This window comes from Ursus arctos, unplaced genomic scaffold (assembly GCF_023065955.2).
Source record: "Ursus arctos isolate Adak ecotype North America unplaced genomic scaffold, UrsArc2.0 scaffold_13, whole genome shotgun sequence".
NCBI classification, from domain to species: Eukaryota; Metazoa; Chordata; class Mammalia; order Carnivora; family Ursidae; genus Ursus; species Ursus arctos.
This window is the reverse complement of record NW_026622797.1, coordinates 14,989,273-15,133,451: the sequence shown is the minus strand read 5'-3', so window position 1 is coordinate 15,133,451 and position 144,179 is coordinate 14,989,273. Positions and strand designations below refer to the sequence as shown.

Genomic DNA, 144,179 nt, shown 5'->3' with positions numbered 1-144,179 from the left:
CTTTGAATTAGTGTTCTTGGATCCTTTGGTAAATACCCAGTAGTGCAATTGCTGGATCTTAAGGTAGTTCTGTTTCTGTAAAAACTCAGTCAAGGAACTCACCAAAAAAAAAAAAAAAAAAAAAATATATATATATATATATATATATATATATATACACATATATGTATACATACATACACCAAAAAATACATATATACACATATATACACATATGTGTATACGTATATACACATATATACACATATGTGTATACACGTATACACATATGTGTATATATGTATACATATAACATAATAACATATGTTGTATGTTAAATACCCAGTAGTGCAATTGCTGGATCTTAAGGTAGTTCTGTTTCTGTAAAAACTCAGTCAAGGAACTCACCAAAAATATATATATATACACATATATGTATACATACATACACCAAAAAATACATATATACACATATGTATATATGTATATATATGTGTATATATATGTGTGTATATATGTATATATATATAACATAATAACATACGCCTAAAAGGAGGAGAGGAGAAAAGAACGGGTTCAAACTTAAATGCCCATCAACTTAATATAGACTGCTATATGCAGAATAGGTTACATACAAAACTAATGGTAAGCATATATCAAAAATCACTAATAAATATGCAAAGAATCAAGAGAAAGGAATCCAAATATAACACTAAAGAAAATCAGCAACACACTAAAGAAAGACAAGAAAGGATCAGAGAAAATCTTCAGAAACAACCACAAAGCAGGTAATTAACATCCAATAAATACATATCTATCAATAGTTACCTTGACTATAAATCGACTACATGCTTCAATCAAAAGACATGGGGTGACGAATGGATAAAAATAACCAAGACCTACCTATATGCTGCCGACAAGAGACCGATCTTTTAAGAAAAGATTTATTTTTTATTTGAGAGAGAGAGCGGGGTGGGGGGGGGAAAGGGATAAGCCCAAGCAGACTGACTTCTCGGAGTGGGGAGCCTGATGCGGGGCTCAATTTCATGACCCTGAGATCACACCCTGAGCCAAAACCAAGAGGCAGCAGCTTAACCAACTACAGCACCCAGGCCCCCCAAGACACCCATTTTATTTATTTTTATTTTTATTTTTTTAGGACTTCATTTTTTTTGAGAGAGAGAGAATGAGAGAAAGCACTAGCAGAGGGAGGAGCAGAGGGAGAGGGAGAAGCAGACTCCTCGCTGAGCAGGGAGCCAGCTCAGGGCTCGATCTCAGGACCCTGATCATGACCTGAGCTGAAGGCAGACGCTTAACTAACTGCACCACTGAGGCATCCCCAAGAGACTCATTTTCGACCTAAAAACACCTGCAGATTGAAAGTGAGAATAGGGAGAAACATCTGTCATGCAAATTGTCAAAAAAAAGCAGAAGTAGCAATACTTACAGCCATGACTCTTTCGGCTACAAGTTATAGAAAATCTATCCCTGCTTCTAAAAAAAAAAAAAAAAAAAAAGTGGGCAGGGAGGGCGTTGGTGGTTGGGTCATGTAATTAAGAAGGCAAGAATTCAGCTCAGGGAAGGCTGGATTGAGACCAAGTGACGTCATTAGGATGTGGTCTCGGCCCGGCTTTCCTGAGCTCACCGCATTGTCAGGAGGCAGGCGGTCACATCTGGCGGCTGCAGATCCACACGCTATCAGCCAGGCGGCTCGGGTGGAGACTATGTCCTTCCTCAGGGCTGCACAGAAGTCCTCAACCTGCCTGACCCCCCGTGACTCTGCTTGTGCAGACCTCGTCATGCTCCCACCCGTGGCGTGGGTGGGCAGAAAGCTCCTAGGGTCCCAGTCCCTCCCCAGCTGCCTGGATTGAGACTTTTAAAGGGCGGCTGTTTGAAGGAAAAGCAAGGTGCTGTTGGCAGTAAAAAGGAAACGGATGCTGGGAAGAACGCGGTGCGGATTTGAGGGCATAGGAGAGGAAACGCAGAGATGCGGAGTCTAGAAGGAGTGGGACAGGGGAGGCTGAATGGAGGAGAAAATTCAGGTCAGCAAGAAATGCGCTGGCAGGGGACCCCTTCTTCCTCACCGTATCAGTTTGCTGGGGCTACCATAACAATATGGATGGCTTAAACAACCGAAATTTATTTTCTCCCAACTCTGGAGGCTAGAAATCCAAGATCAAGGTGCTGGCAGGGTTGGCTTGCCCTAAGGTCTCTCTCCTTGGCCTGCAGGTGGCCATGCCCACCCCCTGTCTCTTCACAGGCTTCATGTGCACCCCTGGTGTCTCTCCTGCTTCTCATAAGGACACTAGTCATATTGGAGCAGACCCACCCATATGACCTTATTTTATTTTATTTTATTTTATTATTTTATTTTATTAAGTAATCTCCCGATGTGGGGCTTGAACTCATGACCCCAAGATCAACAGTCATATGCTCTTTTGACTGAGTCAGTCAGGCGCCCCAGGACCTCATTTTAATCCAATCACCTCTTTAAAGGCCTTATCTACAAATACAGTCACCTTCTGAGGCAGGGGGCTCAGGACTTCAACATAGGAACTGAGGTGGGGGAGCATAATTCAGACCATAGCGCTCAGTATTGTCAACAAAGGCACAAAGAAAACATAAAGACCATGGATTTCTCATACAATTATAGAAAATGTAATGATTGTAGCTGAATGGGTGTGGGCACACGGTTCTCAGCAAATCTTCTGTATTACCCTGAATCAGTAAAAGCTGCCATCTTGAATGATTAATCTGTTCTCTGTAGCCACTAGTCTTCTAGAAACCCTAGCCTTCAGGAATGGCTGCACAGTGGACTGAACGCTTCTGCCTCCTCACAATGCCGTTGTTGAAACCCAATCCCCCATGTGATGGTACCGGAGGTGGGGGCTTGGGGAAGTGATTAAGATCTGAAGGCAAAACCCTCATTAATGGGATTTGTGCCTTGTCAGGGAGACCCCGGAGACTTTCCTTGCCCGTTCTGCCACGTGAGGATGTGGTGAGAAGAAAGCCCTCTGTAAATCAGGAACCAGGATCTCGCCAGACACCGAATCTGCCGGCACCTTGATCTCAGATTTCCCAGCCTCCAGAACTGTAAGAAGTAAATTTCTGCTGTTTTTAAGCCACCCTATCTATGGGATTCTATTAAAACAGCCCGAACAGACCAAGGTTCTAAACCAGTGCATAGCCAAAATCAAGCGAACAAACCGACCAACCAAAGAAACGAACTAAGAGACTAGCAGATCAAAGGCGTACTCCCACAAATGCTGTGCAGCCAGCCAGCTACCTGTGGGAAGGACAGTGACACTCCACGCCTTACTGGGCAACACCAAGATGTAGAGAGCTGGGGGGGAATGAACACCGGCACCTCATACAGTGTTCTCTCCAGAGGAGGCACAAAGGAAGCAATGGCTAGGTTGAATTTCTCTAAAAAGAAAGCAGAGGGATGCCTGGGTGCCTCAGTCGGTTAAGCATCTGCCTCCAGCTCAGATCATGATCCCAGGGTCCTGGGGTCAAGTCCTGTATCAGGCTTCTCGCTCAGCAAGGAGCCTACTTCTCCCTGGGCCTGCTGCTCCCCCTGCTTGTGCTCTCTCTCTCTGACAAATAAATAAATAAATACAATCTTTGAGTAAATTAATTAATAAAATAAAAAGAAAGAAAGAGGGAGAGCCCCTATCGGGGGCAGTGAGATGGAAGTGGAGGGTAAAAGCCAGCTGCACTTTGATTCAGAGGCTCTTGGAGCCCTATGCATGCAATAAGACATCTTCCGAATGTATCCCAAGAAGAGGGGAAATGGGAGGAGGAGAGGGCAATGGATTGTGTTTCTTGCTCACCAATCAAAAATCGAAAGATTCTCCCCAGCCTCATCCTAGGGTGATGAGTACTTCCCCATCCTTTTTCATTTTCTTAACAGCGCTTATCACTGTATGGAGTTGTCTTATATAATTGTTCGATTCCTTTTCTGTAGTTGGCCCCCCGCCTCCTCCAGAATAAGCTCTAAGACAGAGGGACTTTCTCATGGTCTTTGCTATGTCTTCAGCACCCAGGACATAGTAGGTGCTCAGAAAACAGTGTTGAATGAATAAAGGAGAAAGAAGAGGCTGTCAAAGCCTTCTTTAATAAAATAAAGGTAACCATGCCCAAATAATCAATAACTCTACGGAGAGCTTGGCAATTCAGAACGCTTCATTCCATGAAGATCGTGTATAATTAACATATACATTTTGGTTAGAAAATCTGTGGTGGTATCATGAAAAATCAGCTTTACTCGTTTCCCTGTTTCTTTTGCAGTATTAATAGCAAAAACAGGGGTGCCCGGGTGGCTCAGTCGTTTGAGCGTCTGACTCTTGATTTCATCTCAGGTGATGATCTCAGGGGTCTTGAGATCAAGCCCCTCATTGGGCTCTGCGCTGGGTGTGGAGCCTGCTTGGGATTCTCTCTCTCCCTCTACCTGTCCCGACCACGCCCCCATACCCCACCCCCGCTAATGTGAACACACTTTATCTCTCACCAAAAAAAAAAAAAAAAAAGGCAAAAACGTAAATTTTTAGTTGCTTTTATTAAGCTTTTTGTGAACATATGTATTAACCACATCTTTTATAGTCTATTTTCTGATGCTTTCACATCTGGAGCCTTGTGACCCCAGAGGGACTTCCCTCCCGGCTGATAAGCCAGTTCCTAGAAATAGTAAACAACTCACCCATGAGCACGCTTTTTAAACACAAATCAGCCAATCCAGAGCCCCTAGCCCAACACTCCTCGATAGGGCTCTCGAACTCTAGGTCACTATCCACTGCCCTAATCACCCCAGAGCCAGGTCCTAGACCGCTAGGGACAGACCCTATTCCCCAGAGCCCACTCAAATTATTCAGACTAGTCAATCCTAAACCTTTTTACCATGCCTCCCCATTCCTTCCCACAGAAACCGCAGTAAAGTCTCCTGCCCCCACTTTCTCCCTCCCCCGCTGCTCCTAACCCACGCAGGTGCTTCTGCCTCTGGGCCCCTGTGTGGCGTGCCCCCCTCCTTCGGAGTTGCGAGTAACAGGCTATATTTTAAGTGGCAATTGTCTCCTGAGCAGTTGACCTTACTGTACCTCTAATTGTCTATGAACAATATATTAAAAACAACAATACACTCAGTTGTAAGTAACAGAAAACCCAATTCAAACGGCCTTTTTGCCATGAGGGAGACGTATGGTGAGTTGAGCATCAGGACAGTTGGGTCATTCCAGTCTCCACTGGTGTCATCAAAGACCCAGTGTCTTCCAGTCCCTCATCTGCCCTTGGAAATGTCAGTTCATGCCTCCATTCCCTGACCCACAGTCTTCCTTATTTAAACTGAGGGAAAGGGAGCAGGTCCCTTCTGGAAGCTGTCTCAGGAGAATGGAGCCACTTCATGCTGAAGAGATCCAGGAAACCCCTTTGCAAAATTAGGGCATGTCTCCCTCCATGGCCAACAAAGGGACTATGTTGATGAGGCTGGGCTGGAGCCACATGTCCTTCCTTGAATCAGGAGGGCAGGCAGCTTACAAGAAGGGTGTGAGTTGCATAGGGGCATGCGTGGGGGAGGTGTGGACGCCCGAATGCATCCTGAGCAGTGAGTTAACAGGAAAGGGGGAGTGCACGTTGAGTGGTAACATCATGCCCATGCAGCAACACTATAGTGATACAAGTATGAAAAATAGAGAGGTGGCACAAGGCAATAATCTGTGTTGGAGTAGGTGGTGATTTAAGAAGAGGGGATGGGACACCTGGGTGGCTCAGCTGGTTAAGCGTCTGCCTTTGGCTCAGGTCATGATCCCAGGGTCCTGGGATTGAGCGCCATGTTGTCCGGCTCCCTGGTTAGCAAGGAGCCTGCTTCTCCCTCTCCCTCTCCTTTGGCACCTCCCCCCGCCACGCCACTCGTGCTCTCTCTCTCTCTGAAATAAATAAATAAAATCTTTAAAAAGAAAAAAAGAAGAGAGGATAAAACTCACAAAGCAGCTGTAGTATCACATTTGCAACTAAAATCTTCTATCTTTGGTGGCTTTTACTATATTAGAAGGGGACAATTCACTTCTCATGAGATACGGTCCTGATTCCGAGATGGCCGATTAAAAAAAAAAAGTCATTAAATTTATATTTTTCATTTCTATCTTACATTTGCCTGTCTCATCTTTTAAGGTTGTAAACTTGATGGGAATAGAGGTCATACACTTTTATAGCATAGCGGTATTTAAAATGTCAAGAAGCAAAAAAAATCAGGGTGCTTTTTAGCCTGAGAATTTTAATGCATGTTTATTGCTTTTCTTCAACAGTTTCTCTCGTTCCACACACAGACATTAGTCCTCTCTGACTCCCACCCCCAGACACACACATTTAGTCCCAGGAAAGATGAGCTATCAGCAAGAGCACAATTCTTTAGTAAAGGATCAAAGAAGGCTAATGTAATTAGTGTCTAGGGTGGAAGGAATGAAGAAAGCATGTAATGTAGAAAGGTTATTTGTGATCTGCTTCTTGAAAAAATGTCTGCTTGATTTGTACCTTTCTGCGGCTCTCTGCAGTAGAGCTTCACTCTCCTCTGCCACAGACCCATTTCCAATCACCAGGCTTGTGTGGATTTATGCTCTCTTCCCGATTTAATAGCAACTCCCAGAAGTGCTTTTTGGCATCACGAGATGGAGGGTGTATTAGACATTCTGCAAGCATAGATCATATTTATCACCAAATCGTAGATAATTGTGAACAAAGAAGAATAATTATAAAATTCACATATTATGCTACTGATCAGCCCAACCATAATGATTTTTATTTATTTATTTTTAAAGATTTTATTTATTTATTCGACAGAGATAGAGACAGCCAGCGAGAGAGGGAACACAGCAGGGGAGTGGGAGAGGAAGAAGCAAGCTCATAGCGGAGGAACCCGATGTGGGGCTCGATCCCAGAACGCCGGGATCATGCCCTGAGCAGAAGGCAGACGCTTAACCGCTGTGCCACCCAGGTGCCCCTGATTTTTAATATATGGATCTTGCTTTGATTTTTGCACTTGGTGAAAGTAATATATGATATGAAAACAGGACTAGTAAGCAACATATTATTTGTTCCTTCCAACAAAAGCAGAATGAGAAAATGGATGTGAAAACACTTTGTAAATCCTAAAGCACTATTTAAATGTGAGTTATCGTTATTGATTTCATTAGTTGTTAAGCTTTATTGAAGGGAAGAAAGATAAGAAAAGAACTGCATAGGTTAGCTCATTTTCTTCCTTTACTGGAAGAAGTGCATTAGAATTATCTATTTATTTTCTAGGTGTTTTAACATATTCAGATGGCAAATTCTATCCTGATGAATGTTTTCACAGTTCAAAAAGTGGTCTGCTTTCAACGCAAATTTTGAAATGGGCAAAAGACTTGAACAGGCATTTTACAAAAGAGGCTATACAAATGACCAATAAACATATGAAAAAATGTTCATGATACATCACCAAGAAAATGTAAATTATACCCACATTTATTTACCACTACATGCCCAACAGACTGGCTGACATTGATGCGAGCTACCAATATTGAGAACTGGCGTATGTGGAGAAACTGGATTCTCACAGACTGCCAATGGGGGTGTAAAGTGGTACCTTTTGAAAAATTATTGACAATATCTGCTATGGTTGAAATTATGTACCTCTTACACAAACACTACCAAGGAATATACCTTTGGTGGGCAGAATAAACATACTCTCCTTCCCCAAAGCTGTCCACCTCCTAATCTTGGGAAACTGTGACTTTATTATGTTTCATGGTGAAAGGTAAGTTGCAGATGTGATTAAAGTTACAGACCTGGAGATGGGGAGAATTATCCTGAACTATTAGTGGGCCCAATCTAATCACATCAATCCTTAAAAGCCCTGATCCTTTTCCACTGTGGTCAGAGAGAGAAACTACAATGAAGGAACAGCCAGAGACATGGGACCAGAGAAGGATTCAAAGCCATTTTTGCCAACTTTGAAGATAGAGACAAGGTCACAAGCCAAGGAATGCAGAGGTCGCTAGAGGCTGGGAATGACTTCTGGCTGAATCAGCAAGAAAATGGAAATTCAAGGGGCGCCTGAGTGGCTCAGTTGGTTAAGTGTCTGCCTTCGGCTCAGGTCATGATCTCAGGGTTATGGGATCGAGTCCCACATTGGGCTCCCTGCTCAACGGGGAGCCTGCTTCTCCTTCTCACTCTCCCTCTGTGCTCTCTCTCAAATAAATAAAACCTTTAACGAAAGAAAGAAGAAAGAAAGAAAGAAAGAAAGAAAGAAAGAAAGAAAGAAAGAAAGAAAAGAAGAAAAGAAAGAAAGAAAGAAAGAAAGAAAGAAAGAAAGAAAGAAAGAAAGAAAGAAAGAAAGAATTCAGTCCTACAGCAGCAAGAAACAGAACTTGGCTAACAACCGAAATTGGTGAGATAATGCCTGGTGAGACCGCTGCAGACTTCTCACCTACAGACCTGAGAAATAACAAATGCGGGTCATTTCAAGTGAGAACTTTGTGGTAATTTGTTGCAGTGGTCATAAAAAGCGAATGCAATACCCAACAGAAACGTGTTGTGCACCAGAAAATGTGTACAATAACGTTCACAGCCGTATTGTTTGTTAAGAGTCCCCAAGCAGAAATACCTCATGTGGCCACTCACATACAATGGGAATGTGGGGAGGTGAGACAGAGAGTGGTGACAGTCCCCAGATGATGTTTGGTGGCATTTCTCACAGCATGAGTGAGTATGGAGGACGGTGGGAGACAGACTGTGTGGTTTCACGTATGTATATAAAGCTCGAAACCAGGCAGAACTCTTCCCACTGATAGCGGTCAGAACAGTGTTTATCTTTATCGGGGGAAGGAACAGGGAAAAGGTACAAGGGAGCTCCGGGGGTGCCAGAAATGTCCCATATTTTTATCTGGAGTGTGCTTTTCTGCGTATAGGTTATACTGCGGTTGAAAAGTCCATATAAAAAGTGATCTGTTTTAATTATGAAATGTTAAAAAAAAAATGTACCCTAGAGACCACTTTGTAATGGTTTTCTTTTCCCTCTCATTTACTCTTTGGCTTCCCTGATTTTACATCATGGAATATTCCCCTTAGGCCAGAGGAATAGAAAAATCCAGTGAAATGCCACCAAATACCATGGCACATTTGAATGAATTTAAATGGATACACTTTCACACACTCTGCTTTTAAATTGCATTTATTTGTTTGTTTATTTCTTTCTTTAAAGATAATTAGTTTTTTCTCCCCAGAAGCAACTATCACATTGTTACCATTCTCTTCTATTTCCTTCCAAAGATTTTTCAGTCACATTGTATGTGTGTGTGTGATTTTTTCTTTCCTTTTTTTTTTTTTTTTTTTACATGAGTGACAGCGAACTATACATTTGGGTCTGTACTTGCTTTTCTCGCACATGAGCAGAGTCATAACATTTAATAGCTGAGTAGATGTTGAATCATCAATCATTTGACTCATTCCCCTACTGCTGGGCATTTAGATTGTTGCTGGGCTTTTGCCATTGTAAACAACAAGGCAGTAAATACCGCTAAATGTCCATCACTTTGCATAATCGCAAGTTACTTTTCAGTAGTTTACTTCAAATCAAAAATCAATGGTGGATGTTAACATTTTTTTACATTTTAAAAATGGACTACCTACTGAGAAGAATACTCTTATTAAGGAATTCATTCGTCCAAAGATATTTCAGTACCTAACTTCAGGTTAGACAAAGCCTAAACAACAACCAAAAATTAATAATACATCCATGAAAGATATACTTTTTAAATGATGTATTAGTTTCCTAGGGGTTTTGTTACAAAGTACAGACTGGGTGGGTGGCTTCATACAACAGAAATTTGTCATCAGATAGTTCTAGAAACTAGAAATCCAGAATCAGAGTGTTGTCAGAGCCATGCTTTCTCCAAAGTCTCCAAAGAGAAATCATTCCTTGCCTCTTCCAATGGCTTCTCGTAATTCCGCGGCTTGTAGATAACTCATTACAATCTCTCCCTCCAGCTTCACCTGGCTGTCTTCTTATAAGGACACAAGTCATATCATATTAGAGGCCCACTCGACTCCAGTATTACCTCTTCTTAATTAATTCTATTTCCGATTACCTTTTTTTCCAAATAAGGTCACATTCAGAGATACTGGGGGTTAGAACTTCAATATATCTTTTGGGGTGGGGGAAGTAAGACTCAATTCAACCCATGTTAGGAACTGAATGTTTGTGTTCTTCCAAAATTCATATGTTGAAATAACCCTCAATGTGGTAATTTAAGAATAGTACATGATTTGGTACTTTACTGAGGAAACAAATAAATATTATATACAAGTGTTGTCAGCATTCAGCAAATATTTGAAAAATGCCTATGAGGTGCCAAGCCTTATTCTAGGAATTGAGATAGAACTCTAAAAAAAACAGGCAAAATTCTCTGCTATTTTGGGTCTCAGTGAGGAGACAGGCAATAAACAAATAAGTAAAATGTATCTTATGTTTAGACATTAATAAGCACTAAGAAGAAAAAATTGACCACAGAAGGGAAATATAGAGTGTAGGGAGCTGAGTTAGAATCTGAGAGAGTGTGGTCCTGGAAGGTCCCACTGAAGAGCCTCTTGCATAAAAACCTGAAGGAAGTGAGCCTTGGGTAGGCTGCGGGAAGAGGAAGAACCAAGGCCTGAGTCAGATAGAGCATATCTGATCTATTCGAGGAAGAGCGTGGGGCCAAAGAGGCTGCAAGATGGGCAGGGTGGGCCAGGGGTGGCTGCGAGGTCCCAGGGGGGAATGGAAGCCTGCCACACTGAGGGCATAGGGAGGACGTGGTTGTCCTCTAAGTGATGGGAGAGCCTTAGGAGTGTTCAAGCAGAAGGGTCGCCCCATCTGGCATAGGCTTCAACATGGCTGCTTTGTGAGAACAGGCTGAGCGGGGCTGAGGGTACAACTAGGGAGACAAGTTTGGAGTCTACTGCAATCATCCGAGCAAAAGATGATGTGGTCTGGACCAAGTTTGTGGGGATGGGGTGAGTAGGTGTAGTCCCGTTCTGACCCTACACAGAAAGTCAAAATGACAGTATCTGCGGTCAGACCAGATTCCGGATGCAAGAGGGGGAAGTGCAAAGGTAGCCCAGAGGCTATTGATCTGAGCAATCGAAAAGACAGAGTTGTCATTAACTGAGATGGGGACGCTGCAGGAGGAGCAGGCTTAAGGGAAAATACAAGGTGCAGTTTGGGTCATGCAAGTCTGAGAAGGCAAGCATGAATCTGGAAGTTCAAGGGAACATTCCAAACTCAAGAGACACACTTTGGAGTCGAACACGTGAAGGGCATTGAAAGCCACAAGACTTTTGAAATCATGTAGGAGCTGAGTGTAGACCTTAAAAAAGGACAATGAATCTGGTTTCTAAGTTTCAGAAGCCCATGGGACATCCGCGTGGAGACTGAAAATACTAGAAGAGCAATATGACTAAAAAAAAAGAAAAAAGGCATTAGCCAATAAGCAATAGCTAAAAAATGGAAGTGAACACGGAAACGCCAATGTTTACCTGGTGGTTAAAAGGCTAGCAAATACAAATTTGGGAGTGGACCGGGGAGGAGGGGAGAGGAGAGTGGGGAGGAAGAGGTGTCCCAGAGCCAGGGGAGAAGAAAGTTGTAAGGAGGAGAAAAGTAGACTGCCACGGATAGGTAAGTGGGCTGCAAACCGAGCAGGGACCACTGGATTTGGTCATTAGGGGGGTTTTGTTGCCTTTAGAAGTCAGATTGCAGTAGATGGAGGGATGAATTGAAGTGAGGAAGTAGGGTAATATTATCTGAAAGGAAAATAAACTCTATCGTCGGGCTTACCCATACGCCTCAGGCTAATAAATCACGGTGCTGACCTCTTTCCCCTCCTCCCGTGTGGAGGTGCCTGGGTCCTCATTCAGTTGCTTTCTTTTGGGGGATCCCAGCCTCCCAGGTCTGTCTGACAAGTGCAGCATTGATGCGGATCTCTGTTCCTGAAATGCCTTATCCTTGTGGGTTCAAGTGCCACTCCTGGCTCAGATCCCAGCTCAAACCCTACCCCTCCTGGAAGCTTTCTCCAGTCTTTCCAGCTTGGAGGTATCTTCCCCCCCCCCCGAATTTGTATAATATTTATCTGTACATCTCTTAAAGTACATTTTGCTTTAGACCTTTATTTCCTTTTATATATTTATTGATGCTTTTCGACTTTTCTTCTCTACTAGACTAAAAGCTTCAGACAGGATCCATGGTTGATTCACCTTGATATCCCCAAGGATATCACATTCCTTCACATTTACACTAGATATTAATATTTAATACATGCTGGCTGTTCGATAAATATTTGTTTGGTAAATTAATAAAGGGAGACTAACTGGACCCAACAGAATCACATAAAATAGAGTCCAGCAATTGGCACAATGTGCTTATCTGTAGATTAAATGTGCTTGGTGGATGGAAACGGAAATTTCAAAGTCAGCAGAGAGTTAATTGCCAAACATCTAAGCCAATCCAAAATCCGGAAAGTAACGCAGATGTCAGTCAAGGGTGGAAACACCATAGTAAATCATGGGCTATGGACTAAATTGTGTCCCCCCAGAATTCATATGTTGAAGCCCTAATCTTCACACGTCAGAATGTGACTGTTTTGGAGATGAGGCCTTTAAAGAGGTGATCAAGTTAAAATGAGGCTATCGTTGGGGGGGCCCTAATCCAACCTGACTGTGCCCTGAGAAGAAAAGGAAATGAGACACACAAAAGCAATATAGGGAGGCCGTCTTTGGAGCCAGAAGTTGGAAAGTGTGACCCGGGGAGGCCATGTTTTCCACCTGCAGACAAAAACTATTGTAGTGAATAGGCATGAGGCCAAGGGCGGGGTCTAGAGACGGAAAGACTCCTGAAGATGTTAAATCTCCTGGACACAGTCATTCCATTGGGCCAGCTGGATTTTTGCTCTGCTACAGCTCCATTGCTCAACCACTCCTGGGGGAATCCGGAGCAAATAAATTCCAGTTCGGAATTTGGCCTAAATTACTTTTTCTTTTTTTCTTCTTTTTTTTTTTTAAAGTAGACTCCACTCCCAGTGTGGAGGCCACTGCAGGGCTTGAACCCCTGACCCTGAGATTATAGCCTGAGCTGAGATCAAGAGTCAAGATGCTCAACCGACTGAGCCACCCAGGAGCCCGTGGTCTAAATTACTTAGTATTTAGGATTCCCCCCCCCCCAATGAAGAGTCCTAACTCATTCAATATCAAACAACTATAGTCTTACTTGCATCTTGCTTTTCAATCTTGTTAACAAGTACACATAATTTCTTATAGAATTTCAACTAAGAAGGGCGCCTGGGTGGCTCAGTCGTTAAGCGTCTGCCTTTGGCTCAGGGTGTGATCCCGGTGTTCTGGGATCCAGCCCTGCATCAGGCTCCTCCACTGGGAGTCTGCTTCTTCCTCTCCCACTCCCCTTGCTTGTGTTCCCTCTCTCACTGGGTGTCTCTCTCTCTGTCAAATAAATAAATAAAATCTTAAAAAAAAAAAGAATTTTAACTAAGAGCATTTTATATAATTTTTATTTTGCTTTCTTTTAAAACAGTACATTACTAATTTTAATATTAAACATTAACATCTTAAATGCATATTAATAATAATCAGTAAAAGCATCATATTTAATATAATATATAACAAGACATCCTGCTACACAGTCCTCCAGGTGATCGTTTGAATGCTTGCATGACATTCTTTCATTGCTGCGACAGTTAGCAGTTGTCCTTTATCGGATGCTCCTTATGTTTCAGGCACTATATATATTAGAGTCTATATATGTGTGTATTCCTCATAACAACCGTCGAGGAATTACTGTTTCCAGTGTAGTGATACAAGCGCTGGCTTAAAGGGGCAATGGGACTTGCTCAAAATCACGTAGGAAGTCATGCAGTACGTTGTGGACGGTCTCACTGCAAAGCCACCCCTTCTTTACCACGCAGCGTGGCTCTTCACTACTGCAGTGTATTGGTCTGCCCTGGCCGCCATCAACAAAATACCACTAGATAAATAAACAACAGATATTTATCTTTTTTCTGTTCTCAATCAAGGCTGCTCTTTCACCCATATGCACTGGGCATGCATACTGACCATCACCCCCCGAATCTGGTTCATCTAACCCAGAGAAGGCCGTCATTGGCGTGACCTGCTGTTTAATGGAACATAGGCGTGGGGCTGGGTCCCAGAAATGGCTGCTGGAAGTGATGCAGGAGCAGGTCTCAGGAGGAGAGGGCCTCCTGGGCCCATCAAGAAATACATGTCTACTAAACATGTAGTTATGGCTTTTCTTTTTGAAAATGTTAAAATATAATAACTTCCAAAAGGAAAAGAAAAAATGTTGGGGGACACCTGGGTGGCTCAGTCGGTTAAGCATCTGCCTTCCGCTCAAGGTCCTGGGTTGGAGCCCTGTGACCGGCTCCCTGCTCAGTGGGGAGCCTGCTTCTCCCTCTGCCTGCCACTCCCCCTGCTTGTGCTCTCTCTCTCTCTATGACCAATAAATACATAAAACCTTTTTTAAAAAAAATGTTGGTACTAAAAGCCATCTTTCTCGGTTTTACTCTATCATAATTAGAATGTGTTTTCAGCATCTTTGTCCAATTTCGGGTTAAATGTGGTCACCATGTGTTGGAAGTCCTCGAGGAACCGGGGGGGGTTTACTGGTGTCCAGCTTAGTGTCAGACCCTTTGGCTCTTCCATTGCTGAACATCAAAATAGTTCATTCATTTGATAATAGAACAGGTTCATATTTGATATATCCAATTTCCTCCAAAAGGGTCAGCATTTAGGTTAGATTTGATTCATTCATTCATTCCCACGCTTTAACCTCCCCAAGGCACTAACTACAGAAAAACAGGACCCGACCCTGCCACACAGACACACCTCACACCCTCCCTTTTCCCTCAGCAGATGTCAATAAATTTTTTAAAGACAAATCTGCATACAAATGTAATGAATCTGTTTTAAGCTCTTGCGTAAAGTCATTTAGAAAGAGCTTCCAAATTCCTTGAATACTCCTTGAATACCCCTAGCAGCAGGAGATAATTTGCTGAGTTCTCATTCACAGAAGAGGCGAGAAAGAATGATTTATTTCTGGGCATATTTAATTTCATAGAATCTTAGGTTCATAATTGGTTGATTTCCAGTTCTTCCAGGCACAACCACACCATGGAGAAATGATTTGAAAAGATGAAGACTTAGTGAGGGCTTACTAAATGTTTCAGGCCAGCTCTCAAGATTCTCTTAATTTCCTACGTACTATTAAAGAGCGCCACATGTCCTGTGGTTAGAAGGCTCTGGTAACGCACCTGTGGACAGAAATGACTGCATAACACGATAGATCTGCCTAAGCGTCCAAACAACAAGCAAACATAACTGAAAATGGCTAACAGCTGCATAGAATGATCCCAGGGTAGCAGCCCCGACCCAAAGTAAAATGATGCCGTAGGGACAAGAATCACAGAAACTTCCACTGGGTGATCAGGACATGTGTTCCAGCAGAAACCCCAGGGCTCTTGTGGTTTGTTTCTTTCCTCGGCTTGTGATGCTTGCAGTGGGACTGCATTCCCAAACTCATAGGACCAAGTACAGCAGAGAAAATACCTTATTACGTATTGTTGGCTTTAAAGGGTGGCTACCCTAATGAAGAAGCAAAAGTTAGAAATCCTGCCCAGTCCAACCTGCCAGAGACGTGGAACCATGGATGTAATAAAGAACGACATGTCGCAGGGCACCGGGCTGACTCGGTAGGTAAAGCACACAAGTCTTGATCTCAGGGTTGTGAGTTCGAGCCCCATGTGGGGTGTAGAGATTACTTAAAAATAAATTCTTTTTTTTAAATTTTATTTATTTATTAGAGAGACAGAGAAGGAGAGAAAGCACAAGCAGGCAGAGGGGCAGAGGGAGAGAGAGAAACAGACTCGCCGCAGGGAGCCCAACGCGGGGCTGGATCCCAGAATCCAGGGATCATGACCTGAACTGAAGGCATACACTCAACCGACTGAGCCACCCAGGTGCCCCTGAAACTAAAATCTTAAGAGTCAGCGTCATTTTATAAACATTGGTTTAAATTTTTGTTCATAGGGCACTTGGGTGGCTCCATCAGTTGGGCATCTGCCTTTGGCTCAGGTCCTGATTCCAGGATTCTGACATTGAGTCCCACGTGGGGCTTTCTGCTCAGCAGGGAGGCTGCTTCTCCCTCCCCCTTGCTCCTCCCCCCCCCCGCCCCCCCATACTCACGTGCGCTCTCTCTCTCTGTCAGATAAATAAAATCTTTTTTAAAAATAAAATAAAATAAAATTGTGTTCATAGAGAACTAATTCTAGGGTAATTTTGGCTTCTTTAATACCTACGTTTCACACTGCATGGCACCGTCGAATTCTCCCTGGGGAAAGGTGTCTGATCCTTCATGAGATGAAAAGCTCAGCAGCACAGACTTCCAGTCAGTTTGCCAGAACATTCCCCCCCACACACTTTCATTCCCTAGATGTTTGGAAATTAAAGTCATTAATCTTTTTCTTTCTTTCTTTTAATCATAAGGGCCCCGCTGGCATGGTGATTAGCAATTTTAGCCTAAAAAAAAAAAATCCTAGCACAGCTGCAAAAAAAACAGACAAACAGAACAGCTGGGAAAACCTGATCTATTTTTGCTTTCCATTTAGTTGGAAAACAAAATTCCCTTTCGGAAAGAATTCCCCCCCCACCCCCACCCACTCCACTCCACTCCATTTATCCTCTCTCTTTTCCTATAACTTTCATTTAGTTTTTCTTTCCTTAATGCTGCTGTCTTTTCATTCAATGGGCGTTTCCTGAATTTTTTTTCATTTAACAAATACCCACTCTATGCTTAGTACAAGTAAAATACTGTGCTAGGTACTTCAGGGCCCTATAAAGAGAAATTATACTGAAGTACTGATATCAAAAAGTTTATTATCCTAGTAGAGGCTATGACTGGTACGTAAATGAGAATAACCAAAAGTAAAAGATGGGAAAGGACCAAACAAATATAAAGTGACATAGAAACTCAGAAGGAGAAAGATTCATTCCAGCTTGAGGGTTCAGTGAAAGTTCACAGAGGAGGTGTGTAGATAAAGGGCATTCCAGGCCGAGCAAAAACAGCGAGAGCAAAGGCATGGAGGCATTTTAATAATTTTTAAAAACATAGAAAGATTGAGTGACTAGAGCCGCCGTTCTCAAGGTGTGGTTTCCAGACCATCAGCATCTGCGTTCCCTGAGAACTTGCTAGGTAGGTCGGTCTTTGAGTCCCACCCCAGATCTTCTGAACCATAAACTCTGTGGTGGGACTCAGCTCTCTCTGGTGTAAGAAGCCTGCAGGAGATCCTGATGCGTATTCACGTTTGAGAGTCCCTGAATGAGGGCATAGGACATGGGGAGCTTAGGGCCTGGGACATCAGCTTTAAAAGTAAGATTGGAAAAATAGGCCTACATCCAAGTTAGAAACTCGTGCATCCAAGGACGCATTCAGCAGAGTACAAGGGTAACCTCCAGAATGGGAGAAGACACAGTTGACCCTTAAACGGGGAGAAACCGCACAGGTCCACGTACATGTGGATTTTTTTTCAATACCTAGGTTGGAAAAACTTTGGAGATTGGCGACGTTTTGAAAAAACTTGAAGACAAACCATGTAGCCTAATAAATAACAAAATTTAAAAAAATAAACAAAAAATTAGAATTAGGTATGTCATAAATCCATAAAATAGACGTCGGTTTTATCATTTATTATCATAAAATACATACAAATCTTTTACAAAAAGTTAAAAATTTTCAAGGCTTATGCACACAAGCATTTACAGACTGTACATTCCCAGTTGAGAAAAACGTAAACAAGGATAAAGGGGCAGTATTAAATCATAGTTGCATAAGTTAACTCTAGGACATGCGGCACTGTTGTAATAATTTTGCAGTCGCCTCCTGTTGCTACTGCGGTCAGCTCAGGCCTTGCAAGTACTGCCGAACATGCAGCGTGACGCTAATCATCTCCGTGTGAGCAGTTTGTCTCTCCAGCAAATTGCATGTAACGGTGAAGAGTGGTCTCTTGTGGTTCTCCCTATCAGCAGGTACGTTTCAGGGAGTCAAAAGTTAGACACGGTTTTGAACTGTAGGGGGAGGGTGGTGATCCTAAGCCCTGGTGTTTTTCAAGGTTCAACTGTATCTTCAAATCGTACATCTCAGGGGTGAATATGCAGAATGTATAAAGGATTCCTACGGGGCACCTGGCTGGCTCAGTCAGTAATGCCTGCAACTCTTAATTTCAGGGTGGTGAGTACAGGTCCCACACTGGGCGTAGAGCTTACTATAAAAAATAATAATAATAATTAAAAAAAGGATTCTTGGGGTGCCTGGGTGGCTCAGTCGGTTAAGCACCTGACTCTTGATTTTGGCTCAGATCATGGTCTCGGGGTTATGAGATCGGGCCCCGCGTGGGCTCTACACTGGGCATGGATCCTGCTTGGGATGCTCTCTCGCCCTCTCCCTCTGCCTCTCCCTCCACCTCCCACTCTAAGAAAAAGAAAAGAAAAGAAAAGAAAAGAAAAGAAAAGAAAAGAAAAGAAAAGAAAAGAAAAGAAAAGAAAAGAAAAAAAAGAAAGGGATTCCTATCACTCAACACCAAAAAATTAAAATAACCTAATTTAAAAAATGGGCAGGGGCGCCTGACTGGCTCAGTGGGAGGAGTGTGAGACCCGATCTTGGGATTGTGAGTTCAAGGCCAAGTTGGATGTAGAGATTACTTAAAAATAAACAAAATTTTAAAAAATAATAAAATAAAATAAAAAATTAAAAAATGGGCAAAGGACTTGAATAGATACTTCTCCAAATATGGTAAATAAATGACCAACTAGTATGTGAAAAAATGCTCAACATTAGTAATTATCAGAGAAATGCAAATCAAAATCACAATGAGATATTATCTCACACCCAGTAGGATGGTTACTAGCAAGAAAAAAAAGGGGGGGGGCACCTCAGTGGGTCAGTGGGGTTAAGCTTCTGCTTTGGGCTCAGGTCATGATCCCAGAGTCCTGGGATGTAGCCCAAGTCGGCTCCCTGCTGAGCAGGGAGTCTGCTTCTCCCTCTCCTTCTGCCCCTCTCTCCTGCTCATGTGTACACGCAAACGCTATCTCTCTTTCAAAACTAAATAAATAGGGGCGCCTGGGTGGCACAGCGGTTTAGCGTCTCCCTTCAGCTCAGGGCGTGATCCCGGCGTTATGGGATCGAGCCCCACATCAGGCTCCTCCGCTATGAGCCTGCTTCTTCCTCTCCCACTCCCCCTGCTTGTGTTCCCTCTCTCGCTGGCTGTCTCTATCTCTGTTGAATAAATAAATAAAATCTTTAAAATAAATAAATAAATAAATAAATCTAAGAAAAAGAAGAAAGACAAAACAGGTGTTGGTGAGGATGCACAGAAATTGGAACACTTGTGTACTGTTGGTGGGATTATAAAACAGTACAACCTGTTTTATAATGGCAGAACAGTATGGAAGTTTCTCAAAAAATTAAAAATAGAAGCACCATAGGATCCAACAATCCCACTCCTGGGTATATATTCAAAAGAAATAAAAGCAAAATCGCAAAGATATTTTCACACTCATGTTCATAGCAGCACTGCACATAATAGCCAAACTGGAAACAACCAGGGATCTATTGGTAGATGAATGGATAAGCAAAGTGTGGTGTATAAATACAATGGAATATCAGTCAGCCTTAAAAATGTAGGCAATCCTATCACAGGCTATGACATGGATGAATGTTGAGGATATTACTTTAAATGAAATAAACCAGTCACAAAAAAACACCAATACCGTATGATGCCACTTGTGTGGTGTGTAAAGTAGTCAAATTCATAGAAACAGAAAGTAGAATAGTGGTTGCCAAGGTCTAGAAGGAGGGGGGAAAGAGGGTTGTTATTTGACGCACATGGAGTTCCAGATTTGCAAGATGAAAAATCTGTAGAGATCTGTTTTACAACAATGTGGATATAGTTAACACTACTGAATTGTATACTTAAAAATGGTTAAGATGTTAAATTTAGTCTTATGTGGTTTTTTAATCACAATTTAAAAAGAAAAGGAAGGCTGGGGTAAGTGAGGGCTTTGAATTCTACCTCCTTTTTCTTCCCTCAGTCTATTATGAGTCTATTACTGCTTTCTTTTCTTGCATTTGGTCCTGGGGTTTTCTTTGTAGGAAGTTTGTTTTGTTTTGTTGGGGGGCTTTATTGTTTTGGGGGGGTTGTTTGTTTTACTACTAACTCAATCTCTTTGGTATATTTATTTTTTTTCTTTGTTATATTTCTTTTTTTTTTTTGTCGTTCTTATATTTCTATTCCAATTTTCTATTTTTTCTTGAAAGAGTTTAGGTAGTTTGTGTCTTTCTAAAAATTTTTACATTTCATATAGCTTATCTGATTTGCTGGTATACAATTGTTCAAAATAGTACCTTATAATGCTGTTTACTGGGGCACCTGGGTGGCTCAGTCAGATAAGCGTCTGCCTTCGGCTCAGGTCATGATCCTGGGGTCCTGGGACCAAGTCCCGCATCAGGCTCCCTGCTCAGTGGGGAGTCTGCTTCTCCCTCTGCCCCCCTCCCCCCACTCATGCTCTTTCTCTCTCTCAAATAAATAAATAAAATCTTTTTATAAAATGTTGTTTATTTGTTTAAGTTCTAGAGTAATGTTTCTTCTTTCATTCCTGATTTTAGTAATTTGAAACTTCCCTCTTTTTTCTTGGTCAGTCTAACTAAAATTTTGTCAATTCCGTTTATCTTTTCAAAGATAAATTTTGGGTTTGTTGATTTTCTCTATTATTTTCCTATTTGGAATTTCATTTATTTCTGTTACAATCTTTATTATATCCTTCCTTCTATTTGCTTTGAGTTTAGTTTGCTCTCCTTTATCCAGTGTCTTAAGGTAGAAGTTTAGATTACTAATTTGAGATCTTTTTTCTTTGTTTAGTCTGACCATTTAAGCTATGAATTTCCCTCTGATCAGTGCTTTAGCTGCATCCCATAAGATTTGGTATGTTGCATTTTCATTTTCATTTACCGCAAAGTATTTTCTAACATCCATTGCTATTTTTTCTTTTATTCATTGTTTTTTTAGGAGTGTGTTATTTAATTTCCACAGATTTGCGAATGTCCCAAATTCCTTTCTGTTACTGACTTCTAAGCCCATTTCACTGCAGTCAGGGAATATGTATTTTGTACGACTTTTGGTCCTTTTAAATGTTTTAAGGCTCATTTTATAGCCTGACATTATGGCCTCTCCTAGAGAGCATTCCATGTACACTTGAGAAAAAGGTATATTCTCCCGCTGTTGGGTGGAGTGTCCTACCATCTGCGTGTTATTTCTGAATAGTTCATAGTGTTGTGTATTCTATTTCCTTGTTGATCGTTTGTCTAGTTGCTCTATCCAGTATTGAAAGTATGGCATGGAAATCTCCAATTACTACTGTTGAATAGTAATTCCTTCCTTTCTGTTGGTTTTTATTTCCTGTATTTTAGAACTCCGTTAAGTGCATATATGTTTGTGTTAGTTTTCTAGGGCTGCCAAATACCACAGACTGGGTGGCTTAAACAATAGAAATTTATTTTCTCACAGTTCTGGAGGTTGGATGTTCAAGAGTAAGGTGCCAGCAGGGCCAGGTTTTTATTGGGACTTTTGTCCTTGACTTACAGATGGGCACCCTCTTGCTGCTTCTTTATATGGTTGTCTCTCTGTGCACCTCTGGTGTCTGTCGGTGTATCCTAACCTTCTTTTTTCATAACAACAGCAGTCAGATAAGATTAGGAGATACCCTCCAGGCCTTACGTTAAGGTAATCTTAAAATATTTTAGATTTTATTTATTTGACAGAGAGAGAGAGACAGCCAGTGAGAGTGGGAACACAGGCAGGGGGAGTGGGAGAGGAAGAAACAGGCTCCCAGCAGAGGAGCCTGATGTGGGGCTCGATCCCAGAAAGCCAGGATCACGCCCTGAGCCAAAGGCAGACGCTTAACGACTGAGCCACCCAGGCACTGCTAACGTAATCACTTTTTAAAAGGCCCATCTTCAATAGTCACATTCTGAGATATTGGTGTTGGAGGGTAGCTGGAAGAAAAGCAGGCAGGGACAAGCCCTCCACCCTTTCCCACGTGATAGATGACAAAACCTGATTGAGTGACAGGTGCATGAAGGGTTATTCAGATTAAAACACCCACCAACAAGCCCATAAAAACCCTTAGACTTAAATTCAGGCTGCATCATGAAGCTGCCAAAAAAAAAAAAAAAAATACAAAACAAAAAAACCCTAGACTTAGCAACTCGGTGGCAACCCTCTCAGGTCCGCTCCCTTTTCAGGAGCTTTGTACTATCGCTCAGTAAACTTTGTACTATCACTTAATAAAATTTGCTTTGCTTCTCACCATCCTGTCTGGTCTACCTCTTCATCCTTCCAAGCAGTGTGACCAAGAACCTCGGGCACTAAAGAAGGAAATCCTGCAACACCAGGAGTTAGAACTTCAATATGTAAATTTGGGGACAGGGCACAACTCAGTTCGTAATAATTTATAATTGTTTTATCTTCTCAATGGATGTCTTTGTCTCTATTAACATTTTTTTTTTGGTCTTAAAGCCAATTTTTGTCTGATATTAGTATAGTTATTCTATTTCTCTTTTGGTTACTGTATGCTTCTATTTTCAATCTACTTGTGTCTTTGAATCTGAACTGCGTCCCTATAGATAGCAAATAGTTGGATGATGAACTTAATCCATTCTGTCAGTATTTACTTTTTGATTTGAGTGTTTAGTCCACTTACATTTAATGTACTTACTGATAAGGTGGGATTTATGGCTGCAATTTTGTTATTTGTTTCCTATGTCTTATGTCTTTTTGTTCCTCTATTCCTCCACTACTAACCTTATTCTGTATTATTTTCTAGTGTGTCATTTCAATTCCCTAGCTGCTTCTTTTACTGATGTTTTGTAGGTATCACCTAGTGGTTGCCCCAGGGATTAAAATTAACATCCTAATTTATAACAACCTAATTTAGATTAACACAAACTTAATTTCAATCCTATATAAAAAAACACTGCTCTTATATAGATCCATTCCCTCCCCCTTCTTTGTGCTGTTATTTCATACAAGTTACATTTTTCACTCTGGAAAACAGTATGGAGATTCCTCAGAGTTAAAAACGGAACTACTCTATGATCCAGCAATAGCACTACTAGGTATTTACTCAAAGAAGACAAAAATACTGAATTCAAAGGGATACACGCACCCCAATGTTTATAGCAACACTATCTACAATTACCAAATTATGGGAATAGTCCAAGTGTCCATTGACTGATGAATGGATAAAGAAGATAGAGTGTATGTGTGTGTGTGTGTGTGTGTATAGATAGATAGATAGATAGATAGATGATAGATAGATAGATACGTAGATACATAGATATACATACAGTGGAATACTCCTCAGCCATAAAAAATAATGAAATCTTGCCATTTGCACCCACATGGATGGAGCTAGAGAGTATTATGCTAAGAGAAGTAAGCCAGAGAAAGACAAATACCATATAATTTTACTCATATGTGGAATTTAAGAAACAAAACAAATGAGCAAAGGGAAAAGAGAGAGGGAAGGAAACCAAGAAACAGACACTCAACAACGGATAACTGGTGATTACCGGAGGAGAGGCGAGTGGGGAGATGGGAAAAATCGATGATGGGCTTTAAGCAGGGCACTTGCTGTGATGAGCACCAGGTGTTGTGTGGAAGTTTTGAATCACTATATTGTACACCTAAAACTAATATTATTTAAATAAAAACTTAAGAAAAAAGTACAGGATGACAGTACAGCGAATGGTATGAATGGTATACCTGAGAATGAACTGAGCCTACAGTCCAAGCTAGATGGTTGGCTCTACTAGTTTTCTACCATCTGTGTGCAGGTGTGTCCTTGGGTGATGTTTCTCTCGTCCCCAGATTATACCGCGTGATCAAATTAGATCACAAATGATGCTATTTCCAATATATATATTTTTTATTTTGTTAGATTAATAGAGATACTCTGGTATTTTATTTCTGGTATATTTTACTCTTTCACATTCTCTCTTGGAAATAATTTTCTACCGTATTGTGTAGTGTTATTTAATAAATGAACATTCTTGGAAACCAAGTTGATCTTTGAATCCTAAGTGAAGAAAAAATAAGGCTGTGTTATCTTGAGGAGCTTTAATTCACATATCTGAGTCTCATTTCCTTATTCCTTAATTGGGACTAATAAAGCATTTAAATTAATGTATGTTACATAATGGCATAGAGTGGGCATTTAAGGATGATAAGTGCATTATTTTTATTGTCATTTTGTTGTATTTTGTTTCCATATTAAGGGAAATAAAACCTGTGTATGTACCCAAAAAATTACACTTTTGTATGTTATGTGCCCATAAACACAGGTTTATAATTATTGTAGCTCAGTCCTCCTTTAAGTCAGATAGGAGAAAAAAAGTGTTACAAAGAAAAAATAAGGTTATACTGCTTTTTCTTCCTACCAGTGCCCTTTATTTCCCCAGGTGGATTCAAGAATTTCTTAAAGGACTCCCTTTAGCATTACCCGAGGGCATTGAAACGGTACACTAGAACACAGGCCAGTGTTCTCACTATTTTTACGGAGGAAAGAATTTTCATTTGCCATTTTGGCTGATATGTTTTTTCTTGCATTTGGAACCTGGGTGGGGGCTTTGTTCCCTCTGCTCAGTGCGGTCCTTGCGGCCTAGAACAAGGAAGCCCCCTGGCCTCTTTCTCTGAGCCTCACCCTTTTCTTTCTCAGAGTAAGAATGCAGATGCAGGAAACAGTGCTCCTGACAGTGCTTGTGAAGTGTAAGCACAGTGCGAACATCATTTATTCAAATCTACAAGGATCGACCCTGGGGCACCTGGGTGGCTCCGCGCGCGTTCAGCAGCTGCCTCTTGCTTTTGGCTCAGGTCGTGATCTTAAGGTCTTGAGATTGAGTCCCGCGTCTGCTCGGTGCTGGGTGTGGCGCCTGCTTAAGATTCTCTCTCCCTCTGCCCTGCCCTCTCCCCCACCCTGCTCCCCGTGCATCTTAATAAATAAATAAATAAATAAATAAACAAACAAACAAATAAATAAATATTAAAAAAAATAAAAATAAAAGAATTTGCCCTGAAGGAAAAAGGTGAAGTTTTTCCCTTAGCTTGGTGCTGGGGACAGTACCTGGAGGCTTGCCCCCTCTTCGTCCCTCTTTCCTTCTTTCTCTTTTCCTTCCCCTTGCCCCTAAGATAAGGCAGGGTCTGGGTCCTCATGAGCTGATTTGGTCACCCCCTTAGTCTAAACCAATTCAATAGGTATGATGGGAGGAATATTTTAGGGTTAAAGAAAACTTGGTTTAAACCCACCCACACATTCACTCCATGTGTCCCTGGAAAGTCCCTAAACATCGCCAGGCCTCTGTATACTTTTCTGTAAAACGTGAGTAACAGTATTCACCTTGGACGTTCCTAAAATGATTGAATGAAGCAGGGAATTCTTTGAAGTGCCCACTATACTGGCGTGCACATAGATGGAGCTTGACAATGATTACGATAATTACAGCTATACGCTGTGGGTGCAGCTGGCGCTTGACAATAGTAATCATGTCTCAACATTCTCCAGGATGGACGACTTGCGTAGCCTTGTTTATAATCCTTTTCTTTATTGAACACACTTTACTCTCTGAAAGTTTTTTTATTGTTTTTTTTTAACTTAAATTTAATTTCCCTGAAAGTTTTTTATATCTAAACTAAATTGAAATTATATTCAACTCCTTTGTTTTGGCCCTTCTGGGGGGAAAAAAAGCGGCTGCGAACTTTGTTACCACGACACTTGCCAGCCTGTTGTAAAGTTACCATTAGTCCAGATTTCTCTGGTCAACCTGCTCAGCTCAGTCCCTCTAGTCCTCCTTTGGCAGTCCTTTGCCCTCTTTGTGCGTCTCTTTCTCCCATCTCTTCCAGTGTGTATTAATTGGTGTATTTTGTAGGTCAGTGTGCTATTAAGGTCAAGGTCTGTGTCTCTGGGACTCGGATTCAGCTGTCAGCCCTCAGCCTCTAAAACAATTCGAGACAGAGTCGAAACTGCACACGCAGAGAGGCCTCAGGAGAAACAAAGGCTGGGCTGGATGGACAGCTTGAGATGACCGAAACCATCTCTTTAGACCTGCTTTCCTGAGGTTAAAAACACTCAGCAAGTAGGGTAGGGTAAAGAATGTTCAGGAATGACTATAAACACCAGCCTTAAACACACATAAAACACGGATCAGGAAATGCTGGGTCTATTTCATTATTTTTCCACAAAAGATTCCCTCAGTCTCTTTTGCTAATAGATGCTTGCCCTAAATTCTATTCATTTGGTCTTCCTCCTTTTGTTTATTTTTCATTATCTCCCCTACCCGATTTATTACACACATTTCATTGTCATATTCCTTTTTCTTGCGGGTTCCCTTGGCCTTTTACTGAACGGTCACTCTCGTCCTCATTACAGCTCTTTCAAGGTTGTTTATTTGATATAATGGAAAGAATGAAATTTGGAATCGACTGGTCAGCCACTGGGAGATGTACAACCTTGAGCAAAGAACAATGGGCTTATTTCACAATTACCTCCCTTGTTTGTGAGAAGATGGAACGTTTTTATGCATATGCAAAATCGGGACATAGTAAGAGCTCTAAAAAAGTATAGCTATTATTGCTGTTTTATAAAACTCATGCATTTATGGTTTTTATTGGACGTGGTAGCGTTATTTGGCTACAAAGGACAACTAACACCTAGAGAGTGGGGCCTGTGTTTGGAGTTGTTTTTTTTTCAAGAATAAGGATAAAGGAGACTGAGTCATTCACTCACACGCTTGATTTTTCCTTTGACCAATGGCTGGCATTTCTGAGGATGAGGATTTGCCCTGTGTCTGTGGCAAAAATTGAGGCAGGTAACTTTCAGCTAAACTAGGGTCTTACCTGACTTCACATCAGAATCATCCAGGGAGTGCTTTTCTATCCTGTTCATTTTGTTCAGTTTTTTCAGGGATCACACTCCAAGAGCCTATGGTTTTAGGTCTATGGTAAGGCTCTGTTACCTGAATTTTTAAAAAGCTCCCAGATGATTCTAGTCACTTAGTCAGCTTTCCCGAGTTAGATAACTCAGCAACCCCTACTCCCACATGGTGGATTTTCACGCCATCTGTCCTCCGCTCAAACTTTTCCAGCCCCAGTCTTAGCTTCAGACGAACTGGTTATCTAAGGCAGAGTGGTGTCTACCGATGCCAAAGAGTTAAACGGCTTTTCCTCCTGGTTAATGTTCACATTGTAAGTGGTTCGTTCCATCTGGAGGACTGCATTTTCCTCAAAGGAAAGATTTTACATCAGAGTACCTCCTTCTCCAGGAAGCCCCCTCTGATAGGCAGGCTAAGCTAAGGGTCCTTCCTCCTACAGCGCTAGTTTGGCACTTCTCATAGTTACGTTAAGATGACCTGCTTACAGATCTGACTCTTCAGGGCCAGTGACTGTGTCTCTCGTCTCCGTGCCTGCAGCGCCAGCCCTGTGCTTGGGATGCCCAGGGTCCTGCAGCGCCAGCCCTGTGCTTGGGATGCCCAGGGTCCTGCAGCGCCAGCCCTGTGCTTGGGATGCCCAGGGTCCTGCAGCGCCAGCCCTGTGCTTGGGATGCCCAGGGTCCTGCAGCGCCAGCCCTGTGCTTGGGATGCCCAGGGTCCTGCAGCGCCAGCCCTGTGCTTGGGATGCCCAGGGTCCCAAGCAGCTGGCCTTTTTTGAGCCTCTGCTAGGTACTGGGTGCTTCACAGATTTGCATCCTTCCATGAAGGCCTTCCACAGCGAGGTCAGATCTGGACCTCTGACATGACTGGCATCATACCCGTCTTCCCGAATTCTCTTTTTTGTAGTCCCATTTGTCTTTCAAACCAGAAACCCGAGCTTCATCCTAGACTCTTCTTTCTCCCTCCACCTCATATCTGATTAGGCATTCATATCTTGCCCATTCTTCCTCCTGGAAATTTCCCTACCTGTCCCTTGTCTTAGTTTCCTGAAGTAGATGTCTGACTGGTCTCCTTCTCTTCAGTCAGCTCTCCTCCCATCTCTTCCTCTGACAGCTAAAAAAATTCTTCAATAAAATGTCCTTCAATGTGGTGGGTAAAGAAACTGTCCATACGATGGAACACTACCCAGTAATAGACAGGAAAAAGTACTGCTACAAACAACAACTTTGAAAACCTCAAAGGCACTGAGCTCAAAAAAGAAGACAGTCTCAAAGGCTTACGTAATATATGATTCCATTTAGGGGCGCCTGGGTGGCTCAAGTCAGTTAAGCGCCCAACTCTTGATTTCAGCTCAGGTCATGATCTCCCGGTGGTGAGATCGGGCTCCACACACGGTGTAGAGTCTGCTTGAGATTCCCTCTCTCCCTCTGCCCCTCCCCCTGCTCCCTCTCTCAATTAAATAAATAAATAAAATCTTTAAATATATATATATATATACATACACACACACACATATATATGATTCCATTTATATGATATTCTCAAAACACAGAAAACAAAAACGACAGTGATGGCGAACAGATCAGTAGTTGCCACTGGTTTGCGTGGGGGAAAGGTGTGACCACAAAGGGACAGCAGTATGGATTTTTGGGGGGAGTGTGACAGAACTGTATTCTGATAGTTACACAAAACTGTATATGTGTTGAAATTTGTAGCACTATTTGTCCCCAAAAAGGTCAATTTGGGACATGATCATTTAAAAATTAAAATTAAACAAATACAGTGAAAATCTTAGGTTTCTAAATTTAATTAATAGCATTTAGTCTATTTATAAATCTTACTGATGCAAAACACACAAAAAACCAAACCAGGGGCACCTGGCTGGCTCAGCGGGTGCAGCAAGCAACTTCCCATCTTGGGGTGTGTGACTGAGCCCCACAGTGGGTGTAGAGATTACTTAAAAAAATAAAAATCATAAAAACCCCAAACTAAACCAAAACATACCCCTTCAATGACTCCCGAGAGGCCACCCCCACATGTCCTCGTGCCTTAGATGATCTGTTCCAATTTGACCCTAGTTTGCCTGTGGGGGCACCCCAGTAACATTGTATTTGGCCTTCAGCCCAGACACCCCCAGAACCCACACTGCTCCAGTCCTGCCAGGCTGGACACGGGACCCCCACCCCCTTCGCTGGCGCCGAGGCACACACTCTTCTCCCTGCGGGGGCCTCTCACGGTCTTATGCTCCCTGACGTCTGCGTGAGCCTCAGTCCCTGGGCCCTCACTCCCTCACCCTCCGGATTCAGCCTGTCACCTGCTCAGGCCCGCCTTCCCCTTGCTCGGAACTGGATCCCGCTGGATCCCAGCCCATCTCCCTCTCTCTGTGTCTAACCCTGCGCACCCCTGGCGTCTGCCCGCAGATTGCACGCTCAGAAGCTGGGGCTCATCTCTGGACCTTCGGGGCGTCGCACAAGGTGGGGGGGTAGACCTGCAGTGTGAGGAGTGAATGAATCAAGGATGTTCTCCACCCCATAAACAGGACCAAGACACATGAGAAGGGAACGAGAAATGGTGTTTTCAATGATCCCTTGGTCAGTCCTTCTAGGGGGCTCCAAATGCCATGGCTGCAGGTGTAAGATCAATCCAAACCGTTAGCAGGCCGACTTCCACCTCCTTCTGAATCCACGGAGGGGCGGGGAGGAGGCACTAAGATTGGCGGGCGCATGCTGTGTTTCCGGCACTCCTCGCGAACGTCCTTCTGTCCGTCCATTCGCACACCCATCCTGGGGAGCAGACACTAACGGCCCATTTCACGGAGGAGCCAGGCTGCCGCCGCCCCGCCCACCCTCCCAGAGCCAGGAAGCGCGGCGGCCCGCGTTGCCACGACAACAGCTAATGATTATCTATCGGGCGTTGCCCTGCATCTTTTATCTCTCGGAATCCTGTTAACAATGCTGTGTACAGTCGGTTTTATATCCCACGTGAGAAAACAGAAAACAAAGGCCAAGATGTTGCAGGAATTCTCTGCCTTTGGTGTCCGTGGTTCTTGGCCACGCCGCTTCGAAGAATGAAGAGGCAGACCAGACGAAGAGTGGTGGGCAGCAAAGCAAGGTTTATTGAGGAAGAGTATAAAGCCCCCCCCCCCGGGGGGGGGGAAGGGGGGCTGCCCCCGACAGGGTTGCCCCTGGAGTGTCTAAGTGTAGGGGATTTTATGAGCTCTTCTGTGAACGATCTTAAGCAATCAGGGTGTGCTGAGTCACGCCGATCAGGGCTCTGGGCAAGGATCTGTCTACCTATTAGGTTAACGTCTACGTGCTGATGGTCTTATTTTTATTTTATTTTATTTTTTATTTTTTTTGCTGACACCTGGGGGTTTATGTCTTCACTGCCCCTTGCCTGGGATAGGAACAAATGCCTTGTGGTTCATGTCTTATTTTGCAGAAGTGACTTCTGCAAAGGCTGCAGAGCAGAATGCTAGCGCGCTCCTGTCTAAGCCGCAAAACAGGATGTCAGTGCTGTTTTATCTTAGCTGTCCCGACTTCGTATCTTCTTGTCGGGGACCCCGGCCCTGACTGCCGAACTGTCCAACTCACTCCTAACAAAGAGACATGAAGCAACTGTTCCAAGGTCTCATGGTGGGAGGGCTGGGTCTGTCCCACAGCAGAGTTCAAGCTCTCGGCGGCAGCGAGATCCTCCTTACCACTCCGCCCGCAGAGTTTACACCATTGTAGGCACACGCCGACCTGGGGCCTCAGGCACCCCCTCTCTCACACTTGCTGTTCCTCTCTTTGCCCCCCAACCAGTCTTAGTGAGACTTGCCCAGATCTGACAAAGAGGATCCGAGAAAATCTCACGAATTCATGTCACAGCTTTTAGGACAACAAACCCCAGCCAGTGTTACTGACGAAGAAAGAGTTCCTTCCACAAATCAAAGCACAAACAAGGCTGTTGGAACCATAGTTCATTTACCTAAGGATAAACACTCCCTCTGGTTGCAGAACTTTCTGATTTAGAAATTACACCAATTTAAAGGAGGTATTTATAGTCATTGCAACCGCACAGTGAGGCCTTGCCCGCTGTGGCGGATGCGACCCCCAGTTACTGGATACATTTGAAAGGAAGTTTCATCCAGTTTGAAACAGAGGCTTAAAAACAAAAACAAAACAAAGCAAAATACCCTCACGACAAACAGGAGAATCAGTTAAAAAAAAAAAAAAAGGAAAGGAGTTAGGACTTTCTAAAACAAACAAAAAAAAAGCCAGTTTGACCTCTATTTAACCTCTGCTACTCTTCCTATTAATTGCAGTGCTTGCCAACTCACCACAAACATTTGCTTGCGTGAATCAGCCATATTTTATCATGTCCAGAACATACCCTAACAGGGACTGCCGAGCAAAAGGTAAAAAAAATCCAAAACACAGGGGGAAGGGCCGGCCCTTCGTTATAGGTAGAAGAATCTTCTAACTTCTACTACAGATCGGGCTGGGAAAAAACCTTGGCTAAGAATAGCTCCGCAGCGGGGCTTGGCCATAAGGCTGCAGGCCTTGGCAGACAGGGTGCTTGCCTTCTGTTTTAAGTCGCTTCCCGGGGGGCTGACACTTAACTGTAATTGAGCCTGAGTTCAGGTTTATTTTTTGCTCGTTCCCTGCATCCTGCCCTTGTTCTCAATGAGCTTTTCCCTTGGCCTGGGACCCCCCCCCTCCTCCCCCGAGGAGCCCTGCTAGCCTTGCAATCTGATCACAGGCTCCCCAGAGACCGGAGCTTCTGCTCTGCGCCTCTCTGCGTGGTGGCAAGTCTGTGTGGATCCGGTGAGGATACGTCGACTGAGCTCAGTTGGGAGATGTTCATCAGTTAGGACACCTGTCCTTCTCCTGTGCGACTTCATAGCAAAAGTTCCCTGGTTTCTCACTGGAAATCAACTACAAACACAAGCCCTATGAGAATCTTGGCATTGACTTCTTCAAGATCCTATTCTGGATCTTTCTGCTGTTATTGAATTAAAACCCCAAAGGGTCACTTACTCACATTTCCAGTTTTAGCCAAAGTCCTAAGAAGAGCCTCGGGTTAGAGCATAAGCAAATGAAGAATCTAGAAGAGAATGCTTTTCCAGAACTTGCTTAAGGAGATGCCATCCGAACGTTACCTTTGTGTGCTGTTCTAGGTTAACGTGTCCCTGGCAAAAAATCCCTACACTCTCAGTTCTTATTTTAGGTGCCTTTTCTTCTTTTCTTTCCTTTTGAGGTTACATGTGCTCCTCTTAAAGAAATGATTAACAATCTATTCCAGCTTTTAAAATCCTGTCTTGATGGTCAATGGAACAAAATTGAAAGTCAAATTACCGAATTAGACTTTTAAATGTCAGACTGCTAAACCAGTTCTTCCCAAAGCCGAGAGATCAGATGCCCCAGGCAGCCAACCCTGGGCGGACACAGAGCACTTGCCATCAGAATGAACCCCCACGAGTTCGTCCTGCGGACCTGGAAGCCTGGTCAGGACTCAACCAGCTACAGACCCCAAGCACAGGCCGCTGAGTTGCTTCTCAGAAGGAAGAGGAGTCAGGAACCAGACCAGCCCCAGGAAACCCCGGGGTCTCTCTTTCTATCTCCAAAGCTGAATGGTCTGTTTCTGCCTGAAGTGTCTACTTCATCCTTCTCTCTATGCAAATGGGATGATGTCATAGCTGCTGAAAATACCGTGAAAACAGGTAAAATTCCAGGCGCAGATGCTGCCATTCTAGGCCAGAACTTGGTGCTCCTGATTCGGCTGCGTTCCCTGAAGCAAAAGCCAGAATGTACGGGGAGGAAGAGCTCTGGGGGCAGAATAAAAGCCTCGTGCAGAACTATGAAGGTGGGAAACACAGGGCAGGTTCAAGGGCTGGTATGCTGCGGTCAGAGTTTGGCAAGATGGGGTCACGAGGCTGGGTGGGGAAGAGAAGGAAAAAGAAGGCAGGGTCAGATCTGGAAAAGCCCAGGTACCACGTGAGCCATTGGGAGCTCAGTCTTGGAGCTGGGGGTGGGGGACGCACCCAGAGGCCAGTGGGCCGTCTGTTCTGGATCCCAGAAAGAGACTGGGCAGGGAGACGCGCTGGGACAGCCTCTGCATGAGTGGCCGCTACAGCTGTGGCGGGGCTGGGCCCACCCGGGAAGGAGACAGCATGAGAGGCCGGGCGGGAGAGGGGCTGGGACCCGGCCTTGAGGAGCCCCCGCACTGAAGGAAGGTCGGAAAGTACAGCTGCAAGACACCAAAGGGCAGTGGCCGGAGACAAGTTAAAACTGAGGAGCCTCAAAGGAAGAGAGTTTCCAAGGGGGACTGGTCCCCCCGGGGTCAGATTGCAGGATGGGCACGAACATAGGGGCGGCGGCATGTTCCCTGCTTGTGGTGACCATGAGCTGACAGCCACTTGCCGTGGGGGTGGCGTCGGAGGCCCGAGGGCAGTGTATGGAGGAATGATGGAGGGCAAGGCGAAGACCAGTGAGCTGTAGAGACTGTTCTCCCAAGACACTTGAATGTGAAAGAAAGGCAGTCTCCAAGGGCACTGAGCTCTAGGGGCATTTACTGGTTGTTTATGTTTCAATCTGAAATAGATTTAGGGACGCCAGCCTGGGTCCATTGGTAGAGCACCGACTCTTGATCTCAGGGTCTTGAGTTCAAGCCTCACATTATTCATAGAGCTTACTTTAAAAAATCATAATAAAAGAGATTTAGTGGTGCCTGGGTGATCAGTCGGTTAAGCACCAGACTCTTGATTTCAGCTCAGGTCATGAGCTCAGGGTCGTGAGACGGAGCCCAGCACCCAGCTCCGTGCTCAGTGTGGAGTCGGCTTGCCCTCCCCACTGTACTCTCTCTCTCTCCCCCAAATAAATAATTGAAATGTTACAAAAAAATAAAAGATTTAAACACTTGTATGGAAGAAAAAAGTCAACAGAAGAAGAGCATTAAGGAGTCAGGGGGTAGGGTACTGTCTCTGGAGCCCAAGGAGGGACACTAGCCCCGTTCAAATAGAGGTCTTTGTCAGCTCCTAAGGCTAGGAGAGTGGCGTAGAGACAAAGGAGTTGCCAGATTCTTTTGGAGTAACAGTCCCCACGTGGGGAGATGCTCCCCGGACACACACAGAGCCACAAACAACCTCCAGGGGACGGGGTATCAGTGCCGTCTACCTGCAGTGCATGGAGGATGACAAGGACAACGGCCTCTTCACAGACACCTACTGTGGAGGACACAGTAATGAAACATGAGGCAAAAACACGAGGCCTGTCGTTGGCAATTTAAAATTACAGTTATAAAAAATAAAAAACATAGGGGCGCCTGGGTGGCTCAGTCGTTAAGCGTCTGCCTCCGGCTCAGGTCATGATCCCAGGGTCCTGGGATCGAGCCCCTCATCGGGCTCCCTGCTCAGCGGGAAGCCTGCTTCTCCCTCTCCCACTCCCCCTGCTTGTGTTCCCTCTCTTGCTGTCTCTCTCTCTGTCAAATAAATAAATAAAATCTTTTTAAAAAATTGAAAAATTAAAAATAATAAAAAATAAATAAAAAACATAAAAATAACAGTTTAACATAAGAGATCTCCTATTTTGTTTTGCCTTGACAATAAAAGGGGGGAGGGGGGCACCTGGGCGGCTCAGTCGGTTAAGCGTTGGACTCTTGATCTCAGCTCAGGTCTTTTTTTTTTTTTAAGATTTTATTTATTTATTTGACGGAGATATAGCCAGCGAGAGAGGGAACACAGCAGGGGCAGTGGGAGAGGAAGAAGCAGGCTCCCAGCAGAGGAGCCCGATGTGGGACTCAATCCCAGAATGCCAGGATCACGCCCTGAGCTAAAGGCAGACGCTTAACGACTGCACTACCCAGGCGCCCCTCAGCTCAGGTCTTGATCTTAATCTCAGGGTTGTGAGTTCAAGCCCTGTGGGGCATTGGGTTCCATCCTGGGAGTGGAGCCTACTTAGAAAGAAGGAAGGAAGGAAGGAAGGAAGGAAGGAAGGAAGGAAGGAAGGAAGGAAAGAAAGAAAGAAAGAAAGAAAGAAAGAAAGAAAGAAAGAAAGAAAGAGGCCACCTTTTATTAAAGAACATAGTGCCAAAAAAAGTCTTGTCTTCATCTCACCTTTGAAAGTCAGACATGTTGGAAAGCACTTCTTTCAGTAAAATGATGAGACCCCAAAGATTCTAAAAATTCGGCCCCTCAAATTCTTCGTAGTTTGAACATTTCCACGTGGATGTAAGAGACCTGCTCATCAACCCTTCGAGCCAACCTATTGTGTCTATTACAAATATTGATTTTAGTTACTAAGTGTATAGTGCTTTGCACTTCCGTTTGTATGGAATAAACTGCTGACTTCTGCTTGGCCCCCTTGTGACATCACCCCTTCCGTGGTTTACCTTCCCTGGTTGCCATTCCAAATGCCTCCTGCACCTCCCGGGAACCGCCTCCAGACCCTAAGACAATTCCACATTAAAATTCAGTATTGAAATTTACATATATTTGCAACTCCACTCTTAGGTCTGAGAACAGGTATTGTTTTAGCGTCATCTTATAAATTTCTGGAGCCTCTCAAACAGCCCCTGAATATAAGAAAAAGGCCATTGTACCTCCAGTCCTATCTAAATTGGTTCATACTGAGCACCTCCTGAGTTTTTATTTGCATGTGGAATTATCACAGCTGATCCTGCCTCTGCGGTCAGGTCCTCTTTGCAGCAACGTTTTTGTTGTGAAACTGTTTTGCGGCTCTGCCTGCCATTCAATGAGCTCATTTCCTCGTCATACATCTGCCACTCAGAGCTCCATCCAGATCGTGTCGGAAACAAAACAGTGAGGCAGCCTTGCAGGGCACAGCTGTCGCCAAACTGACATGACAAACACCAAGGTCTCAGCTCAGGTCTAGTGACCACTGGAAATATGCATTTGCTAGAAGTCAGAAGAATCTGCCACCTTCTTTTATAAACATATGAAAACTCTTGGGCTTGCAAGATTCCAGTGCGGTTTCTTTGTCCTTGAAACACAAACACAGAGCATTTTTAAACAACTTAAAACAACAAACATTTATTATTTCACCCAGTTTCTGAAGATCAGGAACCCGGAAATGGCTCCGCCGAGTGGCTCTGGCTCAGGGTCTCTGATGAGGTTGTCTTCAAGCTGTCAGTCAGGGTTGGCGTTAGCTCTGGGCTCATTTGGAGCTCTAGAAGCCACTTCCCAGCCCACTCTCATGGTGGTTGGTAGGCATCAGCAACTAGCTGGCTCTTGGCAGAAGGCTTCAGTCCCCCACGACACAGGTCTCTCCACTGGGCTGCTCACAAGATGGCAGCCTGCTTTTCTCAGAGTAAGAGATGAGAGGAAAGAGAGGGAGAGAGAGTGTCCATCCAAGATGGAAGCTGAGGTCTTTTTATAACCTAATCTCTATAGTTTATCAGGCATGTAGTCCAATCCCAGTAAAAAAACCACATAGCATTTTGCTTTGTAGTATCAATGCTCAGAGGTGTAGATTAATAGAAAGACTATATTATAAATAAGAATATTTAGGGGCATGTGGGTGGCTCTGCCGGTTAAGTGTCTGCCTTCAGCTCAGGTCATGATCCCAGGGTCCTAGGATTGAGTCCTGCATTGGGCTCCCTGCTCAGCAGGGAGTCTGCTTCTCCCTCTCCATCTGCTGCTCTCTCTGTCAAATAAATAAATAAAATCTTAAAAAATATATTTAAATAAATAATGTATACATATGTTGAAGCTGGATGATTTTTTTTTTTTTTAACTGATGAAAGTATATAGTCAAAAGGGCTAGAGACAACTACTATTCTGGAGAGAAAGAAATCCTGCTTTGGAAATATTTCCTAGGTGCCAGGCACTGTTCTCAGCCTTTTATATGTATCCTCACAATTACTTCTCCTGTCCTTATAATTAGCATTATTCTCATTATCCGGCTGAGCAAACCAAGCACAGAGAGATTAAATACCTTGTCCGAAGTCACACAGCTGCCAAGTGGCCCACTAATACTCAACTCCAGGCGAACTAAGAGGAACAGCTTCTCTCCATCCTCTCAACCCCTCTCACAATCCAGTTTACTCTCCATTTACAATTCTCCGACGTTTTTAAAAAGTTTTATTTATTTAAGTAATTTCTGCACCCCACATGGGGCCCGAACTCTCAACCCAGAGATCGAGAGCTGCGTGCTCCTCCGACTGAGCCAGCCAGGCACCCCCGATTGTCCAACATTTTCAAGGACTGTGCTAGGTCATGGGGAAACAAAAATGTATAAAATGCGGTCTCACCCTCGAGGAGCCATGTGATGTGTAAATGAATTAACAGGGAGCCACTAATGACAGTTCTGAATTTCTGGTTATAAACCACAAGTCATTGCTATGGACTTGAGTGAAGAAGACTGATTTTCTTTGCCCTTAGCAGCCTGGTCTCTAGCCTTACCGAGTATATATACCACCATTTTTTTTTTAAATTGAGCATTCAGATCCAATACACATATTTATATTTATGTATATTTATAATGCTATAGCACTAGTATAGTAGGTATATCACCTAATATTACTCAGATTAGTAATTTAGGTAGTATGAGGTTATAAACATATAATAGAAGTTTTCTTGTGTTCTTCCTGCACCTCATGAGTCCTCTGAGAACCTGTCCATTAGGGGCAGCCCTCTGAGATGCACCCTCATGCCCACTGGGAATGGTTGCTCATGAAAAATCCTAGAGAATCTCAGAATTTTGCATGCGTGGGAATTGATGATAAGCCCAGAGTGCAACTGGAAGAGATCATCTGAAGTAAAGGTGCTTCAATGGTCATATCCAGATGATTCTTTTCAAAATAAGTAGTTCTCCTCATTTTCTTGGTCTTAAGGACAGATTAAATGGGCTGTAATTCCTTCTCTTTTCCCCAATGCTTCCTCCAGAAAGTTCCCCGAGTGGCTAAACCAGTAATAATGGATCTCAGGTCTTGTACATCAGCTATTGCTCCATAGACAGAATTCTCATCCACAATTGGTCAAGACATCATTTTTAAAAATTTTTTTCATTATGTTATGTTAGTCACCATACAGTGCATCCTTAGTTTTGGGTGTAGTGTTCCATGATTCATTGTTTGCGTATAACACCCAGTGCTCCATGCAATACGTGCCCTCCTTAATACCCATCACCAGCCTAGCCCAATCCCCCACCCCCCTCCCCTCTGAAGCCCTCAGTTTGTTTCCCAGAGTAAGACATCATTTTTGACCCCACAATGGTTGGGGTCAAACAACTAAATCATGTTTTCAATTTTCCAATTTCATGGCTGAAAAGAAATAAGAAAAGAAAAGCAAAAAAGGCAAATGTGCCAGTTTAAAATGTTTCAAGTTATCTAGAGAGACATTTCTTTGTCTGTGGGACGCCCCAGGCCGGCCCCCCTCCTCACTAACACCTTACCCAAGACCCAAAACGGAGCTCCCTTGTCCAAGAGTCTAGGGGTTCCAGGACACTTGACTCAGGCTGCTGGAGGTGCTACAGGTGCCGGGAAGGGCAAGTCGGCCCTGGGTGAGTTTCTGCTGCAGGATGCGCCCCCATGCTGGGATCCCCAGGGCTAGGGCTGTGGAAGGCTGGTAACACAGGAGAGGGGGAGCCGGAAGTGGGTGGCTGGGGTAGGATGGGTAGGGGTAAGGGACGTCAAATCAGAATAGCAATTTCCACAGTGAATGTATGGACCAGAGCAAAATAAATAGAGACAGTGACAGGAGACAAACCGGAGGTTTGCAGCTTTAGGAAAGAACTCGAATGAAAGACAAAGCTTTTTTTTTTTTTTTTTTTTACTGGTTCCAAATACTTTCCTGAATCCCAGCTGTGGCTTGGGTGAGAGAGAAGAGACTTCCGTTTAATTATCTGTGTGGTTTTGAGTTTGGGGATAATAATGCACTGAAAGGAGCTGCTTTTGCAACTTGTGCTGAGAAAAATTGTGTCGGTAAAGGGGAAATTATTCAATACTAAAGGCAATCATTCTCCAATTTAATTGCTAGTTTCTTCATACCAAGCCATCTCACGGACATCCAAGAAACACTGTAGCCGGAGACAGAGAGTGAATTTGTGCCTTTAGCCCTTTCTTTTCAGGAATAGAGACAGTTTCGTGTTTTCCTCCCCAGACTGGCAAAAAAAGCTATTTTAAATCATTCAGATCTCTAAAAATCTTCTTACCCCTTTTCTTAGCCACCAAAATTATTTTGAAGGGAGGCTAAGGTGGATTTTCTTTTCTCTGCATATCTCCAAAGTGTCTAGAAACCATTTTATCTGAATACAATGAAATATGGGAACTAAAAACTCATCTCACACGAACATTTTGGGGATAAGTTTAGTTCCACTGTCTACGTCTTACTCTGCTCAAAAATCAGCTTTTTTTCTTTTTTTTTTTTTAAGATTTTATTTATTTAATTATTTGACAGAGAGAGAGAAAGACAGCCAGCAAGAGAGGGAACACAAGCAGGGGGAGTGGGAGAGGAAGAAGCAGGCTCCCAGTGGAGCAGGGGATCCTGGGATCATGCCCTGGGCTGAAGGCAGACACTTAACAACTGAGCCACCCAGGTGCCCCCAAAAATCAGCTTCTTAACCTTTTTTTTTTTTTTTAAGAGAGTGAGAGCCCAAGAGGGGGGAGGGTCAGAGGGAGAAGCAGACTCCCCTCTGAGCAGGGAGCCTGGGATGATGACCTGAGCCAAAGGCAGATGCTTAACTGACTGAGCCACCCAGGCACCCCATTCATCTTTTTTTTTCAAGTTTTTATTTATTTAAGTAATCTCTATGCCCAATGTGGGGCTTGAACTCATGACCCCAAGATCAAGAGTTGCATGTGCTTCCGACTGAGCCAACCAGGCACACTTAAAAAAAATCAGCTTCCAATATTGGTGGCCACTAGGTGCTAGCTGCTAACTTTATCATTATTGCTTTTTAAAAGTATTATCGATTTGTTAATCTTGGAGAATACCTTGCTGCATTGACTTGAATGTTGTAGATATTTATAGACAAGCAAATATGTAACAGTTGTTATTAAATATAGGCCAAAAAAAGGATAGGAATTTTTTTTTAAGCCAGAAAATATAAACCATGGTCAATTTTATTGAAGTTAACTTTACCCCGGGAAATTAACATTTTAAAATCTTATTTTATTTTAGAGAGAGAGAGAGAGTACATGCGTGCTGGGTGGGAGATACAGAGGGAGAGGAAGGGAGAATCTTCAGTAGGCTGCAGGCTGGATCTCACGACCCTGAGATCACGACCTGAGCCAAAATCAGGAGTCAGACACTCAACCGACTGCACCACCCAGGTGCCCCTGGGAAATTAACATTTCAAACCGTGATGTGCCCCTCCCATTCTTTCTCTGCTTTCTCTTGGTTCTTTATCTGATATCTGCTATGATATTGCTAAATTCCAATTTGTATTTCCCTAAACATTAGTGAAGCAGAAAAGGCAGGGACCTTTGCAGAAACTGTTCTTGAGTGTAAGATGTTCTTCTTAGCTGATCTCCCTGTGACTGGTCCCCTGGCTTCATTTCTTTTTTGATCTGATTCCTTTAAGGCCCTTCAAAAGCAGGAGAACTTGGAAATGATATTGGCCAAGATGATTACAGGTGGGTCTACTTCTTTATTGGCAAGATGAAACCAAGGAGTTAAAAGGGTGTATTTACATAGCAGGGCAGAGTCAGGAAATCTATTGTTTCTGTATTTTATCAAGTCTGATTGTTTCAGAGTTAAAAAGCCTAGAAGCAAAACAAAATACCAACGTCTTAACACTCTGTTGACATCTGATTTGGTTTAGTTTTCATTTTAAAGGATATTTCAAGCGTGTTGGAAAGTTGAGGAGACTGGAAATGAAATAAAAACATATCTAGGATCTTAATTTTAGCCCATCTGAGAATACATAATATATTGTTCTTTTTTTTTTTTTTATTAAACCATTTTATCCCCCAGTTAATTGTAGATTCACATGCAGTTGTAAGAAATAATGCAGAGATCCCATATACCTTTCACCCAGTTTCCCTCATGGTAACATCTTGAAAAACTACGGCACATATCACAGTCAGGATATGGACATTGATACAGTCAAGGTACAGAGCATTCTTATCCAAGGATCCCTCTGGTTGCCATAGCCGGACCCACCCCCTCCTCCCCCACCTTTCTTTAACCCTTGGCTACCTCTAAACTCTCCTCCATTTCTATAATTCTGTCGTTTTAAGTATGCTTTATAAATTTGAATTAAAAAGTATGTAACTTTTGGGGATTGGTGGTTTTCTTTCAGCATTGTTCTCTGGAGATTCATCCGCGTTACTGTATACATCTGTGGTTTGTTCTTTTTGTTGTTGAGTGAAACGTCTTCAAATCTTTTGCCCATTTTTTAATTGGATTGTTTGTTTTTTTACTGTTGGTTTTGAGAATTCCTTGTATATCTAGATACTAGTCCTTATTGGATTTGTGGTTTGCAAATATTCTCTCCCAGTTTGTAGCTTGTCTTTTCATTCTCATAACTGGGTCTTGTGCAGAGCAGAAATCTTAAATTTTGATGAACTCTCAATTTATCCATTATTCCTTTTATGCTTTTTGTGTCAAGTCTGAGAACTCTTTGCCGAGCTCCATATCCTAAGATTTTCTCTTATTTTTAAGAGTGTTACAGTTTTTATGTTTTACATTTAAGTCCATGATCCATTTTGAATTAATTTTTTAAAAGGTGTGAGACTTAGGTCAGGGTTAACTTTTTTTTGCTTATGGATGTCCAAATGTTCCAGCCCCATTTATTGAAAAGGCTATCTTCCTTCCATTGAATTGCTTTTGCAAATTGTGAAAAATCAGTCGTGCATATTTGTATGGGTTTATTGAAATTGTTATAAAATTATTTTACCTTTATTTTACGGGCGCCTGGGTGGCACAGCGGTTGAGGGTCTGCCTTCGGCTCAGGGCGTGATCCCGGTGTTGTGGGATCCAGCCCCACATCAGGCTCTTCCGCTATGAGCCTGCTTCTCCCTCTCCCACTCCCCCTGCTTGTGTTCCCTCTCTCGCTGGCTGTCTCTATCTCTGTCAAATAAATAAATAAAATCTTTAAAAAAAAATTATTTTACATTTATTTTAAAAGCATTTAGCAAGTCAACTTAAAGGAATGCAAAAGAAATGTTAGATCAACTTATCTGCCTCTCTTCAATTTATTCCTAATTAAGATATTTATCCGGTTCACAATCTGATTATTTTCATGACTGAAGGCATATGGGTTTTGGCTGACCAAATATTTTCTGTAGTGATTAAATTCTATATTTTGGAGCAAATATTCAGTATTTCATAACCTAATGGTTTTTTGCCTAGAAATATGATAAGTAGTATGTAATTGCATATAGATAATTTTATACTTATCTGTAACTCTGTACTGGAATAACCATCTTCTTTGGAGTGATTTTAAAAAGTACAATCTTACTATAAGGTATTCCCAGTATAACACAAATTCATTGTGCCATGAATGCTGGACCCCTTCCAGGTGGATTGATTTCCTTGGAAGGACCAGATTGAATATATGCCATTATGATGATTACAGAGCATAGAGTTCCCTTCTCCTAATATCATTTAGAGAACTGTGTTAAAAGGAAATGGCTTTCCCCCCATATCACTGCCTAGCTGACTGTTAATGCCCATCCAGAAGCCAGGCAATACCCAGAAAGTCAGTTCAATTTCAAAGCTAGAGCAGTCGTTCTAGACCCCGGCTGCATAGTAACATCACTGAGGGAGCATTTTACAACCCTAATACCCAAGCTGCACCCTAGACCAATTAATTTGGGATGCAGGCATCAGTATTTGTTAAAATTCCTAGGTTATTCCAGTATGCAGCTAAGTTAGAGAACTACTCTTATTTACTTCTTTGTGAAACTTACTGTTCGCATAATTTATCATTCGATAATACTGTGAATATAGTATACTGGGTTGTCATAATATACTATATGAACTTCTGTCCTTCAGGTTCTAGAGTTCCTTGGATAATTAAAAAATCTCTAACATGCTTTTTATACTGTTGGCAAGAGTAACACATGTTCAGTGTAGAAAATTAGGGAAAAAACAAGCAAGCATGATGAAGGAAAATAATAATTTTAAATGCTGTCATCCAGAAAGAGTTCTAGTAACATTCTCGTCTTTTTTCTAGGCATATATACATACATACAACAACAAATATATATATGTATATATATGTTTTCAGCTTTTATTCTATCAAGTTGAGATGATATTATAAATATAGTTTTCTATGTTATTTTAGATATCTGATAAACAAATGCAAAAATTAGTATCAATAACAAAGTGTGAAATTAATATTGGTTTGCAGTGATCATCATTGTCATAATTTTTGTCAAATTTTGCAATGGTCAAAATTGTTTAAAATGTCATAATTTTTACCATTTTACATACCTTGATCTGGCTTATGGATATTAGCAGTTAAGATATACTTTTCAAAAAGTCATTTTAGGGATGCCTGGGTGGCTCAGTGGGTTAAGCATCTGCTTTCAGCTCAGGTCATGATCCCAGGGTCCTGGGGTCAAGTCCCACCCACATCAGGCTTGTTGCTCCGTGGGGAGCCTTCTTCTCCCTCTGCTTGCTGCTCCTCCTGCTTGTGTGCTCTCTCTCTCTGACAAATAAATAAGTAAAATCTTTAAAAAATAAAAAGTCATTTTACATTGCTATGAAACAACATTTAAGGTATGTGACTGTACTTTCCAGAGTATTTTCCCCCTAAATTGACAAATTACTACTGATACCTCCACTATCATAATATAAATTTAGAATTATGGCCAAAAATGCACCATTCCCAGCCAAACTAATAACTATTATATAAAGATAATTAAGTTACCATTTCCCCCCCAAATATTTCAATACTCAGATTAGAGTAATGATATGAAGTGGGGAAAGCACATAAAGTGAATACAGACTTATTAAATACAGAATGGATTTGCCTTCAGCTCTAATTCAGACTCAAATGCTGGTTGATTTATTATTCTGTGGATTTCAATGGGCTATGCATGCATGTATCATGCACGTGTGCCTCAATGTTTTCATTACAGGGCAATAATCTCGTACATATTCATTACTGAATATTTAGGGAAGTCATATAAGCAAAAAACATTTTTTAAAATAAAAATCATCTGGGGCGCCTGGGTGGCACAGTGGTTAAACGTCTGCCTTCGGCTCAGGGAGTGATCCCGGCATTGTGGGATCAAGCCCCACATCAGGCTCCTCTGCTATGAGCCTGCTTCTTCCTCTCCCACTCCCCCTGCTTGTGTTCCCTCTCTCGCTCGCTGTCTCTATCTCTGTCAAATAAATAAATAAAATCTTTAAAAAAAAATAAAAAAAATAATAAAAGAAAAATCATCTATAACTTGTTAAATGTTAAATAATTCACTATAATTATGGATGCATCTCAATATAATTATGCTGAGTAAAATAAGTCAGACGAAGAAAAGTATATATACAGCAGATGATTCCATTTCTTTTTTTTTTAATTATTTATCTGAGAGGGTGTGAGAGAGAGCACGCATGTGTGCAAGGAGGGAGGGGCAGAGGGAGAAGCAGACTCCGCGCTGAGCAGGGAGCCCCAGGAGGGGCTGGATCCCAGGACCCTGGGATCATGACCTGAGCTGAAAGCAGACGCTTAACTAAGCCACCCAGATGCCCCTAGATGATTCCATTTCCATAAAATTCTAGAAAATACAAACCCATTTGTAGGACAGAAAGCAGATCTGAGATTGCTTGAGAAGGCAGGGTGGGGCCAGAGGGGCTAGAAAGAGGAATTACAAGGGCACATGGAGAGGTTTTTGGGTAAATGGTAGTGCCCGTTATCTTGACTATGATGAAGATTCCAAGGATGTATGCATTTATCAAAACTCATCAAATTGTACACTTCAAGTGTGTGCAGTTGTTTCTACACCAATTATACCTCAATAAAACTGTCACAAAATCTTCTAAGGGACGGTGGCAACTTTCAATCAGGGGATTTGTTCTGTACAGTTTTACTTGAAATACTGAATATTGCAATCACTCACTGCATATTATTTTCACTAACCCATCATTTTTACTTAGGAAAACACCCCGTAATTTTGCACTCTGAAATAATCAGTGTTCCAAATTCTCTCATAGAAAGTAAAATTCAAATATTTTACTCATAATTTCTTCCAAAGAATTCTCAAGAGCACAGTAACATTGAAAACAACATATCCGAGTGATTATTTCATTTTTCAAAGTTTTCACCGATTTAGTAGCATAAACAGCTGCAGATTTTGGAATCTTTTTCATGTAATTAATTATGCTCCCAATTAAGTTGTAATGAAGTCACATGATGGGGGGAAAGAAGGGAGGGGAAGTGTATCTAGTTTCACTATTGATTTTCTATCTTTTATTCTGATTTATCACAGCTACCCCTCCTATAGATAACTGCATTTGTAGGAGAAACAAGAAGTCATTAAAAAAGAAAAAAAAAAAGCAGCCAATGGAATTGAGATCAATCCCCAGGAATACAGAATCTCATCACCCATCAAATGAAATTTAGATGGGAGTTCTATAAAATGGGATAGAATAGTCGACCTCTCCTGTGTACTTGATTTTGGTAATTCTTCAGGTCAACCATTGTCTTTTCCTTGCTAATCAGGTGTAGACAATAATTGAAGTATTTTTGCTGTCAAAGACAGCAAAAATATTGTAGATCTGAGGTTAAAAATTCACAAAGGGGGGTCGCCTGGCTGGCTCTGTTGGTCTTGATCTCAGGGTCATAAGTTCGAGCCCCAAGTTGGATGTAAAGTTTACTTAAAAATAAATAAATAAAATCTTAAAAAAAAATTCACAAAGGGATTCAAGTTCATAGAGGAACATAAAAATCTCTCAATAATTTACAATGTGTGTTTCTAATGTTTTTTACAAGTCAGCAAATGTTGACTTATGAAACCCAAGTTTTCAAGTTCTGAAAGTCCCAAGCATTTCGCCTGGTGCTTAACTCAATAAAAGTCTGTTGAATTAATATGTTAAAATATATATTTTTTAAATATTGGATACTTATAGGACCTGTGTAAAATTTGTGAAGGGATTTGAAGTTATGAGGATTAAGCTAACTTGGGCTGCCCTGGGGAGTAGGAACCTTCTGGATACCTTTGGATACCCTCCAAAAATGTGCCCGGAGAAATCTCTCTCCATATTGGGCAAATCATTCAGTATATCGTGGTTCTGGTCAGTCCAGGGCTGTCGGTTAGTCCAGGGCTGTCCTGTTAGTCCAGAGCAGCCGAACTCTAGAAAAATGAGGAGTCAAAGCTATCCTCGCTTATTGGTGACTGCATTGCAATTGCATTCATTCATTTGCTTATATTTAGACACACCTTGAACAAAGTTCAGCTACGGCAGCTGTGGCAAACTTGTTCTCTATGAAATTTGCTGCTGCTTTTTTTTTTTTTTTTAAGGTTTATTTAAGCAATCTCTACACCCAATGTGGGGCTTGAACTCACAACCCCAAGATCAAGAATCACCTGCTCCTCTGACTGAGCAAGTCAGGTGCCCCAACACATAAATGGAAAAAAAAAAAAAAAAGATCTAAAAAGAGATACATATATATCTCTTTTTACATATATATGTAAATTTCTCCACCCCGCCACCTTTTTTGTTACTTTAGCGTAATCTTGTAATCTTAGATTTGGGTCAGGAGCCAATCTTAAATCTTTTTTTTTTTTTATTTTAATAATGATTTTTTATTATATTATGTTAGTCACCATACAGTACATCCCCGGTTTTCGATGTAAGGCTCGATGATTCATTAGTTGTGTATAACACCCAGTGCACCATGCAATATGTGCCCTCCTTACTAAGGAGCCAATCTTAAATCTTAGTAAAAGAAACTGATATACAGAAAGCTGGCTTTACAGTTAACCCAAAGCAATCGATTTCTTGAAATTTAGAAATTTAGCATTTGCCTGTATTTATGATGTATGTCTACAGGGGGTTGACCTTCGAACTTCATCTGTATATTGAATTTTTTCTGTAGCTTCTATATGAATGTTGGATTTTTAGTCATGAATAAAATAAAATCATTTAAGAATTAACTCTAAGAATTTAGTTTTCTAGTTTACAATTAGCAAATGCAAGAGACGAAAGGAGGAATTGGGTTCTTAGTTGATTTAGATATCTTGATGTAAGTAATTAGCTCAGAAAAAAGTAGGCTTCTTATTTAGTGAATACAATGAAGTTATACGTGGTAGTTTCAAGGTTGAAGAGTTTCCATGTTCTAAGTGAAATTGCCTGAAGGCTTTGTAGCTAGACAATGAATCTGCAGGGGTAGAGTTAAGTGTTGGTTTTAAATTGTTTTAATAATTATAATTATGATTGCCTTTTCAAGGGATTGTATTAACTCAGATGTAAAGTGTTCCACATTTGTGACTTCATTTAAAACATATTTGAAGAGGTTTTGGTGTATGTGCAAGACGCTTAGCTATGAGTTTAACTTTTATTGGTAAATCTCGTGTGACCCGTCTTTCTGGAGAAGTTAAGCACGAAGCACACAAGTTCAGCCTGCTGTACCGGCAACGTGTATTTGTTTTTGAGAAATCTCGAGCTGTTTTTATGAGAGTATCAACTCTCCAAGGGAAACGACTCTACCACCAGCTGCCCCATGGGAGAGGACGTGTGGGACACCTGTGTCCTGCTGTTTGGGGGAGAAAGGGCTGCTGGGCGAGAAATTGGGGTAACCGACAGCCCTGGATTGAGAAGTGGAAAATCGAGAACAGCTGCCTTCCTCTCTATCGCTAACACGAATCCAAGCAATTCTGAAGGTATTTCCAAAACCCTAGAAGAGAAAACCTTGGTGGCTTGATTTAGAACCTTGAGTGGGAAGCACAGTAACTCTGTGCTTGGCACCAATAGGCACTGGATAAATATTTGTTGAAAAATAAGAGAATGAGGCACCTGGCTGGCTCAGTGGGTAGAGCATGGGACTCTTGATCTCGGGGTTGTGTTTGAGTCCCACGTTGGGTGTAGAGAGTACTTAAAACATAAAATCTTAAAAAAAAAAAAAAAAAGAAAGAAAGATGGACGAATGAAAGAAATGAACGTAGTGTTCTGAACAGCATACGCTCTATTACATTGAATGTTCTGAATAGTATATCCAAAAGGTTGGAACGTGTCATTGCTAGGGATAATAAAGAGCATAACTACTCTTCTTAACAGAGAGTAACTCCCCAGTTTACAAGTCAGATGGAAAAGGATTCTGTAGGTAGTCCAGAAACCAAAGGTGCTTGTGAATCTACAAAAGAGCCTTTTCTTCTTCTTTTTTTTTTAAGAGCCTGTTATTCTTCATATCTCCTCATCAGGGAGCTGTTTCAGGCAGATTAGGGAGTACTAGAATGTGCATGTTTCTTAAAATAAGATTTTGCTGGGGCGCCTGGCTGGCTCAGTTGCTGGAGCATGTGACTTTGATGTCAAGGTTGTGAGTTCGAGCCCCACATTGGGTGTGGAGATTACTTAAAATCTTTTTTTAAAAAAAAGAAGATTTTGCTTCAAAAAAAAAAAAATCAGAATATGAGCATTTACATGGCCTGAAAAATAAACACAAAGCAAGCAATGCTAATCTAGGCAGACACTGGTGATGTCTTCCTCAGCATGTGGGTTGTATACTGTTGGCTTGAAATCCTTGACCTTGTAATATTTCTCTGAAAATTTGAAAGCTAGATGTGAAAAGCTTTGTTAAGAATTTCCCAGGAACTGAGTAAGTATAATCTCACAGAATGGGACACTTTGATAGTGTTTGTACTACTTACTGATACATTGTCATACGTGCTGACGTTAATCATTCTCAGATAGGCTTTAATAGCATTTTTAGCCCTTAACATCTTAGGTGAGGCCTAACTGCCACTTCTCACAGATATCCCGGAGAACAGAGAACACACTGGAAGCTTCCGACAGAAGGGGAGTGAAGTGTTGTACAGAGGCTCAGTGTGGGAAGAAGCCTTGCTCTTTTTTGCCTACCAGCTGTGAAATCTTGAGTACCTGATTTAATTAATTTCTCTGGGCCTACTTCCCTCCACTCCACTGGTAAAATGAGAATAATAGGATCTACCTCATAGAGTTGTTGTCAGGATTACATATGATTAGATATGCAAAGTGTTTTGAACAGTGCCTGGCACATAGTAAGTATTGACACGTTTCCTAAGTAGTAAAAAATTTAAGTTGAGATGGATGAAATGCTTAAAAATTATGAAAAACAACCATTTTGCTTAATATTGCTTAAGAAGCAGTATATTCCAGAGAAAGTGGCCTTTCTGTACTTCTTCAAATAAAAATGATAAACGTAGAAAAATTTTATGCTGGATAACCATATGCCATTATATTACACCCGCAATTAATTGGGCACAAAATATTCTACTACTGAACGAACTGTTTACATCAGTCCTCCACTAACTTGTACAAAATCTGCGCTTGGGCTATTTATCTGATATCTCGTGTCGATATTCCGAGTTTCTTCATTCTTCCAACTGTTTGCAAAAACTAAGGCACTTCGTTGCCACTTAAAACCGGGGCTAATTTTTCTTGCAGCCCCACCACCTTCATGCTTACGCGCCAAATAATCCAGCTAAAAATTTGATTTCGTTCGAATACGTGTTGGCTGCCTCCTGTATTCATGTAACAAGGATGCAAGAGTGTGAAGGATAGGCGTGCAAGCCACATAGGCCGGAATTATGTAAAGCCTTTCTCTATGGAGAACTCCCGGTGGCAGATGAACACATCTCTGTGGTCCTGTCTCAGCATGGCGCGAGGGAGAAGTGGCCTGGACCTCCAGCATCACGCCCTCCAAGAAGGACAGGCACATTTCCAGTCACAGCCTCACTTCCCCGAATTCCCCAGGGAAGGAGGGCAGCCGGTGTTGCTGATGGCATCGCCTGACATCACTAGTTCCGGATGATAGGCGAGCGTGGGGCCGCCTGGCCCACCTCATCCGTGGCCTGACTGTATTAACCTCTCGGTTCCCAGCGCCTGCCACGTGAGGTGTCCTAATATGGTCAGACTCCGGAGAAGCCAAGGAGCGCGGGCCTTTCTCCTGGGGAGGAGGCAGGAGCCAACGCGGAGAGAATAACACAGTCCGAAGGAAAGCAACGGGGGCTTTGGGTTCGCTTGCTGGGCGAATGCGAAGTGCGCCGCGCTTGCCGCTCTGCCTCGGGTTATCAGTCATTTAATAATCCTCAGCAAATCCAGTCTCCTCGAGGGGGCTTCTGCCCTCCCTTCCCCTCCCGCAACCCCTGGTCGTCCCCCAGCTCGTGTACCCCTGTAGGAACGGGAAGCGTCCGGGGGTTGGGGTGGGCTGCCCGCCTGGACCCTGGCTGGAGGCTGGGGCCGCGCCTCTGGTCCTACAGCCTGGGGGGAGATGCTGCTGCAAGGCGTGTCTGGGGCTGTGCTCATGTGATGAAGCGAGGGAAAAACAAGGGGGAGGAGGAGGAGGCAAAGAGGTGGCTTTTTTTTTTTTTTTTTTCTTTTAAGGAGTTTGCCGCGAGCGCGTCTCGTTCATTCGCAGGCTGGGCGCGTTCGGAGGAGGACGGCGGGAGAGGAAGGCGTTCTTGGGACCTCGCGGGCGCACGGCTTCTCGCTCTTCACGTTCCTGCGACTTAAGGGGAGCTGTAACCGGGCGACGGGGCGCGGGAGAACCGCAGAAGAGCCATGGGTGCCGGGAGCTCCACGGAGCAGCGGAGCCCGGAGCAGCCGGAGGCCGGGAGCGCGACGCCGGCCGAGCCTGAGCCCAGCGGCGGCGGCGGCCTTGCGGCGGAGGCGGCGCCCAGCGCTCTGGGGGACCCGGCCATCGCTGCCGCGGACCCCGCCACCAAGGTAAGGGCGCGCCGGGCCACCTGCCCCGGGGACGGGGGTGGGGGGTGGTCCCTCTGATTTCCGTCTGCGAGAACTTCCCGGCCCGTCCAGCCCATCTGCAAACTCGGGAGCACGCACCCCTCTTCCTAGCTTTCCAGGGTCTCATGCGCCGGGGCGGGACCAGAGCAGCAGCGAGCGCGGCGGGCTTGCATCTTTGTCGTGGGTCTCCGGGGGAGGCGACTGCGCCATCCGCAGTAATAAAATCCGCCCCCCGCCCACCGCACTGTTCCGGTGGGAGAGACCCAGCCCGAGACGCCGGAGCTGCATGGGGGAGTTCGGGGGTGGGGTGGGAAGTGACCCATCCGCAGAGGGTCCTGCGCCCCACCCCGGCCCCTCTTTCTCCCAAATTCGGAAAGTCAGCTGTTGGGCCAGGACCTGTGTCGCAGCGTGGTGAAGCAGCTACCCGTGGGTTCTCCGCGTATGGTCTTTGGCACCGGCTGTGCCTGGAGAGACCCGGGTTTGGTACCCAGTTCTGCTGCGGCAGTGGCTCGAGCCGACACCGCCTTCCTGATGCAGAGAAAGCCTGGGGTGTAGCTGAGCCAAAGAAAACCTGGGTAGGCGCTGCACTTCCAAAAGCAATGACAGGTTTCGTAAACAAGGCAGCGTCCTCCGTTTCGCTCAGTTCATTGCCTGTGGACTCTTGTCAAGAGATAAACATAACTGGGGGGAATAGTTAGAAGTTCTCAAAGGATGCGGTCAGAGGCGTAAGCAAGGATTTCTTGCACTCATGTCTATGGAGACAGTGCTGAACCACCTAGAAATTTCGTATTTTATAGTCTTGAGTCTTCAGGGCTGAAATATTTACTCTTGGCTACTATAGCCGCCAAGACTGTGACTTGTTGGGATCATTGTATTTTAGATCTATTTTTCCAGCACGTGTGTTCATTCGCAAGGCGTCACCTAATCTGTTTTGCGATATCCTTATAGGAAGATGGTGGATGATTTATCATACTTAATATATTTTTTAAAAACCCCATGTTTTACATGGGGAGGGAAGATGGTGAATAATTTATCCTACTTAATGTTTTTTTTAAAAGCCCCATATTTTACATGGGTTTACAACCCCGTGTTGTATCTGAGGATACAAAATGTAAGGACCTTTAGATGTTTACAGTGTGAAAAACACCCCTCCCCCCCCAAATCTGGGTAAATTTCACAGAACGGTGACCTCATTGCCGTGACCTCTTTAGCTGTCCTGGTCTAGTTTGGGCTGAGAGACTGCTCTTAATTAGATTACTTCTAGTCTTTAACTTATAACTACTTGTAAAACCCATGGTCCCTAGAGCTGTGTATACTACCAAGTACAAACTGCTAGAATATCCAGTTTTCTAAGACAGTGCCTGAATGTTGGGCGTAAGGTGCAATCCCGCTGAGGTCTAAGTGACATTTTAATACTTACTGTGCGTCACTACTGCCAAAATGGCCACATAACCAGTATTTAGAATCCAGTAGTGAAAGTAGGTTTAAGGTGTAAAAGCTAAAAGCTTGCAATTGGGGACATTTTTTCTTGGTTTTTGTAACTTCAGGTCTTAACCGTTCATGCTGAAATAGGATACTTAATCCCTTCCTGGTAAACTTGAATTCGTTCATTTAAAAATATCTCTTCCATTCTCTTTTTGCCCTTCTTCCATAACCTTATCCTCCCTCTTTGCTAGTCGCCACCATCTTGAAACAGCCAAGCAACCTCCTTTAAAAAAAAAATGACTTAAATAACATCTAGAATATCATTGAGCTTTTTGGCATACTGCCCAGTTATCAATTTGGAGACAAATCAATACACTTACATGTATCCTTGGAAAATGGTGTCGTTTTTCATTTCAACTAGCAAAATTTATTACACAGGTTTTCAAAAGTCCTTTTGAAAAGAACTCCCTAATTAAGAATGACTCAGCACATAGCTCTTGCCTCCCCTCTTTGCCCTGTGAAACTCCAGTGGCTGACCTCTGAGTAATCGCATCTGCCTTTCCTGTAGCACCACAGACCCTTCCCAGCAGTTCGCTGCACATTTGTGAGGTTAGTGACTCGACTAAGTGTATCGTGGTTCTGGATGCTCTGCGAGGGCAGGGACCATTTCTGTGTTTGCTCAGGTGTTCCCTCACGTGTGGCATGCTCCCTGGTTTTCACTGGACGCTGTCAAGTTGGGGACTGCCTTGGTCCATCTACTTTTTCTACAGTTTAACCTTTGCTCACGTCATTATGCTCTGCCTCGTGTATCAAATAGGGACTAAACCAAATAGGTCTGGTGATTAATAGACAAGTGAATATTTTGGCAAAAAAGTCTTTGATTTAGGGGCTCTCCAGAAATAAAGTGGCTTGTTCACATTGCAATTTCAAATTGTCTTTAATCTCAATGACAAAATAGTATAAATGCTGGTGACTCAAATGAGAGCACTTCATAGGTTAAATTAGTTATGGATTGCATCTTGAGCTTTCTTGACTGGGTGTGTGGACATTTGGGGGTTATACTAATATAGTCCCCCCTTCCCTGGTAGAATGCTATCACTAATTAATTAAAGGCTATTAACATATTTCCATCTAAATGATGTTTATATCAGATGCCTGCTGCCTGTTTAGTAATCCAGTTTACTTTCTCTTTTTTTTTTTTTTGCTAATTTTCATTACCATTTACTGAGTAAGTACTTAGCCCTCAGAAGACATTATGCTAATTGAATATCACTTCTACAGATCAAATGGAGTGTAAAAAAAACTTGATCACTGAAGCCTAACGTTTAGGTGCACTGAGGCACAAGCCCTGGGTTTATCTGGTGTATTTCAATAAAATGGAAGGCATCTCATCTTCCGGTCTATCTTTTATAATTTTTTTTTTAAAGATTTTATTTATTTGACAGAGATAGAGACAGCCAGCGAGAGAGGGAACACAAGCAGGGGGAGTGGGAGAGGAAGAAGCAGGCTCCCAGCAGAGGAGCCCGATGTGGGGCTCGATCCCATAACGCCGGGATCACGCCCTGAGCCGAAGGCAGACGCTCAACTGCTGTGCCACCCAGGCGCCCCTATCTTTTATAATTTTTTATATGCCAATTCTGGGGGACAATGGTATCAATTACTTGCTAGGTTTACTTTTTTTTTTTCTTAAAGATTTTATTTATTTATCTGACAGAGAAAGAGGCAGCGAGAGCAGGAACACAAGCAGGGGCAGTGGTAGGAGGAGAAGCAGGCTTCCTGCGGAGCAGGGAGCCCTATGCGGGGCTTGATCCTGATCCCAGAACGCTGGGATCATGACCTGAGCCGAAGGCAGACGCTCAATGACTGACCCACCCAGGAGCCCCTGCTAGGTTTAATTTTGAGACTTGGCCATTTTGGCCACTGCAGGGGCAGGAATATTAGACTACACAAATGCAAGTAGTAAATAAAGCCTCCTATTCCCCAATCATCTGTTTTTAAAAGTTTGTCTTTGAAGAGTATGTTCACTCAGTTGGAATGACCAATGACAGATTTACTTAGAGTCTGGTAAATCTTGATTTCTTGAGCCAAGTTCCAAGTTAAGTCTGGACAATCATAATTCTATGAATTATTCTTTTTTGTATTTTCTGCTCAGTCAATGGGTTCAGAGCCGAAAATGGAGCAGCGGTCTGTTGTAACCGTGAGGCCAGTGTCCCTGGCAGGTGGGAAGATGGGGACTCTTTTTTTTTTTTTTTTTTTCTGTCTTTCTGGTTATGGTTCCAAGAGCTCTTGGTTACAAGAGCTGTAAATCACCAAAACATAAGGATGTACTCAAATAGAAGAATCCGTCTTCTGATTGGTGGATGTAAGGGTGTCTTCGCCTTTTGTGCACTAAACCAATGGAGTTGGCCAGGTGCATTTCATAATTCTTGCCAGCCTGAGGCCTACCTCAGGCTTTCTCCCACTTGCCTTCGGTTAGCAAAATGGGAATGGAGGACGAAGATGACCTCACTGTGATTATGTCGCCAGTTTTATCATAAAAGGGTTTATTAGAGAATTATGTTTGTTAACAGAGTGGGGTCTTGTGTGTGTGGCTCCCTGTATTCCTGTGGATTCCCCCAGATTACAAGAGGTGCTACTTTCTGAGTAGAACACAGCCCAAACACTGGAGATGTGGGTGTGAAGATGAGCGTTTAGGATAGATAGCCTGTGGGGATTGCATTGCCGTCCCTTTAATCCGTTGCAGGTTATCCGTGCAGGTTAGCAGATGTGTGAGATCAGTGGAGATTTTCCCTTGAAATACCTGTGAGGAACAGGCCTCAAACACGGATCCTTTTGAATGTACTTTAGGTCGGCTGATCTCTGCCTTGAACACTTGAGAGCAGTTAGAATAAGGATCTTGCAGTTTGGTATTTTGTAGGATAATTAATAAAACAAATAACAGGTTTTGCTTTAAAAAGGCGTTATGAGGGGCGCCTGGGTGGCTCAGTCGTTAAGCGTCTGCCTTCGGCTCAGGACAGCTCAGGACGTGATCCCAGGGTCGTGGGATCGAGCCCCACATCGGGCTCCCTGCTCGCTAGTAGCCTCTTCCTCTCCCACTCCCCCTGCTTGTGTTCCCTCTCTTGCTGGCTATCTCTCTCCGTCAAATAAATAAATAAAATCTTTAAAAAATAAAAAAAATAAAAAGGCATTATGAGATTATTTCTTTTTCTCTATCAGCCTTAATGCTTTCAGTGTTACTGAATACCTCTGAACGGAAAATCAAGCTAAATCGTGCTCTCATCCTTGGCCTCTGTACTCTATACGCTATAGTCTGTTCATGAAGTGAGAGGTTAGAATTTATAGCACTGAGAAAAAGATATCAGTACTTTCATCACATGGGGAAAAAAGCCATACTAAATATCCTTGAACCCAATTCTTTATTCTCTTATAACCTGAAAAAATTATAACTTAGAATGCTTCATTTTAAAATAATGGAAAAATAGGAAAAAAGCTGTGTTTGGAAGAGAGAAGCACCATATATTATGTGAACTTCTTTAAATTTTCAAGGGGCACCTGGGTGCCTCAGTTGGTTAAGCATCTGCCTTCAGCTCAGGTCATGATCCCAGGGTCCTGGCGCCCTGCTAAGTGGGGAGTCTCTTTCTCCCTCTCCCTCTGCCTCCCCGCCAGCTTGTGCTCTCTCTCTCTCTCTCAAATAAATAAATAAAATCATTAAAAAATAAATTTTCAAAATCTACAATTATAATTGACTTGTCTATTTAGATTTTGGATGATTTTCTTGCAAATTAGCAACTTATTAGACATTCTACGGGTCGGGTTTTGTATGAGCATCCTCTTGTTTCCTACTCATTAGTACATCTAATAAAAGGATTTGGGGGAAGAGGTTAATAATCTGTAATTTCAATGATACATACCTTCGTATTTCTTATCTTGAATAATTAAGTTACTTAGAACTGACTATAATCAGACTTTCTTGAATCATAAAGTCTTCATAAGATCAAAAGTCCTTGTTTATTGTTGAAATTTTTGTTTAAAAGCATTGCATACCAGGATTTGTTTAATGTTTATTTTTATTTTTTTAAGGTTTTTTAATTTTATTTTTTATTTTATTTATTTATTTTTTAAGTAATCTCTATACTCAACACGGGGCTCAAATTCACAAGTCTAAGATCAAGAGAGTCACATGCTCTCTGGACTGAGTCATCTGGGTGCCCTTAATATTTTATTTTTCTAAAAATGTTAATGGTTGAGAACTTTGATTTGTAGAGCATGGTAAAAAGTAAATCTTCTATTACCTCTTCTTCCCCCGAGCATTCACTGTGGACAGTTTGAAGCCAGTGTTGGTGGTTTCTTGCATGTTCTTTCAAAACCCGATGCATATACAAGTATATAAATAACAGTGCTAATTTTTTTTAAAGTAATCTACACAATGTGGGGCCCGAACTCAAGGCCTCGAGATCAAGAGTGGCGAACTCTGCAGAGCCAGCCAGGTGCCACGCCCCGTGTTTTACTTTTAACAAATAAAATCATATCACATACGTTCTGCTACTTTAGGTTTGGAATATCTTTTCATATCAGGACGTAAATACTTACCCCCATTGTTATTAATGGCTACATACATTTTCCCTTTATGGGTTGAAGTGCAATAAAAGTTTAACCAATCCCCTGTGTTTACATTGACATTTTCCTGGTCTTGTGCTGAATTAAATTAACACAGGGAATATTCGAGCTCAGATGTCTTTGTATGTGTGCAAACGTGTCTCCGGGATAGAGTTCTGCAAGTGGAATTGCTTGCTCAAAGCATCTATATGCATTTAAAAAATTTTAAATTTAAAAAAGATTTTATTCATTTTAGAGAGCATGACTGGGGTTGGGGGTGGGGGCTGGATCCCACGACCCCGAGACCACAACCTGAGCCGAAGGCAGCCGCATAACCATCAGAGCCACCCAGGTGCCCTTGCATTTAAAATTTTGATAGCCCTTGATAAATTTGCTTTCCAGAGAGATTCTGTGTCAGTTCAGGTCCCCACTCGGAGATCACTAGTTTTTGGATGGTTTGCCTCAGTGCAGAGCAGATTTTCTAATATTTGCCATTCTGCACCGAAGTTGGCACTTCCGTTTCCTCAGTGCATTTTTAATTATGTAAATTGGCCATATGCTCTGCTTCCGTGTACCACCCGATCATGAACTGGACTGGCTTCCAGAACATTAAAGGCTATGGCTTATTTTACTGTTAATTTTTAAAGACCCCCCCCAAAAGTTACTCATCATAGGGAAAACGCAAGTTTAAGAATAAAAAGGTGGCTCAGGTAATGCTTGCATTTACTTGTTCCTTCCCAAATTCATAAACAGTCTTAATTTTATTTGCTTGGACAATGACCTACTTCCTTTAGCAATCAATTCTAAAGTTTCTCCTCTGGGAACAATCTAAAATCTTGCAGTTGCCAGAAATTTCTTCATACTTCTGATCCATGAAATGTTGGAACCTGGGATGGGGACTGGGACTGGGGGCAGCGGAATTCCACTCTTGGGAAAACAATAGGCTGAAGGCCCTCCCCTGGGTTCTGTTCTCATTCTCTTGACAAACCACAGCCTGGCTCTGTTAGCTGGAATAAATGTGCTTTCGTGAAAAAAGTAGGTGCGCAAAGCACAGAGACAACAAGATCTTTCCCAGACCATGTTAGGCTTCTCTCTCTCTCTCTTTTTTTTTTTTAAGATTTTTTATTTATTTTTTTGAGAGAGAGAGAGAGCGTGCGCGCGCGAGCAAGCAGGCACGAGTGGGGGCGGGTGAGGGGCAGAGGGAGAAGCAGACTCCCCGCCGAGCAGGGAGCCCAGTGGGACTCGATGCCAGGACCCCGGGATCATGACCTGAGCTGAAGGCAGACTTAACCGACTGAGCCACCCAGGCACTCAGGCTTCTCTTAATCCAGGTATTCATGCAAGTTCAAAGATTTCTGTCTTCCATGCAGTTTGTGATGTTCAAGAAAAGTGGGCTGGGGGTGGGGAGAACCCTGTGGTTTCATTCTGCCTAACCTTAATCCCAGTTTTAGTAAAATGTCAATTTTATGTGTGATTTGTAAACGAAATAAGCTGAAACTTAGGAAGGGAAGATGACTGCCACTCACTGGCGGATATTCTATGTGTTACGTGCACACATTGCAAACTGCAAACCGCAAACCTGGTAGTCCTGTTGAATCACCTGGGAGCTTGTCAGAGACGCCGTCTTAGATGCAGTGAATCAGAATCCCAGGCGATGGAAGGATCAGATGCTCTGTAGCCTTAGTGCTCATCGGGTATTCTGATCTGCCTGGCATGGCTACCGTTGCCCTAAGGAAGGGGTACAGGATATAGGAGGCAATGGAGGGCCAGGGAGAGGGGTTCCAGGCCGTGATGACAGTGTAGATTGACTGTGGGTGGAGCCTGTGTGGGTGGGAGGGAGAGTTTTGGATGATGTTGGAAGGGTAGGTACTCCCCACCACATTTTCTGGAAAAAATCAAGGGAAATATTTCTCCTACATAATTTCATCCTTTTATTCTACTGCATTGAAAACAAGTCTGCCGCCAGTAGAGGCTTTTCTAAATGGAATGTGCTATTCAGGATAAATAGATGTTGAATTCAATGCGATTATCCTTTCTGAGCGAGAAGGAGCTACTTGTCAGTGTTCATTTTCATTTCCACCTGATGCCTCTTAAACCTCTTCCCTCATTTATCAATTTACAGCTTCCCCAGTGCTGGCTAAGTAGTGAGAAGCTGAGGCCTCAGTTCATGGTTATTGGGCTGGTCTAAAAATCCTTGAAGAAGTATTAAAACCTAACCAAGTCGTCGAAGATCAGAGTAGGGTTCTGGCTTTGTCCATCATGTATTTACTACTCAGCCTTGATTGCGTAAGGATTTCTTTTCTTTTAAAGATTTTCTTTGAGAGAGCACAAGCAGGGTAAGGAGCGGAGAGGGAGAAGCAGACTCCTTGCTGAGCAGGAAGCAGTAGCCAGGCTCCATCCCAAGACTCTGGAATCGTGACCTGAGCTGAAGGCAGACGCTTAACAGACCGAGCCACCCACCTGCCCTGACATTTCTTTATTAGCTGCTCTACTGTATAGTAGAGCACTGTGCCAGGAACTGGGGCTACAGAGAGTGAACCCCAAGATCTCAGGACTAAGAAAGTCACAAGCCTTCCTTTCCATGTAGTTAGCTCCTGAATCTGCGAGAAATGAATTGTTTTGTGTCTGGAGGGAGAGATCCAAATGCATTTTCCATACTGGTTACCTACTGTTTCCAGTAGTATTGATTCAGTAAGTCCCTCCTGTTTAAAACTCGTTTTCGCCCATATGCATAAATCTGTTTGGTTTTTCTCTTTACTTTAAAAAAATTCCCTGCTGTGTTTATTTGTATAGTAAATTAAAAGCGTTAAGGGAGTGGCGAAAATGTCATCAGTTATAACCCGAAGCCTGTGGCTTAGAGTACTTTTCTGTTCTGCAGCTCAGGTGTTAACCTATAGAGGCTTCTTTAGGGCAGCAGGCTTGAGCCGTGGAAACTTGATCAAGGCCGAAGGGCCCAGGGCCACCACCTGGCTGAATACAGATGGGCCCACCAGGCGACCCACCTCAAAGTAGTCAGAGGCCCTCACTGACCAGTGGGCTACTTACACGTAGGCACAGTTACCATAAAAGGGAAAATTCCATACGTCCCCATACCGTCTCACCTCCCCGCTTTAAATACGGCCCCCACCCACTGCCTCCTGGCAGACAGCCCCTCCTGTACTCTCCTGCCCACTGCGCCCTTGCCGCGTATTCCTTTGTCGATCTCTTTTGTTCTGCCTTGGGTGAAGCCCGATCCACTGGCTTCCACCTGATCGTTGCCCCACATTTGGGGGCCCCATCCAATCGAGACACCAGAGACGCCGCATTACCCTGGTCTGCCATGGCTATGGTAAGTTTATACATCCGTAAATATAAAAAAGTCAGTGGGAAGCAGATGTTATCTTCTAAACTTAATTTTTCTTGGTATGTAATAACATGCATTAAAATTGGTCAAGTGTTCTGGGGTGCCTGGGTGGCTCATTTGGTTAAGTGTCTGCCATGATCTGTCATGATCCCTGGGGTCCTAGATCGAGTCCCATGTCAGGCTCCCTGCTCGGCAAGGAGTCTGCTTCTCCCTCTGCCTCTGCCCCTACCTCCGGCTCGTGCTCTCTCTCTTAAATAAAATCTAAAGATTTTAATTATTTGAGAGGGTGGGGAACACGCAAGAGTGCACAAGCAGGAGGGAGAAGCAGGCTGCCCATTGAGCAAGGAGCCTGATTTCTGGGATGTGAAGGCTTAAAATAAATAAAATACAGAGTACCTCTGACAGGCAAGAACATTCCCCTCATGGCGTACGTTGCAATTAATTGTGAATTGCTATGTCACTGAACCATGCTGAACAATGATCTATGCTGCAGAGAGTATCTTGGGAAGGGAAAACATGACTCTTGGAGTAACAACTTGGGACTTTCGAGAAAGGAGTTTGCAGCCGACTTGACAGGTAATGACAGAGGGCTCCCGTGAGAGCCATACAATTTCTCTAACAGGGGTTGCTGTCTTGAGTAGAGACCGCCAGCATGGACTGCAGTCCAGGATCAAGGGTGTGGGAGGCATAGGGACCCGTCACATATCACAGGATAGGTAAGAGGTGATACCGTGGAAGGAACTTGGCCATGGAGAAGGTGAAAACGAAAGTGATTATTCATAGAAAACTAGGTAGAACAGATGCCAATGGACTGAACTGGCCGTTAGACCCACTGTGTCGTCCTACAGCAGTCTCACCCCAGCATGGCAGGTCCTCCTAAAATGACAGTGCCTGATGGTTGGCTTAGATTCCTTCCATTTGTAGGCAAGGAATCTAGGTAACTTGGGGAATGTTTACCTTTCCTTTCAAAGAAGACATTTCTTTGTCATGTTTTCCTATCTCCACTGCCTGCCCTCTGGTTTGTTGTTCAGAGGACGAGTTATGGTTTGCTATTCTTCACGTCTAAGCATATGATTTCTTACTAAATTGAGCCATTACAGGCTCTGGGCCTGTCTGCCGCAAGGATCAATTTTCTATCGTCACTTCCTCATACTGACCATTTTTATTTAAGACTTTTTTTTTTTTAAGACCCATTTTGTTGCACCCTTGATAGTTTTCCTTACTCTATACAATACATAACTGTTGTGGAGTGTAGAACAAGATTGTTGATGTATTTTATGGTTTCTAATCTTTGTTTACATTTTCAGTGCTGGGTGATAATTTTTCACTAAGTTAGCAAACTGTAGATGCCTCTTAAGAAACTTTGGTTTGAAGTTATCCTTCATTTGGGTATTTATGTAAAACAGTCTTACTCCATACCCATAACAAATCACAGGCTGTGCAAAGTTCAACCTTAGATGTGGTCTGTCGACTTTGAATTTACAGTCGATACACAATGCAGTACAAGGGAGGAGGGGTAGAGATAGGCTTGTTATCTGTAGGCCATTGCTAAGAGTTAGCCAGCCTCTCTCTGAATTTTTCTTATTTGAGAAATGACACATTTAACCAGTATTTAGACGTAAGTTTTTTTTTTGTTTTTTTTCTTTTTAGTTTTTATTTAAATTCCAGTCAAGTGAAAATACAGTGTAATATTAGTTTCAGGTGTACAGTCTAGTGATTCGACACTTAGACCTGAGTTTCTGACTCCTGCAGTGTTAATCTAAATATTTAAATGGAAATTTTTGTTCTTTGGCTCTGCTTTATATGAAGAAAGTTATTGAAAAGTGGTGGAAAATGTCACCACTAATGTTTACTAAATCAGTCTTGATTATTACCATCTTTTTTCCAATCCTGACGAAAGTTAGTGTATAAAACTTAAACAAAAAGTAGTTGACAGTCATGGGGGCAAAACCCCAGTTGGTTTGGTTTTTTATCTGATGTTTTTCTTTGTGAAGCCTTCAAGAGTTTCAGTTAACTTTAAACTCAGTTTGTTGGTAGTTTTAGAGCTGGCTCCTGTTTACAATATAGAAAGTTGGTTTTGCTTTGTTTAAAACGAAGGTTGGTTATTCTTTTGATACTAATTAAAGACATACTAAGGTCTTTTGAACGCTCAAAAGGTTTTTGTCCTCTATGCAGAGTCTGTGGTGACCGAAGAGGACCTACAATGTTATCTAGAAAGAAAGATTTCAAGTCACTTCTGGAACTGTGCCTGATAAACAGTCCTCCAGGACAGGGAAGAATGCAAAGAATGCTTAAGTATTCAGGGAACTAGGTCATGGTTGAAAGTATTACATTTGTCAGAGTTTCTCAAGCAGTCCCTATGATCCTTGGGTCCCTGCTTATCCCTTACCCAGGGTGCTTTAGTCTTAGGCAAATTAGGTGGCTGAATTCACTTCTCAGCCTCTAGAAGGGCTGAGCTCGGAGTAGCAGATCCCCCATGCTCCTCTGCACCAGAAAGACGGCGTTAAGGCTCTGGTTTAGTGATGAGAAAAATCAGATGTGATAAGTGGTTTGATTTCCCCCCCCACACACTTAATTGCATGATCTCAGACTAAAGATTATTTAGAGTATGTAGGCAAGTGATAATAGACTGTAAGTGTATTTAGGAAGAAGAGGAAAATCTGAGCATTCCTTTTAAGTGAACTGGGGGTCTTTCTTTCTTTCTTTCTTTCTTTCTTTCTTTCTTTCTTTCTTTCTTTTTTTCTTTAAGATTTTATTTGTTAGGGCGAGAGTAAGAGAGGGAGAGAGCCAGGTAGAGGGAGAAGCAGGCTCCCTGCTGAGCAGGGACCCCAGTGCATGCGGGACTTAATCCCAAGATCCTGGGATCATGACCACAGCCGATTAACCAAATAAGCCAGCCAGGCCTCCCGAACTGGGGGTCTCTCTTGGTTCCCAGTATTAAGCACTGCAGGGGACCAGCTGAGTTTCCCATAACTACATGTGACCACAGTGCCCACAGTTTGCTATGGACTTCAGCTCGTAAAAGCCGTATTTTGCCCTGAATTGTATCTGAGTATTGGGCAAGAGTCATGAACATGACAGGTCCTAAAGGCAAGAGAGCGTGCGTAGTTAGGTATCACGGAAGGTGACATACAGTTTGCTATGGAGAATATCCCCTGAAAATTCAGATCCTCACGGTCTTTTTTTTTTTTAAAGATTTTATTTATTTATTTGACGGACAGGCAGCGAGAGAGGGAACACAAGCAGGGGAAGTCTGAGAGGAAGAAGCAGGCCTCCTGCTGAGTAGGGAGCCCGATGCGGGGCTCGATCTCAGAACGCTGGGATCATGACCTGAGCCAAAAGCAGACGCTTAACGACTAAGCCATCTAGGCGACTAAGCCATCCAGGCGCCCCAGATCCCCACACTCTTAACACCAAATGTGACGGTATTAGAGGGTGGGGCCTTTGGGAGGTGATAGGTCGTGAAATCAGAGCCCTCATCATAGGACTAGTTACCTAACAAGAAGAGACAGCAGACAGCTTGCTTTCTCCCTGCCATGTGAGGATGCAGTGAGAAGACAGCCTTCCGCAAACATGGAAGACAGACCTCACCAGGACCCGATCAGCCCGCACGTTCATTGTGGACTCCCCACCCCTAGAACTGTGAGGAATACCTGTGTGGTGTCTAAGCTACGGTAATCTGTCATAGCAGCCTGGACTCAGGTAGAGGAAATGGAATTTATGGTGAACCGTTGGAAAAATGGAGATGCTTGAGAGGAGGCAAGAAAATTGAAAAATAGTGAAACAATAAAAATAGAAAAGTGATAAAATGAGGCAAGAGGGAACCTTGTCATATTGCGAGAAATAGAGAGAAAAACGGCCTAGGAAAAGTTGGGTGATTGATTCTTTCTTAACTACAGGACTTCGAAGAATCTTTCCTATGTGGCATCTTTAGCCAAATGCAATTGAAGAATGCTGGGCTAGAGAATAGAGCATAGCTGGAAGCGCGATTGAGGGGTCTGGAGAGGTAGCGTGTGGCTCTGCTGTGGAGAACATTGAATTCTAGGAGTGACTTCTGCATTTATTGTGATTGGCAAGATGAAGCCATAATTATTGGGAGCCAAATCTACATCTGTTGGCATGTAGGCGGGGACTGAAAATAACTTTGTTTCTAATTCGAGACTGAGAGAATAATTCTAAAATACTAGGGAAATTTGTACTTTTTGGTGGGGGCACGGGAAGGTTGGGTTTTCATTTCATTCATATAAAAATGATTGTATTTTTTATATTTAATTTTTAAATTAACTGCATGTAGAGAGATGCCTCCTCTGTGGTTAAAATGGAAAACTAGGGAATGTGTCCCAGCTTTTAAATGTACTTTATTTGGGAAATGCCTCAGATTATCCTGAGTTGAAATATTTCATGTTTTCATATCCTTACTAAATGGCGTCTAGATTTGTAAGTATATTTTGGTGGGGGAGGGCAGAGAAGTAGAAAGTTGGTGCAACAATAAGGATCATTAAAATTTGGGGGGTTGAGGACAGTTTGGATTAATTCCATTGTTAGAGAAACCAGATAATCTCATCAGATTGAGATGATAGTCAGGCTCTAGTGAGTCTAATAACTGTCTATAGACTCAATATTTATAGCACTGAATTGCACGTAGAGCTAAACATCCTTGCACGAGCCACGTTATGCCTTCATACTTTCCTTTAACCATATTTTCTGGGGCCAAAGACAGTTGGTCTACTGTGGAGTTAAATGCTGTCAATTATTGTGTTCCTCAAACCTTTTCCAGCTCCTGCGGTGAATACTGGAGGTATTGTAACTGTACGTGAACTTGAACGAAGATCAGGGGAAGGTCAAAATAGAGCCTTCTTGAATGGAATTGCAAATTCTTCCTCTGGCAAATAAGAGTAAAGAGAAATGTCACCCGTTTGTTGCTTTTTATGGTCACGAGGAGGAAAAATCCTCAAAGCTTATGATTCCTTTGCTATGAGCTGATCAGCTGGCTTGCTTCTTTGGGCTTTGGCTAAGAAGTTGAGAAGGACACTGATTTATTTTTTTCTTGAGTCTGATCAAAGCAAATCAAAGCAAATAACTGTATTTGGGATTGTAACAAAGCTAAATTTTAAATAAGTTGCTTCTTTTAAAACCTAAAAGTCAACGTAGGGCTGTTCTTGTAAGATTGTTTTAGGCTGGAACAAGCAGGAGGAATTCAACCGAGGCATAAGGTACTGATTCCTTCTTCTTAGTAAGCATTTGATATTACTGTGTTTATTTTTATTTTTATTTATTTAGTTAGAGTGAGATAGTGCATGAGGGGGTGGGGCAGAGGGAGAGTGAAAGAGGATCCCAAGCAGGCTCCACACCCAGCGTGGAGCCGGATGTGGGGCTTGATCTCGTGACCCTGAGATCATGACTTGAGCTGAAGTCAAGAGTGGGAGCTTAAGGCACTGAGCCACCCAGGCGCCCCTACTGTGTCTGAGTTAGTGTGTACATAGTGTATTGATTGAACATGCCCACTTCCTGACCCTTTTCCTCAGCGTAACCTTTGTGCTTAATCTTCCACAAAAGACTTCACGATGTCAGTGGAAGAAGTGGGACTGCACCATTTAGTGCACTCTGCTCACGTCTGAGGTCTGCGGACTCAGTTGCGCGCCGTGGGTTTGTGTTGACTTCACGGTTGAAACCTGTATAGAGAATGAAGTAATGATACGCATAAACCGTAAGGGTCAAGTACATACAGAAATAGGAAAACTCCTCCTCTCAGTGACTGTCCTCTCACCAGTGCTGGCTGGTTTTGAGGACCCATTAGGTACCAGGCAGTTTTGGGGGGCACTTCTACATACTTTCCTTATTTTACCAAGAGCTCGTAGCTTCTGTGTGGTAAATGGTGTCCTCCCCATTTTAAAGCTGAGCCAGCAAAGAGAGAGTTGAAGTAGGAAGTGGAGCTTTTGGTTCAGTAGGTCTTGGGTTCAGCACTAGAGGTCTCCCTGTGGTGTGCTCAGCCCCCAGTCGTGGGGTGGGTGGGCACGGGACCACGGCAGCGTGCAGTGGGTCTTGGCTATGATGCCAAAAAGATGTCTCTTCTTACTTTGTGATACCTCTTACCAGACAGCTCCTACGATACCCATGCCCTCTGTTTCTGTAGGTGTTTTAGAATATATTCCTATATTTGTAAATGGCAAACAATTCGTTTTTATTAGCCAGCCTCATTTCCAGTGACCTCACCAGTCTCCTATGCCATCATGGCCTGCATTAGCTGGTGCCGGGCTGCACGAGCCACTGGGTTTTGGAGGCAGGTCATATACAGCCTAAATAAGAATCGAGACCACTTATTTTTCTTTTTAATTAGTTGTACCTGAATGCCAGGCCCGTGTAATCACCCTCTTTTCCCTTCCTGTTTTGCTCTGCCCTCCTGACATCCCAGTTCATCATCTGTCCTCCTACTGTACCCTGTCGAACTCCATTCCGTGCTAAGCACATTTCCTCCCTTAGGACCATCCCCCAGCTGATTTGCCCTCTTTGATCAGAGCATTGTCCTTATGAGATTTTGTTCTCTCCCAGGGTTTTAACACTGAATTATGTCCACCAGGTTTGTCTCACGTACACATCTGTGTATTAGACAAGTCAGCCTCAAGAGTAGCACTCCTTCTGTCCCTTTTGCCCGCCTCCATCCCATAAAGGGTAACTCTCTTGGTATCTTCACCATCTTGGAGAATGATATCCCTGTCTTACTCTTGCTCTTCCTGTCATTTATCAATGTCTGGGCTGCCATGAATTCTGTTGGTTCTGTTTCTGCTTCCTTGGATCATTGCTTTATTCCCCAATTTTAATTACCCTATGCAGTCTATGCAACATTCATCCAGACTGTGTCTTCGTACCGGTCTGCTGCTCTTACCACTCAGGTCCTGAGTGGGTAGGAACAACCACTGTGTTCTGCAAAGGCAAACAAGGTGGAAATGAGGTTGTGGGAAAACAGTTTCTAAAAGTTGAAAAAGACCCACTGGTCTTCCTGCTCCTAGCCGTTTTTCTCTATATACAATTGCTTTTTAGATGGTGACGGTTATAAAGTGGACGTACCGTAGACCCCTGTGTTGGGAGAGGCCCTCTGCTTGCAGGTGTATAGAACTCTCCAGATTTTTCTTTGCTTCCAGTCACGCACCGGGGATTCCCTTATTCTTCATTTCTGAGTTGCGTCTTGAGCATTGAGAGAAGACAAAAACCAGTGGTTTATTAAATGTTTTCTTTTTATCTTTTATACATTTTTCTTCCTTTCCGTCCATGAGTGTGGTAATAAGGGGACGTTCTCTTCATTGCATGTTTAATTTTAAGTGCTTTTCCGTGGAGTACAGTAGCATGGCCTCAGAAATGTCTACACGACTGAAGTTAATTTCCTACCACCTTGGGCAACCTAAATGTAGACTTTGGAACTTGATCACATTTGTATGGAAACATAATTGTAGTTTGGGCTATAAATTTATTTCATTATTGGGTCAGCGTTTATTTTGGGAATTCTGTTTGAAGCAGAAATAGGGCCAGTTGACATAAAGGTTCAAACATTTGATTTATTGGTATTTTAATTTTCAACAAATAGTGTCTGGTATGAATTTAGAAAGTCTTTGTTTTCCTTCTCCCCACCTCCAATAAGAAAATACCTAAAGCCTCTATGATTTTTATTACAAGCGGTAGGCTTAGTATGGGAGGGATCTTAGTGAAGCCGTGTGTATCAGGACTGTTTCACAGGTGAATACTGCCTCAAAGGGCATGCCCAGTCCCTCCCTCCCTCTTTCTAAAGCTGAAGAGCCATTCCACAATGAATGCCTGCCACGTCTAAGGTTTGGACAAGTTTTCTGGGTCTCAGCTTCCTTATACTTCAGAGTTTAAGCCCATCTTCTTTGCCTGCAAACCAAAAACAGTTTACTACCCAAAGTTCTCAGCCTTTAGATTTATTTCTTATATGTATAAAAAAGTGCTGCTTTGACTTCCAGAGTCTTTTCTTCTCTTAAACTTAAATTCTCTCTGACTCAAATGCTGCTCTCTGAGAGTCTGGTAATCTAAAGGCCGAAGTACCACTTCTTGAACTAGTAGCTTTGGACTTTTTCTAACTCAGAACTTGTATAGGGGCGCCTGGGTGGCACAGCGGTTAGTCTGCCTTCGGCTCAGGGTGTGATCCCGGCGTTACGGGATCGAGCCCCACATCAGGCTCCTCCGCTATGAGCCTGCTTCTTCCTCTCCCACTCCCCCTGCTTGTGTTCCCTCTCTCGCTGGCTGTCTCTATCTCTGTCAAATAAATAAATAAAATCTTAAAAAAAAAAAAAAAAAGAACTTGTATAGATAGAGCCTTGCCAGCTGGTCTTTGAGGCATCCATTCAAAACATACTAAATTCCTTCTGTTGGTGTTTTTTCAGTCATTGCTAGTCCCCAGGATCTCCTGAGATCCGGTGTTCACTGGCTTGGCTTCCATTACATCTGTGTGCTGTTGAATTCTGAAACTATCCATCTCCACCTGGGACACCTCTATCCGTTGTCTTTTTATCTCTTCAGTCTGAGCCCACCCACCTCAAATCTACCTACTGTTCTCTTCTTCCATGTTGATGGCAGTTTCCAGGTTGGGTAGGCGGAGAGAAGACCTCTGTGAAGAGAGCTAGTGGGATGTCGAAGGGATGGAATGAAAGAGAGGAAAGGGAGGGAGAACATCCTTACACAGAGACAGAAAGCAGGAGCAGCGCGTGGTCCTGAAAGGAGTTTTGAATCACCTGCCGACAGGCCTTGAGGACCAGAGGCAAAGCCTGTTAGCTCAGAAATGTTGTATGTTTCAAGCAATTTATTAGCTTTGCTTGCTAATATTTTAAGAGACTAAGATCTGTATTTAATGCAAAATCATAGATGGTTGTTCATTTGTCAGTAAATTCTGTATCAAGATAGTATACACAAGTGCATGTTAAAGATATATTTTTAGATACTATAAATGTGTATGTAATATTTCTGGTTAAAAAATGAATTTAGCCGGGGCGCCTGGATGGCTCAGTCGGTTAAGCAGCCATCTCTTGATTTCAGCTCTGGTCACGATCTTGGGGTCATTAGATCAGGCTCTTTGCTCAGCGGGGAGTCCGCTTGGGATTCTCTGTCTCCCTTTTCCTCTGTCCCCGCCCCCCCACCAAACGCATGTTCTCTCTCTTTCTCTCTCTCAGATACATCTTTCAAAAAAATGAATTTAGCTTAAAAAATCTCATTTAGCTTAAAAAATTCATTTACAGAAAATGACATACTGAAGCTTAAATCTGGGAAATAGAATTTGTCTAAAACTTAGGTTTTAGGGACGAAATTTACAGATGTAAATTAAAGCATTCTTCTTGCAAAATCGTTAATTAAGAAAAATTCAGGCAATATGCAGTTCTCCCATTTAAAGTCTGCAGTTCGATGGTTTTCAGTAATTAAAAAAAATCTTAATTGAAAAATTATTATCGAACAACTGGAAGCAGATGGTACTTGTTAACTGATCTGATATGGGTGCTTGTGTCTGCTTAAATCTTTTCCTTCATTGGAATCCAGCCGGCCCCTTCTAAACTTTTTGAAAATCAAAGTCTAAGAAGGGAACTCCTATTGCTGTTTGAACTTAGTCACTGTAGGGGTTTCCATTAAATCACTTAGCAAGAGTAACTTCCATCCAGTAGATTTGAAATATAACAGAAGAAAACAAACTTGAAAAATTATAGCTGAAGAAAATAAATTTGATTGTATTAAGGAGAAAGGATAATAATGCTTATGAAAAATCAAACAATACATACATAGGTATATAAAAGCCAAATCTTTTTCCTTACCCTTCCATCCCCCCATCCTTCTCTCTCATCAGAAGGAATACAGTTAACAGTGGTTATAGTATCCTCTTCGGCTAGAATGGATTACTCAGCAGGTGTGAAAAAAATTAGTGATCTCTAGGAGTCAGGTTGGGTTCATTGAAAATAAACCCAATAACCAAATTTATTTAATTTGTTGTTGTTCTTCTTCCTTCCTTGGTCTTTTGTTGTTGTTTAGGTTTCTGTACTATAGGGTTTTTGAGAATGAACCGTTAAGTGTTCCTGGATTTCACCAGAGATTTGACAAAATTGAATGATTCAGCAACTCTCCTTAAATGTAGGCCCGTCAGACGTATAGTTGAAGAAACGTAATTGACGGCTCATCCTAGTAAGAGGTGCCGGCTCCCGAACTCTCCTGGACCTTGCCAGCGTTATTTTATCAACTTGCATAAGAAGTGAAGGCAGATGTCTCATTGACAAATGATTGAAAAGTTGAATACAAAGCAAATGCTGCATTATGTCTTTTTTAAATGTTGGCGTGGTGACAGTGTTGGGATAAAGAGGAAGGACAGTGTAGCTCTCTGCACCAGAGCAGACAGGAAGCACACAGGACAGAGGAAGGTACTGGGTCTGTATAGGGACAGGGACATTGAAGTGCATCTAATAGAACAGAAGAGAAACACCCTGAAACGCATTGGTTCTTGTGCTTTTGAAAAATCACATTATAAAGCAATTTGGCGATGCATTGGACCGTATTAAGTGTACACATCCTTCGTTCCAGCATTTCAAATTCTGGAAATTCTACAAGTAAATGATACAAGAAAGGAAAGCTATGCCATGTGATATTTATTACAGTATTTATCACTGTCTTGTTTAAGATACTGAAAGATCAGTGAAGTGAATTCTGGGTAGTGCGTATCCAGGTCCTTGTCATTAAAGGACATGTGAGAGGAATTGGTGGCGTGTTGGGCAAATGTATGGTTTCAGAATGGGGGAAATGTGCAGAACCGTACTCCAGAACAGCGATTCTCTCTCTCTCTGGTCTATGTATGTGGCTAAAAGTTAAGGAATTCACGAAAATGAAGAGGTGTTAGAATGACAGTGTTTTAGATAATTTCTTCAGTGTTTTTCAATTTTAAGATTGTTGAAAACCCAGCCGATCCACATGGGAGGGAATTGAGGATGAAAGGATCTCACTTACAAGCAGGAGGGAAGTAAAGAGCTGGGGGTTTTAATCGAGTTTATGTTGATGATAGATACAGTGAGGGACAGTGACTAGTACACAGCGGTTCATATACGCTCTTACACTGTGTGAATAAATTACGCACTGTGGTTTGCACTGGTCCATGTGGAGTACTGTCCTTAGGACAGAGCCACGTGCGAATACCAGATATTGCTACATTAAAGTCAGGAGTGTAATTTTCAGGTCTTGAGAAACGGTCACCCTGCGAGAGTCCATAAAATGCCAAACTCTGGTGACAGAATGTGGGTTTGAGGAGGGTTGTTTGGAAGAGGGTGGTCTTCAAAGGGTCAGCCCTATTGCCTATGCAAATTTTACAAGGTCAGTTATAGAGGTAAAGAACAAAGGACCAGATTTTGTGTCGATAGCTGTGGTTTACGATATTTGATTCCTGTGAACATGGCCTGTTAAATTTCTAGAAGGCAGCTGTAGAAAGACACCGTAGTTAACTTTCAAAGGTTGGCAGAGTATCACTGTTAATTAGGGAGGCTTTTCATAGGCCCAAGTAATCACAGGAACTTAGAGTGTGAAAGGTTCCATGGAAGGTGTAGGATGTGGTTTCTTTTTAGTAGCGGCTGAGATAATTCAAAGGCAAGGTCTCCAGGCTACCATTTTTTTTCCTTTGCCAACAGGGAACGTCCTTCTTCAGGCCCTTTGAACCTTTCTCTTTAGGGTTGCTGATGGGACGAGCCCAGTGATCCTTAAGCCCTCTCTAGTTCTGATCTCTGCACACACTTCGTTGGGTGTCACTTTCTTGCCTGACAGATGCCATTTCCCCAAGACCCCATTTATCTTTTCAGTTCCTACTAAGCTAAATTCAGGGACCTACTAAGCTGAATTCACGGACTCAGACCCTCATGGGACTGAGCAAGTCGTCATTATTAAAACAATGATACATGTTCTCAAATATGTGTATTTAAAACAAAAGTAAAACTTTGGTAGCTGTGCATGTCAAACTAAGTTTAGTGTGAATCCGTAAACAGTGATCCTTTTGCTTACAAGGGAATGCCTGATATCTAACCAAAAATTACCTCTATTATATGGAAACTTGCAGTTCTGTGCAGTGTTTTAGTTTTGGAAATAGACTTGTGTTTACAAGCTATTTGATCAACGTTCAAACCCCTGTTCTGATATTCCAGTAAGAAAATTAACGCTTGGGTCATATCAAGGTTGAGTAGGATATGAATAGCATGTTACGAATGTTGGAAGGAAGTTGCTCCCATTACCGGATGTGGGAAACATTTAATGTCAGATGACTGAATTTCATGGTCAAGATGAAAGATGATCCCTCTTAGGTGAAATCTTTGATGTAGAAGATTTCTGCAGGGGTTTGAATGTAGACACCACAATGGCTTTTCTGGGATTAGCTGTCTTGGAGATGGCTGTAGCCTATCAGTCGGGTGCATGGTAATCCCCAGATGTCACCTGAGTCTTGATTTTTTTTGTTTGTTTTGTTTTTTGTATCTCCTTCCTAAATTTTTATTTAGTGCAGAATTTCTTTCAATAGCACTTTTGACTTTTTATCTTCTCTCTTCCCCTCCAAATTTGGTGGAAAAGAAGCTCATCAGAACTTGCCAAGACATCTGGAGGAGGCTTCCATAATTCAAGAATGTATTTGCTTTCCTTCAGGAATCAACACCACTGAGATCTGATTGTCATGACATTTTACTGTTGCACAGGAAGCATTGTAGATCTCGTTTGTGATTAATCGGAAATGAACACCCTGGAGCAGATAAATTTATCCCAGAAAATATCTGTGGGTAACTTTACTTAGAGGTATTTACTGCTCTCAGTTGCTGAAAGAGTCTTAATTGTCCCTGGGTTTCTTTTTATTAAGATTTTATTTTTTTATTCTAGAGAGATTGAGAGAGAGAGAGAGAGCAAGAGCACAGGGGGAGGAGCAGAGAGAGAGGGACAGGCAGACAAGCAGACTCCCTGCTGAGCACGGAGCCTGATGTGTGGTTTGATCTCAGGATCCTGAGATCATGACCTTGCACGGAGACCAAGAGTCAGACGCTTAACCGACTGATCCACCCAGGTACCTGTTGTTCCGGGTTTTTAAATAGCAGCTTTATTAAGATATAATTTACATACCCTACAGTTCACCATTTAAAGTGTGCAGTTCAGTGGTGTTTAATTTAAAGAGTTGTATAACCATCGTGACAATCAATTGTAGAACATTTTGACCCCCAATAAGCAACCCTATAATCACTCCCCATCTCCCCTTGGTCCCTTGTAACCACGAATCCACTTTCTATCTATCTCTAGAGAGAAATGTCTGTGTTTTTTTTTTCACTTCGTGTGATGTTTGCAGGGTTCATCTATGTTACAGCACACGGCGGTACTTCATTTCTTCTTGAGGAATAATAAGGTATTGTATGGATATATACCTCACATTGTATTATCTGTACATCAGTTGATGGGCATTTGGGTTGTTTCTACTTGTTGGCTGTAGTGAATAATCCTGGTATGAGCTTGAGTGTCCAAATGTTTGTGTGGATATGTCTTTCCTCTGGAAGTAGAATTTCAGGGTTCTATGTTAAGTCTGTGTTTAACTTTCTGAGGAACTAACACACTCTTTTTCCAAAGCTCCTGCGCCATTTTACTTTCCCACCGGCTGTGTAAGAGGGTTCCCTTTTGTTTTTAGAGAACTAAATTTCCCATCTTCTTACTCAGTCATGCAAAGCTAAAAACTAAAAATGCCTTCTGAATGCATGTGTGTACGGCAGACACCATGATGAGTCCATGTGAACCGTGTGCTCTGTGCACCCCTGACAATGAAAGCAACACTTTTTCTGGCTTCTGGAAAATGGTCCTTACAGCCCCGACTGTTAAGCTCTTATCCATTAAGAAGTTCTCTTTCTAGATGGAGAGTTGCTCAAATAATTAAGTATTTCCTTGGTGGGAAGGAGTAATGGTGAGAATTTCTGGTGGTTAAATGTGTTTCTCGCAAAATATACAGAAGCAGCGTTAAGATTGACCAGTCATGAACATTTTGCCAGATTTGTTTTCCTTCTCTTAATTGGTATCCTTTTGTTGTTGAACTCTTAGACATCAGAATGCTTCACTTCAAAAGAGATTAGCACTGACTTGTAAGAATAAATTCCTCGTTCTTCTTAACCACAGTACCGTCGTCACACCTGAGATATTTAACACGAATGTAATGATACCATCTAACATAGAGTCAGTATTCAGATTTTCCTGTTAATTCCTTGAATGGGTTTTATACTTGCATTTGAAAAACTGAATCCAGGATCTCCTCAAAGTTGTCAAATTTCATTGTTATGTTTTTTTTTTTTTTTAAAGATTTTATTGGTTCGCAGGGGGAGAGGGAGAAGCAGGCTCCCCACTGAGCAGGGAGCCCGATGTGGGACTCGATCTCAGGACCCTGGGCTGAAGGCAAAGGCTTAACCCACTGAGCCACCCAGGCGTCCCTCATTCAGTTATGCTTCTTTTAGATGCTTAAACTAGAATACATCTCCCGCCATCTTGTTTTTCATGGGCTTTATTTTTACGGAGAGCCCAGGCCAGTTTCATGCATAGTGGGTTTGTCCAATTTCTTTTTCTACAGTTGGTTTCAGGTGGATATTCTTGCCAGAATATACCTCCCTGATATTGAGTACTTACTATTACATCACATTGGGGTCCTAGAACATTGGATTGTGCCCCAGTGTAGGAGATGCTAAGTTTGATGATTTGATTAAGGGCCCCTACCAGATCTCCTCATTAGAAAGATGCTTTTCCCTGTGAGGTAATGTGACAGGTTGATGTGGACTGTTCTGTTGCCAAACAGTGTTTTAGCATCCACTGATGATCCTTGCCTGAATCCCATTTCCACCCTTTTTTGTACATTTCTCTACCTGGCATTCTTAGTATAGAAGAGTTTTTCACTTTTACCCCTTCTGTCCCTTTATTTTCCCCTTAAAGTTAAAAATACTTCTTCAACAAGTTATGAGCATATTTCCAATTTTTATTTCAAACTTCACTCAAGAAAAGAAATCTCCAGCAGGTCAATTCAAAGACTCCTTTCAATAGGGACATGAAATAAGAGCAAAGAGAATGGTTAGATAATCATTAGATGGCTTAAAAAAATGGGACCGAAGGGATGACCCTTAGTTCTTAAGGATCACCTGGCTGTGAGTCGTGAGGGAGGAGGAGGGAGGTGTATGGCGGCAGGGAGTGGTTCACTAGAGAAGCAGATCTGAGTTTTATTGAAATATATTGGAAATTTTTTTAAAAGATATTATTTAAGAATTTTTATTTATTTGTCAGAGAAAGCGAGCGAGCGCAAGCAGGGGTGCTGGCAGGCAGAGGGAGAAGCAGGCTCCCTGCTGAGCAAGGAGCCCAATGCAGGACTCGATCCCAGGACCCTGCGATCATGACCTGAGCCGAAGGCAGGAGCTTAACCGACAGAGCCACCCAGGTGCCTGAATTTTTTTTGTCAGAAATGTTCATTTTTTTCCTGAAGGAAGTTGTGAGTTATATGATAAGACAAAACAAAGAAGTTCTGTACGTGACCACGTAAGGGTTTTTAAGCATTATAAATACGGAAACTAGAAATTGTAGACAGATTAAAAAGTAGCAGGAAAAAAAAAAGTAGAGGTTCAGACTTAACACAGCCATTATCTCTTTTGTATGTACTTAGAGAAAGAAAAATCATTACACAGTTTTATAATGTTTAACTTAAAACGCATTAAAAAACAAACTCCGGTTCATAGCAACAATGGTATGAAAATGGAGGTAATATTTCTAAGCCTCTTCTCACAGACCTATTTGACCCATATGCTATTGTGTTACCCCAACTGCCATATTGTGTTCGCAACAATGATACAGCTGTCTTTTTGCTGGCTCTTCACCTGCTGCATCTGGAGGACATTGGAAGGACAGAGGATTTGCAAATGAGAGAATCCAGAGCTGGACAGTGCCCCCTCATGTTTGAGTTTTCCAGTGCTTGAGTCCTCAGTCCTCCTTTAAGAATGCATGTCCAGGGGCGCCTGGGTGGCTCAGTCAGTTAAGCGTCTGCCTTCGGCTCGGGTCATGATCAGGGGCTCAGGTCATGATCAGGGTCCTGGGATCGAGCCCTGTGTCAGGCTCCCTGCTCAGTAGGGAGTCTGCTTCTCTCTTTCCCTCTGCTCCTCCCCCTGGCTTGTGCTCTCTCTCCCTCTCAAATAAATAAATAAAATCTTAAAAAAACAAAGAAGAATACATGTCCCTTTTACACCAAGAAAAGGGAACAAAACTGTTGAATAGATTTTTGAAAAAGGAACCTACCCTCCAAGAAGGTGATACTAAAAAACAGCTTGACTGGGATCTTTCCTTAGAAATTCCATCATAGGAGACATCACATTGCTGAAGTTCACATTTTACTATAGAAGGCCTTTGAAGGAATCATTAACAGGTTTTTTTAATCAGAATACTTTACACATTTTATATTGATTTAGTAATTTGAACGTTAAAATATTTTTTATACTATCACTGCAAGAAATAAGATATTATAGAATTATTTTCCTGCCATCTGTCTCAGTAGGACCACCTACATATCATTTTTTACCCACCAAGTTGTGCATTTATATTTTCTACTCTAGTGTAGGATTGCGGAAAGGCTGTTTTTATTATTTTAGTTGAATGACTTTATGCAGATTAAACCATTAGGATACGTCACTGACTTGGAAAACTTTTAATTATCTAGACATCTAGACTGGTTTTGTTTAATGGGTTAGCATTCATCTTTGCAGGAAGAAAATAGCTAGTAAATAATAAAAATTAGACTGAACGTAATTATTAATAGATGATACCACTGACCATTAACAAATTGTTCGGATGAAATTTTGGGTATAAACAAAATTATGGTAATGTTGAGCCTAAGCAGACCGTGAAATACAATTTGCAGAGTTAAGACAATACATTTTGTATTTCATTCCTTTCCCTGTTCCCCCAGACCTTTTGAATCTTGAACCAAATTTAAATGTAGCAAAGCTGAAGCTGTAAAAGCTGATTTTCATGGCATGGTGTTCAGTGGTTGCCAAGGCTCCTTAGGAGAGCCAGGAAAGTGATGAGAATGTACATTTCTTCCTGCAAGGGTTTGCTTCATGTTTGCCAGTGATTAAGACTTTTTTTATAGGTGCCAATGCATTCGATTGCATGTTCCTGTTGTTGCTCAGGGCTTTAGTGCAAGCGAGAAAGGATGAGAAAGGATGTCGGATGTCAAAAGAAACCCGAGTTAGCTTTGTCAGCAGTCCGGGCGGTTGGAGGGTTACGGTTCACACCCAGCTCTGCAGTCACTGCGGCGCTTCTCCCTGTGGACAGAGCCTCCCCGAGCCTCACACAAAGGGAAGCCCGCAGGACTGGGAGTGGCTGCAGGAGCACAATACACCTGGAGAGCCAAGATTTGGAGGAACTTATTATTTATTTATCATTTATTTTTACCTTTTTCCCCCTGCCTAGGAAGTCAGACTGTTTTATCAAGGTCTCCTGCCGCTATGAAAGAGTTAGCTAGCCCATTGATTTTGCTGTCCCTTTTTATTGATGTATTTATTTAAAAGAAGAACACGGGGGGGGGGGTCTATCCTTTAAAAGACTATCCTTTAGGGATTGATGTGGAAGAATTGACTTTTTCTTGGTACTTTTGAGGTGGAATTCTTCCTGTGTGCACGTCCACAGGCACATACTCAGTTAAGCAATTTGAAACAGTCTTGTTCACGGTCATTTAGTTAACAAGAAAACCTAAAAACAAGTACAACAACTTATAAAATCTTGAAGATAACAGAAGAAAATGAATCCATTCTTTCCTAGGGGTAATTACTTCTGCAGCTGTTTAAAGGTGGGTGCTGTGCTCTGGGGGATCCAGATCTCCATCAGAGCAGATGGAGATGTTGAACAAAGGTCTGAATGTCGTTATTAACCGCTGGGGCTGCAATGAATGTTGGACCGTTATAAATGTTACGTAGACTGGAATGCTTTAGTAAGCAGTATGTATGCTCTTAATTTTAAAAAAAGCTTGGATTTTATCTTTTTGGGGTGGAATATTCCTATGGTAACCACGCCCATAGAGATAAAACTCATTTCCTGGATCTTCTCTTTAAAAAGAGTTTTTAAAATGCAGATTGGATGGATCAGGGTCTCCTGGCATATTGTTTCTAAAGGTCTAGGTGTTACGAAGGGAGAACTTTATAGAACTGAAATAGTGTGAAGCAATACCTGTTTAAGTCCTTTAACTCAAAATTTGATACTTAAATAATAGTCGCTCAATAGATATTTATTGAATGAGTTTCACACTTCTTAAAATGAGAAGGCTTAAAACTGCAAATAGACTTTTGCCTCCTATTGAACCGTTTTCTTTGGTATACTATATTTTAACAGGGCTATAAATCCTACTTCTTTTTTAGCTTTTCCCTTCTGTTCTTTTTGAGCAAATATAAAATCCATTTTAAATGCTAATAAGAATATACATAGGAACAGATTTTAGGAGTAATGCGTGGATTTTGTAAGAATTTATTCTCCAACTGTATTGGTTTGCCAGATAGTGGTGCGTCTTCTAATATTAAAAAAAGCGTTCATCACTGAGATACATGAGACATGGTAAGCCTTTTCTTTTCAGATCTTTAGGGAATAACTAATAGGTGCGTGCATGTGTGTGTGTGCGTGTGTGTGTGTGTGTGTGTGTGCGTGCACGCCCCCGTACATTTACTAGGGAAAAAACATTTCTTGACTACTGTGGAAGGGGGATAATAGAAGTTCATCTTCTCATTTAAATTTTATTTAAAATCTACAATAATGAAAGTGTATCATGTCCAATAATTGAAAATTTCACGAATTAACTTCATATTAATATCTGTGTTGAAGATAATCATCGGGTCTATAATGTATGAACATGGATAGACTCACAATGAAGGAGAATCCAAGTGCTGTTTATCTTTATTAAAGATGCACCATCAATCGGTTGGCATTTGCTTTCAGAAGGGTCCATTTTTTGAACACAGATGGGCCAGAGATCTCTTTCTCTCTGTAATGATAGTATTGGTGCTGGAGTCATGAAAGGATAATATCTAGTTCATGACGTCGCTTAGGACAATGAGTTTAGAAGTGTTCTATCAAAACCTCATGCTTCTTTTCTAAAATCCTTCAGTAAGTTTTTAAATAGAGTGGATTTGAAATTGAGAACAAACAGACCTTGAGTGTGGTTACAATCTATACTACTTTAGTGGTCTAGCCTGCCCACACCCAGAACCTTATTCCATCTCTTGGGAAGATTCCTCTTATTCTAGTGTCTTAAAAGATTGTATTCCCTGGGGCGCCTAGGTGGCTCAGTTAAGCATCTGACTTGGTTTCAGCTCAGGTCCTGATCTCATAGGTCATGGGATCCAGCCCCACGTGGGGGTCAGCACTGGACAGGGAGTTTGTTTGAAGATTCTCTCCCTCTGCCCTCCCCCCCCACTCTCTAAAGGAATAAAATAAATCTTAAAAAAAAAAGATTTTATTCCCTAGTATCATCTTACTAACATATTTCTTTCTTTTTAAAAAAAAAATAGAGGTAGAGAAGGAGACAGGAAGAGTGGCCTGGAAGCTGTGAATTTTTTTTTTTTTTTTTCCTTTTAAGGGTGGTTTCTATTCTGAACAGGGTCTGTGACCTTAGACAATTTAACATTTTTTCAGATCTTGGTTCTCAGCAGTGTAGTGGAGGAACTATTCTAGATCTTGGAAGAGGAACCCTTCATGCTCTAATGTCTCATAATTTGTCTCCTTTTTAAAAAATATTCTATTAGATACTTTATAAAATACTCAGAACATCCCCCCTTCCAATTTTGCCATATGCATTTTAAATTTATAATTTATGTCAATGTATATTATTTATAATTTATTGAATTCATAAGCATGAATTTTTATTGGGTTGCAGTTAGCTTAACTAACTCCTATTTTGCTTTCATTTATAGAATGCCTTGTATGACAGTCGACTAAACCATTCTTTTTATTTGCCAGTGAACACACTGAGAGCCTCTTTCCATTCTGTAGGGAGTGGCTTTGTTTCTAGGCCCCCCTCCTCTTATTTCTATAAGGTGAGCTTCCAGGTTCCTGACAGAATCGGAAGGGCTTGGGTTTTGTAGTCAAGACAGGAACTTGAATCCCCAGTCTGCCACTTACACAAGATAAGTGGCTTAACTTGTAAGCCTTCTTCTACAAATTGTCTAGAAGGCTGTTAAGGGCATGCTTTTATAAGTCGTGCTAATTTTGATGCCACTGGGAACACGTAAGTGTTCAGATGTAACTGCCATATCACTGATATTGTAGAGTTTACTTGGACAGGCGAACGATGGTATCTTAAGTTTGCTCTTTGCATTCCTTTAGTTTATTAAAGGAGATGATATATTTCCATTTGTTGATGTATTGGTTTAATTTCACATTATGAATGGTGCTTATTGCCCACTTTATCTGTTGGGGTCTTACTGCTTTAAAACTCATGGTTTATATTTTTACATTTCCAGCAGTCCCTTAGCTATCTAATTTTTCCAATTTTTTTCCTTGCTAATAGTGTCCTCTTTTGGGGTTCCAGGCAGAGGTCCCAGTCCCGACTTAACCTGACGTGCCCTGATGATAACACAGAATCTTGGGTTTTGGTGGGTAAAGCATTCTACCTGAGGTTGGGACCCAGTTTCTTGTGGCTGCTTTCTTTTGTCCACACACGCTGTTTATTTAACAAACACGTAGGGCTTAGTCTGTTCCAGGGCTTGTTTCAGACACTTCACAAATATCAACTTGTGTAATCCTCTCAACAGCCTTATGAGGTAGGGAGACTGAGGCACACTCTGAATAGGAGAGCAGCTTGGCTCAGGTCACACAGCTTCGGTAAGCGGAGCCAGGGTTGAAATCTTGGAGATCAGGCTTCAGAGATGATGGGCTTTACCTCCCTGGGGTTACTGTGACGGAGCAGGCTACGTTTTTCCCTTTAGGATGTGGACTGGTCATAACCCGGATTTGGCTGTCCTGTAAGCTCACCCCTAACATTTGCAGGGCCCAGGGCAAGAATATAAATGAGGATCCACATACCACATGTCAAAATATTTTAAATCTATTAAGCTAATAAGCTGTTAGATGAAATGCTATATCCCGTTTCCTGACAATTAAACCACCATCATGACCACGACGGCCAGATCTGAGCTTAGGATTCTTAAACCTTAGACCTTCCAGGCCAGAAGGTGGCGATGCAGGGAGCACCCGCTTCCAGCCTGTCGTCTTCTCACTCCTGGCTGACCCTCCACCTTGAGGGGCCTCCAGTACACGCATGGGATTGTCCAGCTCTGTCCCTGCCCCCCAGCCTTCATCGTAACAAGTGCCCGTTGGCTTGCTTCTAGGCCTTGAGCTTGGATCCCAGGGCAGGGGAGACATTGATTTCAGGTACGTTTCTTTCTTCTTTTTTTTTTTTTTAAGATTTTATTTATTTATTTGACAGAGATAGGACAGCCAGCGAGAGAGGGAACACAAGCAGGGGGAGTGGGAGAGGAATAAGCAGGCTCATAGCGGAGGAGCCTGATGTGGGACTCAATCCCAGATCGCCAGGATCACGCCCTGAGCTGAAGGCAGACGCTTAACCGCTGCACCACCCAGGCGCCCCTTTAAAGATTTTTTTAATGTATTTATCTGTCAGAGAGAGAGCACAAGCAGGGCGAATGGCAGGCAGAGGGAGAAGTGGGCTCCCCAATGAGCAGGGAGCCCAATGTGGGACTCGATCCCAGGACCATGGGATCATGCCCTGAGCCAAAGGCAGACACTTAACCAACTGAGCCACCTAAGCGTCTTCAGGTATGTTTCTACTCTTGGTCCTGTAGGGAGGAGAAGGCCTGAGGAGGGCCAGAATAGGACTCCCAGAAGTGAGGGGTTCTTTGGCCTACGTCTAATGGTGTTATCGCTCATAGGGATTCTTTGAAGCAGTTGCCTTTCCCCTGATGCCTCTTGTGTGTAGACTTGATCCAATCTGTGCTCTCTTCCTCCACTTTATGTTACTACTCTCGAGGTTCAGGCTAGTCAAACGTGAGTTCAGTAATTTACTTAGTATTATGCTTAAGGTGCTGGGTATGTAAGAGGTGCTGTCGCCACCCTCATGAGTTTATATAGAGTTTTTTTTTTATTGGCTTAGCCGTCACTAGCTTCCCACGGCATAGCCCGCATTCATGTTGCATAAAAGTGCAGAGGAGACTGGCAAAGAACGTTGAGGATTTCTTCCTGATTAGCCCAAGACTGAGGCTTTAGGAAGGAGGTGATGAGAGCAAATGGGAAGTCGAGGCTCTTCAAAAGGAGGGTTTGGGGGCACCTGGGTGGCGCAGTTGTTAAGCGCCTGCCTTCGGCTCAGGGCGTGATCCTGGCGATCTGGGATCGAGGCCTGCATCAGGCTCCTCCGCTGGGAGCCTGCCTCTTCCTCTCCCACTCCCCCTGCTTGTGTTCCCTCTCTCGCTGGCTGTCTCTCTCTCTGTGTCAAATAAATAAATAAAATCTTTAAAAAAAAAAAAAAAAGGAGTGTTTGTCTCCTGCTACAGATGGTGAGGAGTTAGGGTTTGGGAAGTAAGGGAGACTCACATCAGATGGAAAACTAGAGAAGGTAACAGGGGTCAGCTCTCACTGCAGGCTGCAGTAAATTGGACTTGCAATGTTGACACCTGGCTAGAGCAGAAATCCGGGTGGATGCAGACTGCACTGAAAACATGAAAAATGGTGGGACTTGATGGTGCATCAGCGTGGGGATGAGCAAGGAGCAGAAAAGCCCAAGATGATCCCCAGGTGTCTAGGTTCTTGCACGTAGGATATTCTTCCTTTCCTGGGAGGGAGTAGTATCAAGAAAAGATGGCCCAGTTGTTGGGGCCAAATGGAAGGAAAGAGCAAGAAAAGCAGTGATTTGTTCTTTGTAATGCTAATAACTGAAATTAATTGGATTCTTACTATGTGTCAGGTGCTTTCTTAAGCATTTAACATACACAAACTTGGAATCCTCTTTCTACCAATGGCCAAAACAGGCTTTGAGAGATTAAGGAGCTCCCCACAATTGGGGAGGTGGGAGAGAATGAGAATGAGAATAAAGACAAAGCCCAGGGTTAGAAACCATGAACAGGATGAGTTTTTTCTGAACTCAAACTGGTACTTACAACCAAGCCTCCAATCTGGGAGTCCAATTTCCAGTGTCAGGTTCTGTGGGCTTCACTCCAAAATATATGACAGATTGGGTATTGCTGTCCCCAGGGTCTCCTCCCTGATTCCAGTCTCCCTGCCTCCATTCTTGGTTTCTCTCATTTCATTGTCCACTTTGCAGCCAGACTGATGGTTTGGGCGGTTTTTAAGTTGGCTTATGTCAACTGACATCTGGTAAAGCAGACAAATCTCAAGTGTGTAGCTTTGATGGATTCTTACAAAATGAACATATGTGTAAAGAGCTCCCAGGTCAGTTTGTAGAACATTCCCAGCGCCTCCCTCATGGCCTCTTCCAATGATTACTCTTTGCTCTAGAAGAATCCTGTCCCCTTCAAAATTCGTATGTTGAAGCCCTAACCCCCATTGTAACTGTATTTGAAGATAGGCTCGATGAGGAGGTAATCAAGGTCAAGTGTAGTCATAGAGTGGGACCTGATTGAGAAGGTTTGTATCCTTACAAGAGAGGAGACACCAGAGAGTGTTCTTCCTCATTGTGTGTGTGTGGGTGTCCCCTTCTTCCTTTGACATGTGAATGCACGTGAGAAGGCGGCCATCTACAAGCTAAGAAGCAGGCCCTCACCAGAAGTCAAATTGGCTCGCACCTTGATGTGGGACTCCCAGCCTCCAGACCTGTGAGAAATTTCTGCTGCTTAAAGCACCCAGGCTGTGGTGTTTTGTTAGAGCGGCTCAAGCTGACCAATACAGAGACTTTGGAAACTGAACTTAGAAGGTCAGTGAGGAGAACAGAATGCAAGAAAGCTGTATGAGTATGTAGTGGTCTAGGTTTCCAGATTCCATGAACTTATTTTAAGAATAGTGGGAAGAATGGGAGCCTGGGTGGCTCAGTCAGGTTAAGTGTCCAACTCTTGATTTTGGCTCAGGCCATGGTCTCAGGGTCGTGGGATCGAGCCCCATGCCTCGTCGTGGAGTCTGCTTAAGATTCTCTGCCCTTCCCTCTGCCCCAGTCCCCCCACATGCTCTCTTTCTCAAATACTTTTTTTAAAGAGTCTTTAAAAAAATAGTGCGAAGAGTGTCATTTATGAAGCAACAGAGTGGGGAGTGTATTGGGGTCAAGTAAGACTGATTCTAATTCCGTCATACAAACTTAACTATTAAAGCAGCATGTTGTCCCCTTCTCCCATAGGCAGTCACTGGAGACATTTGTTAATTTGTTTTTCAGCCATTATTATGTGATTGGATACCAAGTAATATTTTTTCTGTCTCGGCAGTAATTCACTTCATTGAGTTTGTCATTGAACTATTTTTTCCTTGCCAGAAGATGATCGTACACATTAGAACTGCATTTCATTTTCTCTCTTTTTCAAACTCCTGATTATCAGAGAGCTTCTAATCCTCAATGGAGAGTTTATGGAAAAGAGGAAAAGGATGCTTTTTAGAAGAATAAAACACATACTTGAGACGAATATTAAAACAACCGAAGTTTTTTTTTGCAGTAACTTGTCTGGTAATCTACTCTTGTTTAGAAAAATTTGTTTTTACCAAAATGGGGGGTTAGATTAAAGTCAGATAAAATTGGAAAATAACACCATTCAAATAACACCATTCAAACACCATTCTGTGTGCTTAGATAAGACATTTGAATTAGAGAACGTGTGTAATTATGGAAAGAAGGCATTTACGATAAACCTACGCGCTATCTTGGTAAGATGCCTGTGTTACTTTGGAGAAAATGAAGTTTGAAATCTACCTTTCATCCTCGTAATACTGTTCAGTGTTGTGATACATTAGGAATGATGTCATTTTAATATAGTTCTTCCAGGGCACCTGGGTGGCCCACTAGGTTAAGTGTCTGACTCTTGGTTTTGGCTCAGGTCATGATCTCAGGGTTCCGAGTTCGAGCACTGCGTTGGGCTCCGTGTTCAGCACAGTCTGAGACTCTCTGCCTCACCCTCTTCATCTGCCCCTCCCCCTGCTTGTGTGTGCCCTCTCTCTCTCTCAAATAAATAAAATCTTTCAAAAAATAATACAGTGCTTTCACTGTGGTGTATAGGTAGTTATATATTTTGTATCACAAAATAAAATTATTATCTTTAAAAAATCTTTCCTTCTGGAAATAATTTACTTTGCTTATGAGGTTTTTGCCATGTGGGTAAGGAATTGGCCATCTTTTTTTTTTTTTTTTTTTAAAGATTTTAGTGGCCCCTGGGTGGCTCAGTGCGTTAAGCATCTGCCTTTGACTTGGGTCATATAATCTCGGGGTCCTGGGATCGAGCCCTACGTTGGGCTCTTTGCTCGTCAGGGAGCCTGTTTCTCCCTCTCCACATGCCTGCTGCTCCCCCTGCTTGTGCTCTTTCTCTCTGACAAATAAATACATTTTTAAAAAGATTTTATTTATTTACTTGACAGAGCGAGAGGGCGTGACCAGAAGCAGGGGGAGCCACAGAAGGAGGGGGAGAAGCAGGGAGCCCAACACAGGTCTCGATCCCAGGACCCTGAGATCATGACCTGAGCAGAAAGCAGACACTTAACTGAGCCACCCAGGTGTCCCGGCCATCTCTTGTTTAGATACTAGTTATTTATCGAAGCATTTGTGGACAAAACAAAAAAGCTAGTCTGCTCTGTCTATCCAGGTGTCAAAGCAGATCATTTGCTTGTTCTGACTGAGATTCCTGAATGTGACCTATTTTAGAAGGTTCGAGCTCAGAGTTCTGGGTTTATACTTTAGAGAGTAAAACAGACAAGAGCCAGAGCTGCCAGTGTGGACCTGAGCAAGATCCCCGAGTGTTGGCCTGGTGGAGCTGGCTGAGACGGGTGCACATTTATTAAAGAGCCAAGAGCACACGGTTTAAAGTGACTTTTCACACAGTAGGTGCTAAGGTTAATTAAGTGCTATTGTAAAGTTGGTAGTTAGAACTCAGGATTGCAGAGGTCTTCTGAAATACTTAATTCATATCTTTGTTGGGTTTGGGGATTCGGGATGCATCGGTCTTGTGTCGCACTGCCCGCACCCTAACCACCCCCATCCCGAAGGAACAACTTCTGCACTGGACAGAGGGAGTTCCTCCCAGATTAATGCTTCGGCCTCCTCGATCGGGACAAGATTCCTTGCGTGTGTTTATGTGGGGAATGAGGTCTACTCCGTGTTCCCCTTTATTGCTGATAAAGCTAAAAATCACGGTATTAATAGCATTACTAGATGTTCTCTATGATGGCTGGCAGCGCTAAAAGCTATTTTGACAGGTATAACTTATGATTTATAAATTAGGTTAATGGATTCCTTTTTTACTGGAAAACGCACTTGTATATGATCACTTATATTCAAGCAATAATTAACTACCAGCGACAAGTGCAGATGAAGAGATTGAAGCTAATACTCTCCACCCCATGCTGAGGAGATGGTGATACAGCTTTGTTTCTCTGCAAATTCATCGCTTCGCCAGAGTGTGCTTTTAGCTGGGTCAGGATTTTTAGAGTGCTTGCTTATATATTAGTGAATATTCTGACCCCTCTGTATGTGTCCAAAGGCAGAAGCACGAGGGAAGAATTTGGTAGCAAAACCGAGCAAACAAAGGAAAAAAGCCTTGTAGTTGGTGTGCTTTTCCTAGGGCTTTGCCAATGATTAAGCTTTTCACGACGTCTGCTTTTCTCCTTCCAGCGAAGTGAGGTAGATCTCAGAAGAAGGTTGGTGTGTGTGCAGTGTAACTTATTTGGAACTTTGAGACATTTTTAGACACCAGGAAAATAGGCAGGAGCGGCGCCCGGGTGGTTCATGAGCTCAGGGTCGTGAGATCGAGCCAAGCATGGGGCTCTGTGCTCGGTGGGGAGTCTGCTTGAGATTCTCTCTCTCCCCCTCTTTTCTCACTCTGCTCCTCCCCCCACTTACACACACTTTCTATAATATAAATCTTCAAAAAAAAAAAAAGGAAAGAAAAGATTTCGGAGCTGCCATATTTGTGTCTAGGTGTTGTCTTTCCTCGAGTGTCTTGATTAATGCAGTCTGAACCAGCGGAGGTTTACCTGAGAAAAGCAGCATGACGGCCCTTGAGTGTAGATGCTGTGGGGGCTGGATTTCGTAGTGGGAGGACAGAGGGGCGTCGCAGGCTCTGCTTCCTTCCCCAGGTTTTGTTAATAGGCTTGTCCTGGCTCTTTCAGACAAAGAGCGAGAGATGCTGAACTTGCCTGGACTTGTTGTGTCACCTGGATTGTGACTCTGCTCCTTGGGTAACGTGCTGATTAGTAGGTTTAGGGTTTGTGTCAGTTTTGTTTTAGTATCTTTCCCTTCGTCCAAAAGGCAGGGCTCGGGAAGAGGCATCTGAGCGAGATTACTCGGATGCTTACTGTTTGTTGACAGAAGAAACACATCGACCAATATAAACCTGTTCTTAGAAGAGTCACTATTTCTTTATGGAAAAAAACGGTTTAGTGTCTCTCCATGCTTATGGGACCTAGTATCATGGCGTTCCTTCTCTGTGAGTCCGGGTAGCTTGATCAAGGCCATTTGGGTGACAGAACACCGGGCAGTGCCGGGAGGCCAAGATGCCGTCTTTGCTGAGCGCCCTGTAAGGGGGCTGGGTGACAGATCCTTCCAGCATAGCACTGCTGCACCAGCCGGACACCAAGATGAGACAAGTTTCAGGCTGGCCGGCCGGACATGAGCAGCGGTGCCTGCTGCCATCTCTTCTCTTGCACCCTGGTCCCCCCAACCTCACCTCTACCCCGCCTCCACTCTTAAGTCCCTACCAGGGGAAAACGTCAAGCCAAGCCGATTGATCCCTGGTGCTAAGGTCTCAACCTGCAGTGAGGCTGCCTTGCTGTCTTTTTTATGAAATGCCACTTCCCTTTCTGCTACCCTCGGTGGGGACTCCCAGCCTTCATCAGTTTCTTGTATTCGCCTCTCCCCCTCCTCCTGTAAACTTACCTGCAGGGAAACTGCATCCCTGGGCGTGTAAACTTATCTCCCACAATCTCACCTGCTTTCTGATTTGTCTTCGCTTTGAGAGCTGTTTTCCACTTGCGGCAAATGACCAAAGCCAGCGTCCCCTTCCACCCACTGACCGTCCCCTCTGGTCAGTATCATGTCTCTGGGACAGTGGCTGCCCTTGGGAATCACCTGAGCAGCGTTGGAAACTACAAATACCTGGGTACCATTCCCCCCATGCTGATTTCATGGGGGCAGGCGTGGCCACAGCCACGGTGCAAAAGTGTCATCCCCGCTTTATAGGCTCAGGAAGAGAAATGGGCTCGCCTGGCTCCCCGCTCCTAAGGAGGCTCAGCTGGGTTGCCCACGCCCGTCCATTCACTGCGCTACGTCGGCCTGCTGCGTCTAGAGAAACCGGCCTGCTGCGTCTAGAGAAACCGGGTAGCACTTTTACCCGTTAAGGGAATGGTCCTGCCATCACCTGCCTTTCTTGAATCCGTGGGCCGAGGCCGTCTTTGTTTGACTGCGACCAGACTTTTCCTGATAAACACTGGCTGAGCTCAGGGACCGGCAGTACTGCATTCACGTCACTTGTAGTTTGGTTTGCAGCAGGCCGGCTGCATTCCGGGGAGTGCAGGGCGAAGCACACACGTCAGAGAAACCCATTTCAATTTATCATTTTAATTCTGCTGTTAACCGTCCGCCAGCCCTAAATGGATTCCCCAAAATGGCTCCTTCAAGTCCATCATCAGAGCTAAACGTGTAATAACTTTATTAAGTAATCCATGCCGTGCTGTAGAGGAAACTTTCTTCAGTTTTTTTTTTTTTGCTTTGTTTTTGTTTTTGCTTTTTTTTTTTTTTTTTTTTTTTTTGCATCGAAGGAGGCATTTCTGGGAGCCCCCGGGATGGCTTAGCATAGCTCTCACGGCCCCCTCTCGTCCTTCCTCGCAGAGTGCCTTCCATCCTAAAAGCTCCGGGCGGGAGAGGCTCTGGCAGGGGGACTCCCTGCTTGGCAGGCTTCAGCAAGAAGCAGATGTGAGGCAGACATTTAATCAATTGAAAAGCAGTTGAGAATTCAGTCTGGGAAGCTCTAGTTACGCTCTGCAGCAAACACAGCTCGGCACTCTGGCTCAGCAATGTGTGGCTTTTCTAGTCTGTATCAGGATTTTTTTTCGGTGACTGTGCTAGAAATATTTGCAGTCAAACATTGGAGGATAGCAGTTGTTGATTCTTTGTTAAATGACATTATCTTAGATGGGCCATCTTTAAAAATTAAGTTGGTTCTACTGAAAATAAGACAGGCAATTTTGCCTGTTGATTTTCAATCAAAGGGAGCCACATCCTTAGAACTGAAGTAGCAAAAGGGTGATCGATAACTTCGCTCTACCTGGATTTTAATCAGCAGTTATTTTATTATTTTTTAAAATTTTTTTAGATTTTTTAAATTTATTTATTCTACAGAGATAGAGACAGCCAGCGAGAGAGGGAACACAAGCAGGGGGAGTGGGAGAGGAAGAAGCAGGCTCATAGTGGAAGAGCCTGATGTGGGGCTCAATCCCATAACGCCGGGATCACGCCGGGAGCCGAAGGCGGATGCTTAATGACTGCACCACCCAGGCGCCCCTAATCAGCAGTTATTTTAAACAGTGTAGTTCAAAGGCAGTACAGCCACTAAATTTACATACTGATCATATATGTTGTTTACCTTTGACCTCAATTATGCTCCTAATTAAATATTGCTTAGGTTGGGCAAAGCTCCCAGTAAACTTAGTCTCATTTCTACTGCCTTGGGCTGCTTGAACAGGATGGGAGAAGAGCTGCTTACAAGACACCCTCGTGTGCCTCCCACTTGTCTGTGTCTTCCCTCCCGCATATAGGCGATGGGCCGCTGCCACTGGACACTCACTCCATCCCAGATGTGTATTTTATTTTGGATATTGGAGTTTACTGTGCAAAGTTCGGTGCTGCAGATTTTTCATAACTTACTCCCTCTCTGAAGTTTCTGATGCTGACGTCATAGGGATACATCTTTGATTAGAAGAAGTAATAATAGCACCGGAAGGTGTCTGAAGCTTACAATCTACATGTTACTGGAGATGATGCTGGTTTTCTTCTTTGTCAAAACTGTTCATCTGTCAGGCTAAGAAACTAGTTAGCCTTTCTAAGGCATGCAGTGGATTTCAGAACTTTTTTTGCATTATTGAATTCCTAAGCAAGGATATGATATAATATTTTGCTACCTAATACCAGATCCCTTTGAGAGGATCTTAATGAGTATAGTGACTTGAATGTGATGTCTGTAGGATGAAGTGGGAATTGGGATCTTGACTTCTGCATGTACCACGAACCAAAAGAGTATGAGCTCGATGGTACAGGGACTCAAAAGGAACATGGCATGAGAATAGTCAGAAATGTCTCAGAATAGTCAGAGTGCTTTTAAGCTACTCATTTTCATTGTTCTCTTCATAGTAATACTTTGATTATTTTGCATTTGGGATCTGCAGGGGCCTGTGAAGTCAATATGGCAAGTGGTTTACCTTGTGTATCTTGCGGGTGCAATAACTCAGATGGGGGAAATAACCTGTCTTAGACATTCATAATAAATGTCGTTACACTAGAAAATAATGCTTTAGGGAACCGTATCCTAAGGTGTCTAACTTGGCCAGATCTGGAGAGTCCACAGTCAAATAACTAACCAACAGATGTTAGGTGCCTACTATGGTTAAACATGCAGGTTCCGCATTGCTTGGAAGCTTAACAAGAAAGTAATTAACCCGAAAGTAGTTAATTCAAAACTTTGACTTGTTGCGTTGCTTCGTCTGTTTCCCCAAGTGGACATGCTGATTCAACCATGGTTCACTTGAATATCTGTATTAGGAAGGCTATATCCAACATTAGTACGATCATATTTTCTTGGTTTAAGGGAAGTCGGGGCGGGGGGAAGAATAAAGTCCAACCCTTAGAGTTCTTTCTGATTCTACGAGTCTGAGTCGTGGTTCTTAGCCAGGAGTGTTAGGACCACCACCTAGACGAGGCACATGTTGGGGTGGAGAACGCCAGGAAAGCCTCATGTCCTGCAAATTCCAGCACCTGGTTTCCACACAGGAGGATGCTGGTGGCGTCTAGGATTCACGTGTTTCTTTTTGTTGTTTTATGGCGCATCTCTCTGTCCCAAGCGCGATACAGACCTAAATGTTGCAGGAGCTCCAGACATTGCCAGGTAGGCCTTTCACGTACTGGAATTATGGTAGACCCGCTTCGCACCGTGAAGAGCTGTAGTGGGTAGGTGGTACTTTTTCTTTCCCTTGTCTCAAGCAGAGATCTTATAAATTCCCTTTGTCTGAAATCAGCATGGTGGATCTCCCACCTCACCAGATTGAGAGCTCTGTTTTCTTTCACATACTTTCCCAGAGAACTGAAGATCTTTAATATTTTTTAAAACAACTGTAACTTTTTAAAGTACGGGAATATCTGACTGAAAAAACATATTGCATTTACCCTGGTGTCTTTAGTTACAGGGGCTGTTAATAGATGTGACTCAAGGGTTCTTTGGATAAGTCGTTTTAGAAAATGTTACAATGGGGCGCCTGGCTGGCTTAGTCAGTAGAGCATGTGACTCTTGATCTCAGGGTTGTGAGTTCGAGCCCTCGCACTGGGCGTAGAGATTACTTAGAAATAAAATCTTAAAAAAATGTTAAAATGATTTCCTCCTTAGAAATTCAGAGTACAGACAAAGACTGCACTAGATCAGCGTTTTCCAAGATGATTTGAGCCCAGAATACTACTGAGGTAATGCCTGGCACACTGCTATCGATAGACCTAGTGTATTGATATTCTCGGATACCAGTTTGAAAAATGCTGATCATCGAGATTTAGAGGCCTAGTTTGTACTTAACATTCGGAATAGAGTTCACCCGTAGTGGCCAAGGCCTTGGGATTTACATAAACAAAAAGAGAGGGGCGCCTCGGTGGCTCAGTCATTAGGCGTCTGCCTTCAGCACAGGGCATGGGATCGAGCCCCGCATCGGGCTCCCTGCGCTGCTGGGAGCCTGCTTCTCCCTCTCCCACTCCCCCTGCTTGTGTTCCCTGTCTTGCTGGCTGTCTCTCTCTTTGTCAAATAAATAAATAAATAATCTTAAAAAAAAAAAAAAACAAAAAGATACATTATTTTCTATTTTTAACTACTTGATTATTTGAATAGTAGCATTCAGTTGAATTAAATTAATTTGGCATGCTAGAAGCATTAACTACTGAATTAACGGATCTCTCTCCACTCTCATTCTTTCTCATGTCTAGGAATGACTCTGGGCTGGCTATATTCCTCCTGAAACTACATTAAGGGTTTCAATGAGTTTTGCTGAAAATTATAAGAAGTAGGGAAATCATAAAGGTAGATACTGCTTAAAAAAAAAAAAGAAGAAATAGAGAAATCAGAGAGTTGTAGACAGTGGCCAGAGACTGTGTATCTGGTATTAAATACCCTTCACTAAGCGGCATTTAAGGACCCGCAAGCTCATGTGCTGTGCAGGTAATATTCCAGAAACGTTACTTAGATAGTGAGCATTGAAATTTCAGAAGCGTGGTTAGTCAGATCGTGTGTTTTCTTTACATGCGGCTGCAGGGACGGGAACCACATTGACTCTAGATGTTGGTGATGAGACGCCCACCCCCTTTTCTGGGTACTTCAGATGAACTCATGTTTAATGTCAATAACCAGTAAGGAGATGTTTTTGTTTGTTGGTTTTGTTTTGCTCAATATATGAGTGGGAAGAAATAGCATGAAAGTAAAAGCAAGCAGAGGTTTTATTTAAAGGTCAGATGCTTCGGGGCATCAGGATTTTAAGAGATGGAATTGCTGCCTTATAGGAGAGCCTCTTCGAGGAGGAAAATTGGGATCAGAAAGCTCCCCAAACGTCATTTCTCAGAGATAAGGACATCTAAAGAGAGAAAGAGCTTGCTCGCCAGTGGGATGGGACGGGTGAGGAGCAGAGGGAGAGGGCAAGAGAGATTCTCAAGCAGACCCTGCGCTGAGGGGGGAGCCCTGATCTCACAACCCTGAGATTACGACCCGAGCTGAAATCAAAAGTCAGCACTTAGCCGACTGAGTCACCCAGACACCCCAAAAACATCTTATTTTTAGAGGTCACTAAAATCACTCCTGACCCAGGGTATGCAGTTTCATGTGGTTTAAGAGCTTTTGGTGCAACGTTTTGACAGTACCTCTGAAACTTGAGAAGCAGGTAACTTTCTCTCTTGAAAATGCCTTGCAAGTTTAAAGGTCTCCTTCAGTTTTTTGTTTTGTGGATTACCTTGCATCCTTTCTAAATTCATGGAATATGAAATAATATAACACCCACGTACCTATCACCCAGTTTCAGCTATGATCAACATTTTACTAATCTTACTTTGTCAAATATACATTTATATATATATATATATTTATTTTTAAAATATTTTATTTATTTATTTGACAGAGATAGAGACAGCCAGCGAGAGAGGGAACACAAGCAGGGGGAGTGGGAGAGGAAGAAGCAGGCTCATATCGGAGGAGCCTGATGTGGGGCTCGATCCCATAATGCTGGGATCACGCCCTGAGCTGAAGGCAGACGCTTAACCGCTATGCCACCCAGGCGCCTCTATATTTTTTTAAAAGATTTTATTTATTTGAGAGAGTGAGAGTGCACGCGGGGGGAGGGGCAGAGGGAGAGGGAGAAGCAGACTCCCCACTGAGCAGGGAGCCCGCTGCTGGGCTTGATCCCAGGAAGCTGGGATCATGACCTGAGTCGAAGGCAGATGCTTAACCGACCGAGCCACCCAGGCACCCCAGTCTTATTTTGTCAAATTTTAATTTTTATGTTTTATTTGCTTATCTTAAAACCAATACAAGATATGTTGTCTGCACATCGGTCATTATATACCTAATAGTTGAAGACTCTATAAAAGAATGTGACCACGTTATTATTGTCCGACATTACAGAAATTGACAACTTTTTTGGAATCTTAAGAAAACCTTTATAAATTATTTTATCATTCTTCTTTGTGTTAGTTTTATTTCTGCATCTCAGAGGTGGACTGTCCTTGAGCCACCCCGGTGGTTTCATACCCAGACGGAGTGTCTCTAAGGCTAACTTGTTAGAAAGCTCGGCTGTGTAAGGAAAGGCGTAGAGGGATTAAAGAATTCAGTCCAGTTAGCTCACAAAAATTAGGGCTGTGGCTCATCTAAAATTTATATAAATGTGCGTTAGCGATGGAGTCATCAGTTTCTACATTTAGCCTTCCGCTTATTTCTAGAAATTTTAAAAATAGTTTGGGAAATTCTCTTTGCGCTTGTGTTTAAATAAAAGAGAGGGCTGAAATAGTTTCACCATATTCAGTTGTGCACTGTTCGGACAGTGTGGTTCTAGATCGAATATGCTGTTTGGAGCTATGGTTGTTGGCTTATATAAAATAACTCTTCAGTCATAAAAATGGTCAATTTTTTTCTTTTTTTACTTTTATGTTAGATCTCCACCCAAAATGAGGCTTGAACTCACAACCCTCAGATCAAGAGCTGCATGCTCTACCAGCTGAGCCAGCCAGGTGCCCCCAGATGGTCAACTTTTGAAGCGGTGTTGATAGATGGGCTCCTTAATATCATGCAGCTCTGCGTCCGTGTCCTGGTGGGCTTCTGTGTCGTCTCTTTCTTGCAGCAGGATACCTGGCCTTTGCTACCCGAGGGTCAGACCAACCAGGAACGCCAGGCAGGAGGGCCTACATCTCCTGAGTCGTTGTTTCCTTGTGGCCAAGTCTGTCCCCAGGCTCTGGCCATCTTACTGTAGTGGTGCCCTGGTGGCTTGAGCTTGCAACCCCATTCGCGTGCGGGATCGGGCTTAGCAAGATGCATTCTCTGTACGCAGCTGTGTCTAATATTGTTGGGTCCCCTTGTCATTTCAAATCGAATGCCTCCTTCGACACCCTCCCTCCTCACTGCAAACACGAAAAATTTTAAAAGGTGGCCTTAGTATGATATAAAAATACTGAAGTAGAATACATACCTTGGTTTGTGCAGGTGGAGCGGGGCTTGAACAGTGGCTTCTGAGAGCTTTTCAGTTGAGAATGAGAACTTGCCCAAATACGATTCCATTTGAATCTCAAGCGGTCTAAAAACTGAGATGGTCTTAGTCCCCATTTATAATTGGGAGATTGAGCTCAGAGTGAGGGCTAATGGGAATGGAACCATCCTCTGGTCTCTGTTTCCCCCATACTTTCTGTGGTTAAAAACAAAACAAAACAAAAAACCAAACCAAACCAAAACAACAAAAAACCAACTCTGGTGTGTCTCCTCCATTTAGACCTTTATGTAAACGGCCTTGCCCCTCTCCTACCCAGACTGTGAGAAAATTAGAGGATTAGAAGTCTTCGTGCTAGATCTGTTGAGTGCAGAGAGTTGACCAGTCAGGCAAGAGTTCTTTCAGCTTTCACTTTAGAAGGGGAAACGGGCCTGGGACAAGTAGTTCCCTTTAGATCATAGTTGACAGTAGGTGGTATAATCAAAACAAGTATAATTTAGGTTAACACTTGACTTATTACAAACTTAACATGTGTCGGGGAATGTTCCAAATGTTCTGTGAGGTAGATAAAATGAATTTTTTACAAAGAAAGGGAGGTAGGAGAGTCTGAATAATGCACCCAAGGTCGCAGATCAGACCCTGTTTTCCTGGCCACCTCCCCTTTGCTGGCCTGGAGCCACCATGTTTTAGGCTAAGACAATGACTCGACCATCATGAAATGCTGAATTGAAGTACTTGATCTTGCCCCAGAGTACCCAGCCCTCCACTATGCTTCTCTGCCTGCCTCTGAGCCCACTGTGTCATTACCCTTGAGGAAGGAATATGGATTAGTTTGCATGAACAAATTCCTAGAATATGATTTCACTGCTGAGTTCTTTCTTTCTTTTTTTTTTTTTTTTTAACATTTTTTATTTATTTGACACAGAGACAGCCAGCGAGAGAGGGAACACAAGCAGGGGGAGTGGGAGAGGAAGAAGCAGGCTCATAGAGGAGGAGCCTGATGTGGGGCTCGATCCCAGGACTCCGGGATCATGCCCTGAGCCGAAGGCAGAAGCTTAACCGCTGTGCCACCCAGGCGCCCCTGCTGAGTTCTTTCTTAAAGCAATTCTGTTTTCCCATGAAAATTCATGTGACTGGTAGAAATTAGAATTACAATGCTTCACTGTAAAGCAAAATTTTCTTAGCTGCCTTTTGCCCATACTAAAAATAAGCTGAAACAAAATAACTTGCAAAGGAAAAGCTCTCCCACCACCCAGTTGTAAAAGGAATCGTGTTATGTAGGTACAGAACAGAACACAAAAAAAGTAGAAAAATACAGGGTATCAAATATTCATAGTTCCTTCCCCAGTGATATTTTGATACATTGCAATATTAACAGTTTGGTAATGTTGCTATTTTATGGTATGTTCTGGTATGTATTTGTAATCATTTTTGTAATCAGTTTCCTTTTTATTTTATTTTACTTTATTTTTTAAAATATTTTATTTATTTATTTGAAAGAGTGAGCGAGCACAAGCAGGGGGAGAGGCAGGCAGAGGGAGAAGCAGGCTCCCCGCTGAGCAAGGAGCCCGATGTGAAACTCGATCCCAGGACCCTGGATCATGACCTGAGCCAAAGGCAGATGCTTAACCAACTGAGCCACCCAGGCGTCCCTAGTTTGGGTTTTAAATTGACGATTACAACATAAAATACATCTCCATACTACTATATACACTTTGTATGTACTATTTTGAATGCCAACAAGATATGTTGTAATTATCCCTCAAACTTTGGATATTTAGAATTGTTTAAGTTTTTAAATTTTTAAAAAATCTTTTGCTTTCCTAGCTCTTACTCTTTTTTGCAGTGACCTTAACTATAGTAATTAAATCCATTTCATTAAGTAAAACATCCCCTCTTCTGTTCCTCACTTGTGTCCTAAAGGTTTATATCATGTTTAGACCTGGATTTTACAAAGCTTTCTGCTTAGATTAGTTTGAAATAAAAATGGTTACTTTATAAAAGAAGAGCAACCCTTTTGAAACCCATAATTCTGTTGGTTTTCTGTAAATGACCTCTAAATTAGAGGGAAAACCTTTTGCTTAAACATAACCCAGGCTGGTTGGTACTGTCAGGATGACTTGTGTTCTTATAGCCTGTGCCGTTTTTGTGAGACAAGTTTCCTAAGTTAGGAATTCTGCGCTTAAGAAATTCCGTACTGGGAACGCCTGGGTGGCTCAGTCGGTTAAGTGTCTGCCTTCGGCTCAGGTCATGGTCCTGGGGTGTTGGGATTGAGCCCCATGATGGGCTCCTTGCTCAGCAGGGAGTCTGCTTCTCCCTCCCCCTCTGTTCCTCCCCCCGCCCGTGCTCTCCTCTCTCTCTCTCTCTTTCTCGGTCTTTCTCTAAAATAAATAAATTTTAAAAACCTTAAAGAAAGAAAGAAAGAAAAACTCCGTACTGGGGCAGAATGCTCTCCCATTGAGGCCTTTTGTGCAGCTCAGGTCACCTGGGTCGAGTCCCAGCTTCCCTGCATCTTGGCTCAGTCCCTTTGGTTACAGTATCTCTCAGCTTTGGCGTCCTCACCTTCCTCAGCTGTCTGTAAAGTGGGGTGATGATAGTAGTTGCCTTAAGGCAGAAGGATAAATTAGCAAATGTATGTAAATCACATTTGTAAAATGGGTCCATAATACACATGTCAATATAAAAGGAGCCTTTGGTCACCTACTATAGAGCTGTGATATTCCTGGCTGGGTCTTGGTCAATATCTATATTTTATTTATTTATTTATTTTTTATTTTTTTATTTTTTTTTAAAGATTTTATTTATTTATTTGACAGAGATAGAGACAGTCAGCGAGAGAGGGAACACAAGCAGGGGGAGTGGGAGAGGAAGAAGCAGGCTCATAGCGGAAGAGCCTGATGTGGGGCTCGATTCCAGAACGCCGGGATCACGCCCTGAGCCGAAGGCAGATGCTTAACCGCTGTGCCACCCAGGCGCCCCTATATCTATTTTTTTTTTTTTAAGATTTTATTTATTTATTTGACAGAGATAGAGACAGTCAGCGAGAGAGGGAACACAAGCAGGGGGAGTGGGAGAGGAAGAAGCAGGCTCATAGCAGAGGAGCCTGATGTGGGGCTCGATCCCATAACACCAGGATCACGCCCTGAGCCGAAGGCAGACGCTTAACCGCTGTGCCACCCAGGCGCCCCTCTATATCTATTTTTTAAAGATTTATTTCAGAGAGAGAAAGAGTGAGCGAGGGAGTGAGCGGGGGAGGGGCAGAAGGAGAGGGAGAGAGCAAATCCTCAAGCTGACTCCGAGCTGAGCTTGGAGCCTGACCTGGGGCTCAGTCTACCAACCCTCAGATCAGGATCTGAGCCGAAATCAAGAGTTTGTTCACTTAACCAACTGAGCCACCCAGGAGCCCCAAGTCTTGGTCAATATTTTTGATTAAGGTGTGGCTGAGGACATTATTAATATGGTAATCACACTTGGAGATCATAGGAACAGAGGCGAAAACTCCATGAGAGCAGTTTGGTGCCTTGCTCAGATGATGAGAAAAGATTTGTGAATCCTGGAAAGCCAGGTTATTAGCAAGCTTTATAGCCCCACAATCTATGGATTTTAGGGTTCAAAGTATTTTCGCCTTTGCAATGATAAAAAGAGTAAAACGGAAACCATGCCTTCATTTGGGAATGTCAGTTATACCTCTCGATAAAAAAGAAAACTGTCTCTTCCCCGACGAAGGGCAAAGGGCAAAACGAGTCTACAAAGGCAGCATTTGTTAAAGACTTTGTGTAGTGTTATTACAGAGGTTTGTTCTTTTTTAAAAATGCTTTCATAGACCTTGGAGGGAGCTCCCGCCTTCCCTTCTTCCCTTCCTCCCTCCCTGTTAGTGCGTTGTTGTCTTATTCTAAACACACAAAGGAATTAAACATTTCTCTGTAACTTGGTTTTCCCACTTAAACTGGAGACCTCTACCCACCTCGGTGTCTCTGGATTTACTGCATTCCCTGCGATGCTGTTTATGGATTGTTTTGTACGTCATTGTTCCTATACCTGCGTAAGTATGTAAACCGTATCTATTACAATAGCGTGGTGATGGGGCGCCTGGGCGGCTCCCACAGCTAAGCGTCTGACTCTTGGTTTCGGCTCAGGTCATGATCTCAAGGTCATAGGATTGAGCCATGCGTTGGCTCTGTGCTCAGCGGGGAGCCTCCTTGAGAATTATCTCCCTCCACCTCTCTGGCTGCCTCCCCTTCTCCATTGCTCCCACGTGTGCACTCTCTCTCTCCCTCTTAAAAAAAAAAAAGGGAGTGGGTTGGAGTGGGTATGCACATCTAAATTGTTTATAGCTGTTTCCAAATTGCTCTCCAAAGACATTGTTTACTGATTTATACTCCGATTTCTATTTTCTTCTGTTTGACATTTTTAAAGGCCTGCATTTTTAAAGGCTTACCTTCAAAACGCTCCCTGTTAGAATGAAGAAAAAGACATCAAAGTGTTTTCTTTAGAACTTTTGTCAGAGATTTAAAATACCCCCCAGACGGGGGCGCCTGGCTGGCCGAGTCACAAGAGCACGCCACTCTTGATCTTGGGGGTCATGAGTTTGAGTCCCACGTTGGGTGTATTTATAACTTACATAATTTTAAAAAACTGAATAAAATTCCCCCCAGGTAATCTTTTTTATTCAGATCATTTGTGTGTGTGTGTCCTTGTCATTGACTTCTGGTTGTTCTTGCTTATATCTACTTACCAGTTCTGCTTGCTGGGTTTTGCCAGAATTGCGCTGGTCAGAGCCTCATTTACTGCCTTCACGGCAGGACTGTGGGGCCAGTCCCACCGGTGCCGGTCATGCAGTGAGGATGTAGACAGCGTCGCTTCGGTGGTGACAGAAGTTACTTCAGCAGGCTCATCTCCTCGACTCCCAGCATCCTGAGAGCGTCCAGGGCTCCTCTGTTTTATTCATTAACTCATTGAGTAAAGATCTGGATAATCCTGGGGCGCCCGGCTCGCTCAGCCAGTAGAGAGTAAGACTGCTTATTCTCGGGTTTGTGAGTGTGAGCCCCCTGTTGGGTGAAGAGATGACTTAAAGATAAAATCCTTAAAAAAGAAGGGTGCCTGAGTGGCTCAGTTGGTGAAACGTCTGACTCTTGATCTCTGCTCAGGTCTAGATCTCAGGTTTGTGAGTTCAAGCCCCATGTTGGGCCCCGCGCTGGGATGGAGCCTCCCTTGAAAAACAACAACAAAAAAAGCTTGATACTTCTACGGCTTACTCTGCAAAGGGGCTCAGAGCAAATTGTGGGCAGGTCTGCGGAGAATGAAGAGGAAACGAGAAGTCTGGTAGTTTTTCGGCAATGCTTTGGCTGCCATTTTGGATATTCTCTGTTGTTCTAATGAGAGGAAAGCACTGATTGACGCTGGAAGCATTGAGATTTCTTTTAAAGCTTGTTGAGTTGTAATGTGGTAATACTTTACGGGAATAAACTCTGGCTGACCCACTCAAAGGATATAAGCTTGAAAACATTAAGGGTTTTGATTTGCTCAGAAGAGGCGTTTAGGCTTTTTGAAGCACAAATCCAGTGGGAATCGAGGTTTTCTGGTGCTCACTGTATTTAAGTGCAGGGAGCGTGTCTTTCAAGTCTAATATCTCAAAAGTCAAGGTTCTATAACTGTATTTGTACAAGTGTAAAAGTAAGTTCAAAAGGGATGGGAAAAGCTGTGTGAAAGAATGGAGTAGACATTTCCTCTTTCTTTCTCGTTTGGAAACTTGAATCCTGATACTGCTTTCTCCCCTGAATTAGATGATGGCCCTCAGACCTCATCTGGCCCCAACATTCTCATTCCCTGTCACTAAGTTGTGTCCTTGCCTCTCTCTGTTCACCTGGGCGTAACTAATAAATAAATCCTTGTCTTTTGTGGGCATTTGAGAGAATGACTGAGGACCAAGCCAGATACGTATTAAAAAGCTTGTATTTCACGGGGCACTGTGGCTCAGTTGGTTAAGCGCCTGATTCTTGGTTTTCCACTCCGGTCCTGATATCAGGGTTATGAGAGTGAGTGCTCAGCGGGGAGTCGGCTTGGATATTCTCTGCCTCTGCCCCTCCTCCTTCAAATAACTAAGCTTCAAAGCATGTATTCTCCCTTTTCACAAATGTTTATGAATATATATATACAAAATGACAGGAAGGATTTTAATGTTAAATACAGTGGGTTTGGTTTCTTACAATTTGAGGTGACTTTAACTTACTGGTAACTCTCAGAAGTACCTGAATCTTTAACAATTATACAAATTATATAAATGGTTGGGGATGGGGGAAAAAAACCACTCTTTTTGTCACAAAAAAACCTGAATTATCCATTTACAAGGACACAAGAGATTTTGTAAATAGCGTCTCTAAGTGAAACACAGAATGGTGGGAATAATCTGAATATGGTTAGGGATGAAGCCCCATGTGTGTTGTGGAGGGTGGTGTGTCATGGGCTTTGAGTGCTCACTGGAGATACCACCTGTGGGGGTTTAAGCTTGGGTAGTCCCCTTGCATTGAGACCCAAGCTATGAATATAATAATATTGGCTCAAAACTCAGTTTTAATAATGGTCCCTGTCATTAATTGCTACCAAAGTTAATTCATCAACTGCCTTGTGGAAGTAGAGACAGTCTCCCTGTGGTCACTGGGGATAAGTAATCTGTAACTATCACACTTGGTGTATAAGGAGGGCTTGCAGGTGATCTCCGTTTTTAAGACTCATTTAATGTCATTTAATGTGCTTCGTTATATGTGTGTAACATTTAAGGGTAGAGGAAAGTTTATAGATTTTTCATGTTTAAAGACAGTTTGGCTTCCAATAAAGGTATCTTGAGTTTGACAATTCATAAAGAATTACGAGACCTTTTTCAGGAATTACAGAAATTTTCTAGGACTCTAAACTCTGTAAAACTTAAGACTTCTGGTTACTAAACGAGGGGCATAGTTTATTCCATTGAAAAATCGAGGCACTTAACCCTCTTTCTCACCATCCCCATTTAGTTTGCGGTATCATGGTGGCATACGCCAGCGTTTTTAAGGTTAGATTCATTGGCTTTCCACGGATCCCACAGTAATATGTGTTCCCTGCTTTCCTCCTCTAGCTCTTCCTCACGTTATTAATCAAATCTGAGCCTGATGTGTTCACATAACTAGTGATTTTTAGGCCAAATACTCTTAAACACTGACATTTTTGCTAATGGGCATTGTGGAGACCTCCCCCTCCCCTGCTTTTGTCTTTAGGTTTCATTTAAAGACTCTACCTTTCATATTTTGGTAAGAGAAGACTTAAAGTGGAAATGTAATCTGAGTATGCTGTCTAATAAAGAGACTCAGCTTGGGCATTTTGAAGCCAACTATTCCATCTGTGGAGTAAGTATTAAAGTACGGAGGTCTTATTTCAGGAAGCAGCTCGTGCCGTTGAAGGGCAGCTTTGCTGGGAGCTGGGAACAGCCAGGTGAAATCAATTTAGCTCGGTTCAAGTCTTCTGGATTGACTGTCTTGAACCTGCTGTCCCTTCAAGGCTCCGATCAAAGTTGGTGGCTTGGCCAGGCTGCTCCGTTAGCCTGGAAGCAGCATCGAATCGTGCCAAGTGGAATGCCGTGGCTTTGAGATTTCTTGGAGTAAGCGGGTCCGGGTATTATGGAATACTCTTAATGGCATTGGCATTTTGTCATTGTGCATAACAATATCCTTCAGCGATCTGTAAGGCCGTGGGAACACCCCGGAAGTCGTTGATGGTGACTGCTGGCCTTTGGGCCGGGGTGCCTCCCTTCTAGGCTGTGGGACCTGTGGTCAGCCAACCCCGGTCTCTGTGATCACGCTGAGTTGAGTTCCAGTGTCCTCCTCTATACAATGGAAATGCTACCACCTGCCCATGTTGGTTTTGATAAAACGAGAAACGTATGTGAACTGTAAAGCTTTGTTGAAATCCTTAGATTCCTAATGGTCATTATACTATTTCTGCCATAGCCTCAAAACTTTTTACCTATATTCTCAGGATTTACAAAATGACAGAAGGGTGTATTTATATGTCTACTGTTTTTGTAACTGAAAACATGAATTGCAGAGGGTATCCTCTGGGGCAGAGGACAACTGACCATTTAAATAATATTTTAAGGAAAAAACAATGACTCACAAAAGCATGAGGGACCCATCTCTTCTTTGTTGTCTTGTCTCACGGATCTTTGAACCAGAGGGTTCCTAATTCTCCTCCCTTGTCTGCTTCCCCTGTGCGCGTTCTCACCCGCCTGTAGTGTGGGAACTGCGGTCTAGCTTTATCCGTACTTCTCCTCTGTCTGTGACTGGCTCTGTGCATGCCTCTGTCATGAGCGTTTCCCTTATTTACATGTCTGTCCTTTTTCCTGAGAAGGACGTACTGTCACTTAGGTATTCTTTGGTCAAATATGCATACCCTGCATCTAATCAATCATAAGGAAACATTTTTTAAAGAAAAAAAATCTCTCTTTTTTTTAAGTAGGCTCCACACCCAACGTGGAGCCCATCCCTGGGCTTAAACTCAACGACTCTGAGATCAAGACCTGAGCTGAGATCAGCAAGTCAGTTGCTTAACCTTACTGAGTCACCTAGGTACCCTGAAAAAAAAAAAACCCAACAATTTTATAAGTCTGCTTTTCATAGTAGTCTGCAAGCTCAAAGGGGCTGGGGCCATGCCTGACTTACTCGTTGTATCTGGAATAGGCCTGGATGGTGGGTGTGGAGATCATGCCGGTGTTTGGATGAGTGAGTGGAAGAAGGAATGGTGTGCTCTTTTACCCCGATACAAAGCCCTTTCTGCTTGATAAGAGCTCCTGGGCTACCTTCTCTAAGGTAGCTTGGATCATTCAGACCAATGACTTAAATCTTGATCATCATTGAAAGTAAGTTTACATGGCTTTGTTTTCCCCCGTAGCTCCTCCAGAAGAATGGTCAGCTGTCTAGTGCCAATGGCTTAGCTGAGGAAGAAGAGTTCAGCCCCCAGGAGGGAGCCCTGAATGGCCAGGAGGAAGAAGCCATTGTCACAGATGGTAAGCACCTTTTCAGTCTCTGGGCAGAAGAAGTAGGGACTCTAGGGCTGACAACACCTGCTGTGAATGCACTGGAACAGTAACAACCAGGCTGGTTGGACCAGACAGTGTCCTACCTGGGGGAGGATGATATTGACAACAAAAGCAGTCCACTGGTTACAAAAGGAAGTATTTATCAGACCTTTTGGGTGGCCTCTACACTCAGGTATAGGAAATTCTGCCAATATTTGGGTATAGGAAGTGAAGTCACGTTTCTTCTTTCTTAGACATTTTCGTCTGGAACTTAGGTTGGTGGTGTTTTGTTTTGTTTTGTTTTAATTGTTGCCAGGTGGCAACTACTTGTCGGGTGTTGATGTGATTTCTTGTAGGAAACCCCAGAGTCATGGTTGCTTTAAGAGTCAGTATCTCTCACTCTGGCGAGTAGCCTGCTCCTCTTCCACGGATTTTTCTAGAAGTGTATATTTCCGGGTGCATGCCGCTCTTTGCCCAAACTATGATTTGCTGCATGTTTTCTAGCTCATGAGCCTAGAGGCCCTGTGGGGGTGCTTACTGGAAAGTGAATCACCACACTGTCACTAGTTCAGGTCAGCTCACGTGAGGTTGCAGAGACCACACATTAGGGTCAGAAGCAAGCACCTTGACCGGTAGACCCCCTTAGAGGCACCCCGGGTTGAAGAAGAAACGTCCTCTGTTCTTGAGTTCTTGTCTCTTCATTCCATTCATAAACAAAAGAGTAATTTGACAGCCACTATTGAAGATGCATAAAATGATATTTGGCGTGGAGTGAAGTGAGTTTTCTGTGCAATGTGAATAAGACAAATGAAGGGGAAAGTCCCAGGAGAGGAGACTGGCCATTGCCTTGGTTAAACGAGACCCTCCTAACATGTGGAACCTGTTCTCTTCTTGTTCAATGCCCCGTGGAGCTGCCTCAAGCCGCGAGCTGCTTTTGAAGTTGGTGGGAAGACTGATCTTTATGTAACACCACAGGCACAATATAAAGTTAGAAATACATACAGTCTCACAGAGGGAGGATTTGCATGACCTAGTGTGAAAGTTTCAAATCATCTCCACCAAAAAAATTGGAACGGCCCCAACTCAAATTCCAAAGTCCTGTGCTTTCTCCTTCCCCTGGCAACTTTTGAATCCAGTCAAGACCAGTCAAGCCACAGTAGGTCTGGAGCCTTCTCTGGCCAAGCCACTGTGCTCAGTGCTTCAGGGAAGATGAACAGACCGACAAACAGCCCACTGCTTACCCATTGCAGGCGAGAGGAAGCGGGTCTATAGAAGGGTATGCAAGATAAAGGGAAGGTTAAGGTTAAGACAGGGCAACATGGTGGGTATCAGATGAATTTGCAAGAAGTGAGAGCTGCTCTGAGTTCTGGTGGTGCAGTCATTTGAGGTGAGAGGGTGGGTAAGATCTGGGGACTGAGCGGGGAGATAGGGGTTAGATTTGTTGACGAGGGTCGCGGGCCACAGTGAGGACAGTAATAACAGCCAACACATTGCAAGTTTTTACTGTGGGTCCTGGAACTGTGCCTTTTGGGCATTATGGTCTTTAATGAGGTAGGTGATAGGGGTATCAAGATTCAAGCCCAGATCAGCAAATTACCAAGCACGAGCTCTTAACCACTGTGCCTTCACTGTGCTGGGCATGTCCACAGGCTTGTCTACTGGCACAATGTCAGCTGAGCGAAGAGTAGAATGAAAACCCAGAAAGGCAAGCGGGCTAGGTAACAGGGCTGTGGAAGCAAGTATTTGGTAGCAATGTGGGATCATTGACCTAGGCCACCAAGGGAGCCCCTGGTCAGGTAGGCTTCCTCTCTGATGCTGATGTATGTGATGGATAAGAGAAGGTAGAGAGAAGATAGAGAAGGAGCAAGGACGGGCCTTAGCAGAGGATTATTCCATGGTCTCCCTGAGCTGACCCAGGCTTCTGATCGTGGCCTTGGGGCTTTGAGCAGATAGCAAAGACCTCTTGCAAGAAGAGTGGTAATTAATATACCTTGTCCTTCAAAAGATCCTGAAAAGGCCTTGTCACCTCGGAAAAGACTGGTGGGTGTCCTAGGGCTGCAGAGGTCACCACCCCAGGCCCTGCCTTTAGGATGAGCTTTTAATGTTTCAGGCAGAACTGTTAATTCATGGGTTTATTAGCATCTGTAATAAGCTTGGTACACTTCTTTCTTCTCCCTTTTGCTTGCCTGGCATTGTAAACACACATACTTTTTCACGCTTTTTTTCCCTAAAGATTTATTTATTTATTTGAGAGAGAGAGCAGGGGAAGGGGCAGAGGGAGAGAATATCCAAGCTGACTCCAGCTGAGTGTGGAGCCTGATGCATAGGCTCGAACCCACGACCCGGAGATCACGACTTGAAACCAAGAGTCGGATGTTCAACTGACTGAGCCACCCAGGTGCCCCTTTTCATGCTCTTCTTTTGACTACAGTGATGGCCTATGGTTAGATTTTATGGTTGTTTCCAGAAATCCCTTCTTCACAGAAGCTTCCTAGGATGGAAACGAAGGCACAATTTGGTATGTAACACTTAATCGTAGGGTTGTGGGGACCTTGGGTTCTCCTGTTGTCCACATCAGTAAGAGTAGAGCTGACCCATCTTCTTCCCTGGGACGATTGACCAACGGCGGGATACGGTCCTGCCCTAGGTGGGTCAGTTCATGGGAGAAAACTATGAAATTCCTGCTAGAGGGTTTTTAATTTAAAGTGTCTGGCTGTATTTACACAAAGCCAGACATGAAAATATTGTCCGGCCTTGACTTGTTTGCTTTCTTTCTGAAGCCAGACATACTGGTAATTCAGAACCAATTCTCTTCCTATAATGAAAATGGATTCCTGTTTCCTTGTAAACTTTCCTCAAGTGACAGAGGAAAGGAACAGCCTCCTAAGTAAATATCTTCTAATCTGTGCATCAGTGAGGCGCCTGGGTGGCTCATGGGGTTCAGCGTCTGCCTTCAGCTCAGGTCATGATCTCCAGGTCGTGGGATCGAGCCCCACATTGGGCTCCCAGCTCAGTGGGGGAGTTTGCTTCTCCTTCTCCCTCTGCCCCTCCCCCTGCGGGTGCTCTCTCTGTGTCTCTTTCTTTCTAATGAATAAGTAAAATCTCTAAAAAAAAAATAATCTGTGCATCAGGGTTACATGCGTATACAAGGATTTCGGAGAGGACTTGAAGATTCTGTAATTCCACAGGCCATCTTTTAGAAAGTACACAATCAGGGTTGAGAACAAATAAATATTAAAATGAGAAAAAAGGGGCGCCTGGGTGGCACAGCGGTTGGACGCCTGCCTTCGGCTCAGGGCGTGATCCCGGCGTTGTGGGATCGAGCCCCATATCAGGCTCCTCCGCTATGAGCCTGCTTCTTCCTCTCCCACTCCCCCTGCTTGTGTTCCCTCTCTCGCTGCCTGTCTCTATCTCTGTCAAATAAATAAATAAAAATCTTAAAAAAAAAAAAAAACTACTTCTGTAGAACAGCAGCCTTTTCCCAACTAGAACGTTCTTTCATGTCGTGCTATTTCCAGCGTTCACAGGGGTCGTGCAAGTGCCATTAGTTTTGTGGAAAATCTGCTTTTGTTGAAAGATTTTTAAAAAGCCCCCTATAGTCTGTGGCCTGTGGATGTTCTATGAGTTAAGTGCCTCAACACAAATGATTTTAAAATATTACATGTTGGTCCAGGTCCAATTTCATATTTAGAACTTCTGCAAATTAAAATTTTCAGATTGATAAAAAAATTTAACTTTAGTATCTGTTGCACACATTTTTTTCCCTAACAGATGGGAAAATTCAATATTACAAAATCAAAAAATTATAAGACCTTCTGTATTTGGATACTATATAATTTTAAAGATTTTGGGGGGGGTGGTGGGAGAGGGAGAAGCAGGCTTCTCCCCCTGGGGTGCCTGGGTGGCTCAGTCCTTAAGCTCAGGGTGTGATTCCAGGGTCCTGGGATTGAGCCCCACGTTGGGCTCCCTGCTCCACTGGAAGCCTGCTTCTTCCTCTCCCACTCCCCCTGCTTGTGTTCCCTCTCTCGCTGGCTGTCTCTCTCTCTGTCAAATAAATAAATAAAATCTTTAAAAAAAAAAAAAAAAAAAAGGAAGAAAAGGAGGAGCAGAGAGCCGGATGTGGGGCTCGATCCCAGGCCCTGAGATCATGACCTGAGCCAAAGGCAGACACACTTAACCAACTGAGCCACCCAGGCGCCCCTGGATTATATATATATATATATATATATATATATATATATATATTTTTTTTTTTTTTTATTAAAGTACCCACTCAACTCCTAGGCATGTGCAAATGCACAAGTGATTGTCCGATCTTAATAATTTGAATTTATCATTTACAAGGCAGTTATTTGTTTCTTTTTGAGATTTGCCTCTCTGCAAAGTAGACACAGCAAACATGACAAAGCAGGTGAATGCCACGATTCCTCCATCTGCATAGGTCACATTTGTTTGTGTGAGCACACGATAGTCATTTCCTTGGTTTTTAAATTTTTGTTCATACCCACACACAAAGTAATAATACATTTTTGTTTACATGTGCTTTGTACTATTTGCATACCCAGAGTGAGGACATTGACCCCGGCAGCAGTGCAGCTGTTGTGCTGCGCCGCCCTCGGCACTTGCCACTCTGGGGCCAACTGCATTAAAAGTAGCAGCCAGCAAACCAGGCGGACAGGTTTGTTATGCTGATGGGCGTCGTGAGGAGGAGGGCACCGGGGTGGCTCAGTCGCGTAAGCATCTGATTTTGGATTTTGGCTCAGGTCATGTTCTCAGGGTCCTGAGATTGAGCCTTACCTGGGATTGTCCCCGCTCAGCAGGAAGTCTGCTTGAGATTCTCTCTCTCCCTCTCTCTTTGCCCCACCCCCCACTCTCTCTTTCCCTCGCAAAATAAATAAATAAACAAATCTTTTAAAATATGGTGGGGAGGTTCACTACTACAAACAGGAGGCAGTCCTGGGGAAAACCCTCTCAAGTCCCAAGAAAAATTTTAAGAACAGGAAAACCCCCAAATGTTGTCACTTAAAACAGAAGTCTTTTAGGGAATGTGTTTCTTACATTCTGCAGGATTCCACTTTTCCTACATCTGGATCCTGTCCCCCAGATACGGTAACAGAAATGGCCTTGCTCAGCTATCTAGAAGCTTAATTTGCAACATTAGGGAGAATTTCATTTTCCTCATGGTGCTTAATGTCACTGTCTTAGCTTTTATTAAATTTGCTGTTTGAAACCTACCAGATTCTGGTGTTTAGTGCCTTTGGGATATGGAGAGGCCAAAAGGTTATTTACTGCCAAATGATCAAACCCTCCCTGTGGACCTTGTTACCTTCCAGAAAAGCCGTTCTGGAGTTACTAGTAGTTCATTGCTTTTTGATCATCTAATACGTTTATCTGGACAGTGAGTACCTAAGATCCTGTCCAGGTCTCTGTTAGAAGATGGACCCCCCCCCCCCCATACATGTTCTTCTGTGAGAGGCTGCTCTCTCAACTGTGAAGAAACACACGATTCAGTCACTTTGCTATTTTAATTGGTGACATAATTGGTACCTTGTTAGTGTTCTCATGAAAACATACATGCCTGTTGCCCCGATGACTACCCTCCATTCCTCCTCTATTTTTTCCCCCACATCGTTCGTCAACATGCGGCGTGGCTCACGTCTGTCTCTTACCTCCAACTCTGCTAAAATACAGGAACTACAAGGGCAAAGATCTCGTGGGCTGACTCGGGAGGTCTGTAAGGTGTCTGTACTGAATCCCCCACGTCTGAACCGTGTCTGGCACATAGCAAGTGCTTAACAAATGCTTGAATAAATGAAGAGTTAAGAGTTAACAATATGGCCTTTTTTGCTCACGGGAGAGGAGCATCTGTTAGCGTTTCACGTTTGTATCATTTCCGCGTGGTTAAATACCACAACTTTACAGATTTAGCCCCGGCCCCCTTCCCTTAGGTGCCTCAGCACTGGCCAAGCTGGGTCCTTGGCCGCACACCCTGCTGTGCTCTCACAGGTGCTTGCTATAGGTTATCCAGGTGCTGCCTGGGAAGGTGAAGTCAGACCCTGACCTGCTCAGGAATGCTACCCAGTGTGAGCGCTCAGTCGACAAAAGAGAGCTCCCCCCACCCCCGCTTTGGTATTTCGAATACAATATTATCGCACGACATTTTCCCAAGCTGTATCCTGTTTTGTAATGTTTTGAAAACTAGGGAGAACACTCATAAAATAACCCTTGAACATCGGCAGGAGTACTGGACTGTGCAGTTTCTGGGAACCAGTTTTTATTCATTCCTCCGCTCTGCAGGAATGTTTGTAGCGTTCCTCTCTGACATTACTTATGTCATTGACAAATTTCTGGTAACAAATAACTATTGCTTTCATCTTTAAAGAAACAGATTTATTTTTTTAGTAATTAACAGCTAACCTATACAGAGAAGAATTTCTCCCTCGATCTATATTCAAGTCTGGCAGTCCAGGGAACCTTCATTTTTCCTTCTAACTTGAGAAATGTTGGGGGTATGGGGAAAGAAGATGGACTCCTGGTCCTCCGTCCCTTTTATGCTCGGTTCATTCTAGGGGACAAAACCACAGGTAAGGCTGCTGTAGTCACTTTCTTTGTGTGCCCTTGAATTGAATCTATCCCTTTATCTCGCTGACCATAAGTTTTCATTTGTAAAATGAGCATCCTTACTCATCTCTGAAATTCTAGGACTGAGGAACATCCGTATTGCTAGTAACATGAAAACCGAATGATGGGGTAGCCGTTGAAGACACCCCAGTGACCTTGGGCAGGTGGCAATCTGCCTGGTCATTTCATTATGCCTTTTTGTAAAAACACTTCTTTTTAGTCTGATCTCAAAAGTCATCTTTTTTTTTTTTTTAAGATTTTATTTATTTATTTGACAGAGATAGAGACAGCCAGCGAGAGAGGGAACACAAGCAGGGGGAGTGGGAGAGGAAGAAGCAGGCTCCCAGCAGAGGAGCCTGATGTGGGGCTCGATCCCATAACGCCGGGATCACGCCCTGAGCCGAAGGCAGACACCCAACCGCTGTGCCACCCAGGCGCCCTCAAAAGTCATCTTCTAGATTTGGGGCACCTGGCTGCCTCAGTGGGTAGAGCATGCAACTCTTGATCTCGGGGTTGTAAGTTTGAGTCCCATGTTGGGTGTAGAGAGTACTTAAAAATTAAAAAAATTTTTTTAAAAAGTCGTCTTCTAGATTTGAAGTTTTAATTCAATGACAAGTTCAAGAGGGACAAATTTATTCAAGAATGTCTCAGGTATAATATAATCGTTTAGGTAAGAAAGAAAGCCAAATAGCTTCATAAATGTGGCTACAAGGTAACATACCTCTCCCCCTGTATGGGAGATTTAAAGCATGTAATAGCATTGGTTATGGGCCCCATTCAGTGATAGATACCGATAAATACCATCTCTGTTTGCCCTGAAGACTGTCATTCAATCTTAAGCGACTCCGAAAACTCACCTATAAATAGCTATGGTTTTGAGGCTACTCCAGTCCACTGAGCAGGGTGAGTGTTCCGGCCCCTGTGACGATGCCCGTAGGTGAGGTGGTCTGCAGGCTGGTCTGTGTTACGTAGCAAGCTTCAGACCCTTTCCCTTGGAGGGACTGAAGTGGTCTAAGGCTGCTGGTTCTTTGTGACTAAGCCGTAATGGAAACAGTAAATTTTTTAGCTATTGCATTTACTTGACAGGTCTTTTCTCAGACTGACTCATCCTTAAAACAGTTCCAGTTTAGGTTCACCTGGCTGGCTCAGTCGGAGGAGCATGTGACTCTTGATTTCAGGGTCGTCAGTTCGAGCCCCAGGTTGGTGAGATTATAAATAAACTTTAAAAAAAAATTTTTTTTTTAATCTAATTTCACCTAATGTAGCGACCCCCGCAATGGTTCCAGCAATGGTACGTTCTAGAGCATAATGCCCGTGTATTATATAAATAATGATGCTTAGGTAATCTGGGTTTAAATTCTGCATATTTTTAGGCTATCAGTTGAGTCTGATATTCTTGAGTACCACACTTCTGAGTTTTCTTTTTTTTTCTCATTCAACATTTATTGAGAGTAGTATAAAGTCTTCATAAAAGGTATCTTTCCCCCGAAATCATTAGCTTCAGAGTATCTCAGCTGATTACTGTTTTTTTTTTTTAATTTTTTTTTTTTTTTGATGTAGCTTTTCCACACTTTGCATTTTTACAGACTGCTTTTGTAGTTAACATGTCAGTGCAGTGTGACTAGTTCTAGGCAAAATGTAATTAATGGGGTGGACTGGTTACTTTCACATGTCTGAACGTGCAGTGTTCAGACTCACAAGCGAGCACAGGGCAGTTATCCTGCTATATTCGTTGGCTAGAGCTGCCACAATAAGATGTCACAACAGGTGGCTTAAACAACAGAAATTTATTTTCTCCCAGTTTTGGAGGCTGCAAAGTCCAAGTTCAAGGTGTCAGCAGGTGTACTTTCTCGGAGGCCTCTCCTCAGCTTGTGGCTGGCCACCGGCTGGCTGTGTCCGGTCATTCCCCTACATGTGCGTATCACTGGCCTCTGTGTGTTTCAGTCTCCTTTTATAAGGATACCTGTCATTAAAAAAAAGAAAAAAGTGGCGCTGGTGCCTGGGTGGCTCAGATGGTTGGGCATCTGCCTTCGGCTCAGGTCATGATCCCGGGGATCCTGGGATCGAGCCCGAAATCAGGCTCCCTGCTCAGTAGGAAGCCTGCTTCTCCTTCTCCTCTGCTGCTCCCCCTGCTTGTGCCCTCTCTCCCCCTCTCTGCGTCAGATAAACAAATAAAATCTTAAAAAAAGAGAAAGGATACCTGTCAGGTTGGATTTGACCCACCATAACGGTCTCTTTAACTTGACCCCCTCTCTGAATACAAGCACATTGTGATGTGCTGGGGGGTAGGGCCTTCAACGTCTGAATTTGGAGAGGGCACAGTTCAGCCCAGGACACCTGTCTGCATGATTGGCAGAACTGCAAAGTCAGGGTTCAGTGGCCTTAGTGGACGGGAACTTAGAGGTGGTCTAGACCAGGCTCCTGCCCCCCATGCAGGAGGCTCTTCTGCCTAAACACAGATTTAGGGAGTTTCTCCATAACAGGAAGCCAGTTACTCCACCTTAGGGAAAACATGCCTCCCCCCAGCTGTGCTGCCTTCTGGAGCTGTATAGAACAAACTCAACTCCCTTTTCCACAGGGTGGCCCTCTAAGTATTTGAAAACATTGATCCTGTCTTTTCCTTTAATCTTTTCTCCTCTAGGCAAAACATTGCCAGAGAAAATAAGCCGTCTCCCATTTAAAGAGAAATGCCAGGGGCTTATTATATATTTTGAGTGTGAATGTGCTTGATGGAAGCTTGCCAAGTATAACTGGGTTTCAATTTCAATATTCCCGCCTTTTAAGAATCGTTAAATTTCTCCAGCTCTTTCGAATGTGAGAACCTAGTTGGCTCTCCATCAAGGACTACGTACCAAAAAAGAATGGCTTCGAGAGGAGATAAGTACTTGGATGGAGAAGCATATAAAAGAGGCTCCGTATCAGGGATGTTGCTAAATGAGCCGAAGCCAAGTAGGGTGAAGAAAATGTCAATGTACTTCGATACATATTTCTAGTGTTGGAATTATAGTCACTCCTTCAGCGTTCACTCACCAGGATCCTCAGCACACAGCCAGCACGGTGGGCTAAAGACCAGAGTAAGATCATGTCCACTTTGCAAATAATTGCCTGTCACGAAGAAATTGAAGATGCTTTCCTTTCCACATTAGTAGCTTTCCGCCGAGCCCAGCTTGGTGGCCTCATTGTCTGAGCTCGGTGAATGAACTTTTTACAAAAGAGCAACGTTTTCCTCATGTGTGTCAAATTTTTGGCCTTAAACACACACCAGTTGTGTTCATTTTTCCATTCATTACTCAAATGCATTAGGATTCTCGAAGTGTCGTCTTGATACATGGATTGCTGTGGGAATCTGATGCTGACCAGCTTCTTAATCCCTCGGGTGGCTTATAGTGTCCTTTCTGTCCTAAAAATCTTCTGAAAATCTTACAGTGATAGATCTCCTTGTGACGCCATTTATCACATGCTGGGTTCTTAGGAGTTCTTTCAGTCGAGAAACCCATGCCCTTCACTTCTGGGAAATTATTTCATCCACTCCCCTCTTTTTCTTTGTTCTCTTTTTGGAATTACTATCATTCAGATTTTAGACCTTCTGGAATGGCCCTCATTAAAACTTTTTTTTTTCTCTATTATTTATCTCTTTGTATTTGGCTCTATTATCTGGGAAAATGTCCTAAAAATTAGATTTCATTTCATTATTTTGTTTTTAATTTCTAAGAACTGAGTTTTTTTCCTAAACATTCATTGTTGAAATATCCTGTTTTTTTCTTGGCTGCATTATCTTTCTTTCTTTCTTTCTTTCTTTCTTTTTTTTTTTAAAGATTTTATTTATTTATTTGACAGAGATAGAGACAGCCAGCGAGAGAAGGAACACAAGCAGGGGGAGTGGGAGAGGAAGAAGCAGGCTCATAGCGGAGGAGCCTGATGTGGGGCTCAATCCCGTAACGCCGGGATCACACCCTGAGCCGAAGGCAGACGCTTAACCACTGTGCCACCCAGGCGCCCCTGCATTATCTTTCTGAGGATTGCTTTGAAGGTTTATTCTCTGCATTGCCTGTCTCTTCCCAATTGCTTTTTTGTCTTTCATAATAGGTGTTTTCGTTACGTACCTGATTGGGGGCTGGTTTGTCATGTGTAAAAATTGGTTGGGGGGGGGCGCCTGGGTGGTTCAGTCAGTGAAGTGTCTGACTCTAGATTTTGGCTCAGATCAAGCCCCGTATCAGACTCCATGCTGGCATACAGGCTGCTTAAGATTCTCCCTCTGCCCCACCCCCCTGCTCCTGTATGCTCTCTCTCTCCTCTTTCACTCCAAATGAATGAATAAACAAATAAATAAATAAGAATAAAAAATAAGAACTGGTTGGGGTCTGTGTTACTGGGGCAAGGTGGCCATCCCTGGATGGTGATCTGTTGATGTTAACATGTCTATTCTTGGGCTGGTGCAATTCCCCCAAGAAGACTCTTGTTTCCTGGAGTATTCAGGCTCATTTCTGGAGCCTCATGAGGGAGAGAGTCTGGGAGTGGGGTGCGTAAATTCCTCTTGCTTTTCGTAATGGCGTGCTCTGGTGTCCCTTCGAGTCTCTGCTCCCCTTACCTCCCACCTTCTTGGCCTGGAGACCACGTTTCACTCCTGTCATCTCTGGGAAAGGTGAGTGAAGAGTGTCTGGCCATACAGACTGGGGGGGGGGGGGGAACCTAGGGTCTTTTTTTTTTTTTTCCTTAAATAAAATTTTAAAAATTGTGGTAAAACACCTGTAACAAAATTTGCCACGCTAACCACTTTTAAGCACCCAGATTAGTGGCATTCAGCACATTTCCGTGTATAACCATCGCCACCATCCGTCTCCAGATCCCTTTTGATCTTGTGAAACTGGCGATCTGTACGTGAAAAACAAGATCTCATTCCCTCATTCCCTGCGCCCGTTCCTGGCAGTCCCCATGGTCTGTCTCTGAATTGAAGTACTCTAGGTGCCTCATAGAGGAGGGATCTGCCCTTGGGCGAATGGCTTATTTCACCGCTAGCATCATGTGTTCAGGGTTTGGCTAAGTTGTAATAATGTGACAGGATCTCTGTCCGTTTTAAGGCCGAGTAACATTCCACTGTGTGCAGGGATCACATTTCCTTCACCCATTCATCTGTATCTTGGATCTGGGCTTAGGCTGGAGAATTCTAGGAGAGTGGAAGGGCCCCCTCTAAACTGGGCACTGAGGTAGTGAGGGCGCTTCTGTGGTGGGGTATCTTGGTAATTTCTGTCTCAAAGGCGAGGAAATTAAAGCAGGGATAGGACTGTTACTGGGAAGGTGGCAGAAAGAATGGAACGTTCTGGGCCCCTGGCTGGCTCCCCGAGGTAGAGCTTGTGAGTCTTGATCTCAGGGTCATAAGTTCTACTTTAAAAAAGAGAGAGAAAAAGAAAAAAAGAGGGGGAATGTTCAGTTAGGTTTGAAGTTTCAGAGCTGTTCTCTGGCCACCTGTCACTATTTAGCACTTGAAATTCTGCTAATACTGTTTGCCATGTGCTTTGTGAATAAAATACATCCTGGGTGTCAAAGACCTAGTACAACAAAAAGATTGTGAAATAGCTCATGAATCATTTTTTATAGTGAGTACGTGTGGCTGTAACATTATGTTAATATTGGGTTAAATAAAGCATAATAAAATTAACCTCAATTTTTGTTTTTACTCATTTTGATGGGGCTACTCTAAAACTTTAAGTTGTGTATGTGGCTTTCTTGGAGGTTCACACCCTGGTTCAGGAGGACAGATGTGGAATGCCAGGGGCGCTGGGCAGATCACTCCCATTGCTCCGAGTCTACCTGCAGCTGGTTCCCACCCCGACTCCCCGACTGCTTTCTGTTAAGAATTCAGGCAAATTAAGATCCTCTCTTTCACTTCTGGAAAAGCGAGAGGAAAAGATGCTCAGAGTGATTACTTCTAGCTCAAGATGATACTTCTCTTCTTGGGGTGCATTTCTTTCTTTTTTTTTCATTTCTTTTCTTTTGGTAAAGATTTTATTTATTTGAGAGAGAGCGGGAGAGAGCATGAGCAGGGGGAGGTGGAGGGGGAGAGGGAGAAGCCGACTCCCCGCTGAGCAAGGAGCCGGCATGGGACTCCATCCCAGGACCCTGGGATCATGACCTGAGCCGAAGGCAGACACTTAACGACTGAGCCACCCAGGCACCCCTTGGGATGCATTTCTGAAATATTGATGATAAAGGGGCATTCTTGCCTTTCCAGAAATATTTTTCAAAGGTTCTTCAAAATGAGGCTTATCTATATTGAAAGCAGTATTTTTCAGCCTTTTTTTTCATTATCGCTCCAGTAAGGAATCTTTTCAGATATTTCCTAGTCTCCCCCCGTAGTATTTGGATAGCACAGATGTACTGTATATCAGTTTCGGTACTGTGTATCTATCTACTCTCTGTGCTTCGTACACACATAGCCTCCCCATCATGGACCAGTTTTCTTCCCATCGGAAGCAGTTATCACCCGTGTTGAAGTGCATGGTTTTTTCTTGTTTTTGTTTTGTTGTTGTTGTTTTGAAGTGTATGGTTTAAAGTGAGCTAACAGCTAACATTTATTCTGCTTCTAGAATATACTCAGTAGTGCTAGTGTTAACCTTCATTTGTACCTCAGAATAACATTACCGTGGGTGATATATTTATTCTCCCATCAGTTGAAGCCCAGAGACTTCAATACTTTGTCCCTAGCCATAGAACCAACAGAGTCAGAACTAGAAGCCAGCTCTTCAGACTGTGGAATCCTCTTTTGACAATGCCAAAGACAGGGGTGTTCAGACTTAAGATGAATGGAGGGTTCGAACGCGAGGCATTCAGGAAAGAATTGATTCCTATTCATGTACGTGACCAGATCTGGAAGTTTCTATTTCATAATTTTTAAAAGATTACACTTAAACTTCAGTCTCCTTTCGGCTTGCTAATTTCTGTGTTCCAGTGATTGGAGAGTTGAAGATCATGATATTTTGGACCACAGTGCAGTTTTGTAGAATATCAGAGGCCTTGCTCGGGGGTTCAAGGTCTGGTAGTGCTGGACCCCACCCTGTCCTCCCCAAAGCCAGGTGTCAAATGAGCTTGCATTCTAACCATAGAAGTAACAATTGTGGAAGATTTGTAAAATGTAGGAAACTGTCGGGGTACCTGCGTGGCTCAGTTGGTAAAGCGTCTGGCTCTTGATATCAGCTCAGGTCTTGGCCTCAGGGTTGTGAGTTTCAAGCCCCAGGTGGAGCCTACTTTAAAAAAAAAAAAGGAAAATAATGAGAGATTGTCCATAATTCCACTATGTTTTGCTGTTGTTATTTTTCATTCTGGGCCTTCCTCCTCAGCCTAACGTACATACATGCACCGTAAGCAGAATTGGGGGCGCCTGGGTGGCTCAGTTGGTTAAGCGTCTGCCTTCCGCTCAGGTCATGATCCCAGAACCCTGGGATCAAGTCCTGCATCGGGCTCCCTGCTCAGTGGGGAGTCTGCTTCTCTCTCTGCTGCTCCCCCTGCTTGTGCTCTCTCTGTCTCTGTCAAATAAATAAAATCTTTAAAAAAAATGAAAAAATAAAAAGCAGAATTGGGATTATATTCAATATGTAGTTTATATTGTGCTTTTCACCCTGAACAAAGGTATGGACTTCTTTATCAATATAGCCATTTTCCTTGTCGTTAACTGCTTCAAAGATATTCTTTTTGCAAATTTTCCAGCGAAGGGATTAGAGACACCGTTTTCCTACTAGTGGGACACTTAGGCTCTTCAAATATTGTACACCCCAAGCAGTAAATATTCTCATATGTAAATCTGTGCCTCTAATTTGGTCTGTTTCGCAGAAACAAAATGGCCAAATCAAAGGATGTAACAATATGGACTCAATAAGGGGAGAAATAATACTTGAATTACATCACGTTTATTATTTGTATTGAGTTTTTAAATGTTTTCCCCTTGCTTTGTTTTAAACTGTACTGTGAAGTGATTTTTAAATACCATTTTAGCTTTTCTGTTGTGTTACGACAGTCCCTTTGAGGAGCTATTCACATTATTTGTCTTGAGGATTTTGAGTCAGAGTAACCATGTCTATATAAACATGTCCAATTCAGCTGGACCATAAAATTCGATTAGCTGGTATTTGTCCAGTTTTATAGCCTGGGGGCAGAGCCCGGGAGAACCTACCCAACCTGCACGTGACTTGCCCGTGTCATCGAGACAGTGTTGGTGTCCATCTCTTGGCAACGTTCAGCTCACCCTTAGATTATCTTGAAGCTTTTTTTTTGCTTTTTTTTTTTTTTTAAAGATTTTATTTATTTATTTAACACAGATAGAGACAGCCAGCGAGAGAGGGAACACAAGCAGGGGGAGTGGGAGAGGAAGAAGCAGGCTCATAGCAGAGGAGCCTGATGCGGGGCTCGATCCCATAACGCCGGGATCACGCCCTGAGCCGAAGGCAGACGCTTAACCGCTGTGCCACCCAGGCGACCCTGCTTTTTTTTTTTTTTTTTAAAGATGTTCTTACTTGAGAGAGAGAGAGCATGGGGGTGGGCAGAGGGGCAGAGAGACAGCACGACAACGTGGGTCTCTCTGGTCATGATCCCAGGTTACTGGGATCGAGCCCTGAGCCCTAGGCAGACGCTCAATGGACTGAGCCACCCAGGCGCCCCTGGAAGCCTTTAAAAGGAGTCACAGTGGTGAAGACGCTCCCTTAGGTTTCACCTGCTGTCTTTTCGCCTGAGGAAGAGACCTCACGGGTTTTTGGTTGCTTTTCTTCCATGATAATGCCACCTTAGAAAGGCAGTGAAAGGGCGTGCGGAGGCCTGGGTATGGTGTCTGCATCTTCCCATTTCCCCAGTTCTCATACTTGGGTTTAATACTCAAGCCCCCTTGGAGGCAGGCAGTTAGGGAACTTAGCATCAGTTCTCATTCTGTTTTACGGGCCCCTGCCTCCTCCCCCTCAGGAAAGAGAGTAAAGCACTCATCTTTATGGTGGTTATTCGTCTCCTGGACCTCCCACCCTGCAGACCGAGGCCGCTCGAGTTCCTGACCTGTTTCCCTGCTTTGTGTGACACACCAGACTGCTGACCACCTTTTCCACCTTTAGTCCACTCCACCCTTGGTTTCTGATGGCACTTCCTCCTTGATGGCCTCTAATCTCTGTCCGTATTCCGTCCTTTTTCAAATTCCTCTTCCTCGGGGTTCCAGACCTTTCTTACTTACATCATTACGTTCAGATGATCTCATAGATTTGCACAACTTCAGCTGCCTTCCCCTGACCTCATGGGCATCTTTCCGTTAGCACATGACCTTTGACGCCTTGCCCATTCCTACCTTGTCATGTGTCCTCCTCCTTGCCATTACTGCCCTGTACCTTTTTAATATCACGGCTCAAATTATGTGTCAGCTGTGCTCCAAAGCCTCCCATGGGCCCTTGGAGCCTTTAGAATTAGTGCAAAATTCCTTAAAAAAAGAAAAAAAAGCTTTAATGAGATACAATTCATATATTTCAATTGCCTCATTGAAAGCATAGATTGCAGTGGTTTGTAGTATATTCACAGAATTGTACCACCACCCCAATGAATTTTTAGAACATCTTGGTTCTCTCCTAAAGAACCCCCAAACCTGTTAGCAATGAGCTATACTGGATGGAGTGTGCCCGTGTCTGCCTCCAGATGTGTCTACCACTGGATGAGCCCCCAAGGCCAAAGAATAATAGCTAAGTGTATCCCTGGGTGCACAGTGTAATTAACACAGAGCAAGAACGTGGCAAATATTTGTTGAATGAACCATGAAGATTAGGGAAAAACACCTTTGCTGTCCTCTGCCTGTTTGCAATATGGTAAACATTTTCCCATAATTTTTGCTTTGGGTGATGATCTCTTCCTCTAAAATCTTGATTTAACAAGAACAGGGACTGGAAGTAGTAACAGAAGAAAGTTTCCTGCATTGTATATTGACCTTAGGTCTGAGCTTTAGCCCCGCTTTCATACTGATGGATGACTTTCTTTGTAAATGCAGACGGATAGAGGCGGCTCTGTGTCACACACCCCGTCCTTGCTTACTCTTAGAAGTGGACATCAAAGGAGAACTGTCTGCCAAGAGAGTCGTCAACTTGGCCACCCGATGATCTCTTGCTCTGCCTTGTGGTTTTAACTCGTCCTTTAGGAGGGCTAGATGAGATGTGTCAGCGTCTCTACCAATGTCCTAAGAAGAAAAAAGTTTTAACAGCATTACACAGCCATATGTTTATCTTCGTAAATGTTATTTGGGGCCTGAAATTGGTAGCTAGTGACATTTCTTCCAGTCCAGTTCAGTGGAGCAGGTGTTGCTTGTGGTTTTGTTCGATCTTAGGCTTATAGGAAGGAAAGGACCTGGTAACACAGTTAAGTAAGGTCAGAATCAACAGACGTGCCCGTAAGTGGAACAGGTGTATTTCAGGGGTGGCACCAGATGATGGCCATGTGCTGTCCCCAACAGCTGGTGCCGAGAAATGAGGCATAACTGAGACCCCAGATCCCTGAGGTAGCCAGGGGCTCCTGGGAGAGAGTTCAGGGAAGGGGTGTGGGCTGCACCTGGGGACACACTATTTGGGCTGATACACATGCTTGGGAAGGCTGTAGACCAGTCATTTATTTATTTGACAGAGTAAGAGAGAGCAAGAGAGAGAGAGCACAAGCAGGGGGAGCGGGAGAGGGAGAAAGAGCCTCCCCGCTGAGCAAGGAGCCTGCTGCAGGGCTTGATCCCAGGATGCTGGGATCATGACCAGAGCTGAAGGCAGATGCTTAACTGACATTATGCTACCCAGGCGTCCCCAGACCAGTCATTTAATGAAGGCCACCAGTGCAGCCTCCAGAGTCTCTTATCTATAATCTGTACAGCCAGAACTCCCCAGGGCTGGGCTGGGGGTGGCAAGTGGGGGGAGGGGAGAAATGCAGAGCTGCCCTGTCCCCTTCTTAGTGTGTGGACTACAGAGGGACTGTTCCACCAGCAGTATTTCACACACACCAGACTCTCAGTATAATTGAGGCAATTTGTGAACCCCAGTTAAGAGTCCTCCAGGGAAGATGAAAGGTTAGGATGTGGCTTGCTCTGGGAATCAGATCACAGGCGTCAGGACAGGGAGCTCGCCACTCCGTTCCCTGGGGGCACTTAATGGCCTGTCTGGGTGTTCGCTGGAATATAAGAGGGAAGCCGGGTCAACAGAGAGGCTGAAGCTGATTTTTGTAACGCGGTCTGATTACTGGCTACGTTGCCTCCTTAACTTTGCTCGGTTTTGGCCTGACCGTGGTGCGCTGCGCCCCCTGGTGGCCAGGAGGCGCAACTAGGTGCCAGCCAGCATCCCCGTGCTCGGCTTTTTCTTGATACTTCTTCCTCACCCTTCTCTTGACTGCGCCCATCTGGTCCACCCCAGGGCTCTCTGCCCCCCCTAAGCAGTAATGAATAAGATCTGAGCTTCTCCGTTTGAAGAGAAGAGCAGTGGTAAAACCTTTCCTTTGTTGGCTTAGGGGAAAAGCCCCTGGTAATGAGGTGAGGCAGGCAAGGCAGGCGAGGCATGAAGTGATAAATAGGACAAGGATGAAAAGGAGAGGAAGTCAGGGGGCCTAAGTGGACTTACCCTCACAGAACATTGACATACGAAACCATGTCAAACTTGTAAGACTTGTTTATCACCTATCTTGTGTCTTTATAGGGAACGTTCTAAAGTTTCAGGAAGAAAGAATTCGAGAATTCGAGGCTGCCTGACATTTTATTCGTGTTTATTGTAGGTTCTGACTGATTTCCATGTTGTGTGCTTGAATATTAGAGATTTGATAGTGTCTGTATTTTGGAATATGGCATAGTTTGATCTAAAAATTTAGTTAACTTGTACCATAAAATGAGCAACAGCAAACAAACCTATTGCTCCAGTTTTGGGGCTTTTTACAAGTCTCCTGGATTCAGCGTTGGAGACACAAAGTTTGCCTTGTAACACCTTCTCAAGGACTTGAAGAAATGGGACAGCGGAGATCAGCGGCCATCCCTCAGTCCACTGAGTGCAGCCCGTGTGTGTCCAACAGGTGGTGAAAATGTAAAATACTATAGGTGCTAAAAAGGGAACGGTGTTTTGCACCTCATCGGCCTTTACACAAACAAGGTATACAGAACGCAGTATAAAAAAAATTTGGTCGCAGAATGTAATGTCTGTTATTTGCTTTCAGTAATGCTAAAAGTTGAGACACGAGTAAATCCGCGCCAGGAATGAAGTAACGGTTCAGATAACATGTTGCTGACTCTGGGTTATTCATCCCAGCAAGTTTGAAACCCTCCCCAGGTCTCTCTGCAGAGCCTCGGTGACCATGAACGGAGACCAGCTCCGGGGAGGGCTCCTCTTCTTTAAAATGAAACACATGACTCGGGCGGTGCCAAGTCCCGGCGCGCAGGGGGCGGGGCCCGGCCCGCCGCTGGGTGGGCGGCCGGGGGTGGGTCCGCCTATAATTAGCCGGGGAAATGCAGCCTCCCTCCCTTTTTGCTGCGGCTCCGAAGGCACGTTTAATTCTCCCTAATCCTCCGAGGGTGGCTTGGCGCGTACTTGAGTACGTGTTTCTGATCACAGCCAGACTGCGCGGGGTTGGCAGGACCCCGTGCCGCTTCAGCCAGCCGCCGAAGGAGGTAGAGGGCCAGCTGTTGTTCTCATCTGGAGGTGTGCTAGTCACTATGCTGGGGATCCTCACAATCACAGGTAAGGCAGGTGCCGAGCTGCTGTGTTCCGCCTTCGTGGCACGTGGAGTAAGTGCTTTCTTCCCTCAACCTGCACTGGGGTGGAGAGCTTCGAGGTCCGTGGCTGAACACACCGATGGGCATTCATTTCTGTGTTTGCTGACTTTCCAGTCACAAGAGCATTCTCTCTTTGGCTCAGTAAGATCCCAACACACCCAGCGTTTTCTTTCTGGCTACACAGGAATCTTCCTTCCTGTACTTAGGGGAGACCTTGAGTGTATTTGGGGCGCTTGGGGGGGAGCAGAACAGCAACAATTGAAGAGATATCGGTTAGATTAGGGTGAATTTGAAAATAGGTTGTGAAAGCCTAATCACTGGTTGTAGTCCTAAAAAAGTAAATTCCTGTTTATTTTGTAAAGGCATTTTGACCTGCTTATTAGAAACTTTCAGTGAAGGTGCACTTGGTGATTTAGGGGACTACAGTGTTAGCTCTGGTTTAAATGGCGGTTTTAATGAACACATAGTATAAAGTTGATGGCTAGAAGGTAGCAGCATTTAGGTACTTACAGCAAAAATGTATGTTTTTAAAGCATGCTTTCTAGAAATCTGGCTGTAAGTATGAATTATAATATTTAATTCGTATGTCTAGCAAATGACTTACATATATCAGACTTGTAGAAAGTGCTGACAGCTCTTCTAACTTGATATTTGGTCGTTTATGCAGTTGTGCTGTAGCCTGACTCCTTAGCAACCTGCCTGCCTGTTTTCTCCTCTCTTTGCCACTTAAGCATAAACGCCCATTGGCTAATTTATATTTCTAAGACCTGCTCTTTTCTAATTGTTTGAGATCCCTGCTCATCAAATCTATATCTTTTCTTAAAAATGCTGTATGGAATTTCTAGATTTCACATTTTTCTCAGTATAATGGCTTCTGCAAAGCCTGGTTCTTCTGTGGAATTTTAAATGAATGTGAAAGTTTAGCAAAACTAAAAATATCTCTCACTTCCTATAGATTAGCTTGTTTACTTTGAGATTTCCTTAGAATTCCTTCCCTCCGTTAATGCCATAAGCCTTTCTTCCATTTGTATAGCACAAATGTTTATGAGATAACTAGAGTTTTTTATTAAATAGACTGTACAAAATAAATTAAAACCAAAATGTTTCATTTTTTCTAGATCATTACTTTTTCTCTGAGTGAAACATAGCCGTGCCAAACCCTGAGAGAGGCTGCCTGAGAGCGTGGTTTGTGGGGTGCCGTGGCTGGGGAGGGGGGCTTCTATGATTATAACTTTCTTCTTGGTGCTTTTTGCGTAGAGCATGATCTTTATTATATTCACTCCCTGATTGGTTTATCACATGCTGAGTTTCTTATGGGAAAGGAAGGTGTTTCTTTTTCGATGTAATTAAGAGGTAACAAAGTTGGGATACTTGCGGGGCTTTCAGAAATTGGTCAGATCATCCCAGTGGACTGACGAATGAATGGAAACAGTTGGAAGGATGGTCTCACTAAGGCAACTTCAAGTAACTAGGTCTGTTGCTTTCTGAGTTTCTCTTCTATTACAATGCTGGTATGGAGGACGGGTAAAATTTGGTACTTTTTCCTAGTAATAAGAAAGTGCACAGAAATTCTTACCTCCAGATTTTTTTGTAGTGAACCAAGGGAGTTTGAACTGTCATTTCTTTCCCCTTCTGCAAGTTATGCTGATAAGGAAGATTTATAATGACTAGTCTTTAGTTGGTCAGAACCTTGAAAAGCAACAAAGGCTTTTGAAAATGGCATTAAGTATTAAATACCAGATTACTCAACTAAATAATGTGAAAGAGGGTTACTCTAGTCCTCTTCAAGTGTTAACGTTATGCGTGGAGCATTTAAATTTCACAGTGAACAGGAAGGGATCAGACTGATAATATTTTTGTACTTAGGAATGAGTTTCCTTTTCTGAAAGGGAAAAGCTGTCACTGTTACTCCTCACCACCCCCTTGCTCCAGACCAGTGAAATGAAGGCAGCAGAACTTGAATTATGAAATGATGGCGTATTCTCATAGGAACTTGGTCCTTCTTGACATCTAACTTCACATCTCATGAGCAATACTTAGCTTACAACTGGAAAGTAGGCAGCGCGTGGGTGGCGCAGTGGGTTAAGCATCTGCCTTTGGCTCAGGTCATGATCCCAGGGTCCTGGATCCCCAGGGCCAAACAGGGAGCCCTCTTCTTCCTCTCCCTCTGTTGCACCGCCTGCTTGCGCGCTCGCTCTTCTCTGTCTCTCTGACAAATAAATAAATCTTAAACAAACAAACAAACAAAAACAAAGCATGAGCACCTGGCTGGCTTGGTCAGAATAGCATGGAACTCTTGATCTCCAGAGTCCTGAGTTCGAGCCCCATGCTGGGTGTAGAGATTACGTAAATAAATTTTTTTTTTTAAGATTTTATTTTTTATCTGACAGGGAGAGAGAAAGCCAGTGAGAGAGGGAACACAAGCAGGGGGAGTGGGAGAGGAAGGAAGCAGGCTCCCAGCAGAGGAGCCTGATGTGGGGCTCGATCCCAGGACCCTGGGATCACGCCCTGAGCCGAAGGCAGGTGCTTAACGGCTGAGCCACCCAGGCGCCCCCATAAATAATTTTTTTTTTTAAAAACTAGAAAATAAGTGATCAGATATGATGATGGAAGTGTTATCTTCCCCACCAACCCGTTAATGGTATGCCAGGAAAAAAATGCTTATTGAAGTTTGAAAGATTCTTTGAAAATACCTACCCTATTTTTTCTAACTCACATACTTTTTTGAGGCTTAACCGTGGAGTATCATGGGGAATTAGGGGAGCGTGACGCTTTGTCTCTAAAATAAACTGGGGAAGGAAGAGTCCCCCAACGTTCATGCAAGTTCCAGATTTATAATGCCTTTCTCTGTGCAAATCTTTTTACAAGATTAAAAAAAAAATCCTCTGCATGGCTGCTGCTGTCTGCCAAGGAGGCAGGTTAGTTGTTTAGAGACGTGTGAGACATTGCAATGAGTCTCACACCTGCGAGAGTAATAACTACCACCATTCTCACTATTCCGTACAATAATCCTGCAGAAAGTGGATTTTTAAAGATGACAACTCCGTTGGTGTTCCACAGCTACTAAGAAGCACAGCTGTAGAGTACTTTGTAAAGAATATTAATATTGCTCTAATGGTGTCCCTGTTTTGTATGCCTGCCCAGATGTACAAGGGACCATTCAGCACCACTCTTGAGGCTGGGACAAGCGGGGACCGTCACCTGTACCCCTCCTACATGGGGTCCTGCTTCTCTGAGTTTTCATCCCAGTTAAATGTCTCCCCTTTGAGGTTTTGTGGTTAATGAGCATTACAACATGGGGAATTGGGTGTGTAGGATATAAGGGATGGATTTAGAATGTAGAGAATTTCTGGAAAAAATCCAGGCCAATGCTGCAGATTGTAGGAGAACGTTAACCAGATCCAGATGTCAGCAGCAAGCAGGCCTGATGTGCCTGCAGAACAGGGCGCACTGGTTGCTCTAAACTTAAGAAATTAATGTTGTAGCTTTTACAATATTGCACTTTTTCTCTGAAAACTGACTGTCGCTGTGCGGCGGGAATTTGAGAGCTACGTTTGGATAAAAGCGTTACAATTTTGCGATATATAATATGACCTATTTCTTGTCTTTTTTTTCTTTTAAACATCTGAAGTAGAAATAAGTTATACTTTTTATGTCTTAAGTATTTGGAAGAGAGCAGACCTTGTAGGTTTTGGACCTGCAACTGTTTTTCGCATATGTGGAGCTGGGGGGGGCGTGGCTTGTGTGGAACACAGCTTCCGTGAGAGTCCTCTGACTTTTTTTGGGGGGGGATCATGTGTCTTTTGTAACTTGGGAAGTAGGGGGATGATGACAGGTTCATAAGGAAAATGGAAATTTGCCCATGCGCCTTAGAGATCTCTTATGATTGATTTTGTAAATTGAGATGGACTAACAGGACATTTATCTGGAGATTAAACAGAGTTACTGGAAAGTAACACCTAAAAGCTTTCGTGGTGCTCTACCAAAGTAGGATTTCTATGCCATAAATGATTTCAAGTTTCGTCTTTGAGACATCATTAAAAATACTTTTCATGTATTCTCACATTTACTTGACTTCATTAATATTCCACAGTCCATACATTTTTGTTCTTGATTTTTGACCTTGAAAGGTCTAAATCCCCCATGAGTGGTACTGTGTGTCAGAAAGGCCTACTCTAAAATCACTTGTTTCTGGGGAAGGACCTTCTGGGGTACCAAGAAAGTGCATCCCGGAATCAGTGATGCTTAAATGATCAAGCCTTTTGATTGTCCTCTTCCCATGCAATCCGACACATCTAAGGCAGATAATACTAGATGGAACTGATACGTTGAAAACTATAGCAGACAAGGTAAATTTACTAATGAAGCATTTCTGAGTCTGGTTGTGAATGGATTCTACTGAGCGAATCTGGGTAGGTGAACACCGGCCTGTGTTTCCTGCAAGATACTATTATCACCAGGCTTCTGTCTCTCCCCTGCTGCCTTCACTCCCAGCAGCAACCCTCCCAAACCGGGCCAGCAGGTTTGCTTACCGGGCTCTGATCTTTAACTCCTTCAGAACCAGCATGCTGACAGCACATAAAAATGCCTGGAAAAAGGTTTCTGTTAACCACAAGCTAGAACAGGGAAGGGAATGAGGATGGTCTTTCGAGAGTCCTCCCCCTTCTGGCAGCACCTGGGAAATGTACTATGTACTGCTGACCTGGAAAAGCAGGGGACGGAGTTCAACCCAAAAAGAAGGGCTGTGGCCCTGTTGGACCCACACTTGGTCCACAATGGGGTAAAAGGGTCTAGATCCTTAATGTGGTGCAAATAATGAACAGGAGGGGGGGAACCAACTCAGGATGTCTGTGCCCCGTGTTTTCCCTTAGTATCGATGTTGGGGATCAGAGGTACACACAGGTACAATATGGCATTCACCTATAGAGAATTTGAAAAGGCGACTAAGCTGTATGGATTGGTAGGTTTTTGATTGGTTTTCTGGTCCTGGTCTAGGATTGGATGTGCACGGCTTCCAGCTTGGCGGAGTTGAAAACTGTTCAATACTGCCCTCTTCTGTTCAGACACTTGCTCAGGGGTTTGGGCAGTGATTTCTACACCTGAATGCTTACTGCACAGCATGGTGGTGAAAAATTGGACTAATAAATTATTTACCAATAAGGAGGGCGTAAAAATAAATTTTTCGGCCATTATATCATAATTTTGAAAACCCTTGAATAACTTAGTTAGCCAGGAGAAAACATTCTGAGTTATTAATAGTGATCATCTCTGGACACTGTCTATAGGCATGTCGTTCCCAGTTTTCCGAATTTGAAAACCTCCTGCACTTTATACAGATCATTTTCTAATTGGTAAAAAAATGATTAAAATTAAGTCGCTCCATTCTGAAGAAGACAGTGAAGAAAAAAAAAACATTATAGAGTTTTTGTTTTATCTTACAACCAACAGATACTTCCTAACAAGCCCTAGCAGGAAGTACTAAAGGTGACCTATGTTTTAGGCAAAGACACTAAGAACAGAAACTTCAGGAAATTGGCCCAAGAGCTCCGTGCTAGATGTGGTGCAGCAGAAATTTAAAACAAAATCTGTCTCCAGAACTTCCACTCTTTTAATTTCTCCCATTCCCGAATTTGGGAGACAGTAGTTTTTCTATTAATACATTGATAAAACATATTATGGCCCGTGATGTGAGGTTAAGATGGTCTTTTAGAACCATCACCCTCTCTACTTTTGTTTTCTGTATTTTTATTAGTTGTCTGCACCTGTTTATTCTTCTGAGTGTTTTTTAATTGAAGTGTAACTACAATGTTATATTAGTTTTTATTAGTTTCAGGTGTACAACATAGTGATTAACAACTCTGTACATTACTTAATGCTCACCACGATGGTGTAGTCACCATCTACCACCATAGATTTCCTGTGATGTACCTTTAATCTTCATGATTGTTTAATAACTGGAATTTTATACCTCTTTAATCACCTTTATAGCTATTTCACAACATCCCTAGGTACTTCTTTTAAACAATCACTTCAAACTTACAGAAAGTTGCAAAAATAAAAAAACAATACAGGAAGCATCTATATACCGTTTGTCTAGATCCATGTATTGTTAGCATCGTACTTCAGTTGCTTCATTATTTACTTTTTCTCTATGTTGGAAAACAAAACAAAACCAAAAACCAGCCTACGGGTTCCTGTTATCTCTTATATAGGCAGGAGATAGAAATTTGTCTGAAGCTTTTGAGGATAAGTTATCCACATCATTTATTCCTTAATACGTAAGTGTATCTCCTAAGAAGAGATGTATTCTCTCTTATAACCGTGATACAGTATGTGTCCTATATTTACATCATTACAGCAGTTGTATATAATCTGTCATCCTTATTCCAATTTTGTAGCTAATTTAACGATGTCCATTCTAGCATTTCTTACCTTGCATCGTGAGATCCATCTGTGGGGCCGGTATTATGTGTTACATTCTTTGGCTTCATTGTTAATCTGGAACATTTCTGTAGTCTTTTTGTGTTTTAAGACATTGACACGTTTGAAGCATTTAGCTCTCCTCTCTCCATTTCCACTGCATTCCTTTGTGTTTATTTTCTCCTTTTTCACTTTAGGTTATGCATTCTTAGCTACAGATGCTGCTGTGTCGTTGTCAAGGTTTTACACACAGTGTGCAACTGGCCCTAACGTGGGTTGATGTTAAGTTTTTGCTGGTTTTGCCACCCTTACAGCTAGTAAGCATGTAAATATCCTGCCCACTCTCTCCCATCCCCCACTTCGCACCCATAGATCTTGCCTTATCCAGTTTTCACCATAATGGTTGCAAAATGGTGGTCGAGTGATCCTTTGACTCTGTGAGTACGTGGGTAGGATATACATGTTCTTTCTTCTTTTTAAATAGCATGACTATAACCATCAAAAACAGCTTTTTAATCCTGAAATAGAAGTGCTGTTTACGTCAGACGTAATAGCAGTTTTTCCATTTAAGAATGGGAGTTGACATGTCTCAATACTTTCTCTTGTCATGAGTGGCTGTTACAAATTATAAAATGTTGGGGCGCCTGGGTGGCTCAGTTGGTTAAGTGTCTGCCTTCAGCTCAGGTCATGATCCCAGGGTCCTGGGATTGAGTCCCGTCTCAGGCTCCCTGCTCAGTGAGGAGCCAGCTTCTCCCTCTGCCTGCTGCTCCCCCTGCTTGTGCTCTCTGTCAAATATATACATAAAATATTTTTTAAGATTATAAAAATGTAATTTATGGAAAATAAGCATTTTAACACTTTGAAAGTATATGGAATTAATTTTTCTTTTAAAAAGACAAACTGTGTTTTGTTCGTATTTAATGCTCCCCCTCCAGCTTTGGTCCAGCAGAGATGCCACACCCCTACCATATGACACTGGCCAAGTCATGTGACCATTTTAAAAAATAGACCGTATTTTTTAGAGCAGTGTTAGGTTCATAGCAAAAATTAGTGGAAAGTACAGAGAGTTCCTGTATGCTCCCTGCCCTCCCCCCCCGCACAGGCATAGCGTCTCCCACAGTCAAATCTCACACCAGAGTGGGACGTTTGTTACAGTCGGTGAAGCTACATTGCCACATCGTTATCGCCTAAAGTCCATAGTTGATATTAGGGTTTGCTCTTGGTGTCGTACATTCTGTGGGCTTTGAACAAATGATACAATAGTCACATGTATCTACCCTTAGAGTATCATAGTGTATAGTTGACCTTGAACAGTCATGGGGTTAGGGGCCTAAGAGCTGAAAATCCAAATAGAGGGTTTGACTGCTGCAAAACTTACCATACTATTAGCCAGCTGTTGACTAGAAGGGTTACTGATAATACAAGTAGTTGACTAACATATTTTGCATGCTATATATATATGATCCACTCTATTCTTACAATAAAAGTGAGCTAGAAAAAGAAAATGCTATTAAGGAAATCATAAGAGAAAATACATTTACAGTATTGTGCTGTATTTATTGAAAAAATCCATGTATAAGGGGCCCTGCATAGTTCAAACCCATGTTGTTCAAGGGATAACTATAGTTTTGTTATATGAAGTCTTATGTGCTCTGCCTCTTCATCCTTCCCTCCCCCAACCCTGGGCAGTACTGATTTTTTTTTTTTTTAAATTGTCCCTGTCGTTTTGCATGTTCCAGAATGTCCTATGATTGGAATCATACAGTGTGTAATCTTTTCAGATTGGCTTCTTTCACTCAGTGATAATGCATTTAAGGTTCTTCTGTATCTTTTCATGGCTTTGCTAGCTCATTTCTTTTTAGCGCTGAATAATGTTATATTTTCTGGATGTACCATAGTTTATTCATCCATTCATATAATGAACATCTTGGTTGCTTCCAAGTGTGTGCAATTATGAAAAAAGCTATAAACATCCATCTGTCGGTTTTTGTGTAGACATGTTTTCAGCTCATTTGGGTTAAGTACCAAGGAGCAGGGTTGCTATATCATGGTAAGAAAATGTTTAGTTTTACGGAAAACTGTCAAACTGTCTTTGAAAGTGGTTGTACCATTTTGCAATAACCACATAACCATTTTTGAAGTCCCGTTTCTTCGCCAGTTGGAAGGACAAGGTGAATTCTTCCTTCAAGCCCAAAGGCGTTGTGACCCTAAATGATAGCTTTGTAATGAGAACATGCACGAGGTCCACAGTTCTTGTTTTTAAACTCAGGAAGTTAAAAGTTCTTACAACCAAACCAACCCATACCTAATGTGCCGCATCCTTCTATCCCTTCTGCCATCACTATGCATTGCGATTTCGGAGTCTACCACCTAATAGCTCAGATCAGAGAGGCAGCTCAGGAATCCAACAGTATTGAGGTCTAGCAGTTTGCCAGTCATTTAGCCATGATGATTTTCAGGCTTTGAGTGTGCTTGTGTTTGAAGAGACCCATTGGGGTGATGCGCAGGACCCCCCAGGGCGCTTTCCTTGCAGGCTTGTGAGGCTAGAGCACCGGGCCGCTGGGCCACGAGGAGGCTATGCCCTCTGTGACGCACGCGGTGGCCTCCAGGGGGCGCCCTCGTCAGCGGCCTCAGTGTCCATTCCGCCATGGGGCAGCTGGGAGAAGCAGCTTGGGCCTCCCGGGCCCCTGTAGCGCTTCTCTGCCGGCTGGCGGCGAGCGATGCCCTGGTGGAGTAACCTTTGCTGTGAGTAGCGCGGCCCCCAGTGGCAGCGGCGGTTCGCCCGGGGACACGGCGGGCGGGTCGGTTTTGAGGGCCACCCCAGCACCCAGAAGGTGGTTCTGACAATACTAGCTTCTAGGATTATTTAGGTCACTAGAGACTGTAGACCCGTTGGTTGACCAGTTAGGATTTAAAATTTTCATGTGATCCTATATCCCCTTTTAAAGAAATGTGTTCAGCCCATATACTGCTCTGTATAGAGACGATCTCAGTATTGGTAGGTCCGCTGGAGCTGTCGGTAGCTGTTTTGTTCCTCCAGTTGGCAGCTGTTCATTTTTGTCTCTCTAGTTGTGACTGCAAACATTCCAATCATCCCAGAATTTAAGAAAAAGTGTTTCAGATTGAAACAGATTTTGGAGCGTGGAGGAAAAAGAGGGAGGAAAATAGTGTAACACCTGCTTTCTCCACTATGTTAGCAAAATGTCTGCATTTTCCAATGAATTTTAGAAAGGTTACTTAATGAGTGTTTTTCTCTCATGCATGCTGGAAGGAAATTTAATTTATATTTACGTACATTTTTAGTAAAATTGTACTAGAATGGAGTTTATTATTGGGGTTTGACTTTTTTCTCTAGTGTATTTTCAATGCTATTGTACACCTTTTTAAAAAAGCCACATCTCAGGGTGTCTGGGTGGCTCAGTTGGTTAAGCGTCTGCCTTCGGCTGGGATCATGATCCCAGGGTCCTGGGATCCAGCCCCGAGTTGGGCTCTCTGCTCAGGGGGTAGCCTGTTTCTCCCTCTGCCTGCTGCTTCCCCTGCTTGTGCTCTCTCTCTCTCCTCCCTCTCCCTGTCAAATAAATAAATAAATATCTTTAAAAAAAAAAAAGTCACATCTCCTGTGTTACATTAACAAGGTTTGGGTAAAGTTTTTTTCATGAATGTAGTTTTGTAATTGGGGAAATTAACAAAAATCTTAAAAATTATTTATTGTAGAGTGAGCGAGAGAGCCAGGGGAAGGCTAAGGGGAGAGACAGTGAGAATCTCAAGTGGACTCTGTGAGCCCATGAGGACCATGTTTTATATGTATTTGCAAATATATCTGTATTTCATATATTTATGGATATATTCTAAGTATTGGTATGGATACTGTATATAATTATTAAACTTCATTTTATGCTGTGGGCATTAAGTATTTTGCTATAATTTTATTAAGACCTTTTCTGTGTCCATTTTAATTGACTTAGAGAAAATAAGAAAATTCACAGAAGCAAAACTAAAACATATCACAGGGGCACCTGGGTAGCTCAGTTCGTTGGGCATCCGACTCTTGATTTCACCTCAGGTCATGATCTCAGGGATTTAGCCTCGAGTTGGGCTCTGTGTTCTGTGGGGAGTTGGCTTGAGATCTTTCTCTTTCCCTCTGCCCTTCCCCCCACTCTGTGCTCACTCACTCACTCTCTCTCAAATAAATAAACGAATCTTTAAAAAAGTATTAATTTTTAAAAAAAAATCACATTTCTGTCCCCCAGAGATCATGTGAGGGGTATGTGTGTGCCAGGGGCAGGGTAGGGGGTGGTAGAGGGCGGGTTAAATCAAAATGGAATCATACTGTATATACTGTTTGATAACCTGCTTTTTTTTAAGTTAAATTTCAACTCTTTCCTTTCAGTAAAAGTTCATCTCATCTAATCCTAAATCATAATCACATTTCTCCAAGAAAAGCCAAAAATGTCCTTTGGCTAGTTTGCCCTAACTAATAACCAGTCTAGGGCCATGCGTAGTATGTCTTATTGTTATGCTTCTTAAATTTATTAGTTTAGCACAGTATCTCCCTCCCTTTATTGAATCACATTGATTTCCGTTTTTAAACCCTCAGTGATTTTTTTCTTTTTCTTTCTTTCTTTTTTTTTTTTAATTTCAAAACTATAGAGGGCGCCTGGGTGGCTCAGTCGGTTAAGCGGGCTGCCTTCTGCTCAGGTCATTATCCCGGACTCTCAGGATCAAAACCTGCATAGCTCCCCGCTCAGCGGGGAGTCTGCTTCTCCCCCTGCTTGTGCTTTCCTCTCTCTCTCTCTTAAATAAATACATAAAAAATCTTTTTAAAAATTTCAAAACTATAGACAAATATAATACACAGCCACATATGCTCGACCTGAGTTAACTGAGATTCTAGCACATTCTCTCTCCTGCCCACCCCCACCCTCAGTCTCTCTCCTTAAACTATTTGAAAGTTACTTGCTGACAGTCTGCTTGGGTTTTTGTTTGATTTTTGTCCACTGTGACATTGACGTATCCGGCCAAGCTAGTTGTCGTACAGAATATCCTTCATTGATTGATCTGATTGTTTCCTCACAGTTAGATTCCATTAAGCATAGTTGGCAGGAGTACGGTACGTGATTTACTGGCCTTCCAGGGCCTCACGTCAGAATGCGCAATGATAGTTTCGTTCCATCACTGGGGATGTTAAGTTTAAGGCAGTACTTGCCAGGTTTTTCCACTGTAAAGGAAGTTTTTCCTTTGATCTGTGTGTCGATACTCTAAAATATAGGTTTCCTAACAACCTTTCACCCAATGGTAGTAGCATTTCTGGATTTTTGACTGAATAAGTTACTACGAAGGTATTGGTAAAGAGCAGTTTTCTTAATGTGATGACAAACAGCCAGCGAGACTTTTTCAAGTGAGATGACCAGTTAAGCAATCGCAGATGAGACAGTTTCCTTGCTCTGCGTTCAAGTCCTTTCTCCTCTGACTCCTGTCTTTTTTGTTTGTTTCTGAATGGCTGATTTTAATGGTGATACGACTAGTTCCAAATTCATTTAGTCACACCCACATTCAAAAGAGTAAAACTTACTGTAACCACGCTTGCCAAGAAACAGTGTTGCATATTATTTTATATTTAACATAATCAGAAATGATTTTTTATTTTTCTAAGCAACTGAAAAAGTCTAGTTCAGTTGACCCTACTGATGAACTGAACTAAAACATGACTTTCTCTTCCCCAAATAACTATAAAAGAAAATCCACTTCATGTTATTTCATGTAAGTAGATCGTACCTGATGAATGACACAAACACATCTTCAAAGACCATAATGCTCCACATTTTCATGGCTCAACAGCTGTTTACCATTGTCTAGGAGGAGCCTACGTGATTGGCTATAAAAGAAGCATTTTTGTTAACTCTTGTCCTTAATGATGTGAATTTTGATGCAGTACAATTTTGAAATTCTAATGAGTGACTACAGATCAATGTGGAAATTATATCTAAATTTATTGATTTATTGATTGGCACTTGTCATGAAGAAGTATTCCCTGTTCCCCCTATTTACTTTTTTAGTATCACTGTTGATTCGTGGATTCTTCTTTTGTTCAGTGTTTTGTAATCCCATCCTTGTCATTATTCTTTCTTATGCTTCAGTGTTGGTCCAGAAGGAGGCCCCTTCAAGTTGACTCCTGTGTCCCTCTGATAAGCCTCTCTCAGCTTTTGAGCACCACCTTTTTTAAAAAAAAAAAATTTTTTTTTTTATTTATTTATTTGACAGAGATAGCCAGCGAGAGAGGGAACACAAGCACGGGGAGTGGGAGAGGAAGAGGCAGGCTCATAGCGGAAGAGCCTGATGTGGGGCTCGATCCCACAACACCGGGATCACACCCTGAGCCGAAGGCAGACACTTAACCGCTGTGCCACCCAGGCGCCCCTAAAATTTTTTTTTGTTTGAGTCTAATTGACCTACAACATTACATTAGTTGCAGGTGTACAGCACAACGATTCAAGTTTCTGCGTTACACTATTGAGCACCTCCTGTCTGTCATGATAAATTGTTCCTTGCACTTTCCCAATCCCAGTCCAGAATTTCCCCATGCAGCTCTCGTCCGTTTTTTGAGACTCGTTAAAGAGACCACCAGCTAGTGGTCACGTAGAATGCCCCTCCTTTAGATTTGTCTAGATTCTTTTGTTGTTAGTTAGCTTATTTTTCTAAAACAGGATGGATTCTCGGTCACGGGTGTGATGATTGATTCCATTTCCTGTTGCAGCAGAACCTACACCATCTGCTTGCCCCACTTTAGGGATTTTGTAGCTACTTACATTTAACTAGTATTCTGGTACGCGAGTGTGTTAACTTCCCTTCACAGGGAACAGAAGGAGCAGAGTAGTATCTTTAAACCTGAATTTTTAAAGGTCATTTGAAAGAAGTAGCTGCTGCCTCATGGACTGAGATTTACAAATCCTGAGAGGACTGTTAGCCTATCATGAAATTGTCTGACATTAAAGAAACTATTACTTGTTATGTTTTTTAAATATGTAATTTTTTCTGAACTGTAATAATTTTATTCTTCTCCACCACCCTCCTTTTTCTGCTTAACAGTTGGGCAGAGAGAGTCTGAAGATGTGAGTGAAAGAGCCTCAGATAAAGCGATGGCTGCTGGCTCCGTGGTTGTTCAAGACATGGCAAAGGATGGGCAGGAGGAAATGCCTGAAATCATCGACCAGATTCCTTCTTCGGAAAGCAATTTAGAAGAGCTCATACAACCTGCTGAGTCCCAGGCTAATGATGTTGGATTTAAGAAGGTGTTTAAGTTTGTTGGCTTTAAATTCACTGTAAAAAAGGATAAGACCGAGAAGTCTGACACCGTGCAGCTGCTCACTGTCAAAAAAGATGAAGGTGAAGGAGCGGGAGTGGCAGACGGGGCAGGTGACCACCAGGAGCCCAGCCAGGAGCCCGGAGAAGCAACAGCCAAAGAAAGGGAACTGAAACAATCCACAGAGAAACCCGAAGAAACCCTTAAACCTGAGCAAAGCAGCACAGAAACTTCTCTTCAGGCTGAGTCTGGTCAAGCAGCAGAAGAAGGCAAAGAGGAAGGAGAAGAAAAACAAAAAGAACCCACCAAATCTCCAGACTCTCCAGCTAGTCCTGTGGCCAGTGAAACGGCGTCTCCCTTCAAAAAATTCTTCACGCAAGGTTGGGCTGGCTGGAGAAAAAAGACCAGTTTCAGGAAGCCTAAGGAGGAGGAGCTGGAAGCTTCCGAGAAGAAAAAGGACCAAGAGCCAGAGAAAGGAGACACGGAAGAACAGGAAAAGGTGGAAGATCCCGCTGAGAAACTGGCTGCCCCCGAGCAGCCACGGGAGCAGCCACGGCCACGGGAGGTCACTGAGAGTGTTAGTGCTGCCAGACTGTCGGCGGAATACGAGAAGGTGGAGCTGCCCTCCGAAGATGAAGCCCCGGGAGCCCCTGAAGAGAAAGTCGCCCCTTTAGCAACCGAAGTGTTTGATGATAAAGTAGAGATTGTTGCCGAAGTCCACGTTAGCATGCCGGAGAAGACGACAGAAGAGGAGAAGGCTGAGGTGGAGGAAGAAGTAGAGCCCTTGCCATCTGAAAAAGGGGAGGAAACACAGGCTGAGCTGGAGAAAGCCGAACCTGCTGAGGAGCTGGTCAAGACGAAAGAAGTGTGCGCCCCCGGAGGGGACCAACACGCCCAGCCCACCGACCTGAGCCCCGAGGAGAAGGCGCCCTCTGCACAGCCCGAGGGCGTCGTGAGTGAGGCGGACATGCTGTCCTCACAAGAGAGAATGAAAGTGCAAGGAAGCCCTTTAAAGAAGCTTTTCACTAGCACTGGCCTAAAAAAGCTTTCTGGAAAGAAACAGAAAGGGAAAAGAGGAGGGGATGAAGAGTCGGGGGAGCAGCAGCACGTGGCCGCAGAGTCTCCAGATAGTACAGATGAACAGAAGGGCGAGAGCTCTGCTTCGTCCCCCGAGGAACCGGAGGAGATCACGTGTCTAGAGAAAGGCATCGCCGACGCACACCAGGATGGGGAAGCTGAGGAAGGAACTGTTTCTGACGGGGAGAAGAAGAGAGAAGGTGTCACTCCCTGGGCATCTTTCAAGAAGATGGTGACGCCCAAGAAACGTGTCAGAAGGCTTTCTGAAAGTGATAAAGAAGATGAACTAGATAAAGTCAAGAGTGCCACCTTGTCTTCCACGGAGAGCGCGGCGTCCGAGTTGCAGGAGGAAGCCAAAGGAAATGGGGAAGAGCAGAAGCCAGAAGAGCCAAAGCGCAAAGTTGATACTTCGGTATCTTGGGAAGCTTTGATTTGTGTGGGATCATCCAAGAAAAGAGCAAGAAAAGCATCATCTTCTGATGATGAAGGGGAACCGAGAGCAATGGGAGGAGACAGCCAGAAACCAGATGATGCTGGAAAAGACAGAGAAACAGGAGCAGACGCTGCCCTTGCCAGTTCCCAAGAACATGATCAGGGGCCGGGAAGCTCCTCACCTGAGCAGGCTGGAAGCCCCACCGAGGGGGAGGGAGTTTCCACCTGGGAGTCCTTCAAAAGATTAGTCACTCCAAGAAAAAAATCGAAGTCAAAACTGGAGGAGAAGAGCGAAGACTCTGGACCTGGGTCTGGTATAGAACATTCAGCTTCAGATGTTGAACCTGGAAAGGAAGAGTCTTGGGTTTCCATTAAGAAGTTTATTCCCGGACGAAGGAAGAAAAGGTCCGATGGGAAGGCAGAACAAGCCGCTGTGGAAGGTGTAGGGCCAGCAGAGGTCAACGAAGAGGATCCTGATGTCCCGGCCGTGGTACCTCTGTCTGAGTACGATGCGGTGGAAAGGGAGAAAATCGAAGCACAGCAAGCGCAGAAGAGTGAGGAGAAGCCGGAGCAGAAGGTAGCCGTGTCCGTGTCAGAGGAGATCAGTACGAGTGTGGTTCATGGGGTGACGGTGACTGTCCCTGACGTGGCAAGGGCTGTTAGCAATGTCGAAGAGAGGTCGCCATCTTGGATATCCGCTTCGGTGACAGAACCACTTGAAGAAACAGAAGATGAAGCCAAACCCCTAACTGGGGAGGTATTCGAAGGAGAAGGCCTTGCAGAGGAAACCTCCACTGTTACCAAAACTCTGCCAGAGGGTCAAGATGCCACAGATGACACAGTCGCGAGTGAAGCGGAGTTAACTTCAGAAGCCGTGACCGCTGCAGAGGCCGCAGAGGCCGCAGAGGCCCTTCGTGCTGAAGAAGCAGCAGAAGCGTCTGGTGCCGAAGAGACCGCCGACATGGTCTCCGCCGTTTCTCAGCTCACCGACTCTGCAGACACCACAGAGGAAGCAACACCCGTTCAGGAGGTGGAAGGCGGTGTGCCAGACCTGGAAGACCAAGAGAGGCGGACTCAAGAGGTCCTGCAGGCAGTTGCGGAAAAAGTTCGAGAAGAATCACCGCCGCCTGACACCAGAGCGCCAGAAGACACGATGCAGACGATGCAGGAAGTAGGAGCCAAAATACCAGCCAAGGTGGAAGAAGCGGAAGAGGAGTCTGAAGGGCTGGACCTGAAGAAAGAAATGGATGGAGGGCTGGACGTATGTGCCCAGGAAGCCAAAGCTGAGACTTTGACACAAGGGCAAGTCGTCGGACGGGCCGCCCCAGAAAGCTTTGAGAAAGTTCCTCCCGGCACAGACAGCGTAGAGCCCAGTGAGCTGAGAACCACCTGTCAGGCGGAAACCTTGGCTGGGGTAAAATCAGAATTGATTCTGGAACCGGCTGTCGCTCCTGACTCAGCTGAAACCCTTACAGACGGCGAGGCGAACGGAAGCACCCCTGTAGCGGATCTTGACGCGCTCCACGTAGCGCAGCGAGAGCAGATCCTCGAGCCGCACGGAGATGCTGAGCTCGCGCCGGGTGCACCGTCCCGGGTCCCCGAGGCGGAGGCACTTCCTCCAGCACCCGCTAGTTGTCCGTCCCAGGAAGAAAAGGAAGGACAGCCAGAAACGGAAGAGGTTCTAGAACATACGGACAAAGAGATACCAGTGGAGACCGTACCCGTTCTTTCGAAGACAGACGCGCTTCAAGAGGAAGGTCAGTTTCCCGGCGGGCAAAGCCAAGAGAAACGGCCCGTCGAAGGCCCCGACGCGCCTGCAGACCCCGAAACCGCCGTCAGTCAGGACACGACAAGTGAGGTGGCCCTTCCAGATGGGGCTCCTGAAGAACCCGAATTTCAGAAGGATGGCGGTGCTGACGTCCGGAGCCCGGCACCGTCTCCCACCCCCGCGGAGAGAGAGGTGGACGTTCAAGGAGAAAGGGAGGAAACGGAAGCAAGGCCGCCGCAAGCCGCCGAGCAGGAGCTCGAGCGGATACCAGCCGTGAGCGGGTCTGAGGAGCAGACGGAGAGCGTGGCCGTCGCCGACGGGGAGGACGAGGTTACTGCTTCGGAAGAACGCTCCGCGCGGCTCGTGCAGGAGGCGGCGGTACGCACGGAAGTTCACGGCCAGGGCGCGGAGGCGTCACTCACGCCGGCGGCTGCAGCGGCGGAGGAGGAGGTCTTAGGAGAACCGGTCGAGGTTTTAGAAACCGCGGAAACTCTGGAATCCGCAGATGCACACTTAGTACCAGAAGAAGGATCCTCCGAGAAAGCCGCGGACCTGACTGCCCAGCCAGGGGAGGTCGAGCTGCCCACGGGGACCGCGGCTCAGCCGGAGTCGGTACCGGTACCCGCGGCGGCGGCGCCCGAGCCGGGCGTCCGTGCCGACCGAGAAGGAGACGAAACCACACCGCGCAGACCGGCCGCAGGAGAAGAGGCCGCGCCGGCGGCTTGTCAGGAAGGCCCGGCGCGTGAAGCAAGAGCGGAAGATGTAAAGGCCGGAAACGAGGTTTTGGAACTCGAGACTGAGAGCAGTAAACTCGTACAAAATGTCATCCAGACCGTTGTTGACCAGCTAGTGAGCACGGAAGGAACAGCCGCGGGTTCGCAGACACAGGCGCAGCCGATGATCGTGGACACCCCAGAGGCAGGACCACACTCTGAGACCGAAGAAGGGGACCTCCAGGCCTCATCACAGGATGGAGCTCAAGCGGAGGCAGCCAAAGAAGAATCCGCGCTCACCACCGTGGAACAGACGCTCTCTGACATTTCCGAAGCCGTGAGTGAAGCGTCAGCAAAGATCACACGTGTTGAGGTAGAAAGTTCCAGTGTTAGTGACCAGCAGCTTGAAGAGGCAGTTCTCCCGTCTGAGGAGAAGAAAGAAACAACCGGGACCGAGTCGATTGCAGAAGATGGTGACCATGCTGGGTTAGAGGAAGGGCTAGAGGAGCCCCTGTCTCAGTCCCGAGAAGATGAAAAAGCTGATGCTGGTGATGCCCCTGAGAACCAGCTCTCAGCCCGGGAAGATGCCGAGGCCCCAGGAAGCTTAAGCACAGAGGCCGCGGACGCAGATGGACCAACAGCGAAAGAGCAGGAAGGTGGCCAGGAAGCCGAATTTCAGGAAGGAAAAGTCCACAGCGAGTCAGAAGACATCACACCGCAGACACAGGAGGACGCTCAGAAACAGGAGGGAGAACCGGCAAAATCAGAACGCACAGGATCCTAAAACATCGTGTAAGCCAGCTTCCTTTTCCCCTCTAGCAATCCTTTCCTCTTTCTTGCCATGTTGTTATAAGGGAAGCAGGAGTTTGAATCGTTGACTTCATGCAGAACCTTTAGTTGGAAAGAGCAGTCAAGGAGATCTAGGTTCCCCTCCTTTTTCCCCTCACCGACCTGCCATTCAGTCTTACTGGTGTCGTGAAAAGAATGAGCTCGTTTTATTACCCGTAGGCGCCTGCTTTCAGAGAAAATGAAAGGGCGTGTATGTTTGGCTGGAAGGCATAAGAAACATGTTGTGCTCCCAGCACCATACTAGCCAGTTTATTGAATTTTTCTTTATAACCAGAAGTCCATAGTAAGTTGATATGCTACAGCTTGAAATTTTAGTTGATAACTTTCTAGAAAAAAAAAAAAAATTTCTCCCCATCAGTAGTAACAGGCACTTAAAAATTGCCCAGTGCATGTGACATACCTGAACGCCGGTGCTGGGGAGCCACAGGTACCATGTTTTGGGGTGGCCCAGCCTGACCTGCCGGGAGTCCTGACCCTCTCGCTTCTCCCGGGGTGGCACTCTGCTTTGAGCGCTTTCTCTGCTCCTGGAATGAAGGAGGGAGGAGAAGACACGTGATTGACTTCTCGATTCTTCCTTCCTCCTACAGGTCCAGCCCACGTGTTTGCAAGACCAGAATGTGAAGACGAGCAGTTGGAGGAAGACGGACGCTGCTGACGAGACTCAAGACCAGTGTGTCAGACGCAGAACGGAAGAACAGGCCCCTCGAGTGACCTCCTTTCCGGAGCACCCTGACAATCCTGAGGCTGCATCGGGAGCTAGAGCTGTTTCACACTCCTCTTCACAGGGCTACCCCTTTGCTTTCCCTTGATGCCGTATTGTAATGTTTCTGATTTAAGGTCCTAAATTCTTCACCCAGAACTGGAGTTGGCCAAACCTAGTTCTGCTTCTCAAACTGGAGTATCCTCCTTTATGTATTTATATGTATGTTTTAAGTAACCCTCCTTCTGTATCTATTGTATATTTTTTTCTTAACGATTAAGGAAATGTGCAGTATGGTACATTCCTTTTGTATCGCGCAGGACATGGCGGGGCATGCAGCCGTAGTCAAGCCTTGGGAAGCTCTAAGACTCAGCTGTAACCTGTGAAAACAAGTGTCCTAGAGACAACATTCCGGATCAGAAGCTAGAGTTTGTACTTTAAAATCCACTAAGGAGTAGGATCGTCTATGTTTCATATCGCTCTAAAATTGGTCACTTTCCTATCATGCACAATGTGCTGAAAATAAAAAGCTTTTTTGCGGGGTTGGGGGAGAAACATACAGAATGTTCCATTGTTACTGTGAAATTTTTCTTTCTAGCCCAGTGGAGGTTGGAAGGGAGTTTTTTTCAGTAGCGGATTAACTAAGCCTTTTTTCTGAATTGTGGCTGTTTGGACAGATGAGTGTGTTTAAATCCTGAGGCAAAGTAGTGGGAAATGTTTTTCCTCTTACCAAGAAAACAATCGACTGCTTAAGGTTTTGATTCTACTCTTCTGTGCTGGACAACATTCCCACAGCATGGAGTAAAGTCAGGTTCTCGACAAACGGTATTTTGGTAGGTCCTGGATTGTGTCTGTGCCATATTTGTGCCCACTCTTTTAAGGACAATGTTGCATTATGTTCATCTGGATAAACTGTGATTTGACAACTGATTTAAATAAAATATTTGCTTCACTTAGATTTGCTGGTTTTATTAGATACTAGGAAGCCTCTGGGGCATGTGAGCTGAGTTCTAAAAGCAGATAAGGTAGAAGTTTCCATTGTGGTCACTACATGATGGCTCCACTGGGTACTGGTTTGAGGTAATGGTCAGAGGAACTCGCCACAGAGAGGCATCAGCTGAGATCACCCAGGAGCTTCTCAGAGGGACAGAACAGAGTCAGTGCTACC

At 43.5% G+C, this 144,179-nt stretch overlaps 1 protein-coding gene across 3 annotated transcripts; it reads left to right on the top strand.

The window, feature by feature from the left end:
- Window positions 1-50,513: 50,513 nt before the first annotated feature.
- On the top strand, window positions 50,514-143,967 carry AKAP12 (A-kinase anchoring protein 12). Of its 3 annotated transcripts, XM_026505052.4 has the most exons (4): window positions 50,514-50,846; window positions 104,269-104,383; window positions 137,259-142,254; window positions 142,899-143,967. In XM_026505052.4, the coding sequence occupies exons 1-3, from the start codon at window positions 50,682-50,684 to the stop codon at window positions 142,244-142,246; spliced, it is 5,268 nt and encodes a 1,755-aa protein (XP_026360837.3). In that variant the 5' UTR covers window positions 50,514-50,681; the 3' UTR covers window positions 142,247-142,254; window positions 142,899-143,967. The 3 variants fall into 3 exon arrangements, with proteins under 3 accessions (XP_026360837.3, XP_026360838.3, XP_048081869.2); XM_026505053.4 differs by lacking the exons at window positions 50,514-50,846; window positions 104,269-104,383 and adding an exon at window positions 123,465-123,717; XM_048225912.2 differs by lacking the exons at window positions 50,514-50,846; window positions 104,269-104,383 and adding an exon at window positions 124,880-124,937.
- The last annotated feature ends 212 nt before the right edge of the window (window positions 143,968-144,179 follow it).

What these genes read in the sequence shown, in the direction of transcription:
- AKAP12 (XM_026505052.4), top strand. Translation starts at nt 50,682, where the DNA reads ATGGGTGCCGGGAGCTCCACGGAGCAGCGGAGCCCGGAGCAGCCGGAG. An exon ending in CCGCGGACCCCGCCACCAAG is followed by an intron (nt 50,847 to 104,268) that starts GTAAGGGCGCGC and finishes TTTCCCCCGTAG; the next exon opens with CTCCTCCAGAAGAATGGTCA. An exon ending in AGAAGCCATTGTCACAGATG is followed by an intron (nt 104,384 to 137,258) that starts GTAAGCACCTTT and finishes TCTGCTTAACAG; the next exon opens with TTGGGCAGAGAGAGTCTGAA.